This window comes from Zosterops lateralis, assembly GCF_965231275.1.
Source record: "Zosterops lateralis genome assembly, chromosome: 7".
NCBI lineage: Eukaryota > Metazoa > Chordata > Aves > Passeriformes > Zosteropidae > Zosterops > Zosterops lateralis.
The window spans coordinates 23829157-23973335 of record NC_139767.1 but is presented as its reverse complement, the minus strand read 5'-3'; the positions used below and the strand labels follow the sequence as shown (position 1 = coordinate 23973335).

Genomic DNA, 144179 nt, shown 5'->3' with positions numbered 1-144179 from the left:
GTTGAGGACCTTCATCCTCCCTCCGCACTACACCCCCTGCATTGCCCTTGATACTTGTGAGAGGTTTTTTAATAACCAAGAACATCAGTGACCCTCCAAGGATATTTTGGAGGATGTGACATTCTTACCTTCTTATGAACAAAAACCCTAAACCCAGGGTTTTCCCTAGTTGCTTTTCCAGTCAGACTTTTCCTTGCTGGTTCCTGGGAAATGTGCTTGTATGTTGCCATTGAAGTCTTAAAAGAAATGAAAAATTGTGTCCTTGCAAAGAACTTATCTGATAACAATCTTCTCCCATCACTGGTTTGTCAGACTTACAAGCCAAAGGAATGTTAGCAAAGGGGAGAAGGGACAAGATGTCAAATCTCCCCCTGCCAACCTTCCTTTCCACCTAACATCTGCCAACACAGGGCTAGATGCAGAAAAAATAAAAGCTACGCTTGCCAGATGGCTGATGGATAATGGTACCATTGTAAAAATTGGCCAGAGCAGCTCAGACAGCAGCCCTGCCACCCTTCACAGCATGGGACAATGGCTCAGATGGCTGTCATTCACCTCCAGCCATAAAGTGGGATCTCCCCTCCAAGACCTGAAAGACCTCATCCTGCCAGGTGCAAAGCTCTCTGCAGTAGGAGGGCTCCTTGCACCAATCTGGAACAAGCATTAATCTTTTGGATTTATTGTTGTGGGGATTTCAGGAAAGGGATGGCTCTGATTCTGCTGGGGCAAGCTGTTGCAGAGAGAGAGTGCTGAGATATCTTCTGTAGGACTTTCTCTGGGGCTGTCAGCCCTGATACATTCTTAGCTTTCTTATTTCTTTCCATCTCTTCTGTTCATTTGTGCTTTCTTGGATTGCTGTCCTGGAGGAAGGTTTTTATATTCATTGAATTTATACCTCAGTGACTCAGCACTGGGCTCAACCAGAAACTCAGTTGCCCTGAGGAGATATGGATGGAGGAAATGATTGTGTGTGTAAGCATTTGTTGGCAGGGGACAAGTTCTTCCCCAGCCTCAGCTATTCCCGCACTTTTGATTTAGGAAAGCCTGAAGAAAGCTTTCTTACTTCCTCCTTACTGGAGCAGAAGCAGGACCAGACGTCATGCTCTGACACGCTGAGCCATCTCCTTCCTTCATGCTCCGTGGCTTTTCTCCTGGTGCACTCGAGGAGAGCTCAGGGAACAGCACTCCCAGCCACTTTGTGACTTCCAAATGCGTCAGCTGATTGCTATCTTGTCTCAAATACCTGTCTGGTACAAGACCACGTGTGGACTATTAAGTCTGCTGGAGAAGTGCTGGAGCACTGGAGCAGGCTGGACAAGGAGCTGGACTTTAACTCTTTCACTGCTCACTGGTCACAGCTACCATATGTGAGCAGTACTGGTGATGGAGGATGCAGAACCATCCATGAGGATGCAGGAGGATAGAGGAAGACACTTGTGAGGTGCACACCAAGTGGAGCTGAGAGGGCCATGTCAGAATCAGACAAAGTTGGCAATTCCTCCTGTGGCATGTAGTTGATTTGTCAGATGAACATGGATGGAGATGGGCTCCCAGGGAACCTGGATGAGTTAATGAAGAAGAAATTCCCTAGGGATTAATAAATTTGCAGAGGATAAGACGTTTAGATAACAAGGGGGAAACAGCATATTTACTTATCCTGTTCTTACTTTCCCCAGGTTGCAGGGCCAGATGTACATCTGTTCAGACCCAGCTCAGCTGCCAAATGTTCTCATACAATTTTCTAGCTCATTGGCAGCTGCCTTAATCTGAACAATGCCTGGGGTGGGCCACAGACCTTAAGTATGCCCTTCTTGGAACTGCCATGATTGTTCATGGAGAATACCAAATATTTCTCTCTTGGTTGCCATTAACAGAATGAAAGGGAGAAATGTTGCTCAGTGATAAGCCAAGACATTGGCCACAAAACATTGTTTCTTAAACACACGGGAGCGGGGAAGTTTCTACACTAACCATGAGAGCTAAATGCTCTCCCTTGGTTCCTCTTGTGCAAAATGTGTACAGTAAAGGCTCTTTACTGCTGTAGGCTGCATGGCACTGCATGACTGTGCAGCCTCAGTACCTTTTTGGTACTTTGCTCCCACCAGACTAGATGTGTCCATTGTCCAGACAGCTGTGTCTGATCCAGAGCCTCCTACTTCATAGTAGGTGTGGAGCAAGACACAAATTAATAAGCTTACCCTAGCTCATTTATCGGACCTGTCACTGTCATGCAGAGGCACTGCTGGGATTGCCAAATGTACAGGGAAAACAGCTGGGGGACACAGCAGGGATTTTAGGTTTTGGATGGTGGAAAATGTGACCTGCACCAAGCAAGGCTGAGGAGCCCTTCATCTGTGATGTTATTGGAGTGGCAGCTAGAAGAGACTGCTGGCAGTATCTCCAGGCATACCCTGGCTCTTAGCTCGGAACTTAGTGCTAAAATGATCTCTTTTAGTATTTTCAGGCATCTCTGAGCACCTTTCCCCTGTTCCAGGATCCTGCTCAAGTTTAAATTCTGTTTTCACTTGGAAATATAAAGGCCAAAGCCCATGTCTAGTGCACCCTGAGAGAGAAAATTGATGTTTCTGCTGCCACAGAAGATCTTTGTATTCTCCTGTTCGCGAGAAAACCCACAAAGTTGAACCTTATGCAACATATTTGGCAAACAAGGCTGTGGCAGGGTTGTGGCTTTGTGACCAGATGAAGTGACACAGGGTGGGAAAGTCCCCATAACTCAACCAGAGTGCAAAAGGGACAGATGTAGAAAGGGTAGAAGACTGCTGTTGTGGTGACTTGAAACAAGATCTATTAACACAGTGATTAGGCTGGCAAAATCCCTCTGCTGTCCCATAAGTGTCTGGCACGGCTTTACCAGAGAGAGAACGACCCAGAGGATTAAAGAAACAGGATAAAATGAAGGAGGTCATCCAGTGAGTGTACTGGTTAATGTTATATTGGAGGGCAGTCTCAAGATGTGGTTTGTGTCCTCTAGATTTAAATGTCTAGTGTTTAGTTATTTGCTATAGCACGTTGTATAGATTCCAGTTTAGGCAGTGGGGAAAGATATGTATCTCTAAGGAATATTTATACCAGCCTGTCCCATAGATGGAGGCTATTCTTCCTTGAAAATGTCCACCTTTCTTCATGAACAGAATAATCAAGACAGCTATTTAATTTAAGCATCTAATTTAGAAATGTCTGAAGTTGGTGGGATGAACATCAATATACATAAGAATGAGCCCTTCCAGCCTTCTCCATCTGATTAATATAACATAAATATTCTTCTGTACTCCATTAAAGAAGATGCAAATGTTGTTTTCTGCCATGTGAGTAACAGTAAGTACTTGACAAGACTTCAGAAGACAACAAGGCCTTTGTGCTGTATTGTTGACAAAAGAATTACCAATGTGGACTTTTTCTTTTTTCATTTGCAGCTAAAAGAAGACAAAACAGTTTTCCAGGAATTCTAGTTGTGATGTAAATGTGTCAGTATTTTTTTTGGACATGACAAAGCCTTTTATGAAACTAAGATTTTTAAAGGCAAATATCTCACCACAAATGACTTTTGCGTAAGTTCTATAGTAAATATCAGATTCTTCTGAATAAAATCCCTCATTTTCTCTGGAAATGTTCATGTCAGTGATGGGGACCACTGCAGAGTCTGGAGCAACTGAGGGCTGTTAATTTGCTTAATGTAGCACAGCTAGAGAGAACTTTATTCTTTGTCTAAAATGCTCTTGAGAGAAGGAGAGAGAGGCATCCCCAGCATACACAGGCTGGATCCAATGTCACAGAGATTTAACCCATCAGGAGAAATAACAGTCTCTGGTTTGAGCTAGCTATGGCTCTAAGAATGAAGGTAGGATAAGTGAGTTGATGAGATTGGGTATCACAACAGCTGCTTTGCTCTCCCCAGAACCCCACTGCCATGAATGGGCCAGTCCTGTCCTCTTGAAGTTCTTCACACTGGGGAATTCACTCACAAATATCCTGAGGCAGGGTGCCAAAATTTAAACCTTATGAGTAATGCAAGGTGTTTACATGAAGGTGTGACAAGAGCAGCTTGCATGTTTCAAGCTAGACATGTGCTTCATAAAGAGGTGAAAATCCCTCATTCTAGGAGTGTGATGAAGGCATTGAGTACATTTCAGTCATAGTTTTATAGTCTTTTCTTGTATTTATTTGTCAGTGATCTAAATCAGAGCGTTTCTTTGTAAGTATTTTCGATGAGGAAATCCTTCCATGTTTCTGCTCTAGATCTTTCTTGTTTGTGTTAAACATCCTTTGAGAGCTGGTGATTCAAACTATGTTTGAGGTCAGGGAGAGAGGCTGTGTACACAATGGCATTTTAGCACTTTCAGTTATGTTTTCTAGCCTCTTTCTAAGAGTGATGTAGTCTGTGTTGGACACCAGGACCTTGAGGCTACAAAGGAATTTGGCGCAAGACTCAGGGAACAACTCTCTGAATTTCCCTTTGGAGGTGTTCTTTTCTCAGCACACCTCATTTCTGTCTCACAGAGAAGCCAGTTTGCTTTCACCGAGGTCTGCTGAACTTTTTACAGTTTCCTTAGGGATTTACATGTATTAAAAAAAAAAAGAAAAAGAAAAAAAAGAAAAAAAAAAAAGAAAAGAAAAAAAAAAAAGAAGACTATAGCTAGGACAGAAGGTGGTACAGAACAACATTACTTAAGTATTTCTGGTGTGGAAAGAATGATGCTCTGTCAATCTCAAACCACCAAAGGGATTCAGGAAGAAGAATTCAATTTCTCTTCAGTAACTCAGCCAGACAACCAAGGCTAATGAGCTTTTTCCTACTAAATGTAGACTGGAATCCTTCACTATCACAGACTGATGTGATCTTCACTTAAGCCCTCAGTCCTTGGGGTGCCATCAGACAGAGGCAGGGTGTTCTCTTCCTAGCACTTCATGAAAAAGTAGGGTAGATAAAGGAGTATTTTGTCATGTTCACTGCTCCTCATGGCACCTGATCATTGTTTGACTGTCTCCATTTCAGGTTAGCCAGAAGAATTCAAGAAGACTGATTCTTCCAGAAGGATACTCAAACACTTTTGGGCCTCACACTTGGAAGAATCTCCTGTGACTTTCTGACAGATGTGGATGTCTTAAGATCAAACTTGGAATCCCATAGTAAAAAAGGAGGCTCCCAATCATGTCCTACTCCAGGACGTTCTGGTTTCAAAGAGGTCCATTGCTCTGTGCAGGATGGAGTAGCACTCTGGAGGTATGGAACAGCCGCTTTTTCCCACTTGGTGTTTGCAGGGATGTATTCACCTCTCAGAAACACTGTGTTCAGAATCAGGCAGATGAAGTGGTGGTGTCTCTGGTGAGCTGTGGTGTGGTATCATCAGGGACAGAAGATCCTGATGAAGAATATTTTAAATGCAATCAATCTCTATGACTTAAAACAAAAAGCATCATTCACACTCACACACATCCAATTGACAGGGTCTGCCAATACCCACACAAGAGCCCATCCAGATGGATCCTTTTGCAACGGCTGAAACCATACAAAGAAGAAAAGAATTTCAGTTCTTCTGTTAGCCTGAAAACACATGAGCTTTTAGAGGAACTATTAGTATTCCGAACATATGGCAACTCCCTGCACTGCCTGGGGAAGATCTTGGCTTTCCAGTAGAAAAGCTGTTAAACCAGTAATGGGGGACTGGGTGTATCAAGTGTTTATGAGCCTCCCATCTGTAGGCCAGACAGAAACATCTCATCCTGAGTGTTTTGCAGTATCATCAACCCATCTGCAGAACTGTCTGCTTGACCCCGGGTATGTGACGGACTTGGCAAGAAGCAAGAAAAAAACAGAGAGGTGATGGGAGGAGAGTGAGAGGTGAAGAAAGGAAGATGGGTGCAAGAGGAAAAGATGTAAGGTGAGGAATAGAAATAAGCCTGTTCAAATATCACAGAAGTGACATCATGACATTTCTTCACCCAAGTCCTTCACTCTCAAACTCATAAACTAATTAGAGAGGTGCATTTTACAATTCCCTCACCCTACTATGTTAAAATCTTTTTTTTTTTTTTTTTTTTTTTTTTTTTTTTTTTTTTTTTTTTTTTTTTTTTTTTTTCGGTTGGTCTGGCCAAAGAGGAGGACTCCAATCACATATTTGCAGGGGAAAGTGTTAGTACATGGGATGGTCAGCTATGTATCTGGAGGGACCCAGTTTTCACTGGTCAAGGAATTAAATTTCACTGGTGAAGCAAAGTAATATTTGTTTTTATTTCTTTAATTTTTCTTCTTTTTGGCTTTGGGCAGTGTTGAACTTCCCACCCTCTGCAATGCTGTCACCCTGAACCATACAGACATCTGGCATGCAAACAAATTACTGCCCAGGCAAATGCTGTCTTGTAGTTAAGTTTGTCAGTCTCTCCATCTTGCTTGTGCCTTCTTTCTTCCTTTCTTCCTTTCCTCCTTCTTCCTTTCTTTCTTGCCTTCTTTTCTGTTGCTCCAGCACCTGTTTTTGTAATAAATTAGTGGTCCAGCCACCTTGGATTCATTCCAGAGGGAAAGAACTGGAAGGCTGCAGTGTGATGACACCCCCAAGGCTAACAGCTAGGCTCATAAAACATGCTATCAATAAAGCATTTCAGTTTTTATGATGGAAACCAATCTCTCACAGTCAGCCATGGGGTCTTAAATACAATTTCATTTCTACTAAAATGGCATTGACCGTGACAATATACAGTCAATATATTCTCAACACATTTCATTCATATATATGCATATATAATATATATACACACACACACGCACATATATATATATAATACTATATATATGTATAATGTAGGTATTCTCAACACGCTTCTCAACATGCTTTAAGTGGCAGGGATGTTTACAACAGCTCGTGAAATCACTGACAGCTGTAAATACCACACAGCCATCCTCACTCTTTTCTGATTACTGAAACAATGATTCTGAGAGGGAGAGAGAAGTAGATCCAGCGGATTTCAGAAGTTATACAGCAGAAGGGGGACAGCTCAGAGTCCTCCTTCAGAATTTATTTTCTTTTCTGGTTTATGTGTGCAACACAATTCTAAAAAAAGAGAGAGGTGATGTGGGCAATCAAAGCCCTCCTTTTATTAAACTGTAGCATCAGTGCTAACACTAGTGCCATTTAGATGTCATTTCCAGGAAAGAGGGAATCACTTGTCGCTGTTCCTCAGCCTGATCTGCTCATCTCATTCTTTAAATTATGTCTTCCCAGCCTTAGGCTTTCTGCAGAATGGATCTTCTGTCTGTGAAAGTGAGATAGAGAATAAATGCATCATGTTTAAAATGGGTGAGTTTATGAAGTTTTTTTATAAGCCAATGTTAGATTATTCAATAAACTTCATAAGCAAAAAGATAACCCTTGTAAAGAGAAGGGACAGAAAAAATGAATAGAGATACTGAGCAGTGAGAACTATGAAATGTAACTATCAGGTGCCTCAAGATTTCAGAGATCTAACAAGTGCTGAAACTGCCTTCCATGTTATAAAGAAGGGAAGCATTAAAGCTAGATTTCAAGGAGGATAACATCAAAAGCTCCTGTGTTCATAGTAGACTCCTTAAATGTTTGTGGGAGCAAAATGTGAAAGGAGGTGGCTGAAAATGTGAAAAAGCTTTATACAGCAGTTGATCCTCTTTCATAATTGATTTCAATTAATTAATTAATTTAATATATTTTAATTATTTGAGGCTAGGATTGCTGCCAGGCTGACTGCTGGCCGTCCCATGTGCCCAATGCATCCTTGCAGTCTTAGCTTGGCTGTGAATACCAGCTGAGCTGGGGAATGGCAAGAGCTGAGCAGTAATAAGGCATAAGGCAACTAAGAGAAATACGGAGAAATTCCTATCAGCCTTCCAGAATTTCAAAGTACTGCATGGACTGAGGTTGATGCTGGTGATTAGTTTGGAAGAAAATCTGATTCATTGCAGGTAGGGTTTCTGTCTGGAGCCAAGGAAAGTTGGTGAAATGTGTGTTTTTGTTTGATTGTTAATGGAAGAGGTAGAATAGATGATATTAAAAGATACTTCAGGGTCTTGGCATGACTGGTTAAGAGATCAGGAGCACAACTAGTGTTCTTTATCCTTCCAATTGGAGGGAATGATGAGGAAAGAAACTATAAGAGCCAGCAGATCAATACCTGACTCTGTGCCTGGTGTCACCAGCAGAATTTTGGAGATTTTGATCATGGGTTGGTTTACATGAAATCAGACCTGCTGGCAACACCCAAGGTGCACTTGTCTCAAAGGGGTACAAGGATCTTTGCACAGGAGTTAGCAGGGATCTAAAAGTCTTTTCTAACTGAAATGATTCGTTGATTCTGTGATCTAATCCAAAGAGGGTAAGCAAGACTAGCCGAGATCTGCTTTTTCTTCACAACTGCCACTTTTACGTATCACAACGGCAGAAGAGCTAACTTTTGGTCATGGAGAGTGAACTTAATTTGCTTCTTTTTTGCTGAGATTCCAAGATGAAGTCTCATTTCCAGTGGGTGGAGTGGTGATGCATATATTGCATCTACTATGTGTAAGCAGAGAACCTCTATTTCCAGGGCTGTCAACTGAACCTTCTTCACACTATGGAGAGCACTTAATAACGCAAAAAAAAAAAAAAAAAAAAAAAAAAGTGAAATGTGATCTTGCTGGAATGAGGAGGCATCCAAAAGGACTGTGATTTGGGTTGAACAGCCTTCACAAGGAGTCAGAACAAATATCCAGACTTCAATGCGAGACCAAACAGAGTTGTTCAGTCCCTATGGAAATGAGATGTAGAGCTGGAGAATGTAAACAGATGTGGAGACATTTTGATGCATCTTTGAAAAGACAAATGACTTTAATGCTGCTATATTTTAGAGTTCACTCCATCTCCTTATCAAAAATATGATGCAAAAAGCAATAGTCACTTCATTTTGATTTCTCAATCTGTCTAGAGAGCAAAAGGCACAGTCATCTTGTAGATGAGTTAACAACGGTGTCTAACAACTGTTGGGAAAGACTTGGAGAGATTAAGACACCGAAGAAAAAGGAAAGAACTATCAAGAAAGTAAGAGTCTGAAGGAAAGCACCATGATAGATTGAGATCTTGAAATAGCCTGTGTTTATGTATTATTGCAGGTGGGTTGATTAGCACATGAGAGATTCCAGCACAGCCTCATCCATCTGGAAAAGAGAATGCAAATGGTGAGTATCCAACTAACCCCATATGGATATAAACATTCCATTGAAACAAGAAACTATAGGATACAAAATAGGTGAAATTTCAGCATCATAATCTCATTACCCATTTTTTATTTTTCCACGGGAGAGTCACTGCATGGAAAGGGCAAGGCTCACACACTAAAAGGCTGGAATGTTCTCAGCATCCTTGGAGCTGACCTCTGTGGGTGAACAGTGGGTGCCAACAGCCAAGAGTGTCTCTGTAGCTATGGGTACGATGGGAGGGCCCCTTGTTCAAGGGTATCTCAACCAGTTTCAACTAACCAGTGTGGTCTGTTCAGGTCAATATTATGGACAGCAATAAACAAGAGGACACTGTGTCTCATCAGTCTCATGGATATAACTTTCTGCTTACAGCTGTATTTGGCAAAGGCCTGTAGGTGGTTATGGACTTTGAGTCAGTGGCTGGGCTTGGATGGGAGCCTTCTGGCTTGCAGTGCTGCACTCTAACCATCTAATCTCTCAGCCCAGAGGAAATTGCGGTATCCCTTTGGGCCCTTGGTAAGACACCACAGCTTTGTTTGTTGAGTGCTTAGCTTTTGATGGGGATATTTGAAGGTTTCACAGATGGCAGTCAGTGACTCTCTGCCCTTTTTCTACCTGGAGGCTGCCAAAGGATGGCAGCAAAGAGGCAGGCGTTAGAGGGACATTGGGATAGGAAAAGAGGGGGTATGTGCACTAGAAGAAGTGCTGGAATTGCTTTTTCTGTGAAAGAAAGGTATACTATCTTGGAAAACAAATTATCTGGAATACAATATTTTCTGCAGTTTGGTGCTGCTAAAAAATGCTGCACTGGCATCTCTGCAACATGATACCCCAAAGCAAGAATATGGTTTGTTATTACATGTGTGGCCAGGAGGACTTCGTGGTGGAGGAGACGTCCTCAGCTATGGCTGAGTATTTAGTTTCCATGTCCCTTCTGTCCTAGGATAGTAGTCAGCAATAATTACTTTAGTGGTTTCTACCCTGCAATTCATAACCTCCAGGGACTATACTCAGCTCCACAAATTTGTTCCATGCAGGCCCCTTGTAGCAGGATGATGACTTCTACTCTCTGCTGAGCTTGGTGTAGATTCACATGGGAAAGCTAGAGAAGAAATGCCAGTTCACTGGAGTGGTGCTGAAAGTGCCAGGCCAGTTTTCCGTAATGAGCTTCCAACATTTGGAAACAATCCTGAAGTGACAGAGTAACAAACATAATGATCGATCTGAGACATATGATTTAAAGAACTACCAGCCACCAGATCTAGACAGGAGAGGAAAACCGATTACTGATAACAACTGTTATTGACAGGAGTGTTAAGAATATCTCCTGATGACACAAGAAGACAGCCTGTGTTCTTTCAATCTGTTTCAAATTCCTATTATCTAAGTGTGATTTTCTTTAGAACAAGAAAAAAGGCACTTTCTTTTTGTTTTCTTGTTTAACAGAGCTTCTGTGCCTGACAATCTTTACACTTGCCTCCCCAGTTAAGTATCTTTTTTCTTTTCCTTCCCTGGTGTTTGCATGAACTTGGTGAACCCTCATCACGTGTGGCAGTGTTTATATTTGCACAGGCTGTTCTGCGTGTCTCTGTTTGTGTTGCCACCACATCTATATGGCTTGGCAGCAGCCCCACGGCTGTGTTTCAGCTGCATATAAATCAGCTTCCCTCCATCCCCCGGTGTTTCCATCTGTCTGTCTTCCCTGATTGCTCTGAAATGTTACAGGGCATGGAGGTTAACCCATGGCTGAACCCTTCAAATAGAGGTGGGACAAAATGAAACCTGAACTTCTCCTCAACAAACTCAACTCATCAAGTTATGAAGGTGTGGGTTGTTTGTGTTTTTGAAGGGAGAGGAAGCACCTTTAAATAGGGAGTAACCTCTGCTAATATAGTGTAGTTTTCAAGTCTGTTATTTTGGAGGAAAGTTGTTGCAGAAGCTCTGAGGTCACCTCTGGACTGTGGAGCTGATCATCTCTTGCACCTTCATTACATGAAGTTGTCCCTGCCTCACACAGATTTAATTTCTACTTTTCATGAATTATCACCTCTGGTTTCTTTAGTTATGATATCATTAGTTCACTTCTTTCGGTAGGGAAAGAGATGAAAAGGGTCCAAAGACAGATGGCATGAGGAGCTGGAGGTACCTGGTCATCCAGGAAAAAGGGTATCAGGCAGAAAATGTAGACAGTGATACTCTCCATGTAAAAAGACATTTCTCCAGGGACCTCCTCCCAGACAGAGTTCATAGTGCAGCTGACTGAATTGATGTGAACCCCAGAAATAAAGCTCTAGCCTGTTCAGAGAGTCCATTGTTTTCTCTTGGCCAGGTCTCTTCTCTTGGAGAATGGATATCCCAGGGGAACAGAAATGGAGCATATCCTTTTGCCCGTTGGCACTGAATGGTCAAATCACTAGAGGTGAAAAGAGCTAAATGGGCAGTCTGTACTGCTCTCAAATATTGGAATTGCCCATTTCAAGAAACTGAGAAACCGATAGGACAAAAGACCCAGTAAAGGAACAAAATCTCCCTGGTGTGCTTCAGTCAGGTGTCAGATGTAAAAAGCAACATTTTCTCACCATCGTTGAATTTGTTTGGTACTCTGCCTTTTTTCTGAGCATAAAACTGAAACCAGGTTCTTCCCTTCTACATGTAAGTGCTTGGAGATCTGGATACCCTAGCTCTTAAAAGAAGAAAGCACTAACAAAGTAATCTCGGCAACGTTGTAGACTAAATAAGAAAAATAGTGGATAAACTTGATTGGCCTCCCAAGTCACTCAGAGTCTACTTCACAAAGGAGACAATATCCTTACCTAGGAAAAATTGGTTAAAAATCATATGTGACTGTGGGTTCCTACCTCTTTCCAGCCTTCTCTCAAACTGGGAGGTGTTTCAACTTTGTGATCTAGTTTTTCTTAGCTCTCTGGCTCCAAACTTGAAATTTTCAAAAGTTATGTCAAGTTGGATCTAATGCTTAATTTTAATAGATTCCAGAGAATAATGGGTAATGCCTGTTTTGGTACACAGATAAATCCTTAGTAATAGGATTTGTCCTATTACTACATCTATCTAACAGTTCTTTGTTACTGAATCTTTGTTGGAGAGTGGGGGTGGCTGTGATTTAATTTTTGATGGGAGTAACTGATTTAGAAATTCAGGAAAGGCAGATATCTCTGTGACATAACCATCTCCTCCCATTGCACTTCCAGCTGAAAGAAAGAATCCTAGATTGTTTTTTAATATTGCTGATGTCCCAGATGCATGTCTGAATAAATGTCATTAAAAATCAGACTTGCAAGAAACCCTGGACAGTATCTATCTACAGAAATCTCATAGAACAAGTGAGGTGTTGATATTAACCAGAATATTACCATGGAAGTTCCTAGGAGGCCACAGAAGGCATAGGCTGACCACTGAAAACAGGCATGAGACAAGTGCTTGACAACATTTTTATATATATTTTTTTTAATAAAGAAGTATTAAGGAACCAACTGAGACCTATACTGACATATCTGTATTTACTTCTCTTTTTTTTTTTTTTTTTTTTTTTTTTTTTTTTTTTTTTTTTTTTATGCTGGATTATAAATATTAAGTCGGTTTGTACAGTCTGTGAAACAGTGCAAGAACAGGACATGACTGGCAGTACAAGGCTAGATCCATTGAGATTCAGCATTTAGAAAGTGGAAGAGAAGCAGTCAGGTGTCAAAAGACAACAGTAGGTTAGATCACAATGAAGAGACATACTTTCCACCCACTGGGGACTTTTCTGCTTCTCAGAATGAGTTGCAGCTGTTCAGGCCTTAGGACAGAAAAAAAAAAAAAAGTGCAAGAAAAGATTGATCTGGACACAAATCCCTGGCAGGGACTGGTGAGGATAGAAATCTGGAGAGTAAGAGTGCTATGTTCTAGCCAAGCTGGGGGTTGGGAAAAACATTCCCTGCAGAAGGGATACAGAGATTGCTACTGAGATGCTGAGACTGAGGATTTTACCAGGGGTGGAAATAAAAGTGGTTTGTGCCCCTCAGACTAATTCCAGGAACTTCACTCACATTTGAGAGTATTGGTCTGTGCACTGATTTTTTTCAGATGGACATGCATTTACGGCTTTGACTTTTTCCCGTTTGTGCACTTTATAAAGCCATGATCATATTTTATTGGGCTTTTGTAAAAAAGACTCTTAAGTCTAACAAAATTCCAGCAGAACTGAAGAGGCCGAGATAGAGAGACATGCAATAAGGCAGAGACAAGAGGAGGAACTCGAGAGGAGGGTAAAGCAGAAATAAGTCCTGATAGAAAACTTCTTGGGCAAAACTGAAGATGAAGAAAAGCTGTGCCAGAGCAAGTATTGATTTATATATTTTAAATTAATCTATAAACTAAAGGCAAATGTACAGCTTGATTAACACTCTATACTCCCCTCCCCCAAATCATACTCAGCTAGCCCCTGCTTGAACCTGGAGCAGAATGTAATACCAACCCACTATGCCAGGCATCCCAGCAGAGGCATCCTGTTAGCATTGCTGTGGATGAGAAATGAAGGGGAGGTGCAATGCAATTAAAGGTGACAGGGAAGGAAATACATTTCTCTTTCTGTCCAACCTAGGGAATTCAGTACTGCAGGTAATTACTGAAATACCTTCCAAATCAGGAAAGGCTATAACAGGAGAGGCCATTCCTCTGCATTCAGATATAACCAGTGGTATAGGTAGTGTCCCTAAGTGGGATATGCTGTCATATGGGAGGGAGTAAACATTAATATCCACTATGCTTAGAAGGGAGTTTCCCTCTCCTGCAGAGTTTGGCAGCAGACATTAGATTCCTCATTTTGAGGTCCTACAGTCCAAGTTTAGAGGAGCTGGGCAGTGCTCTAAAAGGCTCCTTCTAGTCTGCAGTGAGTTTGAAATTATTGTTCAGCTCACACTGAGACTGCTGGTGGGGCATGGGTGCAGCCACGGCCCCAGGAGGTGACCTCATTCCCAGGGAGAGGAACAACAGAGCAGCTGGGTCAGTGAAGCCAAATACTGCAAAACTAAATTTGCTCTCATAGTCCGTACAGCACCCACAAATTTGCATACACCCATCCTGAACCCAAGTCCCTGGAACTCTTTTGGAAAAGAACAAACAAACAAACAAAAAACCAAACAAACCATAAAGCTACAACTTGTGATGTGTCAAAACTCAGGAAATATCTGGCATATAATGTTTGTCTCATGTCCTTCCTATAGCAGGAAATGTTAGAAAAATGTTTTGGTCCTCCAAAGAAGTGGGCTGTGTGCTCTGTGCAGCATGGAAAGGCAGCCCCTCCAGCCCCCTCATGATCCCCAAGCCTTCAGTGCTGGGATCAGCACAAGGAAGGATGCCAGAGAAAAAGTATGAGATTACCTCTCAGCAAAGCCCTTTGGCCTGAATCACTGACATCTTTGATTTAAACAGTAATTTAAAACACGCATGATGAGAAGTCAGGGAAGGGATCCAGGAAGGCCTGGGGTCCAGCCAACCTGGCGTATCTGCCAATTTGCTATTCAGAAGGTAGGTTTGCTAGGAAGGGGCAGGATCATGGCTGAAACCTGTCATTGCCTCAGCTAAGCCACAAGACCCTTATTCAGAAATGACCAGAGATTGCCTGGCTGAGCCAGCACTGCCTTGCTGGATGCTACAGCTCTGCTCTGCTCCTCTGCTGCTCTGAGCATGTAAAAAAGGATTTGGGGAGAATCCTGCCATGCTCCCTCCAGCTGATCAGACAGCCCTGTTGATGTGTGCCCCATGGATTCTTCATTGGGCCACTGAGCCAATGGCTGAGTGATGAAGCTTGAGTGTGAGGATGGCAGGCAGAGGCAGCAGGAAAACTGCCGAAGGAACAGAAAAAATCTGGATTAAGGGAACCACAAAAGGAGCACACATACAAAGGACAGATATCCCAGGCACCTTTTTCGCACTCTTATGTCTCCCCTAGACCAGTGGCTTTCCTGAGTGATGCTGCTGGTACCAGCCTCTTGACATGCAGGGACAAAAGAGAGAAGGGTAAATCCATTCTTAACTGACACATCCTAATTGCTTGATCTCAAAGGAAGAAGTATACAGCACTAGATAAATATTTCCCAGGTTGAACACTACTGCAAAACTGACACAGGCCTTCTGCTAGTGGAGACCCAGATATAGAATAATCAGTAGTTTCACTTTAGTGAAGGAAGAGGTGAGTTCTGATGCAGCTCTGAGTCCCCATTCTGGTACCACCATGAGTACTTCTGGTGGGTAATTGCTTGTTGGGTTTAGATGCCAATATTTTATTCTCACACAAATTATCTTTTTTCCTGCCAGGCAGTTTCAGATTCTGCCCTGATACTGGTTGTGTCATTTTTCCTCTCCTGGGTCAGGTTCAAGTTGGAAACTTATTTCTTGAAGAGGGCAGACAGTAGAAGAGGTCTCTGAATCAAATTCTGTATGATCATGACTCAATGATCATAAATCCTTCAGGGCCTGAAACCTAGCAAGGGAATAAAGGAAGAAGCTCTGTCTCTCTTGGATCAAAGGGAGGAAAAAAGAGATGTGAAGGAGACAAAAGGTGCTGCAGGGTATGTGAAAATCAGAGCTCCCATACATCTTGCTGAAGGCTGCCAAGGTAGAGCTCTCCACAGCCATCCCATATCTACGCAATACAGCGATGGGAGCGATTTGAGATAAGATCAGGCCCAGAGAGAGCATGCCCGGCTCTGTTTCTTCCAGCAGAGCAATATGGAAACCCAGTGCTGGGAAACCGTTTTTCCGTGCCAGTAAAGAGTCAGGGAGTTGTGTGCAACCATTCAGGAGCCTCCGCTCCCACGCATCCTCCTGCTCCTTCCCTGAAACCCTGCCAGGACGGCAAAGGAGGAATTGATTTACGTGCAGTAAGCCAAATAAATAGATAAATACATAAATAGATACAATAAATTACACCCTTCCTACCTTGCTCATCTAAAGAAAGAGAGAGGGATGGGAGTCAAATTCAAGAGGAAGTCATCTGCAGGTGTGCAAAGCTGGGCACTGGGTGCTGACAGCTCTGGTAAACATGATATTTATTCCCTAGGAGAGAATTTCAAACTGCTCTTTGTGAGACCTGTCACTCACTGTCTCCTGTTCTCAGTAGTGAAATCTCTCTACTGCGAGCTCATCGGGGTCAGACAGCAGTGGAGGAGTCCAGCTTGAGTTTCCCTAGTGTTTTAGTTCTCATTTTGATGAATTTGTTTCTGAAAGAATGCTGCAGAAAAGTGTCCCCTTGGCTGAGTATAACCCACTGACAGTCATTTTGCTTCCCTATTTGCCTGTGTTGGTGGCAAGCCAGTAAGTTCCCAAACATTTTGTAAAATGTCCACCCAGCTGAGCAGGCTCTCCTTCCGTGGTCAGTGGCAAATTGCCTGGGGAAAGAATATAATAAAGTTACAGTGCTAACCATCCTATGGCTGGGACCTCCCAATTCCTATTAATGAGCTCCTTAAAGCACTAGCTGAGAAGGCTGCCCTATATACCTTGGTGTTTAATAGTCACCAGCCTCAGTGAATCATCCTCTTCCCTGCTTCTGGCATCCTCAGCATTCAGTGTCAAAAGAACTTCTCATGGGAAGTGTATATAATATAAAAAATTTCAAGCAGCTCCTTTGAGCTTTCCCAGACTGACCCTACTTTTTGAGGTCTGGTCTCCCACAACCATTCCTTCTTCCTTTGTCCTGTCCTCATCTGCCCACACACCTGTAAAAATGCCAAGAACAGGTCTGTAATCCATGGATTCTTCTCATGAGTTCTCTCTCAATAAAATAACCAGAGATCTGGTGACTACATTAGCCTATCTACTCCTTGGAATTCAGGAGGGAGCTCAGTGTCAGAATTGCCGGGGGACCCAAACACATGACAGAAAATAGGGGTTTTCTTTTCCTGCTCTTGCCAGGTATTCAGCTCCCACTCTGTTCAAATACAAACGCCCTTTTCCTCTATGCACCATCAGCAGCAGAATTAAACCATCCAAGTGAACAGTTCTTTTTCACTTTTTCACATAAATTCTTGAAGTGATGTTACAACAGAGCTAAATTCATCTTTGCCCTGATGCCAAACTCCCACAGAAGGTAATACAAGGGCTGAAAATGGAGAAGATTTATGGACAAGATATTTTAAAGTACCACCTAATTCAGTTTAACAAAATGACCAATAGCAAACTGCAGCTGGGATAAAATTGAGGGTAGTTCTAGTTGCTTTAACACCTCATGTGGGGTCCGTACAGGCTTCCCTAGCCTTTAGAAAAAGAAGAAAAAATATTGTCTACTGTCTGTTCTTATGCCAGCATTTCCCTGCCTTCTCCCAGAGCAGCAGACTTGTTGCTTTCTAATCCCAGTGTAGATTAGGAGCTACAGACCAGGATTTCCACACCCAGTAATGCTCTAGAACTGTAGCAGATCAAAAGAAGAATTAAAAATGAAAAATAATAAAATGAATTGGACACTAAAACTGGAGGGAAACACTATGGATTTTGACATGGACACACATCTTCATCTACCTGTTCCTGTCTTTGTCTTACACTATTACCTTGGCCCCTCTCTCTTCACTAATATCTCTTCCCCTTGTTCCCCAGAGGCTGGTTGCTCTTTCCTCAAATTGCCTAAACATCTGACATGGAGACAGTAAGTGAAGAACAAGTGTTTCCCACCTGTGTGCAGCTGAAAATGGTGCACTCTCATTTCAGACCCCAAGAAAGGCCATTGAGCCCCAAAGTGGTTTTGTTTTTCTTAGTCTCCTAGTTAGTCTAAGGAGAGATATTCCCTCTCTTTGAAAAACCCACTTCTAATAAAAATAATTCATTCCACTTCTGAGTGAAACCTCAAAATGTCCAAATTTGCTGGAAGTGGGTTTCTGACCTTTTGACGTGAAAGATGAGCTGGCACGTTTCCCTGGGAAACCTTGCTTTCAGGCAAACGGTTTGACAAAGTCAACCTGTTCCTGCAGAACCTCTCCAATCTCTCCAGTGCTGTTTCCAGCCAAATCCCCCCTCCTGCCCCACTCCAGCCCTCTCTGTTACAGCCGGAGAAGAAAGCATTAGTGAAACAGAAGGATCCCTTCTTGCTTTCAGAGTGGAAACGAAACCAACATTAGCCTATTTATGGAGGATCTTCATGTGAAGGCTCAGGCCAAGAGCAAATGCCAAACAGGCCTGGGGTTAGCCTTTCCAAGAAGCAAAAAAAGCTATAAATGTGGCCCTAAAAGAAAAAAAGAAAGGAGGAAAAAAATTAGAGAGAGAGGGGGAGAGAAAAGAAGGCAGATTAAAAAAAAAAAAAAAAAAAAAAAAAAAAAAAAAAAAAAAAAAAAAAGAAGGCAGGTGCTATTTCAGCAGAGTTCCCTGCTCAGCAGTTTTCTTTCAAAGCTTTCCAGTCCCACTGTTTGCTGAGTTGCTCTAGGCTCTGCTGCAAGGCAGGCCAGAAAGTACATGCACGGGCCATTATTGCTGGCCTGGCTCAGTGTGGCTTCTAACCATGTGCGGATGGTGTTGCATTGTCTGAGCCTCCTGGCAAGCTCCCAAGGGGGCTTCTTGCTTGCACTGCCACATCTGTTTGAAATTCTGGCACATCTCAGCCTGAGAAATTTGGTTTGTGGTGTCATAGCAACCACTTTTTCTTGATCTGACAGGCAAAGCAACGTTATGGAGGCGTGGAAGTGCTCCTTGCAGATCTGGTTGCAATGGATAGAAAGCTCCTGAGGCTACTGATCACATGTATAACCTGTGGTGGTTTTTTTCCTTCCCTTGTTTGCTATGTCTCAGTGTGCCTTAAATCACTGTACTTGTGGCAGTGGGTTATTTCAAAAGTCTGAATGAGACTATCAAACCTATTCATGAGACTTCAAAGATGTCCAACTTGGACCTCTGTTGCCCAGCTGGAAAAGGCAAAGATGTCATAGGTCCACAAACCAAGACCGTCTTGGTGCTAGGGAATATGGGGCAGAAATTTGCCTTTCTGTTCCCACTGTAAGAACATCAAGCTGCCTAAGGGGGACTTGCTGAGCATGTCTGTCCTTTTTCCTGAGGAGGAATGTGAGGTGGAAGGTGGTGTGTGTGTTTCTGCAGCAACTCTGTCTTGGAGCAGCATGGACAGAGCCACTAAATATATCCTCTACCACTAGAGTCTGAAGTGAAGGAAAGATCCTGAAGCTCCAGCCGGAAGATAGAGGGGAAATTTAGTTAATCACTACCACTGTTAATGAGTCAAAGCATCCTTTACCTTTGGGCTGGGCAGTGTTGCTAATTAGCACACAGTCATCAGTAGAAAATGTGCTTGCTGAGTCTCCCAGTGAAAACCATGTGAATTTGTCCTTCCTTGGCTGTTGTATGCCCAGTGCCATGTAACTATAGCCAGGGTGCAGAGGCCATGGCCTCCTGCCAGTGCTCCCTCCTGTGACACCACGGTGGTGTCAGCAGGAATGTGAACGTTTGGCAAAGACAAAGGGAACAAAGCCACCTGAATCTTTTCCCCCTGGAAAGGAGCCTGGCAGGAACCACAGGAATGTTCCTCGAAGCAAACGGTACTGGAGGAACTGAAAAGGGTGAAATCCTTGACACCAGTGCCTGGCTCTGGGCTTGAGGCACTGCAGAAAAGGCTTTGTATGGAGGCATGAAAGGAGAGCTGAGCCCCAGTGAGAGCCATCTCTGAATACAGGTACTGTTGGGGTGGATGGGTGGGTGATCACCCTCCAGGGAAGCACTTTGCCTTCCTGAAGAGACTAGCTGCCAGATGTGACTTTCCTCTGCTCTCCTGCAAGTGTACAAATGGTGGCTGAATGCTATGGATTTGAACAGTAGTAGGCTGAGCTGAAAGCAGAACATTTGTTGTATAACTTAAAAGTAGGTCAGAGACAGGTTATCCCCAAGAAATGGACTTGCCTTGGCCAAGAGGAGTGAGTATTTGCAGGGCTGTTAAAAACTTCTGCTTCCCCAAAGAAAAGTATTAACAAGCAGGGGAGGAAGGGCAGTGGATCCAATTAAAAACACACGGCAAGGCAAAAATGAGAGAAAAAACAAAACAGATTTTTTCAAAATGCCTTAAAAATATACACTGGGATAATCCAGATTTGTTTGCCATAAATGAGGAGGCAATCACAGTTCAACACAGGTGTCCAGGCCCGGAGGGAAGGCAGGAGAGAGGGCAGCCAGGCAGCAAAGAGAATAATTACAGACTCCGTTGAGGGTATCGGCACTTATTTTGGGGTATGAGTCCAACTTTGCTGTGAGGATTCCATTTGGAGGCATGCCATGGAGAAAACTCACAGGAAATATTGACTATGGCTACCCACAAGGGTGTGGGGAGCTGAGTCTCCCCAGCTCTGACACCAACGTGTGAAGTAGAGCATACCCTGCTAAGCCCATGCCTCAGTTTCCCCACCAAGATTCTCCCCTGACAATAAGATCCTGATAACTTTGTCACACATTCTGAGAGCTCTGTAGGGGCAGCAAATGTCAAAGTAGGAAAGATATAATTTTGAACATACTAGAATAGCTAACTAGTGTTCTGGTCTTCTTTATGAAACTTGTTGACTGGAGGACAGCACCCTGATGATGATCATCATCCCAAAGACTACACAAAGCTCCCAGACAGTCAGGCAGGGGTACAAGTGTGCCCATTAAGGACTGATGGCTGCATAAACTTGTGTAAAAAAAAGCAAAATCTCCCCACCCAAGTCCAAGCCAAATCATTCTCCAATGATTTGACACAACAGAAAACCAACAAATTGTATGAAGTGAGTTACTTACTTTTCCTCCTTTTTCCTCCATTTTATGTCATAGTTTAGTATCAAAATGTTTCAAATTCAAATGATAGCAGGGACTCCTGATGTCCTGGTGTCTCTTGCTGAAGCATAACCATAACATACCCCTTGAGCTTGGCTGAGGCTTCTTTAAATTCTTCTTCTCCTACTACCAAGGGCTTCAAAGAAACTGTGAATGAATTTGGGTTACTTAGGTAGGATTTGTGTCTAGGGAAGTGCAGTCTAATGGGAAGTCTGCTGCTGAGAGAGATGGTCCCACCTCTGCATTTGAGATGGCTTAAACAGGTTATGAAATTGTCTTCTAGGTGAAGAAAATCAAGATAACATGGTCATTGTTCTGTGAACAAATAGGACCATAGCTGGGACATGAGAGTTAAAAGTGGGTAAGTCTTGACTGAGGTCTCCCAGACAGTGTGAGATAGAGAAAATCTTGCTCTGGTGCATGAAGACGAGTGCAATGAAAGTGGAGGAAAAAGATGATTTTGCATGGGGAAAATAATTTGTCAATCCCTTAGTTTGGTGGATGCACTAAAGGACTTGCTTTACTTTATGCTGGATGTTTGTGATGTGGAGAATGCCATATTTAGGGAGGAGAAATGCACACTTTTTTATACAATTCATCTGCACAAGTGTAGACTGTTACTTTTTGGATGTGGTGATTCATACTCAGGTCTCTGCTGACTCCACTGATTACATCTGCAGTGTAATGTATAACCTCTACAATGGGCTGCAGAGAGCACTTAACATGATTAATTGGAATGGGGTTGTCAGTACCATGTCAGATGTGTTGCATCCAAATTCCGTCAGCCCTTGGGCTGTGAGCCAGTGCCATCCTACCACCAGCTGGGATGAATTTGGGCCAGAACTGTGATGGAGCTGCAGGATGCTCTGCACTGTGACCACGGCAAAGCTGCAGCAAGGATGGAGGGAGAGGGGTGCCCAAAAAAGGAGGTAAATGTGACTCAGGCCTCTTGCCTGCCAGGTCTGTTGTCAGAGAAGAGCTGCAATTCTAAATCAGAAGGAATTTCTGGGGCTTGTATGTAGCTTGGGGTAGGTCAGTGCTCTGGAGTGAGCTGTGAATGAAAGGGGAATCAAACTGCTAATGCCTCAGGGATTAGGTGCCTTGCAAATGAGCTGGTTAAGATAATTTTTTCTCCTGAATTTACCTGACATCAGCCACTCTCAAGATACTTGCAAGGTACTTGGCTAGAAAAAGTACAGGTGTGTTCCAGTGCAGCTGTGTCTATCCTGCTCAGTTAGGGGCTTGGAAGAGTTATTGCTTCTTCCAAGAAGAAAGCAGGCTTTTTTTTTTTTTTTTTCTGGGACAGGAGAGACTGAGGAGGGGTTTGACCTAGAGGGCTTGTATGGTCTAAACTGAGCTGGGAGCCAGTAGTATTGTGGTTTTCCAAGATCCTGACTCAGCTTTTGACCTTTGGCAAATCATTGACCTGAGTCAGAGCAGCTGGAAAGTTGAATAAAACTTAGTCTGGAAGGAAAGTAAAGATGCTGGATTGAGCTGAGCTGTAAGCCTTCTGTATTTGGGCAAATTTTTGTTCAAAAATAGAAAAAGCCTGAACTGCCATGCCTTCCCCAGGGATTTATATGACTTTGGATCATCCCCTCTGCTGCTGCTCTGAAGTAATATAAGAAAGGAATGTGAGATGAAATGAACTGTGATTAGCTCTGTTATCAAGATATGTGCAATTCAATAAATCAGAAATCTTGATGGACTTGCTTTTTAACTATCCAGTTAGGATTTCTCACAGGGAGATGGAAGAAATTCTAAAGAGAAGCTGCAAAAAAAAATATTTATCTTCTTTCTTTTAATTGAGCTTTAGAAAGAAGTGTTCTGTTGAGAAGGGATGGGTCTGCAGAAGCAGTAGTGGGAATAAATCAAGTGTAGGGATTCCATGCCTGGTGTTATTGCTGATTTCTTACACGGATTGGGGCAAGACGCCCAGTCTCTTCTCCTTCCCATGCTCCAGCTGTAAAATAAGGCAACCATATTTATGTGGAAAACTTTTGAGACTGTCCATTCACATATACACTGCACTATAATCCAACTAATCCATGAAGTCAAATCATATGGATGCTCTCAGGTTATTGCAAAGGGAATCAAAAGCTCTAGAGATCTCTGAATGAAGGATAAGAATTTCCTCTCTTCTAATTTTTCTTCTCTCAAGCACTGCACAAACAAAAATGAAAACCTGGCCTTCCCACAACCAAATTTCTCCCACTGTTTTCCAGCTTCAAGTGAAGGTTTATATCAGCTGTTTTTTAATTCACTCTCTTTCCTTGGATTAAAAAGGAATTTAAAGAACAGAAAGACATCTGTGTACATCACTAAGCAATGTGGTCTTGAACACTGCTGAGTTCTCCTTTCTGCTGCTCCTCACATCAAGTCCAGTGGTGTTAAATGCAAGAAGTTATGTCTGTCCAAAAGCCAAGATAACTCTCAACTTGTGTTGATCTTCCACAAGGCTGGAGAATGGGACTCAGTTATTCAATGGCACTGTACTGAACAGTAAAGGCACAGTGTTTCCAATTAAGAGGCCTGATAGTAAAAGAAGATTTATGGAAAAGATGGTAGATTAACAGAAAAATGCTGGCCCAAGAATTTTGAGGGCACTGACTCAGGGAGACAGATAACTGCAGGCTCCCTTGGGTTCACCAGGTCCCTTTACCACATGGCATTCATTAGGAAGCCCCAAAAGCAAGTGTTTGGCCCATAAATGTGTGACTGCCTTCCCTTCTTCACTGAACCTTTAAACAGTTAACAGCACTCTATCTTCCCTGCAGCAGAAGCAATTCCCAGACGTTGAAGCATTTCCATTGCAAAACACAGCTTGGGATTCTGGACTCGGTTATTTGTTTGGAAGATGTAGACAAAATGAAAGTGTAGCAAACTCATACCAGATTGGATCCACTTCAGAAGCTGCCAAACAGCTGCCAGTGCTGTTGGGTCAGAAGAGCTTGCCAGGCTGTTCCCTGGGGCAGGGGGTAGATTTTAATGGGGGAACCTGGGATCTGGAGATGAACTATACAGCTATCCTGGAACAGAATATGCTGTCTACTGCATTTTCCCACCCACAAGTATATAAACATGCCCCCTACCCCCCTTTCCAGGCTGAAATGCAGCTGATCTAGAGCATATCCTAAAAAAAAAAAAAAAAAAAAAAAAAAAAAAAAAAAAAAAAGCCACTGGGCAATTAGCAGTTGCTGTGTTACTTCAGACAAAAGAATATACACAAGTTGGGGTCTTGGGGAAGAGCAAGGGAAAAAAGAACAAAAAGATAAAAACCTATGAGATGCCACGTAGCTCAGTGCCCTGCTAAAAGCCCTGTTTTTAACCTCTGGGTCACTCCTTTCAGCCTTTCAGCCCCACTTTGCTTCGAAATATTGGAGAGTGAGTGGAAGCTGTTCCTTTGTAGTCTAGGAAGGAAGAATGTCTCATTAGCCGAGGGGAGCAGGCAAACTGCCTCACTGAGATAGTAAGGTAGATGTTAACTGCAAAAGTAAACTTTTTTAAAGCATGTGAGAAGTCCAGTCACTTGGGAGTCTTGAGCTACAGCATGGGACTTTTCTTTTGCTTCTGTCTTAAGAAAAATCACTAAAGAAAAACCTCAACAAAAAAAAACCCCAAAATATATCTAGGGAGATCTCTAGCTCAGACAGTTTGGCACCTTTCGCCAGCCTGAAATGAGTTAAAAAGAGAGAAACAAACAAACAAGTTGAATGGGATACTGAGTCTCAAAACTCTTTGGAAAGAAAGATAAAAAAACAGGAGAGGTTCTTTATTTGCTGGATTTAGATCTGAAAGGATTTTTGTTTCATTTTTATTACATAGAAAAGACAGGGAAATATCTTCCTCTCTTTAGGGACTTAGGAGAGCTCACCTTGTAAATCTGTCCATTTGGAAAGGTACAAACTCTTCCATATGTCATAATGTCTGTCTTCAGCTTCCCCTGATCTCCCACTTGTGTGAAAGGGAGCTCTCCCTCTGTTATCAGAGATTAAGCAGAGACAACAGAAAAGAAATCCAACAAAAGTGAGATTAAGTTGGTAAATTACAATGCAAAGGGTTTTGGAAAGAGCATCCTCTGGGGCTGCTTGAAATTTTCCATCAGAATATATTTCAGTGGAAAAATTGCCTTTCAAATAACAGCAAAGTTGTTTTATGTTATGACCAGTCTCTCAACAGGGCTTCAGAGTGTGGCAGGAGGCCTGGAGATTCAGCTGGGAAATCTTTGGAGAGTGTCTCCTAGAGGCTGTCACCACAGGGCTTTGTGACCCCATTCTGCTGCAGCGCTGGGCTTGCCGTGTGAAGTGCATTTCTCACAAAGCACCATGGTGACACGACTTCCATGGTGCGTGGCATTGTCTCTGCAGGAGAGGGGACCATGCCACACCATGAGGGATGTGGGCCAGCCAGGAATGTCAGCTCACAGGGAACAACAGGGACACAAAGCATACCAGCTACAACTCCCACGGGGGAGCATTTCTGAACTGAAATGGAGGGCTCTTGGCCAAAGATTTCCATTGTTTGGTAAAATCTCAATCTTTTCCATGGGAAAAGAAAACAAAAATACAATACTATTAATAATAATTAAAAAAAAAGGAATGATTTTCACTCCAGATTTATCCAATCAGAGTCTGAGAAATCCCAAGGACTGAGTTTCTATTAAGAGAATTCTTTCAGGAACCTTAAAAAATTTAAGAGTGGGAACCACACATTGTTTGGGACCAACCAGACCATTTGACCAGGACCACAGAAGAGGTCAGGGAAGCCCATCATGTGTGGTTCAGGCTTGGACTGGATTAGCAGTTGCAGAGCAATGTTCAATCACATAAGCCAGGACCGGCCAAAAACTAGCAGTGGACAAGTCAATATATTTGTATTTAAGGTCAAGTGTATGGTGGTTCTGGAAAAAGCCAGCATGAAGAACGCGATAGCGACTGTCTTCATATTAGAGCAACTCATAATGAGTTTGTTTCTCTTAGGTCCTGTTGTCTCTGACTTTCTCCCTTCTCTTGCCCCAGAAAGACCTTGTTAAATTACCTATTTCAAGAGCTGAGCAGGTCTTGAGCATGAACAGTTAACATTGCAAGTCCTCAACAAGACAAGAGTGATCAAGAGAGAAAGGAAGGGAGAGGGATTTGTGTCTGTAAATTGCAAAGAGATACAATACTCACCTTTCACTTATGCTCAGTTTCAAGTTTCTGTTGAACAGCATCCGATACCTTCCATTTTCCATAGGTGAATTAGCCAAACAACAGACAGACAATAGAGACAAATTGGCTAAGTCAGAAAACATTAAATGAAAATGAGCTGGCCATGGGAAGGAGGGAGGGAAAATGTTGAGGAAGCCTTTACTAGTAAGTGATCCTTCCTTGGACTTTTTACTTGGTTTCCAGTAAGCTTGGGAACTGACAAATGAAGGCAGTGCCTTGGGAAATCTTCACAAGAGATTATATGTTCTGTAGCCCTTTGCAATTCCACCTGCACTGTGTCAACCCCTTGGGCTGGGTCTGTATTGGGGTGTATTTTTCCTCAGCACTCGTGAATGGTGACCTTCCTTTGGGTCATTATTTTTGGTACTGAAGGGAAATACTTCTCTCTCTCTCTTTCTGTGTTTCTATATTGAGAAAAGAAACCGAAGTAGGTCTGATTGTGTTGACTTTCAGCGTCAAGACGAAAGGGTCCCTACAAGAACCCATCACCTGAAACAAAACTTTGCCAAAAGTTGTGATGTGCTCAGGCCTGATTCTAAGACTTAGGAGTTATTCCAAGGGTCATATAAGTGATAAAGTGTTCTTTAACTCTTCCCCCTAAAATAAATGTTTTAAGTGTTTCCTGAAATGTTGTTCTCAAGGGACTTAGTCTCGTGACTGACAAAAGAGAAGGTGGAAGGCAAATGTTAGGCATTCTAAAAGGCTTTCCACCCTGCATGTCAGAAGAAAGCAAAGCATGATCTTGATAGCGTAAATTAAGGAATGGAGCCAAATCATAAGGAGGCATAAATATACAATTATGCCTTTAGTATCCTCTAAGTTTTTGGTATTTTGTTGATTCCTGGCTGGTGATGATGAAATTCATTTGTGATGGTCATGCTAGATACAAGTGAAAGGGAGGGATTTGTTTAGTCAATGTTTTTCCTTGTGAGATTCAACCAGAGGCCTTAAAATCTTGATTTTTTTAAAATAGGAGGTAATATTCATAAGACGGTTCATCACTGCAGAATTTTCAAACTTTGCTGTCAGGAACTTAAAGAGGCAGCAAGAAAAAAAGGACTGATAGCTATTTAAACAGAAAACCCTTATGTTCATCTGTGGAAGTCCTGAAGCTTGAGACTGGTGGGAGAACAAAACACTCCCTATTAACCCTGTGCATAATTTTTTTCCTTGGCATCTGCTATTAGCCACTGTCAGCAGTGATGCTATGGAATAGAAGGATCCACTCTGTCATGGGTTATCTGTTCATGTCCTCTTGTGATACAAAAAAAGTGATGTGTTGTTTGAAGCAAACTGTCCTGTATGACAACCACAGTTGCTTTAAAAAGTGCTAACCAGCCATGAGTGTAGAGAACATGAGATGGTCAAGACCAACTAGTCATCCCTGTACAGTCTCTTCTTCAAGGAAAGAAAAACCTGTGTCTTGTGATCTGTACTCCAAATCTCATTTCCATTGTGATATTAACACTTAAAAAAAAAAAAAAAAAAAAAAAAAAAAAAAAAAAAAAAAAGGAAGTGTTTCCCTATGTTTTTGGGACACTCCTCAGTGGAGCCGCTGTTACCACAAAGCACATTTTCTTGGTCATTGATTTCTCCCTCTGCTGTATCTGTGTTTTAAAACTGTTCAACATTTTTCTCTTATTTGGTTTAGCCGTTGAACTCAGGGGGATACCTTATCCAGCATACTTGTCACTGAAAGGCACCAAAATCCTCCCTTTCCAGGGTACAATTGCCTTGCAGCTAAAGGCAGGGCTGCAGCTCAAGCTGAACAGACTTGAAACTGAATCAAGCTCATCAGGCTCCTGCACTGCAAAATATCTGTCAAACTTTCTGATTGACTATTAGAGCCTGAGCTCCCAGCTAAAACTCCTTGCATCCTGCTGACATTTCCCTCAGGAATAAAAGTTATTGAGGTGTGGCTTCCAAAGACACAACCACCACCAGACTGCAGTGGGTCTATCCTCTCCAAAATGCAAACCAGCACAAGGAAGTTGAACTGGGGCATCCATCCAATGGAGTGAAATGTCCTCCCTATTCCAGTTCATGTCTAAACAAGCTGACTTAAAACCTTCTGACCCTGGCAGAGACGTGGGGTAGATGCCTTCCAAGCCTCAATAATTGGCAAGCAGTGCCTCTTGGCGATGGTTGAAGTAAGCTCAATGTAGGCTGACTGTTCAGCTGAGCTTCCCTGTCTGTCCATCTGCATTGACTCAGGTCTCTTAGCTCAGACCACAAAAGAACCAAAATCTTGCAGCTTGGTTGGCTGTGAGGTAACAATTTCTTTGGGAGGACTCATTCTTCTTGGGAATATCTTCTTCCCCAATTTCCTAAAGGAAACTAGGCTAGGAAACTAGTTTCCTAAAGGAAACTAGGAAACTAGCAATTGCACTGTTGGTATTTGTACATGCCAATGTGCTCCCCTCCAAACAACTGTCAACTTTGTTGGCCAAGTGATAGAGTTCTAAGAGATATAAACAAAAATAAGCACCCAGAGAGACATACAGAGAGATATGTGGTAGCACAAGTTCATATGTTTAAATTAGAGTCCTGAGAACAGGAAGAGTTTCAAACAGAGGTCTTTATTAATCACCAGACACAAATCAGTGGGAATCCAGGCATCGGTAGTACTACATGAACAAATAGTTTGTTTGTCCAATGTTTCTTCCTTTCTTTTTTCTTTTTTTGGTTTGAATCTGTACAGCACCTAGCATGTTGGCGTACAGAAATACACTCGTAATAACACAGCAGGAGAGTTGGCGTGCAGAAGGGATCAAGAAGAGGGAAGAAACCATCTTAGCAGGCAGCTTCTTCATTTTACAACAGTTTTTAATGTCAGGCCAACTCAGGGTGCAGAGGTGAGGGAGCAGAAAGTGAAAAGAAAAAAAGAAACAAATGAAAATCCCACAACCCCAACAACAGAAACCGCAGACAAACCAAGAAAACAGCAGCATGTCCAGGGACTGCTTGCTCCTCAGCTGAAGGGCCTGTTTTCATTCTCATCTTGTGTCCCAGACTCATGTCGCCTCTGAGGCTGAAATACTGGTTCCTTATTCTGAAAATCGAGTCTCCTGGGCTTTGGTAATATTTTCCAGCCTTTCTAAGGTGTCTGCTTTAATGAATAAGGAAATAAGAAGACAGACTGACTCCATGGGCACGGAGATTGGTTACCACTTACTTCATAGTGACTATCCAGACAGAATGAGAAGAAATGAAGCAGGGATTAATTGACCCAGATTGCCTTTGTAAAACAAGGTGGGAGGGATCAGGTAACGATTTCCCAAGCATTGTCCAAGAAGGAGGCATAAGCAGGCAGGCAGTGTGAACAGCTCACACTAGGGCTTGAAACCCTTCTTCAAAATCCCCTTGCCCTTCTTCTTTTCTCTGCTTTTCCGTGCAGAGAAAAGCAGAGAAAAAACAGGACACAGCTCCATCCTTCTTGTTCTCACCTTCCCTGACACTCCCCTTGGTTTTAGTTTTTTGCACTGCTGAAGGGTGTCCTGTGCACTAGGAGACAAAACAGCCCCAAAGTCTTGACTTCCACAGACCTTGCCTTACACAGCTCAGTTACTTCTCACTTCTTTTATTTTCTTTTTAATCCCGTTTCTCCCTTCTATCCCCTAGGCCCCCTCCCACTCCCTTTCACATTTATCCCTTAATCAAATCGCTATATGCTCTTCTCAGCAATTCTTCTCTAAATCCCTCAGGCGGGTTAGAAGCCCCCTGAGGAAAGATCTTTTTTTGGCAACTGAGTTGAGATAGGAAAGAGGTCCTTGACAGAAGCATATTCCATCCCAGAAAGTTTTTAATCCTTCCAGATGCTTTGTCACAAACTGTGCTTTTATGCTGGTGCACTTTTAAAGGCAGCCAGGATATGTGCAGAGGTCAGATCACAGAGCTGCTCTGGAAAACTCTAAATTGCTCTCGCCTTTGATTCTTGTGCTTTAAAACCACTCTGAAGTTTAAATAAATGGATTAGAAATGAGTTAAAGAGCAGGGTGCTTAATGCTTCTTCTTAAATCTATAGCCTCAAGGCACAGCACTTTGGGCGGCAAGATCCTGTTAAATCTCACCAGCTCAGCAGACTCCGAACAAGTCAAGGCTTGGATGCAGATGGCTGTGGAGAAACAAGGTGAAACAGACTAGAGAGGTGGCACTGGTCCTTCTACAACAGCACAAAAGGAAGTCCAAGGTGGTGAACAGGCAGCAGGACATACACTGAAGCATCTTCCAGAGAAGGCACCAGCAGCACACATATTTACTATTAATACTAAAGCTCTTTCACCATAAATTTATTTTATTTTGTTTTAGGTCTCACAATTTCCAGATTTGTTTCCAGCTGGGGAAAAGGAGGAGCAGTGATAATGTGGTGGGCTAGATCCTCTCAGGAGGCTCAGCTGTCTTGAAAGCCCTTCTGCTTCCCGTTGTTTATTATTGTTGGATGGTGAAAGGACAGCTGCTATGTTACATCCTAGAGGTAGCTGCACGTCCAGGGCTGGATGAAACAATCACTATAAATGCCAGCTTGGCAGCTCTTCTGGCCCTCCTTGGGGAAGGCCCTTACCCCCTGCTTCTGGTGTGGCTTTGTTCTGTGAGAGAAGAGCAAAACATTTTGTAGCTGCTATTGAAAAGAGTTTCTCAACCTTTTAGGATAATCCCTGTTTTAAAGAGGAGGAGCTGAGTCAATGAGAAAGTAAATCACTTGTGAAAATCACAGAGCATTATTGCTGAGTTTCTTGCTATCTCTCAACACTACCCTACCTGAGTGCAACATGCCTACTCACAACTCCATTTTTTTTTGCAATATGAGACCAATGGTATTTATTTCTGATTCACACTAATACACCAGGAGTTGAAAGAAAACCATCTACAGTGACCCATGTAAGCCTTTAGAAGGAGGCACTGATGATTAAAATCCCGAATTTTGGATGTTCACCATACACCTCACCACGTGTATAAGAACATTCCTGTGGAGGGAACAAAGAATGGGTTAGCTTGGCTTCCAGAGCTCACACACTCTTCTCTTTGCAGCAAGCTATAAATTATGCAGCATTTAAAGATGACTTTCTAAACCCCTGGCTTTAAAGCTTATTTATAACTCCCACACTGATATTTTTCAGACTCGTGACAGCTCCCACCTTCACAAGCTGGGGACATGCCAAGCACCTGGCCTTTTCTATAATGGCCTGTTCCCCCCAGAAAGCTCCCCCCACCTCTTTTTTAAGCAATGCTTTGGATATCTCAGAGAGATTTTATTTATAGCAGAGACATAAAAAGCAAGTAGAAGAGAGTGAGGATGGTCAAAGGGAAAAGTAGCAAGTGTCCTAAATGTCTGACAACCATCATAGGACATGCCGAGAAAAAAAAGGGCTCGGAGAGCAGCCAAGATCTCTTAGTGATAATTTGTATAGGAACAGCATGATTTCATGTAAAGCAGGTTAAGTTCAGACCTATCCAAGATGGAAACTTATGATTAAAGGGGATCACCTCAGGGAAATTATGAGGGAGGTGATACTTGTCCTTCCCAGAAGGGGCTAAGCTGACCATTGGTAAAATCAGGGGTATGTGTGGGTGAGAAGGTGGCAACCTCCTGTTGGCAGACACTGATCCTCATGGGGTCTCTGCAAAGTCCATCTGGCTCTAGGACTTTGGTTTTTTGTTCTGTTTCTTTATTTATTTAATTGATCTCACAATGTTAGAGAGTTTACTCGTGGGGGAAGAGCCACATCTTGAACTGTAGCATGGATAGAGTCTCTAGTAGCTCTAATGCTGTCACTTGGAGTGAAATACCTCTAGCCACAGCTCAGTCCTTGCTTTGGGATCTGGCTTACAGACAGGCCTGGCTCTGAGATTGCCTGTAGGAAACAGGAGCTAAGATACTGATCTTAAATAGAACACAAAAGCCTAGCATACAGAAAATAGTCTCATATCAGCCTTGTTTTTTGGTAGGTGAGGCTGTTCCAGACCATGCTGTCGCTTCCAGATTCAGAAACACATCTGTGTATCCCAGTCAAGAGAAAGAGCTGCCCAGGCTGTGCCACCAGCCTGCAGGAGGAAGGTGACTCCTGAAAACTGAATGTAGCAGAGACTGAGCAGTGTTTTACAGCAATCCAGTTCCTCAGGATTTGTTTGTAGAAGAGACCTGTTTCCCCCCTATTGATTGCCATGGCTTCAAAGCCTTGGAATGTCTTTGGCTCTGTGTGCAGTAGTGTGAAGCAGAGCCCTGCAGTCTCAGTGGGGTTTGCTCCTTCTCCCAGCCTGAGGAACATTTCTGCACCCCAGGGCAGGTGTTTGCATTGCCAGAGAAAGACAATTTAGCTTTGTGAAATCTTTGAAGGTTTTGAATTTTTTTTTTTAAATAAAAGTTCTTGGAGCTAGATAAGCATTAAACGATAAAACAAAAAAGCCCCAATATGCATGTGAGGCATACTTGTGTCAGAACATCTGTTTTCAGCTCTATGCTTTGATTCAGATGTCTCCTCCTCTCTTGTCTGAAGTGACCAGCAGGTCTCAGAGGTCAGAAATCTGGCCAGAGAAAAATCTTGCTTGAAATTTCTTTGTCTTCCCTGCAAAAATGCCTCAGGCTTTGAAGGAATGGCACTTTTCAGCAAAAGTAAATTTAGTGAAAAATCTCTGACCACCTTCAGTCTATTCTCAGTGGCACCAGGCATTGCAGGAAAAAAAAAAAAAAAAAAAAAAAAAAAAATCTTGGCAAAATTACACCATTGAAATTGCAGGCAGAAGAGCTCAATTTAACACCCACTAATTGTTGCACAATAGTTACAGGAATAATCGGAATTTGTTAATTAGATGCATGCCAATGAGTAATTCAAGACTGGTTTAAATAATTATTCCTATCTTCCCAATAGGCTGTGGTGGTGATTAGCTTGCTGGCTGTTTCTCTTGACTGTTCTGCTTCAAATAAAAAAAGAGGTGAGAGACATCCATGCAGTGAGCCATGGCACTTCTTAATGAAATCCTGCTCCTGGGATACTGAGATCTGCTTGCCAAGGAGTGCTGTTGGTTGTTGCTTTTGACCACAGAAACATCAGAGGCAGTGAGGTGGACTGCCAGAAAGCTCTTGGATCAGCCAGAGAAATTAAATTAATACTTTTTAGAGTGTTTAATTCCTGAAGGAAGATGTAAGGATGACAAGTGCCACAAATTCAAATCCTCCATTGTAACCACAAGGTAAAAAAAAACAAACAAACAAAAAAAACCCCAAAAAAACCCAGACCAGTGGCTAGAGAACAAAACTCTCATCACTCGGACATAGTTAAATTCCTTGTCCCCCAGCCTGGAGAAATGCCCTCTACTGGCTCAGAAGGATTTTTTTTCCTTCAGTTTCACTATAAACTTGCCCATTTGCCATCTTCAGATCTCCTAATAATTTCTCACCCTCCTTTGGTTAGCTCCTTCAGTGCTGCTTGGTTCATGTCATGCTTTTTTTTGGACCATGGGAGATACCTCAGGAAGGGATGGAAAAGAGCAGTGGAAAGGAAGTAGTGTAACAGACCTTGAGAATGCTAAACACTAAAAACTGCACCCTAAACACAAACATGGGGGAAACCCCCTAAAAACAAAGCCAAATTGCATTCCATTGTATGATCTGCTTACCTAGCCTTTTAAAGAAAGCAAGAGAAATGCCCAGATATTAGAGGAAAACATGGTTTGTGCTGAGATTATTCATTTTCAAGTCATCAGCAGTCACTAATGCTTAATATTTCTGTCAGTCTCCATGTGGACTCTAGGGAACTGTTGCTACTGAAATAGCCACCTGATGGAAAACAGCAATAGTACAAACTGGTTCTAGGTGGAAAATACTCAAATCTGTAGGATTTGCTGAGGTAGTTGAGGAAGGCAACACACAAGCAGAAGCCAGGAAACACAAAGACTCGTTTTTTGACAAAAACGTAGGTGAATGGCTGTAAGTTCAAGACACTACTTTTGTATCCCCCCCTCATAAAACAGCACCTTTGAGCACTCCAGAAGCCCCTTGTCTGCATTGCACTAAAGCACTTGTGCATTTGTTGGGATGTGGGAGCTAGGGCAGAGGTGCAAGAAGGCAATGTTAGTGGCAGAGGCAGCCTTTTCACTCAACACACAACCCCTCTGTGGAGGGGGCAATTTTGTTGCACCAGCAGACCCCAATGGTTTATGGAAAATGTATGAACACCAGTCATTGCTTTCCCTTCATGTTCCTGTTCCTGGGGTAAGTTAGAGCCCCACAAACTATGCTGAAACTGAGTACCATCCTCTGCTACTTATCCCCATTACCTCATGTTCTCTGGTAGCTGCTCTTTCTGCCTTCTATCTTGCAGCAAGGGAACCGAGGTGTTTGGAAATGTTCTCCCTCTTCTTGAACTGTAACAGAGACATAACTACTTTTCTAGTCTCTACTCAGTGCACCTCATTCCTTTGACAGAAGTACTTCTTCACTCAGCTGCTTCCTGCTCATTTACACCCCTTTCATCATGACTTCCCTAGATTGCTGCTGCTTGCCTAGGCTAGGAGCACAGACAAGATGAGCTCCCGTTCACTCAATGGAGAGAGACCAGGACCTTCTGGCAGTGCCTTGGTGACCTGGGTTACCCTCCAAGGGTTTCTCTTTTTGTTGACTGCAGAGGGAGCTGAAAGCCAGCAGGATGCCAATTTGTCTGCCCGAGGTGAGATAGAGCTGTGCCATTGCGTGGACAGGACAGGACACTTCAGGCCAAGCCATCCAACAGAGCAACATTTGAACAGCTCACAAAAATTCAACTGTTCCAAGAAAGCAGCAGAGATGAGGACACATGAAACTGACTCAAGGCAGGGAAAAAATGGCAAACAATTGCCCCTTGTTGAAATTTATGCTTTTCTTCTTACACTTTTGTAGGGAATCTGAAGACAGCAAAGAATGTGGAAAGCAGAGGTTCCCCAGAGACAATTCATGAAGCTTCAGTGGATTTTGCTAGCCCTAAACTTGCTAGCATGGGACTCAAACCTCTCACTTGTGTTTGTCTGTATTACAAAAATAGTAATATGACTTTCTAGTTGTCTTATGGCTCCTTGTACTGCCATTCATTGCTCCCTCACTATCATTGAGGAAGCATTTGAGCAGAACTTTACCAGAACTACCAAACAGAGATGACACTTAAGGGTTCCTACATGGCACACATGGTTCAAAGCTTTTCTTCAGCCTGGGTTTGGTCCCAATCAAATGGGAGGGTTTTTTTAGTTGATTTCTTTGGGTTTTTTTCAGAATCCAAAGACCTAGACTTCTCCACCCCCAATTAAATAGAAAAAGCTTAACAACACTCTGGCCCACCTCTTTTATGGTATCCTGGAGTAATTACCTACTCACTTCAGCTGCTACAGCCCTGCACCTGGGGACCCCAGAATATACCAGTGGCTTCACTGCTGCTCAGCATTAACTCCTTGTTTCCTAACTCCCTTCTCTGCCAGCTGCTCTGTGAATACTGGGGGGAGAAACTCAAGGATTTTCTAGTCCTACTTTTATTTGTCTCTGATCCTAGAAAAAGGAACACAAGTTGTCCTGTAGAATGCAAGGAAACTCTCCCCTAAGCACTCTGTTTCATCCATCTTGATTCAAAGTTGAAACCAGATTGAACAAGAATTAAAAGAAACCAAACATAACTACTTACTGACCAAATAATGGACAAAAGACTCAGGCATCCTGAGAGGGACAGCACCAATACAGATGGGAGAGAAGGCTGATAGACACAAGCTGTCTAACACAATGGTCTGAAGAAATATTATAGATCAACAGGGAACAGGACATTTTTCTTCTATGAATCAGCATGGAAACCTTTCTGTAGATGTCAATGCAACATGTGCTTTGCCTAAATACCCCACTGAATTCTTTAATTTATAATTTCTGTGATTCAGAGGTATAAACTGGATTGTTCTTCTCTGTTTGAGCTGAGATATCCAGCTCTTCCCTGCAATGTCTGATTGTCTTTGACTTTCTGTCTCTAGTTTAAGTGGCTACAATAATCCTAAACAGAGCTCTCTACATTTCAGCAGACACAGGTCATGCAGTAGTGACATTTTTGATAATGGTTCATAGTTTGTTACACTGAGAATCAGAGGATGTCAAGGGATTTCCCACCTGAGATTTACCCACCTTCCCCAAAATTATTTTGGATGGAAAGGAGTAGCAAAGTCCAACTTAATACAAAGCACATTTTTGGCTAACATCTGAAATGCCTTCAGATATCATCTAAAGTTACACACACATGTCCCCAGTGAAGCCTGAAACAAAGCTCTCAGAGAAGACAGGATTAATTCGAGGTCAGAAGGGCTTTGCTTTCTGTCATAACATTGCCATGATGTAGTACCAAACTCATTACTTACCGTGACATGAAGCTAAGAGACTAAGGAATGGTTTAGAGTGTGTTAGCTTATACTCCCCTTCCACTGCAATATCTTCTCTTGAGGATGGCAGCAAACAATCTAAACAAGGACTTGTGTGTATGGAACAACTTAGTCCCCATGCAAACAATATGGGGACATCAGGGATTTCTGTGAGATGTTATGTTTTTGTTGTATCCAAATTGCCTACAGATTTTTCAATGTGTCAGTCTCAGCTTGGAGGGGGCTGTGTTCTTTAATTAAACCAAGTGATTAGACAGTTGGAAAGCAGCGAAACTGGTTCACAATATGTCATCTGACCTTTTCTGTCTTTTTCCTCAGCTCTGATCAGCTGTGAAGCAATTCTGAACTTTTCAAAACAATTTGTTCTTCAATTTGGAATAATGACAGTAAATAGTTCTTTAAATAGCCTCATTTGTCAGCTGTCCATTGGGATTAGTTAACATTAAAGAGCTGATCTCCTTTAACTGAATACTTTAGCTGTCTGCTGCTGACCTTCCATATGATCCCAGGTAGGTGTTGTTCTCTGAGGATCTTGGGTTCACCAGTGTTATAAAGTTGGAAGGGACAACTCTAATTGTTTAGTTCTGAAACACTGAGAGCTATTTCCATAAACTCAACCCTTTTTCAGTGTACCAACTGGGAAAAGACACCTCATACTCAGCAAGATATTCCCTGCACTGGAGGTCGTACCATCAACTAAAATTTGGTTGCTTCAAGGATAAGTCATACTTTTGCCTGAACATTTGCCCCTTCTTTTTGGCCTGGCTGTGTATTTCTTCAACCTCTGCAAATGAGCTGTTGTTATCTCTGAATTCTCTCTCTACTTTTACCTGTCTATATAAATAAAAGCTTAGAGTCAAAGTTATGCTTGTGAGCTGTGTCTGAACAAGCACATTGTGCTGACAATAGCAGGTTAAAAAAGAATGCTACCAGGTTCCAGTTATTTTGATTATAATGCTCATGCACAGTATCTCCTCAGAAACTTTAGGACTTTTGTTATTGTCACCCTCACAAAGTTTACACTGAACTTCTTATACACTGTCTGATTAATCTAAGCATACACTGAAGATGCTTCTGACATTTATGGAGCTACGTCAGCATGTGTGGAGAAACAGGGAACCAACAAAAGATCTCAAAATCCACCTATAGTGGAAGTCCAGATGAGAAAAGGGAGTGTAGCCAGGAAAAAGCCCTATTATTTACATAGCTGTCTGTATAGCAACTATCTTGTATAGCAATTATCTTCTGCTGATGTCGTGGGCCCTCCACAAAGCTGGATGTCTTGAACAATGCTTCAGTATATTGGATACAAGCTCTGCTCTCTCCCTGCTTCAGCTATCCTTTATTGCATACTTCCAGGTGCTGATTTCCAGATTAAGAGAGTTTTTATTTCAGACTTTTTACATGCTGTCAACGTGGTGTTTGATTACATCGATAGAGGCAAAATATTGGTGCTTAGTGGAAATAAAGAGATTTTTTAAGCGGGGAGATCTATTTTTGTCACTTCCTCCTGTGGGGCAGGTTATCAAGATGACCTGCAAACAGCGTTGTGGCAAAGAACAGCTCACTGTTTTGGGAGGTGAGGGAAGACAGATGGTATTTAAGGTGTGTCATAAACAGTGAAGGACTCTTTGGACAACATCCTAATAAATACTCTAAAAAGAAACTGCCAAACTCTCCTAACTCAATGTACAGACTGTCATGCTTTCCCTCTTGCTCTGTGATCTAGTTAAGGTTTTCCTTTTAGTATTGCCACAATGAACTCAGCTATAAGGACAAACTTTGGACTCACTGATAAGAGATTCTGAAGGACTGTTTATGGGCAGCACCTGTGCAGAAATCAACAGGAGTGTGTTTGTCTTCAGGCTGGGGTGCCTTATGAGGTCTGTACCTGCCCCTCAGCGGTATTTTTCCAATTGTGGTGTAGATCATGGACCCAGCAGGTCCCGTGGGCCCTACCTTAGCCTGGTACACTGTCAAAAAGCAGAATATGGCCATACCTCTAGGACTGATGACCTCCCACAGAGAGAGGAGGACTTGAGTTGTGCAGTTCTTGGCTCCAGGTTCAGAGTTCTATCAGGCTTTTACTGTGTGTGATGGGTGCAGAAATAAGAAGACTCTTTGGAGGACATTCTCCAGGAAGAAGCCCCCAGCCATCTCTCAGGAGACCCGTAAGGGAGGGAGATGAAAGGCAGTTAGTGTCAACATGTGGAAGACAACCCATGTGTTGTCCTGAAAAAATGCTTCCCTTTCCCCAGTACTGGGGGCTGCTGTAACTCTCCTCCTCATTTTTGGGTTGAAGCTTTCTGGTCCTGCTTCTGTATTGACAAAATCTGCTCTTCGTTATCCCCTAAGACCCTCAGAGGGAAGGAGTAGCATAATTTTCTTGACACAGTGGTCGCTTTCCTCCCAGACCCAATTAGCTCCAGGAATGGAGCCTTGAGACTGCCTTCCTACTTGGACTTTCTCCAGGGAGACCACTAGGCCAGACAGCCACTGTTGCCATGAGCAGGGTGTTTCTACCGGGAGTGCTGACAGCCTGTTTTCATCAGCTCCGAATGGAAAAATTGTTTGGAAAAAGGCCTGAAATGTTTATCAAAGGGCCACGGCATTTAGTGTAAATGATGAAATGACGGCAAATTAATCTCAAACCCACCATCGCCGCTATCAGGAATCGTGGGCCGTAATAGCTGTGATATGGTCAGTGGGAGTTTCACCCCCAGGCCCGTGTGTGGTGGTTTCATAGGCAACTCTTGTCTTTCAGCTGAAATGCAGCTGCTTCTGGGGTGGATCACAAGCTCTGCAGGGCACCACCAGAGTTCAAAGGTGCCCATTGCATTGGTCATGGCTACTTCGTGCTGCTGCATCTGCTCGTGGCCTTTGGAAGCCTTTTGCCTTTGGAAGCCTTAACACTGTTAAGTTTCTCATGACAGGGACCAACCTGTTGTTTTATGCTGTGATGAGGATTAATAATCCTCATCATGGTTGATGATGTAAACATGAGACTGTCTGAGTTGTAAGGGCTAAAGGCCACAAGGAGAATGGCTCTTTGGATGTCTTGTGGTAACCCCAGGGAAATTTTTCCTTTCCTTAGCAGTCATGAGTTCAGGCTGTTCCTCTAACAAAACCTACCCCTCAGGCCTTTCTGACTCATTTGCAGAGCAATAATTAGGAAAGAAAAATTTCTTCCACTCACTTGGCATCACCATTGTTTGTGAAGCCCTTCTGGTAGCAAGTGTTACTTCTGTGCACAGAAAAAAGGTTTTAACCTTGCATGGGCTATAGCAATCCCACGTAAAACATTCAAAACATGAATTTTTAAAAGTCAGGCTTCTAGCTCTTATGGGTCAAGACCTATCTCCTAAACTGGGAACTGGGTGTAATGTTGTGGTGGGATATTTCTCTTCAGTGTGCAGGCAGACTGCAGCTGTCAGTCACAGGGCTACATTTTGCACTCACCTTTCGATGTCAGTGTGGTGGCAAGTCTACATAGCCTGGAGACATCATCTGACCCTTCAAGGGCAGAGTCGATGGAAATAATAAAATATCATGCAGCCCACAAAGGAAGAAGAAAGGAAGATTCACTAAGCCTTTCTTGTATCTGTGATCAGTGTTACCTCAACAGATGCCTAGGAGGAATGTGCTATCCAAATTCATGTGCTGGGGCTGAGCAGGGAATCTAGTCTTTCTTTTTCTGAATGGTTAAAGCAGAGAGAGCTCAGTATTTTGCTTGAGGATTTACCCAATGCCTAGAGCTGACCAACACTCTCTTACTATGCCTAGAGAAGGAGCAATGTGCAAGTGGACCACTGATGGCATAGAGGCACCTCACTTCCTCTGCTCAGCCTGTTGCCCTTCACCCCTCACTCCAGACTTATTAAGCCCAGAGTTCATTAGGATTCACTTCTGCTTTGCCCTTGCTGCTAAGAATTTGCCCAGAGCTGAAGATCCTGAGAAGTGCTGGGTATGAGATCGGAGCCAGGGCTGGAGTGAAAGCTATTGTTGCTCTTATCGCACTATGGTTTGCTGAATTCCAAGAAAATCATCTGGTACTTGGCTTTCTCCACTTCCCTGGCCACCGTGAGGCTTTAGGACAATCCCTAATCTGTTCCCTTGTGAACACTGAGGGCCTTTCTTGTGGGAAACAAGTTTGCAAGTTCAGTTGTTTCTATCAAAGATGAGAGAACATCCAAGCAGCGCCAGACAGTACGAGCTTCCCCCACAGGCACTCTGGCTTTGGCATCCCACACTGATCTATCACCACCAGGACCCACAGCACAAGCCAGCATCTCTGTCCCGAGCAGCCTCCTCCTCCGCCTCCGCTCATAGCCTGCGTTCCTGGCTGCCTACCTCGCCTCCTCTCCGGCAGAGCTGCCGCAGAAAGGAGACACAGTGCAAAGCCTGGGAAAAGCTGACACTGGCTTTTCTCTCCCCTCACAGCTGCCTGTGCGCAAAAGAACACCTGCAGGCAAACAAACTCTTGCACTTGAAAAGGTGACTGGGACTCATGTCCCACTTGGTGGGACGGCTGTGATGTCTGAACTCTGTGGGGTTCTGGCTGGCAGTGGGAGTGGAGCAGGGAAGTGCCTTGTTGGGGTAGGGGAAGAAAGGTGGCACTTGGGGAGCAGCATAATGATGAGGTGGCAGTGGGGACTGGGGTCCTGATTCTCTCCCTCCTGCCTCCTCCCTTTTCCCCTCCTGCCCTTCACCAAACCTGCCCTTCATCTCCTTATCACACAGTGCTTTCACTCCCTCCTCCCTACAGGGAAACAGCCACCCAAGAAGTAAGGAAGAGGAGTGTCTCACTCTTGATGCTGTCAAAATCATTACTGTGTTGTTTCTGACGCCTTGGCCTTGGGTATTGAAGAGCACAGTTCACGAGTTTTGCCTCCCCACAGATCACTTCTGCCACTACCTAAGCTCTCATCTCTCTTGCAGGAGGTGCTGGTGACAAAACTCAAATCCAAAGATTCAGGACACTTCCCATTCCTTGCCTATCTTTCCCTTCACAGTTTGGTAGCAAACCAAACCAGTCAAAGCATTACTTTGCATCTCAGCCCCCTGTCAGAGGTCAAGGAGGAAATTTGCTTCCACCTGCCTTCAGGATCAGTCTTACTTTTTCCTCCCATTCCACTTGCTAAGCAAACCCAGCCCACTCACTCCATCTCAGAGATGAGGATCAAAGGATCCCCTGAGTTCTCTCCTCAAAGTCCTGCTGCAAAACCAGAAGCACATCTGGTTGTGGTTTCCCTTGGGAAGGCTCCAGATAGTAGCTGTGTTACCAGCCCACTTACCTCAGCCACCTGCCCCTCTGCCTGTGCTGCTCCCTGCCTCCCTGCCCACCCCAATACTGCATTACTGCTCTTTCCTCTGCCACCTTCACACACCACAGCCTCCTGGACAGAGAGGAGTAGAAGAGGGATGAAATATTGTGGGGTCAGGAGGTAAAGAAAAGACTTGGTTTTTCCTCTTGCTTCCCACCTGAGGCTCTTGCTGGAGGGGCTGAGGACATGGGACAGAGCTCCAAACTGAATCAGCCTTAAAGATGTCCACCACACCAAAGGATAGAGGGGTCTGGCTGGAAGAGGAAGCGCCTTTTGCATCCCCTGATTCTTCTCAACCTGGATCTGAGCACACTTTGCCACGAGGACATCAGCAAACCTTCATGAGGTTGCACTGAGGAGAGAAAATGCATGCGGAGTCCCTAATGTGGTGGCAGTTGCCAGTGATGGAAATGGGAAGTAAAGCAAACCATCAGGAATGCTTGGCAAAAACACAAGGCTTGGGAGAGTGGGTAGGAGTTGATTGTTTGCTGGTAAATCACAGTGGGTTTCATGGAGAAGCACCTAGGGCAGCCTTGAAACCCACCCATTAGTTCAATGGGATTTAATGTCTTCCAGTGAGTAAATAATATCTCATTTTGTTAGCACAAAGTGGTCCTCATCAAAGTATTGGCAAGATTACAACATTTTTTCATAAATCCAGCAATTTGCAGTCTGCCTACAGTCATCCACTGGAGTCTTTCTTGTCTTACTTTAATTGAACTTTGGTTGGGGGAGGGAAAGGGGATTACATTTGTTATTGCTGGGTGTGTTTTATGGGAGACCTGTCAGCTGGAAGTGACAGTGCCAATTAGGGTTGCATGTTTTTTTGTGAGTTGCAGAGTCTTAGAAAGCAGAAGAAAAAAGGGGGTGCAGGCAAGCCAAGCTATTTACAGTGGTAGGTCTGGGGAAGAGCAAGATGGGAGATACCTTGGTTGCTACCTGTGGCTCTGAGACTTGCCCTACTTCCTTCTTCCCTCCTGCCAAAACACACACACACTCCCCAAGATGTGCCTACGGAAGATTGGAGGCTTATTTACCACTGCCCTAATCACACCTTTCCCCAGCCACCCAAGTAAGGCTCATGACTGCACACAGGGTACTTTGTGGTCTTCTCCTATGTGTTTCCATAGGTGTGAAGCAAACACCTTCTGAAGGGAACTCCTTAGGTCTCCCTTGGGTCACTCTCTGTGATGCAGGTAGTCTCAGAACAGTGTTTGAGGAAGGAAAGGCACAAAAGTCTGAAACACTGCAGGCTCTCTGGTGTCTTATCATAAAGTGATTCTAATTCACCCAGCAAAGACAATGAGCATGATAAGTGCTTGATTTGCAAGTATCTCCTCACATTAGTGAAGGGATGAGGGAAAGAGGAGGAAGGGAAGATACTGTATTTCCCGGTGATCTTAACCCTTCAATTTACTCTCTTGAGCCAAGTATCTTATGGCAAATGCAGCAGGACCTTTTAAAATTCAGAGCCAAAGCTTTACTTTCCTATCACTGACCATCCTGGGTGCTCACTGAGACTGCTGAAAATCTCTTCCCTTCTTTGTTGTGTCTTTACAGCCAGCAGCTCTGTTTCTACTCAAGGCATGAGGTCTATCAGCCAGCTTCGTGGGCTAGAGGGCAAATTCAGCAATCAGGGCAAATTCAGCAATCTGGGCAGAGGGGCAGGTGATGTGGAGGGTAACAGTATGCTTTGAAAGCCAGGCTGCTCCCCTTTGTGGAAGGGATGGGTGCTCAGGATTTATGCTGCTGTACATGAAAAATAAACACTTGGTCTCCACATGCTTTGCTACTCAGTGTGTGCTACCCAGCTGATTCAAACACCCATCCATCAACCCTCCCTTGACTCATCACCACAACACTGAAGTACATGGGGGAGTGAGTACTCCCACATGTGGATGAGAGAAGGCTCCGTTTGCCATGAGATGTTGAAATACCCCTTCGAGCCAGCTCCTAATGGAGGCAGTTGGATACAGCATTGCCTTGCTGCTGTAAACCATCATTTCCAGCTCTGACTAAATGTCCGTTTTTTAATCTTTCCCTGTGACACAGCGTATCTCCTTTGGTAGGCTCAGGGCCCTATGGGCCAGTGCAGGAATTTGCTCTTGTGGGGCAGATGGGATGTTTTCTGTGGCTGGATTTCAGAGCTGCTGGCCATCATGGGTAACAGAGGAGAAGTCCTTTTTGGCAAAGTAGGGGTGATGCTGTCTCACCCATCACCCTTTGCTTGGCTCCTTCTCTGGGTTTCCACTGGAGCACTCTATTAAGAGCCTTGTTTCCAAACAACACTGTCACTAATCATAATTTATTGGACTTTAATGACACATTTGACAGTGACACTGACTGCTGGTGTTTGAGCACCAAACAGGAATTTTAATGAGAAAAGAAGTAAAATGCATAATGCATATAAAGGGAGATGGGTTTTACCAAGCTTGTGTTTAAACAAGATGATGAAGAGTGTGATGAAAGTTTATCTGCATGGTAAGATAGATGAACAAGTTGATTCTGTTGAAGGCCACATGGCCCAAAGTATTCATTCTTCTTTGCAGAGACTGGACAGCTTTAAACCTGTGCCTTTGGGAGAGTAGGGGAAATATGAAAAAGGCAGTAGGATTGAGTGCTGACTCAGCAGGTTTCTTGATGACACCAAGCTGTGTGGTGGGGTTGGCACGTTGGAGGAAGGGAATGCTATCCATATGGACCTTGACAGGCTTCTGAACCTTATGGAGTTCAGCAAGGCCAAGAGCAAAGTCCTGCACCTGAATCTGGGCAATCCCGAGTACAAACGCAGTCTGGGCAGAGAAGGGGTTGAGAGCAGTCCTGAGGAGAAGGTGTTGGGGTTGTTGGCTGACAACAAGCACAACAGGACCTGGCAATGTGCACTCACAACCCAGAGAGCCAGCTGTAACTTGGGCTGTAAAAAAGCAGTGTGACCAGCAGCTGGAGGGAGGGGATTCTGCTTCTCCACTCCACTGTAGTGAGACCCCACTGGGAGCCCACCACTCCTATGACTCTGGAGCCCCCAGAACACTAGAAGGACATGGACCAGAGTAGGCCATGGAGATGTTCCGAGGGCTGGAGCAACTCTCATATGAATACAGGCTTAGAGAACTGCTATTGCTCAGCATGGAGAAGAGAAGACTCCATGGAGACCACACAGCACCTTTCAGTATCTAGGGGGCCCTGTGAGAAGGCTGGAGAGGGATGTTTTACAAGGGCATGTAGTGACAGGACAAGAGGGAATGGCTTTGAACTGAAAGGCGATAGATTTAGATTGGATGTTAAGAAGAGAGTTTTACTGTGAGGGTAGTTGGGCACTGAAACATGTTGCCAAGAGAAGCTGTAGCTGCCCCATCCCTGAAAATGTTCAAGGCAGGGCTGGATGAGGCTCTGAGCAACCTGGTCCAGTGAAGGATGTCCCTGCCCATGGCAGGGGGATTGGAAGAAGATGAGCTTTAAGGTCCTTTCCAAACCAACCTTTCTATGATTCTGTTCTATGAAATGAGAAGGTGGTCTCCAACAAACTGCCCCTGTCTTTGGATGGGTGTTACTCCTCTGACACAGTGGCAGCAATTTGTGCATGGGTGCACAGCCCTGCCCTGGTCCTGTCTCCTCAAGGCTGCTGTGTGTGAACAGCTTTATGGGGACTCAACTTGACAAAAAGCTTGGAATGAAGTGGATTCACAGACATCCCCAGGACACTCCTTGAAGCTGGTGGGGAGTAGGTGCTCCCAGAGTTTTCTAGATGCAGGTGATGGTTTGCAAGTTGCATAACACTAGAAAGACTAGGGAATGACTAGAACATTGTGCTAGGAGCACTCTTATTTTCCATGAAGCTGTGTCTCTTGCAGTGACAACACAGCACAAACATGTGTGAGACTAGTCTGCCTAAACAAAAGAAGCAGTGTTATTTTAGGAGCAGTGGAATGTCCACCTGGCCTCTATTAGATATGCAGAATGAGGAGAGTGGGACATAGGTCCTGGCCTGTATCTGGCAGGCCCATGAGGATGCTGAGGACACCCTAGGGTGTCTAAAATGGCTCAGGCAAATTGCTCCTGCCTAAGTTTCAAGTCAGTGTCTCTCTACTGACTATCTTGTTTCAGGTCCTGCTGGATAACAGAGAGAGGGCAAAAGCTACAGAAGATATCTCTGTCCAGAAACTTTAAATACTCTTGTGACAGGAGTATTAGAGTTCAGACAAGAGCTTGCCAAGTTTCATCTCTACCGATATCTTGTCTCCAGTGATAATGGATGATTCAGGAAAGTGTGACCCTTCCTTTGCCCCTAATCTTCTGTTGGCACTATTTCCAAAACTTTTTTTATCCCACAAAGGCTGTTCTGTGTAAATACATTGAAGCAGATCCCCCAGAAATACAGCTTAGAATTCCTCTTTCCTCTATAGCTATTCCCATCCAAATAAACATATTCAGAAAAAAAAAATTAAATGGTTACCCAGATTTAGTAAATAAAAGAATCCAAATACATGACTCCAGAACTGATCTTACAGCAATTCTTTGCTGTTTTGTGGTGCAGTTTTAGAAATACATTTCTTCTCCCCTCAAAATGACAAGAATGACAACATGTAGATCCCCTAAGAAGCATGGACCATCACCTTGAAAACTGCCTCTGGTAAAATTTTTCTGGAAACATTCCAGGGGCAAAGTGCTTGCCATGTGTTTCATGTCCCATGCAGCATGCGAGATGGAGTTATTTGTTTGTTTCTGCTTTGTCTTTGTTTGTGCAAACTGACGCCGCAGGGACTTTTTTTGAGGGCATTTTTCAGCCAAGAAGATTATTCTATATAAATACAGTTAAATAAATAGATTTATCATTAGAATAGCTTCAGTCTGTTGCATCTATCTATCTATCTATCTATCTATCTATCTATCTATCTAATACTTATCTGCCTTTGCCAATAACAGAATTAAATTCCTATCACTGACTAAAACAGGCACATTGTGTTTATCTGTTTTGTGTCTACACTGAAACTGTGAGCAAGAACTGAGCTAATTAAATCCGGCAGATTTATCAGCCTCAGGTACACCTTGTAGTTACTGTCCACAGTGGATCATTCTGTTTCTTTGCCAAAGGACATTGCTTTTTTAGCTAAGGGACAGAGAGGTATCTGGGACCCATAGGCCTTTCAGTAATTAACCTTGATTTGAAGAGGAAAGTGGTTCAGGGTCATGAGCTGCTAGCTCAGAGAAGAAACTCCCATCATCTCTGAGGCACTCTTGGCTACTGCCACTTTTCCCAAGGTTTTTGCATGTGAATTCCCTTTTGCAAGTGAATTCCCTTTATTTGTATGTTTTCACATAGTTAATTTCACCATAGTTTCACCAGTTACCACAAATTATTTTGGAAGTTTGACATAGTTTTTGAGCTGTTGGGAAGCCAGTATCGAAGTCATCAGAGAAATGAAAGATCTTTCAGTCCTGCTGTTGGAATAGCCTCTATCAGAACATGATGGAGATGAGAGTCCTGCTGGTATGTGACCCTGAATAAGTCACTTAGAAGAATGTTTGAAAACTGATCCATTAAAAGACGGTCCCAAAAGGACTGAGAATTAAACTCAAAATAAATACCCTTCTCCCAAGCTTGCATGTGCAGTCCCCTACATGCAAGCCAATAATCAAAATAGGAAAAAAAGAAAAAGGCTGATCATGGAGTCTTGCCTGACTTCTAATGAGCTGTGGTGAAAAACAAAATAGTAAAACTACACAAGCAGACCTATAAATTAGTTTTTTCTTCTGAATGATTACATGTCCCTCCCATTAAAAACATTTTTAAACTTTCATATATCCTTAGGGAATGGAGTCATTGCCCATCAGTTGATACACCCAAAGGTCTCTGACCTGCTCTTCACCATGAGGTGAAAAGGGTTACCTTAAACCTCAGAGAAAGAGGGAGTAACTTGCTAAGCTGCCATAATTATGTGTGGGTATCTGTGGGCCCCCAGTATACTTAACAGCTTTGCTTTCATGGAAATCAGTGGGATTTTTACTTGAGTAAATGTCAGGTACCTAATAAAGATCTGGACTTGGAGAAAGCCTTAATCTCTCTGCTTGCTAGCAAACAAGTGTTTTCCCAGCCATACTGGGAAAATAAATAGAGGGAGAACTGTGAAACACTCAGAAAATTTGGCAATAAGTCTGTATGAGAATCTCAGATGAAAGACAGTCCCTAGTTCTGTTTGGAAACAAGGACTATAGGAAGTTTCATGAGCATTTTGGGACCAATCAAGGTTGAGGCTGTCATCTCCTAGCTTGAGAGCTAGGAAATACAGGACAACCCAGGTCTCTAGCTCCAAAACAATTAAATTTTCATGCCCTTTACTTTACAGCAAGAACTGCAAGTGTAGAAAGAATTATAAGAATGAGTGGCCGAATTCCAGCTCATAAGAGGTGAAATGTGCAACGGAGAGAAAGGATAGTGGCTGGTACACGTCTCCTGGCTTTCCCCACTACACCATGCATGCACATGGTGCTATGTTTAAAGTCAGATGAATCACAGAAATTTGGAAAGTCTCAATTTTTGTTTGTACAAGTGCATGAACAAAATGAAAGATTAGGTTATTACAGACATCAGTCATGCTTTAAAAACCCACGAAATTGGCTGAAAATGAGACAGAGACAATATGAATAGATACAGTGTTACTATAGTCTATTTCCCATCACTGTTGTTGCACTTATCAGACAAAGTCAAAGCTGTTCCTTTGCCTTTGTTAGACAAATACATGACTGTGAAAAAAATCTTTTCTTAAGGATTTTTTGAGATTTTTTTCATTTTTCCTCTATTGAATTGTCAAAATTAATATGAAATAAATAATTCCTTTAGATAGGGGAAAAAAACCCCAAAAATAATCCCCATCAATATAGGTTTTTGACAAGCTTTATTTACATTTTAACCTTTAAATGAAATTGATTTACAATTTGCAGTTTAATATAGAAATGCATCCTAAATGAAAAGAAAAAGACCTAGAGCATATGCTTTTGGCAATTATGACTTTCAAAGCAAAATTTGGTAACATTAACTTTTTCTTTTCAACAGGCTAATTTGAGATTTATTTTTCTATTAAAAATGTAATACAACTCATATATTTGCAGAATATTTGCTATATTCTTATTGCACAAAATCTTCAGTGATCTGTACACCAACCCTTTGAAAATTATGATGTGAGGGGAAAGGAGACCCAGAAGATCCTTAGCTTCTTGAGCTGACTAGCAGGTGTGTTGTCTAGGTCAACTCCTCAGAGGGTACCTTAATCCTGTTTCTCTCTGACAGCACTGTGTCCTGCCCCCACCCCCTTCCATGAGTTTCAGAAGAAGGTATCTGGACACAAAGAGATGACAATTCTTGTTGTAATATCCACCCCCATGGATCTCCTGCAGGTAGAGCTGGGTTGGTGATCCCAGAGGAGATTAACTATTGCTGATGATGCTGAAGTACAGGAGATGCACATGGCTTATCTCGGTCATTCAGTTTGTGTCTGAGATGAGGCACCAGATAAGGATACAGAATTTGTGCAGACAAAGCTGAGCAACTGAATCATTAATAACTGAAGAGGAGGAGCTGACATTTATTTGCTCAAATATCCATAAACAAAGACTGTCAGAAAATGGTTGTTTTCGAATGAGTCATTGAACGGGCATGGTGGTTGGGTCTGCAGCAAATCCTCTGTGAGACTCCTGAGTTCTCAGTTAAGAACCTCTTTTTCAAGGGAGAAAGAGAAGTTTCAGATTCAACACAGTACTCCCCCATGTTGGCAGGGATTTTATTTTTCCCTGCTGTGACCAGTGATGCACTGTGGGTCGGAGGTAGAACTGTCTCTCTGTTCCTAAGATTCATTGTGTCTGTAATCTTTTTCGAATTAAAAATGGAAATGTTTAAAAATTGAAAAGTTGGGCAGTGCTACCTCCTGACACATTTCCTGTGGTGTTTACATGGCTGCATCAGTGGACATTTGTCATTTAGACTATTCCAGGATTCCACGTAGACTTTGTCATCCCACTTGCAAGATGGACACAATCTGGCCTTTAAACCATTTCCCCTCCATTTGTTCTTGATATAATTTCCTTCCAGCTGAACAGCAGCCTGCAGGGAGAAACAGCAGGTAACAGAGGAGAGTCCCTTCCCTCTGTCAGAAGGGACTCTCTCTTGCTCTCTGCATGATCCTTCCTCACACTGCCATTGCATTTGTAGCTCAACCATCAAAACCAGCCGAACCATGAATAATGCACATGCAACCCTATGGCTTTTCATGGCTGTCCAGAGAGCACAGAAACAGATACTCAAGAGCCTGGGCCAGACCCAAGAGTGCTGGCCAAAAAAAAAAAAAAAGAAAAAAAAAAGGGCTTTGATTTACTCCTACTTTCTTTGTTCCAAGTTTCCCTCTGAAAACAAAGAGAGGTATATATGGTCTCTTGGCTTTGTGCAAAATATAAAAGCATTTTCATTTCTGCAAAGCCTCTGTTGTAGAACTAAAGAAAGGAAGCATTGTGAGCAATTGGTCGGTGCATGTTCTTTAAAAAAACCTCAACAAAAACTTGGCTTCCGTGAAATATAGGAGGACCAAGAGAGCTGATCTGTTCAGCACAGGTGAGAGAGAGTGATCTAATCAGGAGGGCTTTTTTATTCCTTTTGAGACATCAGTCTGGCTCTTAAATGTCCTCTGGCTGGCAAGCTTCAGCAGGATATGAAGTGCCTGGGTTTTTGAGAAGAAGGCCAGCTCAGGGGCCAGCTGTGATGCCTCAAGGGCTCGTGCTGGCATCTCTGATGAAGACAATCTATGCTTTGTGGAACAGAGCCACCCTCAAAATCTGTGGTTCTGCAGGGTCTGCTGGCTGGTAGAGCAAATACCTAGCCATGTTTGGCAGCTTGTGACTATAACAAGCAGTGCTGGTCATCTTGCTGGTTTATTAGATTGATCCTTCTCCTTAAGGTCCTTTCTCTGCTGCAGCTCCTGCTGTCTCAGGAAATTAGGTTCAATTCAGAAATGAATCCCTTGGGAGTGATGTCCATACTACAGGCAAAGGTGAGACTCAGATTGTGAAAATACCCCTGCCTGGGGTTTGTATAACCTTGTTGAAGACTTGTGGCACTATCTGGAGAAACTTAAACTCAGGAGTGGCTGTAGAGCTAAAAGGATTTGGGAAGAAACCTCGGTAGTAAAATATATGGAATGTCTTCCTTGCATGTTTATAATCTCCACAGTGCCCAGGTGAACTTTTGTGAGACTTGCTGGGCCTGCCCAAGGACTTCATTGCCTCTCATTTGCCTGCCCTGTAACCCAGCATAAGCTCATGTTTATAAAATACAGAGGACTTGAGTAAATAAAATCACAGTTAGAGGGTCATCTGCTTTAGTAGACATGAAATGCACAATAGTTTGTTCTTTTTTTTGAGAACCTGTCTCTAGATTTTAGGAGACTGGTGCTCAGATGCTACCCAAACAGATAGCATCATGAATAAAAGTGTTTTGGAAATTTCCCAAGGAAATATATTTTCTTTCATAAAATAGAAATGTATGGAAAGAGATAAACTCCAGAAACACACATGGATTTTGCTCAATATCTATTTCAAGATAAGTTTTTGGTAAAGCTAACATTTTCTGGTTAGAAAATAAATTTTTAGATGTTCAGTTTTTTAAAAAATAGCTTTTGTTTTTATAATAAATATTAAAGGATGAATATCAAAAGTACAGAGAATAAGACCCATTTTTTCCCTAGAAATGGAATATTTTAACTGCCTTGAAAAGATACTTGAGACCCTTGCCGCAAAATTTGATTGATAGGAAATCATATTTTGTCTGATGCTGTTCTGATCCAAAACAAGGAAAAAAAGAATTCTTCTACAATTACAAGAATTCTTCTACAGAAGAAACTTTCTGATGCCAGTTCTTCCTTTAAAACAGCAAAGATAAAAATGCCCTTTCTCAGTAGCCATGGAAACATCATTATTTAGTACTTAAATAACAAGCACTGATTCTCCCCTTACAGCAGAAGGATTACATGTTCACGGGTCTAGGAGTTTATGGCTCAAACTGGTTTATGAAATACGTGACTCTCATCATTTAAGAAAAGCCCAAAATGTAGGAAGAGGTGTTGGTGGTGCCAACCAAGGCATCTCTACACAGACCAGCTGCTTACAGAGTATGCAGGGTTTCTTTAAGAAAATACGGAGTGTGAGGCAATGGATGCAAACTCTGCAAGTGAGGAAAGAGTTACTCGATGACACAGAATTGGGCTTGGTCCAAGAGGATTATCAGCAAGAAAAAGGGGCTTTGGTTCAGTTCTGCTATCTTTGTTCCAACTTTTGACTGTAAAAAAAAGGAAAATATACAGGCTCACGTCTATGTGCAACATATAAAAGCATTTTCACGTCTGCAAAGTCCTCACTGCAGAATTAAATAATGCAGGCTTTGTGAGCAATTGGTTGGTACTTGTTCTTAAAAATAACTGCATCACAGACAAATCAGCTTTTGTTCAGAAACTGGGCAGGCCACGTGACCAATTCAGCCAGGACAGGTGATGACAAGGACTGTGGCTCATTATTGTGTTGTGAAAAGCCATGTAATACTGCCATGCTCTGCCCCAGGACCTCAGCAAGTTTTCAGCTAAGGAGAGCTAGGTTTGGTCAGGTGTACTGGATATTTTTTATTCCCAGGACAGGGACAGAGACGACCAAATTACTGTTGGATTTGGGACCCATCCTTCTACAAAAAGCAAGTTCAAGGAGTAAAGGGGCCTTCCCTCTTGTTTATACCACAATATATTTTAACAACCTTATTATCTTGTTTATAAGGCACAGCAAAATGTATCTTATATACCCTGTTTTGCCCATGTAGTTAATACATTAACAATCATCTTAAATTCTACAAAACTACAATTTAGCTCAGAGAGGAAGGGGGAGTGTTAACTCATGCTCGTAGGAAGCAGGATTTAGGATGCTCCTCTTCCCATTTTAACACTACACAGGTGGGCTGGAGATTAATGAGCATCTGTCTTGTGACCATGTGAATCTGTTCACTGTTTGATGGGTGAGGTGTGTTCTGGCATCTGTCCTCATAGTTACTGAGCAGAAAAGATGATGCCTAGACAAATACCTGTTTTCCAGAAGAGTCCAGGAGTGGCTTAATAAGAATGAGCACAATCAGCAGGGTCTACACAGGGTGTTTCCCTTTCACTTCCTTCTACTGGGCTTGTAGCTTCTGCTCTCACCTGATTCTTGGTGTTTGGCAGCAGTGAAGTCCGTGGCCACTAACCAGCCTGCTGCACAAACCAGGATTTATGTTTCCCCCTGGTGTTTCTTCCTCCTTGGACACATGACTTATTTTAAGGAACTAACTGGATCCTGACTGGGGATTGTGCAGTAGTCCAAGGCTGAGATTTTGATTCTTAGTCAGAGACTCCTTTTTCCATGTTGCACCTTTTTTCCAGGCTCTAACAGTGGTCGGATTAGTAGCAGGGACAGGTATAGGGTATCTAAAAGTGTACATTAAGATTAGTGGCTGTGTAGATTATCAAGACCACAAGAAATTTAAGAATGACTGACCTAACATTTTGTTGGATTATGCCTGTTTCTGTGAGAGTTTGCTAGCAATTTCTAAATTTATTTTAGTAGAATTTAATTTATTGGAATTAGGAGATTCACCTTGTGCCTGACATTTTCATTATTCTGGTGGAACGTGACCCAGAAGCCATTCCTAGATAAAGCATGAAGGTAGAGCGTGTGAAATGTGCTCTCACTGCCCACTAAGTGCTGGCTGAGGTTCTTCTTTGTTTTGTCCTTCGTGATGGGCTCTGTGAGAGGGCCAGGCAGTTTCATCAGTCCTGAATCCTGGCTCCTACTCTGGAGAGACTCAGTAAGATGACATGCCAGGCTTCACTTCCTCCACATATCAGACTACACAGGGTGGCAGGTCAGCCTGCTGCAGAGCTCCTCTCTGGCAGCTGGGCCTTTGCTCTGGGTGCCCACTCAACTTAAGAGGAAGATGAATCAGAACATTTGCAAATTTTTGTCTTGTAAAATGTACAATCTCATACAACCTGGCTTCCTTACAGCCCTGATTTTGAAACTGGCATGTGACTGGCTCAGTTGAGTCTTCCCATGTTTTTCTAACATTCCTTTTCAATTTGGGCATATTATTCTGCTTGGTGATAGTGGCCCTGATAATTGCATGAGTCAGCCATTTTGCGCAGTTTGGCAATATACTGGTCTATTGTTTTTTCAGCTCTTTGGACAATATTCCTGTTTCTATGGGTTGAAAAGCACTTCTAGGATTTTACAGAGTCTTTTCAGCTCTGGTCTTGTCCCCATCAAACGCTGCAGGTGCATATGATGGGCCTTATCTCAGAGAACTGAAAACATGCCTGCTTGCACTTAATTTTTTTTGCTTTCACTATCCGTTATTTTAGTTCTGTCTTGCAGGCAAAAAGGCACCCAGCTTCTGACTACAGAGTCTTTCACATTTCTATCAGATGTGAGACAGCGCTGTGCCCTTGACCTTGCCCCTTTTCCTTCTCTTTCTTTCTATGACAAGTTTCTTGTGCTTGCAAGTCCTTTTTCCTCCCTCCACCACCCTCCATGATGCAGCAGAAAAACGACTGCCCACAGAGAGGTGAAAGTGTTGCTCATGAGTGCTGGTGTCCTTAATTATCACAGAAGTGCTCCCTTGAACTAAGTGCTTTGCAGTTATTAATTCATGCTATTAAACTAGCTGTGAAGAAGGGATGCCTCGCTGTTATTTCGCATTTATTTGATTGGCACCTTGTTTGAAAGTAGGTTTTATCAAGTTTTATCTTGAGCTGAGTGACAAAGCTAATTATACTTGTTTTCACAAGCGCCAGGCTCCAGTCTGAAGTAGAGTGAGCATATAAAGCACCAGTGTCATAATTCTTACAGGTAATGTTTGGTTTCGCAAAATGTTTGGGCACATGGATATGAAATGTGACTTCTGCTAGTAAAATCACATCACAGGAAGACTCTATAAGCAGTCAACAATTTTTTTGTGCTTTTTACCCTTAATAATCCAGGAAAGAAGGGGAAGGGGCAGATCTGGGACATGTCCCAGCACAGAGGGAAGAGCTGAGTGATCATGGAATATTTTGCAGGAGATGCCATGTTCTTTTCTCTTAATTCATGAAGCCTGGAGGACCTATGAGTCCAGGGTTATGTTGGCTGTTGGAAGTGAGATCTAAGTGGTCCAGAACAAACATATCCATAGAAACTAGAATAATATAAATGGCTCTATGTAGAAAGTTAAATTCTTCTTACACAGCCTGGTCAGGGGTCACTGAACAATTTGGGCTAGGAACTGCTTCTCTAGAAGATAACCCAGGTAAATATGCCTGCTCCATTAGACCACATCTACTGCTAAAAAAATATGTAAATCCACAGAAATAGCTCAGCATCATAAAAGGCTACAATTTTCCTGTGCCTGCATGCCAGGTCATCTGGTGGCAGGTGCTAACTGGTAAGAAAGATAATTTCCAGTCAATGCATGGATGACTCATCAGCACAGCAGGTCAGAGAGCTAAGGGCTGTAGATGGGCTTCAAGAAGAGCTGAGATAATTTTATGACCTGTGAAAGCATTTGCCTAGCTGTTCCTGTATAATCAGTAAGACAAGGGTAATCAAAGCTCGTTCCTTGGGGCACCAGATAATGATACTAATTAGCACATAGACAAGGCTCTGCTGAAAGCATTGCACCCAGGCATGTGATAATTAATTAGATGATTGTTTGGGGAAAGGTGTGCCCCTTGCCTTTCCTTCTCCTCCAAGATTGTGCAATGGGAAGAAAGGAGGATTTTATGCTTGCTCATAAAATAGATGTGGATTTGGTCCAGCATGGCGATTTTGGGCAGCTTCTCCAGGAACGTGAATTTGTGCTGAGGTTTAAAGAGATCCCTTGAACTACTGCTCCAAGTTGGATCTCAGTGCATTGGGGGACAAAGATAGGGCTATTAGATTTTTTAGGTCTGTTCATCCTCTTAAAAAAGGACTGGTGCCAAAACCAGATATGTCCACCCCTTGTGTACTCAGGCTATAGCCAGTGATACTCAGCCACAGTTCTGAGCTTCTGGGGAAGGAGGTTTGCATGGGAAACAGTTACTGCTGGTTTCTGTGGCGCAAGAGCATTGCCACTCACAGCGAAACAGGCGGTGGTGGTACAGGCTTTTGGCACCACCTCAGGAAACTTTGCAGATCAAAGATCACTCCCTCAGATGGGCCGTGGGGCTGGCTGCCTTTCCCAAGCAGAACTCCCTGCAAGGAACCCAGATTTGATGAAATCCAATGCCCTGACATTACAGTGACCGCTTTGGCTCCATGGGGCTCGACTCAGACAGAGGTACTGGAGTCTGGCAGTGACCAAGTGTTTTCTCTTGTTGGCTTTCTATTTCTAGGAGACTGTTGGATAGGATCCCAAGTGATATATCTGGCTTCTTGTCCAGGCTGGTTTGTGTGTGTGCATGTGATTGTGACTAGGCAGAAAATATCCCTCCTTTGTTATATGGGAGAGAAGCAAAGAAACCCCGGTTTAAAAGAGCGATATGAGGCAGACCATAGTATTCTTTTAGCTCTGTACAAACCCCTACCTGGCTAGACTGTCATAGTACTCAACGTTCTTCCCAACCAAGTCACAGCCAAGTTTTGCAGCTGCATTCAGGGTTTCCCATTCCCTTCTCTCCCTTACACTAGCAGAGAAAAGAGGACCTCTGTTGTGTCTGGAAGTGTGTGACATACAGGTTGACTGGCTCTACAGGGGGCAGAGGAAAGAGAACAAGCTGTTCCTTGTAATTTCAGAAGTCCTGCATACAAGCTATTGTGTGGGAAGAGTTTTTGATTATCAGAATGACCTCTGGTCAGGTCTTGAGGAGCTGCTGGGTGGTCATCATTTCTGGAGAGGGTGGGTGGGAAGTCCCCTTCTCTACTCTTACAGAGGAGTCATGGAAATTTTCACCTCTGGGCCGGATCTTTTTAAATTAGACAAAGACGGTGTTTTGTGAGCAGAGTTGGAAGCAAGAAAGAAATAGCTTTGTGCCATCAGTTCCTTTAAGAGGGTGATTTTTTAGTCTTATGAGACATAAACATGCCATGAAGCAGGACTTCTTTTGATATGCTTTAGACTTCTGTCCAACCCACTTCCAGTGTGGTTTGACTTGGTACCCAAACCTGCCATTTCTGCTCCTTGGAGCAACGTTTAGCCCATAGATCTCTGAGCAGAACTGCGGTGGTCTGCTCCAACATTTTCCCACCAAGACAAAGCTAAGCTGTCTGATGCCCAGGACTGGTTCCACAGATGTGAACTGCTCATGCAGTCACCTGAGTCTGTATAACCATATCCATCACAAGCAGTCATAAACAGCGTCCACAAGGATATGTGACTCAGTCAATGCCCATAGGGCTGACTTTTACAGAGCTCAAATTATCACACGAGAGGATAGTTGTTCTCAAGGCCTGAGTCATTTGCTTAATGGCTCTGTTTTTAAATGAAGGAGGCAGAAGTGGCAGTGTTACTGGGAAGGAGGGCAACTACCACCTTTGCTGTGACACTGGGGACATTAAGCAAAGTCTCTTTTTACTAAGATGGTACTCCATCCTCAAGCAGAGTACAGTCCACTTTGCTTCTGCCAGTGTAAGGACAGAGAAAAACACATGCACAGTGGAAGACTAAACATAAACCATTGCATTTTTGATTTGCAGAACTTGTGAAAAAGCTGATAATATGTCAAAAGCTGGAAGCTGGAATCTTCTCTGGTGTCTTCCCAAAGTGCTGAGTAACATATTTTAGAGTTGTGCATTTGGGCATGTGCGAATTATTGTATGTGGCAGAAATAAACTGCCTTGCCGTCTCTTATTCATGTTGCATACAGACACAAGTGTGTCATTCACATAAATCAGGCACAATTAGCCAGAGGGCTCAAATTTACAGTGTTTCTGATAAAGCAGACACTTAAGAAATTCTGTGGTGGGAAAAGGCTGCACTCTGCAAGAACACACCGGGTAACAGTAGCCTTGTGAACGATAGCCCAAAGCCTCAGCTTTTGCCCCGGTACCTGAACATCTCACTGTCCTGAGGGAAACATCTGCGGAGCAATTATTATCTTGGAAAGAGCCATGGGAAAATAAAGCAGTCGGTAACACTTGAAAAGCGTCCCAGATTCCCACTGAAAGGCTTTGTCAGAGCTGTGAACCTTCACTTTATTTAGCTGTATGCTTTTTTTTTTTTTTTTTTTTTTTTTTTTTTTTTTTTTTTTTTCTTTATTTTTTCTTTCTTTCCCCGGAGAGGGTAGTAAACCAAAAAAGTATCCTCTATGTTGCTGCAGTGGGAAATCTCAGCCATGATAACATTCAACTCAAGGTTGTTATCTAGTGGATTGTAACCTGTGGAATATGGGAATATTTCTCAAAGGAAAAGGAGGTCTTGTCACTTGGTGCTCTTTAAGAGCTTAACTGTGTCACAGCAGGCCCCAGCTGAATGAGCTGTGTAACAGTCAGAGGAACAATGACTGTATCATACTGATCTGCAAAGGGGCTGGGTGTGTTCATCCCTTCTCTGCAGGACACAATCTTCTTGTCACAGACACTGTTCTTTTACCCCCGAGTTTTTAACGCAAGAGAAAAGGGAATTTGGGACTTTCAGCCTGCACAAACCTCTCTGCTTCTGTCTCTGCTGACATATGCAAATTACCATGGCAGGTCATTAAATACGTGCCTATCGCAGCAGGAGAAATGACAGAGCTGCCACTGAACATGGTGTTTCCTAGCAGGATAAGCCAAATGGCACAGTCCCAAACGCTGCTCCATGCTCTGGCAAGTGTCCTGCTCATGGGTCTCGTGCAGCAGGAACAGGGTCACATCTCTGACTGTGCTGGGCATGGCCAGTGGCAGTGGTGACACTGCAGAGATGCCTCATGGGGCCTGCAGAAGTGCACTGGTCTGTGGGGCACACCTGCATCAAATCCCACGTGAAAATGTCACATCAGGCTGGGCAAGAGTGCTTGGCCCTTGCCTTCAGAGGCTACCAAAGGGCTTTGGGCAGGAGGAAGCATCACCCCACCCATTTTCACAGATGGCAAAATCAAAAATAACAGTGAAATAACTTAGTTAAGGTCACCCAAGGAGGCAGTGGAGGAGCTGGGAATGAAATGCAGGTTTCATGAATCACCAAACCACACGGCTTCCCCTTAGGGCTATGGATGTATTATAATAGAGCAAGATCCAGATGTGGTTTTTAACTGTCATTCAGTACTCTGCGTGATATTACTCTGCCTAAGAAAATATACAAATTTGGACTCCCTGGAGATCTGACTAGTTTGGGGAGCTTGATTAAGCCTGTTTGGCACGAGATTTTTAGGCAGAACAGCACACAAAGAGACAGGGGGCAATTCTCAAATACACTGGCAGGGCCTGCGGATTGCTGAGTTCTTTGTGTAACCTGGAGGATGCATAAGAATTTGAGAAACACAACCTCAGAAGATGAAGGAGGGAGCAAAGTCAAAGCAAAGAAGCTGGACCACATCAGGAGGTAGGAAGAAAACAGATGCTTGGCAATAAAACTGTGATCAGATGTACTGTTCAAGTGGCAGCCAATCCCCTTAGAAAGTTATTGTTCTCCAGCTGTTCATCCTTGTTTCCTCCATTCCCTTCCCAACCCACCAACTCAACTGCTTGTTAACTGTTCAGATATCAACCTGGGCTATTTTGAGGGAGCTCTGCTTGGAGGCAACTGCAGAGCTGCCTATGCTGTCTTTTTGGCAGAGATATTCAGCAGTGGTGTGAGGAGGAGACAAGACAAGGGTCCAGGGATGGTCAACTCTCCACCCAGCTCTGTCATATCTCAGCAGCTCTTCTAGCTGCAGTCAAAGGAAAAGGGTGTTAGCTGGGTAAAAAAATATTGCTCTGCATGTAAAACTCTCAATGCTTTGATATTAACAGTAGGAAGTGAGCGGGCCAAAATCCCAGAGCCTGAAGCCATGATTTAAATTGATCTCTGTGCACATTTCTACCTCCAGGTTTGGTCTAGGGGGATGGGGAGAATGGAAAAATTGCATCCTTGCATCAAATTTCTACATTAAAATTGCCACTCACCATACCCTGACAAACTGCGTGTTTTTTTCCCAAAAAGGCCTGTTCTTGGAGTCAGATGAACACGTATCATCTCTGGCTTAGCTAAATAATGAGTTCCTTAAGTTTTGAAATTTGCCTATACAGTTAGAAAGTTATATTCATTATACTAAAAAACTTGAAGTCAAACACTATTGCTTTCATACTTCTTCATTTTAACAATGGTTTGTGATTTCAATTTTAATTACTGATTTCTGCAGCAGAACTCATGCTTTTGAACATTTGATCTTAGAAATGCAGATTTCATACTGGCTTAAACTGGAAGCAGCACTCTTGCTTTCCTTCCTGGTAGGATTATGTGATACTCCTGAGCGATGTTAAAAAAAACATTATCCAGTCTTTAAAGGAGACACCTTTGGGCCCAGATGAACAGAACCATCCTCATCCAATCCAGAAACCATGCAGAAAGTCTGTGTAAGAAACAAGAGTTTTATCCTGCTGTGGGGTATTTTTATTGAAGTCCCAGAAGAAGTGATTCCTGTGGATACTGCATTTTATAAGGGCCTTCAAGGGCCTTTGACCATGAGATGTGCAAGTCTCACTTTCTGCTGAGACCTTGTGCAACACTCCTGGCTGTGTTGAAAGTCCAAAGTGGTGGAGAGAGGCTGATTTTGGGGGGAAGCAGTGAAAATTCATGGCTTTTAGTCTGCAAGACTGGTGCAGCCCCTGTAAACAAAGCAAGAGAGCAGCTGCCATTCAGTTCATACTCAATAGATATAGGTGAACTGAACAATAGTTTGGTGGGAATCATAGGTCAAGAGGACTACTTTGATATTGGCATTAAGCCTTCCTAAGAACCCAGTCATATCAGCCTCTCCTTTTCAAAAATTAAAAACCCCCAAAGCTTCCTGAGTGTTTATGCTTATTTAAAAAGGTCACCAGGAAGTTATGGGAGAAAATTAATCTTTAGTTTCTCTGAAGACAAGGGCAGGAATCATCTCATCATACTCTGATTACCTAAAAAGTGTGTGGTTTACATAAATTAAACTGGCTCTATAGCTGCTGGAGAGATACTGACAACTCTGGGAGAGGATTTCTACCAGTCTAACAAAGAAATAAAAATGACAGGGGAAGACATGCTTCCAGAGGATCTCTTTTTCCATTAGCCATAGGAGTTTAGATCACCAGTTTAGTACAGGCACCTACAATTTAGTTTCAGTGAGCTGAAGCCACAAGCTGATAGTCATGTCAGAGAGAGGGAGTCTGGCTGACCAGGAGAAGAAAAATGGGGGCTGAAAGAGGGAAGCAGAGAGTGGCCCCAGAGAAGGTAAAAAGAGATGGAAATTTGAAGAGTTACAGACAAAAGACAGATCCTTTAAAACAAAGCCATTTTAGAGGTTGTAAGGCAATGTGTCCTTCAATATCAGGTTAGCTGTTCAGTGGCTGGCACTTTGCACCGTGTGAAAAGATCTCAGCCGAAGATCTCTGCTAATCTGGCCAGCTGCGGTGTACTGGGGGCACTACTCCCACATGCCCAGCAGGCAACTGCGGGGAGAGGGAGGCAGAGCTTTCCCACCACTGACAGACACCCTGACAGACACCCTCGCTGTCTCCTGCTCCCACCCACAGTGAGTCATGGCTCCAGAGACACCGCCCTGGGCGCTGGAGAAATCCACAAACCACTACAATGTGACATTACGGATAGGATGGAAGGGATGCCCTTCTTGAGGCTCATGGAGGGAAACTTTGCCAGGGTTATGGATCAGGAGGTGTTGTGGGTGTGAAGAGAACATGCTGAGAATGGGATACAGAAATGATACACTGGATACTGATGATAAGAGATGGCATGCTGCAGGAGGGAGGTCTTGATGGAGAGACCAAACTTGACAGCTTGCTGCATCTACCTGCAATAGCCACCATTTGGCTGCACATCTATACAATCAAAGTAAACTCTTACACTATAATAAATGCAACCCAGCCAGTCAAGTGTTTGCTTGCTCCTTAGCCATTGATAACAGGGGCACTTAGTACAATATTATAATGCCTAATGCTTCTGCTCACAGCCACATTTGTTTGAAGTCCCCTGTAAAATCAGTCTGGGTGCTGTTTCTCAGCCTGTGCCAATTAGTCTGATTCCCCAGGAGACAGGTGTGGGGATGCCACATGAGTCTATTTACAGAGGGACCATATATTATACCTTCACCCTGCTTGTAAATTAAATGCATGGTTAAAGCTCTGCTCAGAGGCTCACCCAACCACTCTGCCATCTCCTTTGATTTATCTCTGCAGCAGATGCAGACCCACACTTCAGTGGTGAGCCCTGCAAGCAGCAAATCTATTATTCATACTCCTCTTTGCCCAGGAAAATGAAAAAGTATATGGACTCCTTCAAAAGGGAAGAGGAAGTGGAATGGCTTCATAGAGTGGTGCAAAGGCTTATTTTGCTGATCTCACCCCTGACCTGACAACATGAGGTTGAACAGATTGTGAGGGAAGGTGGGAAGCCAGTGAGCAGCAAAGCCTCAAAAAAACCCCACAACCTGCTAAACAGGGAACCCTGTGTGTCTTCAGGTCTCTTGTTCCCCCGGTGTTGCCAGGTTGTAGGGTGTCATGTGGCAAGAAATCTGTTCCTCCAACCACCCTCCTTCCTCTCTTGTCTTTGGGAATATCTGTGTACCCCCCTTGCCAATGGGATGTGTCCGCACTGTGCTAGTGATGACAGATTAGACAGAGCCTTCAGGAAAGCCCTTGACCTTTGTAAAAACTGGAAATGGGACCTCTAGCTCTGTAAATGGGTTTCAACCTTGTCTGTTGCTCAAGTCCTGCCTATGCTGCAAGATGACATTATATTGCCAAAGACCTTGTTGTGATCTTCAGCAACTTTATGAGGGGAAGTGGAGGGGCAGGTACTCATCTCCTCACTCTCATGACCACTGATAGGATCCAAAGAAATGGCATAAAGGCAAGTTGAGGGAGCTTTAGAGTGCATATCAGGAAAAAAAATTCACCCAGAGGGTGGTTGGGCACTGGAACAGGCTCCCCAGGGAAGTGGTCACAGCACCAAGCCCGACAGAGTTCAGGAAGTGTTTGGACAATGCTCTTGGCCACATGGTGTGACTCTTGGGGTGTCCTGTGCAGGGCAGGGAGTTGGACTTGATGATCTTCATGGGTCCCTTCCAACCCAGCATATTCTATGATTCTAAGTCACTTGCTTTACTCTATTTTTCTCTTCTGTCTTCCTTTCATTTGCCTGGATTCTCTATTTTTCTGCTACTGCTTTTTATGATGCAGAAGTGAGCAAGGAAGCAGACTTGCATGGTGTGAGACATTAAGAGGAACCTTATGCCACAGCAGCATGGGTACTGTGACAGGGAGAAATGCGTATTGTCTGCGTGTTTGAGACCACTTGCACGGGACAGCAACCACAGGATCGTGGGGATAGAAAAGCCTGATGTCTTGAATACTGTAGGAATATTTAAATACAGCCAGCCTTGATCCTCATTCTGGGAAACAACAGCTGCTGCCAGGATAATTTTATCCTCTTGCTTACACAAGAGAGAAGATCTATTTTACAAACATCCCGTGATCTCCTGGACCCATATATGCGGTTATTCCAGGTCAGAGTTGCATCATTGGAGTGGCAGATTCATATTCTGACCTGTTTTTTTTCTCTTGTCCAGCAGACTCCTCCTGCCTTGAATGCTCTGAGCCTAGGGACTGTGTTCTTTCTTCTTGTGGTTGAATTGGTTATCATTACATCCTCTTCCCAGATTGTCTTTGTGACTTAGGAGAATGTTGGGAAAGGTTTGCTGCATCATATTCAATGTAATGACTCACTTAACATCAAAACCAAACAATTATGGAAGAGAAGAGCTGTTTTCCCTCTTTGCAGGATGCAAAGCCCTAAAAATAAGAAGATATAGGAAGGTATACTCATGCCCTTATCAGTTCTCACGTTGAAGTATTTGGCTTTTCCTGGCATTACACTTCCACTGTCTGCCTAAGACACTAATTAATTAAAGAAAGAAATTTCCCAGCTCACTGTCTTTCATTTGTAACTCGTTGCCCTGCTGCACCTGTAATCTTTACAGGATTTTTGATTATATCCCAGAAACACTTCTCACATGGAAGTTTATTTAATGAAAAAACATGGAGAGAGAGAAATCTCAAATTTTGTAAAAAAAATTTTTTTTTTTTTTTTGGGGGGGGGGGGGGGCGTGGTAGGAGAAGAAGACCTGAAGTGTTTCCTTTTAAAATCAGGCACTTTGATATTTTCTTATATCTTTGTTTTGAAATAACTTTCTGGCTCCATATTTCCTTTTGCAAACATTTGGAAGATAAAAAAAATGCCCAAGCCTTTCATAGGAGCTAAAAATGAAAACTGTTGGCTTTTTTTGGAGAAGCAAATTCCCTTCAGAAGGGACAGAAAATGGCATAAAGTTGAACAAAACTTTGTATTTCAAGAAACCAGATTTCCTTGGAAATGACATTTCCTTCAGATTTGTTCAGCACCAAAGTTTCTCCTTTTTTTTTTTAATAATTTATTAATTTTTTAAATTTTAATTTTAACAGTTGAAATTGCTGATGAGTCCAATCACACATTTTTTCTTTGAACTGTAATTGCCACATTGGAAGGGTTGTGTAGCACAGCAAAAAGCAAGAGCCCTCCTGCTCATCCTCTGAGGCTGCCCAGGAGCATGAAGGGTGCTCTGGAGGGTGGCTCTCCAGACAAATTTTTATTTGATTAGCAATGGTCACTTGGCATCTGTGCAATCCAAGTCTTCCCATATTTAACAACAATATGCTAATGCTGACAGTCAGTGGGTTAATCATTATGGAAATACTGACCAATTCTTGAGTCAAATATCAGGTGGTGCCAAAAAAACGGAGCCCTGGGACAAAGGGCAGAGAAGTTTATCTCTGACTAATACTGCAGATAAAACGGCTGTTATGCAAAAATGTGTCTTCCAACACAACACTTGGGTCACAGCAACATCTGAACCACAAAAATTCATTCTTCTTTCCCATGAAAAGCATCAAATGCCATGCATTGCTGATGTTTGGGATTCTGAAAGCCTTTAGTGGGGGACAATTTACAGCCCTGATAACAAACTGCCCAGTTACAAAGACCTTAGACAAAAAAAAAAAAAAAAAAAAAAAAAAGAAAAAAAAGAAAAAAGAAAAAAAGAAAAAAAAGTCTTCAGATTTGAATTAACTTAGAAAATAGAAATTAGAAAAGGCTTTCTAAGCAGCAGAGGAGAGGAGGTCTGGAGCATGTCAACTATGGGTAGAGCACTTGTCAAAACTGGTATCAGGTTTTAAAATGATCTGCATCAGTCAATGAATGACACAAATGGCTGTAAAGGCAGGCCAGGCCTCTTGATTTAGCTCTGCCTTTCTATAGTCCTGTTTATTGAGGACTGAAGAACCAAAAATAGAGGCAATAGTCATAGCAGTCAATGCTTTCAGTCCCTCCCCAAAGTATCTAAAATAACAACTTCCATCTTCAACAATCCCTCAGGATTTGGAAGGTTTCCAGTTTTGACAACCCAGTGTAGCAGAGAATAAAAAATGTGTGATTTCAGATAAGATGGTCCTCTCTCAGCACCATTGAGCTGGATACATCTGCAGGCCCTTTAGCAAGCCTTGGTTCACACATCAACTTATGCCCACAAACATTTGCCCTAAATCAGCCCTTTCTGTCTCACAGCAGCAGCAGAGGGTAGAACACAGTAGCACTTTTTTGGAGGATGGCAATTTACTGGACAAAAAAGTTCCAAATCTTTCCCTAAGCTTAACGTTGGTTGCAGATCTATGAATGTTACAGGGCAGGGAGAACAATATGTGACATGTACTGTGGACTGTTTCTGATCCCGTGAGTCTGAGCGTATCTATTGTTCACCACCCTAACAATGGGATTCATGTCAGCTAATTTTGACTTTGCTTCTGGAGCAACTCAAGTTATTTTTTCAAATCCCTGGCCATGGCAGGAGACAGTGGCTGTTTCTTAAGGGACAATGTGTGAGGCACAGCTGGGATGGAGCATGGATGTGCTGCTACAGCATGTGGAAAGAAGCTGACAGCTCTGGATGGCAGTGCATCCTCTCTGTCATAGAGTGTTCTTGGAGAGAGTTAGATCTTCTGCCCTTCAGCAGAGGGATCCTGAATAGCCAGCTAGGAGTAGATGCTAAATTTTTAAGCAGAGACAGGACAGTGTGATGAATCCCATCTGAATAGAGTATAGTCATTAACACATCATTAAAAATGCCTTGTGTTTTACAAATGCAAACAATAAAATCCTTCCGGGAGTGTCAGACTCCCCTTTCTCTTTAAAAGCAGCTGTAGTTTTTTAGTACATGGTGACCTTTCAAGACCTGCTACTCTTATTCTCCTTCACATCTCTGCTGTTCCCCAGATGGGTAGGAGCAAGGTGTTTGCTCTCTGTGCTCTACAAGCAGTGTTGCATCCTTGCCTCATCTTCCATAAAGCTTTACTATTCTGCACCCAGTGCAAAGCAAATCTTTCTTCCTTTTCTGACTCCTTTTTGACATCTCAGAGAGGATTACAGCTTTTGGCCTCACAAGGGATAATGCCATCTGAGAGAAAGATGGGTGCCCCACCAGATAGTGCCACGAGCCAGGAGACACCTAAAGAGGAAGATGGAAACTATGATTTGGCCTTGGAATAGATCTCTGGAGAGCATGTGAAGCCCAAGGGTAGCAGGGTCATGCTGTCTGCAGTGTTTGTAGAACAGCTTGGTAGAGTAGGATGCTGTCATCCACTTTGAAGTCAGGAGTCCAGCCAAACTATGGTGAGAAGTACCAGCCCAGGAATACAGAAATTAATTGGTTTGTAACCTTGATTATCTGTCTAAGTAATTGACCCACAATGCAAAATAAAGAAGGACATAAATAAAATCCTTTTATATATGGCCAGTTCTTCTACTAGAAAATGCTGTACAGTTATGTTCCACTTCCCACCAACTCCCATACCCCCTTGCATCCAAGTTCAACTGGATAACATTCCCTTAGACAATAATTTCTGGACAGCTGATCCTGGCATAATCTCTCCAATGTTAAACAAAGAGGAGGTATGGAGGAAGGGTCCTGCAACAGCCCTACAAAACATTCATATTGCAGATGACAGGAGGACCCCAGCTCGAGCTTGTTGAATTTAATGAACCAGAAGCTGAAAGGGGCAGGATTGGCTGCCACAGATACATCAGGGGCCTAAATACTGGGGAGGGAATAGAGCTGTTTAACTCAAGTACAATGTTGGCACAAGAACAGCTGAGTACAGGCTGCCCATGAACGCATTTAGACAATAGGAATAGAAAGAAAAGAGCAATACAAAAGTGAAATAAAGAAAAATAAAAAACAAGTAATTTCAGATTATAGAGTAATAGAAATGATGCTGAGGAAGGCCTCTGGAGAACTGCTCATTTTGGGTTTTTTAACCTTTGGTAATATGACAATCACTCCTAAAAGAGAAAAGCCAAAAGTAATTTTATCAGCGTGGCCACAACACTTTTAATTCACAGGTTACTAAAGCAAAGACTGTCCCTAACATGTTCCTCTTAATATTTTCCCAATTTTGGCTGTATGTTTGCAAATGAGAACATGAAATATTACAATTAATAATTTGCAGTCATTTCACAGCCCTTCAGTCTGACAGTGCTTAATTGGGTGAGAAATATTGCTGTACTGCAAACCTCTTCCCCAAAGCCCTGTCATAAGCAGCTAGAGCATCCCTCACTCTTGGTACACTAATGAGAGGTTGTGGAGATGTGGTTGTTGCTGAAAGCAGGACTCAGACTTTGTGATTTCTTCTAGCACCAGGCAAGGAAGGGAGGCTTGAAGAAATGTGAGAGAGATGCAGCCTCCACCTCCTCTCAACCCCAGGCAACAGGAGGAGTGCTGAGCTTGCCCCTGGCTCCCAGTCCCAGCTCTGCTGCTCTGTATCCCCATGCTGCTGCCTTAGGACTGTGGCAACAACAGCCAATTTTCCCATGCTGCCGAGAAGCCTTGAGCCCTTGCTGGAAACTATGTGACCTTCCTTATGCCACTGTCCTCCTTCCATCTGCTTGTCTTATTATCTATTTAGCAGTCATCCTCTTCTGAAGCTGGGAAAAAGCAGTGGGTAAAAAAGAGTGCCCAATAACAACCAAGTCCTTTATCCACTTGGAGACTAGAGGTGCTACTTTCTACAAATAAATATCAGTAGGAGCTTATTTTGGCTTCGTCTGTGCCTCTGCACAGGAACCTGTGTCACCAGCAGCTCTCCAGACTGGGGTGAGATAAAGTGTCAAATCCTGCTATTTCAAATACCCATGTATGCATTCTTTCCACAGCCTGTGAAAATACCCCCAAAAAGCTCTTCTGGGGCTTAGAGCATTACTGTTCCAGTCTACACTGTCATTTAGTTCCCTGGGTATTAGAGAAATCAGGAGGGGAGAATGCCAGATCTGGCTTTATTTTGGCCATGCAAATGTATTACTGAGCAGTGAAAAGTCAGGGAAAAGCATAAATCTCACTGCTGCACTCCAGTGCTCTGGGAGTTTTTCAAGTCCCTCTGGAATCCAGAGGCAGTTTTCAGTTTGTAAGTCTAAATGTACTTTACTGACAGGGCCAAATCCAGCCTTAACACAAGGCCATGGAAGTCAGGGGAGTTTCATCAGGAATGTGTCAGGAATTGCACCGCTGCTTTAGGGGCTATATTTTAGGGGAGTTGCTGAGCCAGTCTGCCTTTACAAAATGTCAAGAGTAATAAAGCACAAGCCTTGTACCAGTGTATTTTCACTCCTCACCCTGAGATTATCAGATCACCACAGGCACCAAATCACTCTTGCAAGACAACATAAAAATGCTTTGCTCTGCTCTGCTCTGCTCTACTACCTTGTGCCTTAAAACTCCTGCAGATGTTCCTGTAACTTTATCACTTTCATCTCCTAATTAGCAAAGTGGTATTTTCTCCATTTCAGTAAACAGCGAACAGGGCAAATAACTGAACTATATGCAGTGCTGATGGTGCACCCCCAGAATCATCTCACTTCTGCGCAGTGTGAGGGGTACAAATATCCCACAGAAAATGGAGCTGCATTGCTGGAGGACAGGCAACAGCTGTCCTCACTGCAGTCCTCTTACTTGTGCCAGTTGTGGCAGGCTGCTGCCCCTGCAGAGGTCAGGACCCTGGAGAACTGCAGCAGAGACATCAAATACTATTCAAGGCTCCTGCAAAGTTGTTGCATCTCAGACATCCCAACTATTTTAAATTTTAAACACAGCTTTGGAAGGCATGTCTCTCCTGCAACATTCTTCCCATTGCACTCATGTGCACAGGCTTGGCTTTCCAAACAACAGCTCTACTGAGGAGCTTGCTTTGTTATTAATAAGATGGCTGTGTTTATGTAGTTTAAGTGATGTTAAAATTAAAGTGAAGTTATGATTCAGCTGACTTCAAGTTTTCTCAGCGCCCTTCCTTTGCACACACAGTTTGCCCTGCACTTGTTTGCCTTGGCAGGGCCTGGGCTTTATAGTAACAATTTCATCTTCCATTTATAGGCATCTGCACGCCATGTTATTCTTATAAAGCAGAACCCTTCTCAGAGCTGAGCTAGGGGGACACGTAAAGCCATGCATGTGAAGGCAAAAAATTTCTTGAGATCTCAGCTTCTTCATGTAAGGAATAACTTTGTCTCTGCCCTTTGGGAAAAATTAGTATGAAGGGAACAAAGTTCCATCTCTTACTCTGAATCTTGAAAAAGAAAGAAAAACAGTCACAAACCTGCAGTGTGTAAAATTCAGTGTACACTGTGTTTGGCAAACTTCCAGGGCAAATGTAGGAAAGCTGTAAACTGGTGGAGTTAGATATATCAGGTGAGATATTTTCTGCATGGAGAGAAGAATTCATTTCTTTTCTCAGATATTTGGACTTCATGTGACTACTGTACCAGCAACCATCTCGTCTAAGAGACTGGGCTTGGGCTCCCACCCAGGCTTGGCTTAAGTTCCCATGCAGACTTCCTAGTACCTGAGCACTGTGCAGCCCGAGGAGCATTGTCTTGTTCTTCTTCATCATTAGGCAGACCTTGTTGCAACTCTATCCTTTGAATCAGTGCTCATGCTGGAGCTTCTGGATGATTTATTTTTTTAATGTAATTAATTTTTTAAAAAACCCCAAACATTAAATGGGCTTGTAAGCAGTCACTTGACATTTTGAAAACCAAGACTCCAGGGGGATCTTTCAGTTTTGCCTTACATATCCACAGTAAAGAAAATAAATATGAAGGAGAATCTGGCTGCAATAAGGGCAAGGGGAATGGAAGACATGACGCGACCTGATGACACCAGCCTGATGCTCATGAAAATGAAATTTGTCCTCCCTCAATGCCACTGCATTCCCACTGAGGGAAGTACTTTTGCTTCAGCTAAAACCTGGTTGCCTTTGCACTGCAAGTGTCCATCGTTTTTGGCAAGCAGCCTTCCCCACCAGCCCGTCCCCTCCCCACAAAGCCCAAAACACTGCCAGCTCCTTGGCTTAGTGTTGGTTGAGATGGGGCTCCTGACTCCCCAGCATGGCTTTGCTGAGGGCCTCATGTCTTCAGGAGTCCCTAAGCAAGGCCTGCTGAGGCAGGACCCCTCTTGCAGGCTGCACTGGGGTCATGGGTGATGCTCAGCAAGGCTCAGCATGAGCAGTTTTCACCATGAGGGTCAGTCAGGGCAGCCATCACTTGACTGATGCTGCAAGACTTGCTGTTCTGGACCCTAAGCTCATCCAACAGGCCATCTGACCAGCTGTGACTGCAGATCCTCAGCAAAATGAATGTGAGCTTATTATTTCTCTTCTCGCTCAAGAACATGGGCCAACGCTGCTTCTCTCAGCTCCTGTGATGGACACTGATGCCACAACAGCAAACTGGGAGAAAGTCCTAGATTTTGTAGCCACGGGGAGGACAGAGAAAGTGTAATATTTTGGATGTAACTGGATGGGGTCCAGATATGCAGGCAGAGCTCATGGTAGAGTTCCTTCCTTTCACTATCCTCTCCTGATGGCATGTCCCACCTGTGTGTGCCTTTCTAGATGTGCCATTTGACTCCTATGCCTGTACATGCATCTGTAGTGTGACTCCTGTCACATCCCTGTCCCAAATCTGCTTCCCATTTGCCTGGAATCAGATTCCCTGCTGTTTCTGAGGGACTTTCTCTGAGCTGTTTAGCCATGACCAGAGCCTGAGGCACATTGGATGGCAGCTCGTGAGTCTCACACTGCAACTCACTGACCACAAACTGAAAACCTCCCAGTGGAAGACTGCTCTTTGGGAGTGTGTAATGCTCCTTTCCCCAAATTACTGGTTACTCAGTCACTTGTGCATAAACAGGAACTTTGTCCCCTGCTCCCTTCCAAGTTCTGGAAGGCCAGCAGCTGGCATGCAATCCTATCATCTTTGAAGCAGCATCATCCCTCAAAACATCAGAAATGTATGGATGATGTCCTGGCTTTCCAGTAACCAGATTCACTTGCACTTTCACTGATATTACAGTCCACGGAATCAAACCATCTACATCTTGAACAAAATTGGCAAGCTGGATCTGCAGCTCTCCTTTGCTCACTCCCAGCAGATGATCTGCCTGGCTCCAACTATAAGCTCTGTGGGGCAGAGGCAGTAAGAATTTTGCAGTGATGAAGTCACATAGGGCCTGTTTTAATTAAAAATATTTATTTTCCCTACAGACTTTGTCTCCTCCTTACTGCTGCCGGACTGGCTGGGAAACAGTTTGTGTCACTGTTTCAGGGACTCTCAGCAGAAGGTGCCCATCCCAGGGGTATTTGAGCCCTTCTGAGCAATCTTCAAGTGCTGTGTAAGTGGTTAAATGAATTTTCTCTCCTGTTTCTATGGGTCTGGAATAGAAATACTCCCAGGGTCCTATTCCTTTTGTCTGAGACAGGGGCATGGGGGCAGTAGGTAGATGAGTTTATAATTCCTAATCCAGGTGCAGCTAGTGGGAAGATAATCCTTTTACCCCCCGTGCTGTCTCTGCCTTATTTCCTCCTCTTCAACCAGCACTTTCCACCTCGACATTTCCCCTGCTTCCATCATCTCTCACCTCGTCTGCCCTCACCCTCTCCTTTAAATATCCTGCTTCTCTCTTCTTCCACCCCCAATGCCTTTCTGCCTTCCAGCTTTGCCTCTGGTGAGCTCTCTGGGTGTGCCAAGCCACTGTCTCCTTGTTCAGCAGCAGCCTCTGCAGCTGCTCTGGCTTTCTTGGCTCTCTTGGCTTTCATTTCTTTTGGCGTCCCCCTGAACGCCCGGAGGTGGCAAACCTCAGAAAGACCCTCCAGCAGAGAGGTTTCTGACCCAGTGTTCCCTCAAAGGGAGAAGTTCAGTTTCTCTTAGGGAAGTTTGGGGATGCTTTGTCAGCAGAGGGGATGGGGAGACCCACGGCACTGCCCTGGGAAATCATTAACTCCCCTTCTGAACTGAGCAAGGTGCTGTGAATAAAGTGTGTGAACACTGCTTTTCATGAAATACCTTGCAGGGGATCACAGAGCTTGCAGGGGGAAGAAAAGTGGACTAAAAAGGAGACACAAATTCAGGGAGAGCTGAATATTCAGGAGAGGAATAAGTAAACTCAAGCAAAGAGGGGCAGAGTCCTGATGAGACCTGTCATGGAAAGGTTTAGGAGTCCAAATGAACAGCAAAGAAGCTCTTCAGCTCTGGTTACAATAGATCTGTGGTGAGTGGTAGTGAAGAGTTTAAGGAGGCAGAAAAACAGATGGATAGGACCCCTTCATCTCCAAATTGTGACAGGCTGCTCTATTTAGAAGGTATTAATAGCAAGCAAACAAAATGATGGCTTTTTTTTTTTGTTGGTTTTGAATTTTTTTGTGTGTTTGTGCATGTGCTGTTTTGGTTAGGAGCTCATTTTGGTGTGAATTAAATATTTTGCCTGCCCTACAAATTAGAAAAAAGGATTGCTCTTGTCCTTTGACAGTTGGACCCAAGCCATCAGAGATGGATTTGGATTTTAAAAGCCAGACAGTGAGTCTGTGGGAGACCAGGTAACCAAACAACATGGAGCTCAGAAATCCTCAACAGCCTCACAGGGTTATGTGACTGGGAGAGACCTCTTTCCAGCTGGTGTTTTGTTGTGAAAAAGCGGTAAGAAGTCAGCTTGGTTTCAGGTCACTGCCAGGAAAAGAGACATAAAGTGAAGGCAGTTCAGAGTAAGAATGACCAAAATGATGAGAAGTGGCTGAGCTAGCTTGGTTTCTGAACTGCAGTTGAGAAAGTGAAGCCTGCCTGGCTTGGCCAAGTGACAGTGAAGAGCTCAGAGTGACAATCAAGTTGCCACAGCTTCATGAATAGCTGGTAAGTTGTTTGAGGCTGTGGCAAAGTCTTGATAAACCTCTAGATTGCTGAAGGGCATAAATACCAAGGCTACAGAGAAAATGATTTTGGCCCTGGATCAGGTCCTGGCTCAGGCTATGGTTCTCTTTTGACTTTACCACTGCAGATGGCCATCCTGGAAATAAGTCCACTGCATGCCTGTAGCTGTAGCACAGGCTGAGCTTTACCTCACCACCATTGGAGCCACAGGAAATATGAGAGCCCTTGTTTGGTGTCACTTCCTCTTCTTCGGATTCTGAGCTGTAATCAATATGTGCTGGCATTGCCTGTGAACTAGAAGCTTGAATACAAATCCTTGAAGGGAACAGCAAAAGGCTTTTTTCAGAATGCTATAGCAGCACTGGGGTTGAATGTTGAGCAGTGAATGGATGGTCTTGGTACCCCACAACACAGAGGAACAGGCTTACTCTGTTGAATAGGTTTCTTTCCTGATGTACACTAGTGGATCAGCTGAGGGGATAGGCTAAATCCTTCTGAATAAAAGCAGCCAGTCCTATACAAGCTCTCTGTGAGTGATGCTGGAGTAACCTCGTAAGTGAGCCTTGGAGTTAAAATTGTCTTGATAAACTTGGAACAGATTGCTCTACATTAAACTTTTGTTTCCGGATGTGTGGAGTCTCAGGCAGATGTCACACTGTTCATTATGCTTAAAACATATTTTCAAGATCTCCTTCCAAATCACAAGGGCAAGAAATGTCAAAACCAATCAAACCAAGCTTCCAACATAATCACCTGACTCCAGGAGATGGGGCTCTAGACCTCAGCTGATAACAAAAGGATTTGTAAATAGCAAATGGTTCGTTTTACAGCTGACCTAAATAAGGGGAAGATAATTGTTTCTGCTCTACAGAGACTATTTTATTCCTCCAACCTGAAATGAAACAAGCCATTTTGATCTGGGGTTTGTTTGTTTTGTTTTGTTTTTCAGTAAAAATGCTAATTAACAAAAAGACACAGGAATTTCAAAATGAAAGAAATCATTTGTGAATACAAAGCCAAAGTTGTATGGGAACACATTTTATACACATTTTGTTTCCAAAATGTAAAACCAGAATTTTGGATGGGGGTGGCTAGGTGGAGGGGTGGAGATCTGGTGGAGCATAATATTTTTTCCTCTGCTTCTCAAGTTGGACTTAATTACTTCAGTGATTTCTGCTCTTGAATCTCCAGCAAATTCCTTTCTGCAGGCTCATTGCATGATATTCCCAAAGGGAAGTCTAGATCTCTTTTGCTAAAATATGCCTGAGCTGGGACAGATGATGCACATTATCTGTCACTACTTTGTCTCCCACTCAGAGAATTACAGGGGTGTCTTTTCTCTCACCGGAAGATCCATCCTTCTTCCTGGAATCTGGCCCTGCTGTCTCATCCCAGCTGCCTTTCATCCATGCAGGAGTGTGGGGCAGAACAAGCCTTGTAAACAAGGTGGTGATGCACTACAGGAGGAGAAGGCTGACCTAAAAATATCTGGATTTCCAAAATTTCTGATGAGCTGAGCTAGCTGAAGCCATGGGGCAGAGAGCAGTGTCACCATATTCAGCTGCCTTGCACACAGCCTGCAGCCAACCTTCTCAGGGGGGAGAGAAATCAGAAAACAGCCACCACCACCACGAAGAGAAAAAAAATAAGTGTCCTGTCTTGTATGAGTGAAATTTATGGGAATAGTAGAATGATGCTGCTCCACAGATGGTAGGTCAATAAAGTGGGCTTTACCCAGCCTCAAATCTCTGGTATTTTAATGTATTTCCTGATTCTGTGAGTTACAGCTGCCTTGTTGCACATATATGCACATAGCCCTTAATGCTGTAGAGGAGAGATGGAGCAGTAGTTCTCTCTTCATTCCCAATGTCCCCTTTATTTTTGTTTTAAAGGCTTGATTCAGCTTTGAGAAATCTGCCTTGCTGCGAGTCAAAGTAAAAGCATGCCCTGAAAGAGGAAGACATTCGTATTTATTTTAGTTAATTGCTTGTTTGCATAATTACTCATTCCGAAATCTAACTTACAATAAAATCTTCCCTTCCATCAATACAGCCATTGTTACAGCTTCCAGCATGTCTGCTCCAGCAGTCATTTGCTGGAGCTGGAAAGGCTGCTTTGTAAAGGTGAGCTTTACAGTCTAGTTCTGAAGGTCAGTATGTCTGACCCACAGAAAACAGGTCAGAGAGCTTCCCAGTCAGCCTGAGATACACTTGTCTTCCAAGTCCCTCACCATAATTCAATGTAATAAAGAAAGAGTAAGGGGATGATGAGGAGGATTTGAGGTTGGAGAGTGTAAAACAAGGATGGCTTTTAGAGTTAAGCAGCTGTTTTCTGACTTTGTCATCTCTACCATAGGTGAATGGGAATGTGTGTCCCTACATCTTAAAAACTGACCAAATCAGAACACTGATTTTTTGAATACAGAAGAATTCTTGAATGCAGAAGAATTGTGACTTGAAAGATGTTCTTTATGTTCCTTCCTTTTGTGTGTGTGTGTCTTCTTTAGTTTTTTTGTGAGCTTATTTGTGAGTTTGTTGTTGTTGTTTGGGTCAGTTTCTTTTTTTTTTTTTTTGGTGTGGTTTTTTTGGGGCTTCTTAGGTAGTTTTGTTTTTTGGGTTGGTTGGTTTTTGGTTTTTTTCTTTTGCATTTTTTTTAAGTGTGGGTGGGGTTGGTTTTTTGGGGTGGGTTGTTTTTTTTGATGTTTTTTGTTCGTTTATTGGTTTTGTTTAATTTTTTTGTTGTTGTTGTTTTGTTTTTTTGTAAATATGCCCAAACGGGGAAGAACATTGTAAAAACCTGGGGCTTTGGGAGCCTTTGGCAGCACGTACAGTGCACCATAGTGCTTCAAGAGAGAGATTTTTTCCCCAGTACTGAAGAAACACATAGACTCTGTTTTAAGTGTCCAGTCCAAGTCAATGATGAAATGGTGTGTCCTCTCAGGCTAAGATGACAGCAGAGGGCAGGGAGTGCAGCCTACAAAATTAAAGCAAACCAAAGGTTTTCTAAGCTTCTTTGAGCATCATGTTATCCTTTCACCCATTCCCAGCTATGAGGTGTGACCCTGCCTGAATTGGCAGGGTCTGCCAAAGGATCATGTTCTGACCCCGTTTATTTTGGCTGCGGCTATTGTAAACCCACGGGCAGAGCTGGAAGCCTTCCCTCACCCCAAGAACCCTTTGGGATACACCCTTCCTGGGCTGAGCTGAGCCAGACTGGCAGGAGACAGCATTTATGGATGTACATCTGAGACCTAGGGACAGCCCAAGCTCTGCTTGTTTCCTAAACATGGCCAGAGGGTGTCTTAGAAAGCCAACAAGGTTCCCAAACTTGATGAGATGAAGGCTGTGGCAAGCAAGACACAGTCAGGCCACTGGATCTGCCCTTCAGATGAGGAGGTGGATCATACTGAGGGATCTGAGATTTTAGATTGGCGATAGCTGTAGCTGCTCTCATTTTGTGATCTATTCTTTTTGCCCTGAGGCCTGTGCCTTTCCTTGTTGGCAATACACAACACCCTGGTGGCCTCCCACTTCCCTTCTGTGAAGGATACCTGTCTGAGAGGAAAGCTGGATGAGGTGACAGAATAGTTTGCCTTGTGATGAGTTCCAATGTACCTGGACTGGGAACTGGATACGGCAAATGCACTGTCCAAGCAGAAGAGGAAAGGACACTGCCGTAGGTGTCTGGTTGGATGTCTCTCAGGATGTGCCTGGAGTTTTACAGGATAAGCCCAGTGGTTATCTCTTAACTGGCAGAAGTGGCTGGTATCTCCTAGGGAGTTTCTGCCCCCATATTTCCCAACATCTCTTCCAAACGTGTGGGTATCCCAAGGAGGAGCCAGCGCCTGCAGCAGTGTGGGAGGGGGAGGAGGGAGAGGAAAAGAAGCCCTGTGTCCTTGTAAGCGTAACAGTTTAGTCTTTGCTCTCAGGGACACAAGCTGGCAGTTGGCTTTGTAGTAACCCACATGACAACAGGAATAACATCAGGCATAATTAGACGAAATGATGGTATAAGTTCAACTCTTTCCCCCCAAAGCACCCAGCCCCCTCAACCCATTTTGAAACAATGCACCTTTTGTGGGCTCCAAGTAGCTTTTAAAAACACAATTGATTTCTTTCTTCCCCATCACAGAAAAGAGTTTGCTGCTAGGAGAAGGAAAGTTGAAATGTCTCAGGCAGGATGGAGACTGAAGCAGGGAGGGGATGGGATACCTCATCCCTCCCAGCTCCTTCTGATGTCCTCTTCCAGACCCCCCTTACCTACCACCACCCACGAGATAATCATTGTTCTTTGTTACTACTGCTTTAAATGCTCTCCTTTTCCACCCCTGCAACCCAAAACAGTGTCCCCTATTGTTTTGGTGTTAGAAGTATACATGATGTAGACACGATTCTGCCTTTTCTGAGGCCTTGTCAGGTTATGGATGATTGATCATGCTTCATCCACCCAATGAAGTCCATCAAAGAATAGTACAACATTTTCCTCTCTGTCTCCTTCCCCTAACTGTGACTTGGCTGAGAGGACTACTGTGCTGGATTTGAATGGAAATTATCTAAGTGTGTGGCTCCAGCTCCCCCTGCTAGCTCCCCACTCTTTTAAAAATGAGACTGAAATATAATCAGATTTACTTTAATGAGGGAGGACTGAGAAAATGCATCCCATGAAAAAGAACTTTGTGGGCAATCCAGGTCCTACACCATAAACAAAATCAAGTCACTCTGTATTAGTGTAGAGAAAGCCTCAACACAGGAGAACCCCTGTTTATACCCCCTCCTTATCACAGCTTTCCAGCCAGCCCATTAAACTGCTTTGTACCCACTCCTGTGCCACCTCCCCATGTAGATGCATGTGTACATGACTTCTGGGTAACAGAGTTGGATGTGTAAAGGCAGCACCAGGGCTAAAATGGACCAGACTCTGAGGGTTTTGATTTCAGTTTTAGATGGTTTTGAGCCCTTTGCTGAAATATGAGTCATTTAAAAACTACTAAGCTAAGAACTGTGGGGGTTTTATTGGTTTGGCTGTCTGGTTTTTGAGCATCTTTAAGGCATTTAGACATGAAGTGTGATGCCAACCACTGCAGCATTATTAACATTTTAATGTTTGAAGACTTCATGTGACTATGTAATGCCATATCTGTGTATGTGGGTGCATGTAACGTTGATAACTAAAATTGGTTTATAGCTCTATCTAGTTATATTCTTTTTAAGGTCCCAGTGAAATACCCAGGCAATCAATTTTGAAGACTTGCAGTGCAGTCATGCAAATAAAACTTGGTAATAGTGGAGTCTGACAAAGCAGTCCTGAGAATTATGGACATAAAATTTCTTCCAGAAGTGAGCTGATACCTGTACATGTACAGAAAAGAGAATCAAAAATTATATCCTCGGAATGGTTCTTTTTTCACTGCTCCTAATTTTGGTAGATCCATCCATGTTCTTTCCTCAAGCAGGACAGTCATTACTTAGGCAAAAAATACTTCCCCTGGCAAACATTAATTCCAAACTGATGCATATAAATTTTAGTACTGACTTGAAAATATTGAAGCAGAATTTTTGGAAAGCTGTATTCTTCCTTTTGCTCATGTAGGATTTGATTTTGCCACCCTAAAATTCCTGGCAAGTTTCAGGCTAACAAGTGATTGTTCCAGAACTATTAATGTTGTGGCAACAGGGGATTGTTCATAAACTCATTTGCAAACATGACTACTAGGTTAACTGTTGACCAAATTGTACCCAGAAAGTATATTTTATTGACTGTGAATTCATTAATAGCTAACTGGTGTTCAGACATTGAAACAATGTGCTGATTCTTCATATTGAGTCCTATCTCAGACAAATACAATAAGATGCCATGGTCTGTTGCTTTCTCAGCTCAACATTGCTGAGTGTTGATGTCAGGGAAAAGTCTTACTCAGTTAACAGCATTCCTAGAGCAGTCTGTGGAACTGAGGGAGCTACAGAAAACTTAGAGGCTTCATTGAGATATACAAGCTGAACCTGCCAAGCATCATGAAAAAAACCCTCAAACAAACAAACCCCCCCCCAAAACCCAGAAAAATAACCAAACAAGTAAAAGAAAGAAACCAATCAGATAAAGGTGATTGGGCTCCAGAGCTAAAAATGTCAGAGGGGTTCCCAGGGCAGTAACATGCACCTTGAGGAAAGACATGCAGACTAAGTATCAAATCCTCCTGCTCCAGTGCAAAGCAAGGGTTTCCTGCTACAAAATATTACTTCTGTCAGAAAGGTTCCTTGGGTGCCTTTTAGATGTTACCTGTTTATATGCTTGGTTATCTATTTATATGATTAGTATTTGCCCCTACAACCTGGAGTTCTTAATTTTTTAGCTTTCTTTCCCAGAAGTGTGGGAATTTTTAGATTTTTGGCATTTATTTAAGATTTATTTTTAAGATTTTTTTTGCCTTGATAGGCAGAGAGAAAATGAATTCAGGTCAATGAAGATTCAGGTCTCTGAAGAGATTTGGAGATGCTTGGTGTTGGATGTGGCTGCTACTCATAAAGGAGTTTGGCTTCTAAATGCTGGCATACCCAGAAACACAGGCAAAAATGTTTGGTTTTGAGTCCTATTGAACTCCAGGAGGACAAGCATTCTGTATCTGTTGAAGGCCATGATCATTGCCATAAGATTAACTAGAAAGGAAAACCACATGGCAGCCAGCCAGGAAACACAACTATCAGAAGGTAAACAGGCATAATCAACCAGGGACTCCAGAAAGCTGCATTATTAGCAGAATAAAATGTATGACCCCATCTGAAGGTCCTCTTTCCTATAAGGCTGTATCTAAGCAGAAAACAATTATTTAGGGCTAAGAAGTAGTGTTAAGGCCATGGATAAAGACAAAAAATAGGACCAGTCCTGGTTGTGGCGGCACACTGAGAAGGGTGCTTTTGAGAGACCGGGGAGTGCACTTCTGCTCATGCCAGCCCCTAAGGAGAGACATACTGACCATCCCTCTCCTTTTCTGGAAGAACTAATTGCTGGGGTTTTTGTTTTGTTTTGTTTTGTTTGTTTGTTTTGTTTTGGGGTTTGTGGGTTTTTTCTTCTTGCTGTTTTGGTTTGTTTTTCCTTCTGGCAAGGAATAGATGATAGTGAGGACAGTAGGATTTTCCATCACTGCTCCTGAGATTGTCCATGTTGGTGTTGCTCTCTTTCTTTGCCAGTCATACCCCACTGGTCGGACCGCTTTGGCAGAAGTGGTCTTTATTTGGTTTTGATAGATTTTTGTTCTACTGTTTATCAAATTGATTTATATATGTATGTACCTGTTGGCACCCCCTATGCCTGCAACTGAAAACACTATACTCCATTTTCTTGTGCTGTGTACAATTATCTCTTATCCATTTTGAGCCTGCCATCTGCAAACAGCCAGGAAGTGTTTCCAATTCGTGGAGTTCTGTTTTACCTCCTCAGTCATGCTCATGGAGTTGCAATTTAACCATGCATGAGTTTTTTTGTGTAGTATTGAAAATGAAGCAGGAGTACAAAAGACAATGACAAACCACTTTTTGCCTACAAAAAGTAAACTTCTGTCTTTGTTTTAATGTAGTGGCTCTTTCTATAAAAGATCAAGTGCACTTGAGAGAGTGTCAGTCTCTCAAATTTTCACTAGCAAACAAAGGATTTGTAAAGATTCTGTAGCTTGATGTAGCTGCTTTACTCTTCCAAACAAGTCTGGCTTATTTGCAGGGCAGTTAGTCTCACATTCCTCTTTAATCTTTACTCTTCTTTGGGACAGGTGATAGGTAGACTGCTTGAATGTATCAGTAGACCTTCTTCAGCACACTGGGGTGGCTGTGTTGTACTGAAGGGCTGTGGTCTAATTCTGTGAATTTTCATATGCCATAGGACTGGCTATTATATTTACAATCCAATACTGTAGATGTAATTATAAACAATTGCACCTCATGTTGGCTGTATTATTGAAAACATTTGTAACAATCACACCATACACCTGACATGAAATTATTAAAAAGGCATATTAGTTAAGTCACTGTGCTTTTCAGATTTTTTGGTTATGAGAGAAAGGCAAAGCATTTTTCTTTATCTACAGTTATAAAATCATTATGGTATTCATACCCTGGTGTAATACTGTGGGTTGGAACAAACTATGCCTTCTACATCTTTGACTTCAAATATCAGATGCTTTGAAATGTTGGGGTGGTTTTTTTTTTTTTTTTTAGTACTTACTTTGATATTTCCTGGCCATATTGAGACCTAAGTGCAATATGGATAATGTTTCATGTTGCAAAACCATGTGACTGCATTATATTTGAATTCTATGTATAAAGTCCAACCAATGTGACTAACATATTGGAATCTGTTTGTGCAGCTCAAGGTTTTGCACATCTAGTTCTGGAAATCGGACCAGTGGCACAGGCCTGGGAACAGCTGCAGCTCTATAATTCATTGTTCTGCCTACCTAGCTCCAGATCCGTCATGTGAATTTCTTTTTGCTATGGAGTCTGCCCAAATATCCTTTTGAAAGTGACACATCCTGATGCTGGAAGACCTTCCCAGGAAAGTTTCAGCAGGGAGGAAATGGGAGAATATAACATCTCATAAACTCCCTATGACTCCAGAACAAGGCCCAAAGGCTATCATTACTGGGATGCATACTGCTAGCGTCAGTTCCAAAAGAGGATCTCAATTTATTGTGTGTTGGGAGTTTCTAGGGTCAGCTCCATCCTGCTATGTGGTATAACAATGTGTCAGTTGCACAATAGGAGTAACCTCACAGTATTCATATGTCACTTCAACAAGAGAGAGAGAGAAAAAAATACTCTTGTAGTTACAGGGTGGTTTGGTTTTTCTGACATTTAATTCTTATATGGCAGGCATCAGTGCTTTAATGGGTGAGATTTTTGGACTGAAAACAACATCATTAATAGAAAACAGTTATGAGTCTGTACTTCCTATCCTTGACAAACTTCCCTATTTCTTTCTTTTTTCCCCCTTTTATTGTCATGTCATGTCAGAGCTGATTATAAGAGACAGGCATTATAGCATTACATGGGTGGGCTTTGGACTATTGAGCTTCTGTTCTGGAGATCACAGACCTCAGTTTCACTGTCTTTGCTCCATCCCTAACACGGTGAAAACAATGAAGTGACATCCTACAGGTAAATATTTTAGCCTTGAGTCTAAGTTCATGGATTCTGAGACAGAAGGAAAAAGTTGTATTTCACAGTCACAGACCAATCACAAAGCAATTTCTATTGTGATGGAAAACTAAATAGCAAATGTGACCCTTGCCTCTCAATTACCCAGTATGTCATAGTGGCTGATCTCTAAAGATAGGCTAGGTTGTGTCCAGACACCATCTGATACTGAACAAGACCACCCAACAGAGAGGACACCCAGCAGGCAGGCCTGCCAGGCTGCTGCTGGCCTGTTACAGAGATACTGAAAGCAGAAATGGTCACAAACAGGCAGTGCTATTATCAGCACAACAGGAAATGCTCAGAGATGAAGGGCTTACACAATCATATTTAGGCAATCATAAACCCATAGCAACACCTTCCCCTATGTCCCACTAATTTTTTAGTTCCAGAGGTGCCTGGGACCACTATGTAAAGCAAAATCAAACTCCATCAATTTAACATGTGGCATGAGCAGACAGAACAGTTAAGTCCTGCCACTAACACCCATAGAAGCTTTCAGACTAAGAAGGTGTTTCTTACCCTTGCTCTCCTACCTTCTACATGGAGCAAGAAGTACATTGCAGGAGATGAGTGTTGTATTTGGACCCTGACTGCCTTCTCTGCCATGTATTGTGGCATAGGAACAGGCTTGAAACAACTGCATGACAGACAGCTCTACTTTCTGGGAAGAGCCTGACATAAAACTGATTCACTGGATGCATTTTGTTCCTTCTTTTTTGTTGTGTTCTTAAAATGTGATGTCAGAGACCTTCTTGGTGCACACAGATATGTTCTGGGCTGTCCAGGACTGGGAGGATTTATTAAACAAGGGAAATAGATGTTTAAGATTTTTCTTTGAGTAGCAGTTAAACCTTAGTCTGTAAAACTGCCTCATAAATCTCTGGAAATCATCAGCTATTAATCCATTGCTCAGCTGATTATTCTGAATATTATACATGCCTTTAATTGTCATTATCCAGGAAAGGCCATCTTTTGCTCCTGAGAGAATGGCTCTCAAGTTCATCTAACAACATGTGATTGGAGCAGGGTGGTGATAGATTGGAGCAGACTAGAAAGATTGGAGCAAGCTATTGATTTACCTTCTCCATAAATTGAAACCACTGCTGGGGGATGCAGGATGCCAGAAGGGGATGGTGGAACTGATTACTCAAAATTAAGTAAAAATCTAAATTTCCTCCTCTATTTAGGCCTTCCCCACATGGAATAGGGGATGCATGAGCAGATCTCATCCTCTCCTCTTCACAGGAACTGCCAATAGAAATTCCTTAGCTCTGTGAGGAATACAGTCTGGGGCCTTGTGAATCATGAGGTCAGTGGAATACAACAATCACACCAGGCATTTCCAAATCCTCCTGGTCACAAGGAGTGAACTTAATAAAACACTTGTTTAACTAACAGCAACTGAGGAGTCATGAGCAAGTGAATTCCCCATCACTTCCTCTTGTCACCTGTGATCTATCAACCTCAGGAGGTTCAGAAGTTCATTCAAAACCTGCAGAAGAGCAAGACTGTGGGCCCAGGCATTTGTGGTGGCTCATCAGCTCTGAGCTCTTTCTCTTCACCTTTGGTCAGTGGAGCTTCATATTCAGACAAAGGTCTCCAAGGAGTGGCAAGGATGTGACCCAGGTTAGTGCCACACTGAGCTGCTTGCCTTGGCACAGATCTGGAAGCTGCTGCTCTGGGTTACCTGTGGGTTTTCTCTGGTGTGATAGGAGAGGGATGTGCTGGTTGTGTGAGAGAAGGCATTGTGCCCACTGCAACTCATTCAAGCTACACTTTGTTCAGAAGTCACACTATGGCCTATGCTCTTGCAGACAATTGCAACAGGAAAGCCCTGCCCATCATCTCTCACTCTATTTCTCCTTCCATCCCTCTCCCCAGCTTGGCACCACTGCCCAAGTGCAGTGGGAAGAGGCTCATGCGGATATCCTGCCAGGACAGCTCATGCTGTGCCCCACCAAGGTCACAGGGAAGACATCAGCCACTCCACAAACCTTTTGCACCACTGGTGGAGTCCCCGAGGGTCAGGCAGGGTCAGAGCACAGATGGGGCTCCCATCCCATTCCTGTTCAAACATCCAGCAGGTGACTGTTAGTTTTCAGTTTTGGTCTTTTGGCTGCTCCATCCCTGTGTGTTTAAGTATGTGTTATGTGTGTAGGGAGGGAGTAATGCTGATGTTTTTCAGAACCACTCATTTTCTTGTCTTGTTTTTTTTTTTTTTTTTTCACTTTTCATAGCATTATTTCTCCATTAATATTCCTGAAAGCCAAGCTCTACTCCAATGGGTTCTCATGATTAAAGACTAAATGCTGCAGAGGAGATGACAGTCCTCACATGTGCCAATGAGTCAGTGAATTCCTTTGTGAAGCCTAAGTCCATCCAGATGTTGACCTCAGCTCTGATGTTATGTTCTTTCCTTATTTTCCTCTAGCATTGCTGGGTCTATTTAAGATGGGTATGACGTGACCATCAATGAGGAAAGACAGGCTCTCTAAGAGGGTAAAATGCTTTCCTTCTTTCTACAATAGGATTGTGAAGCTCTTTCCACTGCTGTAATTCTTGGCTGTTGCCTTAAAAATGCTTGTGTTACAAATATTATTGCTCATTTGGTGTTATTTGCATTACTCAGGCCTAAATGCCTAAAGGCAATCTAAGTATCTTTCTATGGGTCTAATTTGGATTTTCAGGCTTTTTCTAGAAATAGCTACATGGGACTACACCGGTAAGCAGAGAGTACAGAAACGCAAAGACCTATCTGCATGCGGCTGCTAGAAATGTTCTGCTTTCACAGTCTAAACCCAGTATTTTAATTAAATGCAAAGAGAGAAAATAGCATTCTGCCTACCTAGATTTCCCCAGCAATTTTGCTATTTCTTTACTTTTCTTTGTAATCCATTTCTTAGAAACTGGACTCTGAATTGCACTTTTGAGCAGTTGCTGATCCAGGTATTTCCTGGCTGAGGATCAGGGCAGTTCCACCACGTTCCCCTGCAGGCTGTATTGCAGGAAGTGCACTGCTCCTGAAGGTCACTTGTTACGGGACCAGAGGCAAGCACAGAGCACTGCCTGCTGCACAGGTTTTAGTGGGGCTCCAACAGAGGAAACCAGGATAGTGCCAAATGAATCATGTTCCAGGCTTTTCCTTTGCCTTCCCCACCCCTCTGGGTGACACAAGCCACTTTTTCATGATGCACATCAGCAGAAATGGATATTTTTTCTAGGACTTTACTTTAAACAGATATCTGGAATCCAATCTTCAGAAAAATTTACTCTGCCAAGTCCCCTCCCAGATTTGGTACATTTTCTTAAGTGGTACTTTGCTTTCCTGTTGTGGGATTCAGCCTGGAGATGTAGGGACTAAAAATGGGGATTTCCTAATCTCAGCCTGTCCAGTTACAACCAGCAAAATGGAGCTTTCAGGAAGTTCCTTTCCAGCTGTCATAACATGCCCATACTGTACTGACCTTCCACAGTGTTGTTTCCTGTTGAGATGTAGCTGGTCAGCTGATGAGGGGGGCTTTAGAATGGGAGCAGAGTGAGCAGATCAGTGCAACTCTGGCACTGTTTAGTCTGGATACCCTTATTCCTTTGGTACTGGGATTTACCTGTTTTTGGTTAGGGCTCCAGGCCTTTAATTACAGGTGCTTCACACCTGGTTGCCCATGCACACATGAATCCTAGGCCTGCTGCTCAGCTCCTGACCCCTTTTCTAGGTCCCAGTGACTTTCACTCCCTGTTCCATGCCTTTGCCTTTTGTGCTTGCACCAGGCATTGCTTCCCTGAGCTGCAGCATCAGAGGCACAGCCTCTTCTGCATGTGCAGCTTTCTGGGCCTGGAGGTAGCTTTAGCCCCTTCCTCATATTGCCCCAAATGCTTCCCTTTAAGTAGAGGTAAGGTAGGAAAAGTGCCAAGGGCGGGGACAGCTGCAAATGGCAATTCTGACCAGATGCAAAACCAGGATTCAAGTCCCTAGAGCCTCTGTGCCAAGCTCCTTCCACCTGTTTGTGCTGGATATGCCTGAAGGCAGCTGTCAATAGGCTGCAGTGCCAGTGACTTGATGTCTATGATACAGTTAACACAAACTGGCATCTCTCTGTTTAGTTTCCTCTATAAAACTCTTATTTCTGCTCTCTACTTTCTCTCCCTCTTGCTCTTTCTTTTAGTTTTGTTTGTTTCATGATCTCTGCCAAAAATACATCGATTTACTTGTAACAAATCATGCCAGGATCAGAACAGCCATATCTGAATTTATGGTCCAATTTTCAAACAGCATAATTTCCTGCTATTTTCCTGCCTCCTGAGTCAGAACAGTATATTTCTACATACTGCCAGGCACGGACAATTCTTATTTAGAGATGAAGCCATTCCAAACTAGAGCCAGAATGCCTTTCAAAGGCCAAGTTTTCCAGCTCTTATTCAGGATTTTAATTGTAATGGTCCAGACACGTGTTTTCTCACGGCCTGTACATCGCAGCTCTCATGGTGTCAGAGTCTGTCCGAGGATGTGTTATGCCTCACAACTGTCTCCGATGGTTGAAGACCAAGACCCCCGGAGAGACTGGGGAGAGCCCCTGGCCTGGCTGAGGTGGGGCACCTGCCGAGGACTGATACGCATCTCCACAAGAATGGAATGCAAGAACAATAGCAGCTCGTTACAGTGGACTGAGCTGACTATACTGACCGTGCTAGAAGGGCACAGCTTGCCGCTTGTTCCTGAGCACCCAACTTTGACGCAGGTGCCTGCACTGGCCCAGTGCCCTCTTTGGCTCCATTCCACTCGCCTTGGTCCTTTTCCTGACCACCCTATAAAGACTCTGCGGATCCCGTGCACCCTTTGTGTACACCCCACTGGAGAAGATCGCGTCTATGGGCATCTCTACGCCTTGAGGACCTCCGACTCTCCACGTGGTAGCTATAATCCCCCTTCCCCTCTTTCTCTATCTTTCTCACTATTCTCTATTTTCTCTCCCTACTATCGCATTGTGGGCACTAAATAAAAGTGCATTTTTTGTTTAAGCAAACTGGTTTGTCCCCTGTTGTGTCTTTTGCGCTTTGAGATCTCCAAAACGAACCATCAGGTTCCCCGCATATGTTTGCGGACCCTGACATTTAAATTGGCGTCACGGACAGGATCTTGATAGACTGTGGAGTTGCGGGTTTTATATAGTTTGTAGAAGGGGAAGGACCCTCGTCTCAGCCGCACCTAGCACGCCACTTCGGTGAGCGCTGTTAGAAAGCAAGGGGGGCGAGGGAAAATTCCCGCAAACTGTATACACCCAGGCGAATAAGCACTCCCTGTCATCAGGATATTTCAGAAACGATCTCACTGTGCAAAAGATGGGACTCTGTGTTTTAAGCTGCTTGGTGTAGTTGAGGAGACAACAGGCGTTTTTTGTGAAGAAGTGCCTCCCAAGCAGCTGGGTCTCCTCTCCCATTCCAGGGAAGCGAAGGGAAACACAGTATTAGCTGTGCCATTGTTTGTAACTTTAAGAATACCTCCCTGAGAGTGGTTTTTGTCCCTTCACAAAAAATGAGTGAAAATTCTAGTACAAAAGATAAGGATATTCTTTTTGCTTTGCTAACAAAGCATGGTGCTAGACCTTCTCCAGCCGGAGAAGAGTGGGCACAAGATAATTGGTTTAAGTGTGAAAACATTGTAGATAGAATATATTCTTTGCAACATGATGCTAAGTATAAACTGGGCAGAAATAAAACCATTCTTTGCTCAGTTTTGGGGGCCTGCCTTTCGGCAGCCATAGAAACCCATTTTAAACGGGTAAGTGAAGAGAGAGCAGAAATAGAATCCCTGCAAAAACAATTGGAACATGAAAGAAATCGAGAGGGAGAAGTAATAGAATCCCTGCAAGATTTGGTAGAAGCTTTGCAAAAACAATTAGAACAGGAAAGAAGTCGGATTTATTTGCTTGAGATTTCCCTTGCAGAAGAGCGGAGCAAAAATTCAAAACTTGTAGATTCACCAAAGGAAACAGGAGGAAAGGAGACATACAGCATTAAACAAATATACCCTCAAAAAGAATTAGCACACATGCAAAATTGTGGGGAACTCTGTTGCTCCAACTTGAGACCTCTTGTCAAAACAGAATTTAGGTATATAAATGCAGAGGATAATGACCCCCACATAACTACCAAAGAAATACCATACACAGCCACTGAATTAGCTAAATTAAAGAAAGAATACTCCAGACTACCTAGTGAATCAGAGACGGAGTATGTCTTTAGAGTTTCACTTACTGGGGGTGACCAAATTAAATTAAGTGAACAAGAAGCAAGTGGCTATTGGGGACATGGAGTTTTCTTAACAACAGGGAATACACGTGCCCCATGGTCCCTGACACAGCGTGCAGCTTACTGGGCAGGGGGACTAAGCCCCCTTGAAAGGGGCGACCCTCTGGCAATAGTCAGCACCCCGGACCAACTCCTGGAAAACATACACAAAGCTGCATGCTTGCAAATGATACATGAAAGAAAATTGATTTATGGCTATGAATCACCCATGCAACTACCTGTCAAACCTGAAATAATGACCCCTCTAATTCGAGGTTTGCCAGAATCTCTTAAACCAACAGCAATTCTTCTTCAAAAAACAATAGCGTCTATCACTCCGGTAGACAGGCTTGAAAGATTTCTTGGACACACAAGTGATCAAACTGGTTCCACTGACTCCACTGACTTCTCGCCTTTTGCTACTCCTAGCACACAATCTAACAGCAGTCATAACAGTGGAAAATATGGACCAGTGAAGCACTCAGAGGACAAACCCGAAAAACCCAGAGAAGTCAGGCACATTGCTTCTCCTAATGAAAAACCAGAAAAGGAAAGACAAATCCCTAACCAGCAGCAGTTGTGGTTGCTAGGGCTGAAAAGGGGACTACCTCGAGAAGTAATGGACAAATTGCCTTATGATAAATTGGTTAAAATAAAATTGCTGCTTTTTGAAGCAACTGCTCACCAAGCCCTTGGCCCTATTCATCCTACAGATCCTTTTCAGGCAGAATGGGGATTTGCCACCTCAGGATTGTCAGTAGATATATGGCAAAGGGGTCCTGAAGGCCCGATCAGATCTGTCAGCTCTTACTCCTGTGGCTTTAAAGATGCTGAAAAGAAGTACACTACCTGGGAAAAAGGCTTGCTTGTGGTTAGCTTAGCTCTCATAGAAGTGGAAAAAATTGCACAACAGCAACCAATTGTTTTGAGAGACCCCTTCAAAGTTAAGTCAGTCACTACTGGGTTCCCTCCACCTGACGGGGTGGTCCAGAGGGCCTCAGTAAGACAGTGGTCTGCTCAGATTGAACATTATTGTAACATCTTCTCAATGACTGAAGGAGCTGTGAAAAATCTAGCACTACAAGAAGCAGAAAACTTGGATAGCATCCAAGACAAACCTGCCTCAGTCATTACCCCTCCCTTTTCCCCCGAACAGCCAGCAAATCCTTGGTTTACTGATCCTTCTGCCTTTTGCCTGACAGCTTCAAGCATAATTCCCTCACTATGGGGACCAAGTGATTCCAGCAATCCAGCACATTGCCCTGGACAACCTGTTTTGGTGGACCTCCCTACTGTAGGGGAAGTACCACTAGAGCAGAAAACCCCTCTGAATAAATATACATGGGCAGCCTTTGATGCTCTAGGGAAAGAGCATCGAATAAATACAGGATGGGCAATTTTCATCATTCTAACCTCCTGCCTCCTCGTGGCAGATTCTGTTGTGCTTACTTTCCACAGGAGAACTCCGAGGGACATGAAGGCCGTATAAACCATGATAAATATTTTAAACAGAAATTTTAAATAGCATTGATTCAGAAATATTAATGAACAAATTGGTTGCCACAATCAAAGATTTGACCAAATTATAACAATTATTATAATTGTCCTTATTGGCTTTGAGGACACTTCAGTGATTGCTATTAAACATATTACCAAATTGGGAAAAGATAAATGTGAATGATAGCAAATTGGTAATTGATACACCTGGTGCTACACAAAACAATGTTTCTTTGGCCCTTAAGCTGCATCCAGGCACAGCTTTGGATGCAGATGGTTGTTGCCTCAATTATAAGGCAAGAAGAAGAAAGAATTCTTCCTACTGAAATTTGGAAAATAATTTGGAACAATTCAAATTATTTTCAAAGAGAATTCCAATCCTGGTGGAAATTAGTGAACTTTACCTACAACCCCAATACTAACACAGTTACAGCCTTTGCGTTAACAATAGGTAATGCTTCAGTACATTTGATATTCCCTATCATTGCATTAGGTATAAACCATGATGGAGCTATTCTCTATCCTTCCGAGCATAGAGAATGGGCCCGTCAAACTGGTGAGAAGTGGCAAACTGTCAGTTTAGAATCTTGTGTTGTTAGGGAGCAGCAAGGTTTCATTTGTGAAAGTAATGCAATCATAGCTCAGGACATTTGTTTGGACACTGAGCAAAATATTTGTCATTTTGAAGTACATCCTAACGAAGCTCCTGGAACAGTGCTCGTGTATATAGGCAATGGGTGTGCATGATTTAGGACTGTCTGAGATGTTGTAGCTGTAGAAAATGCAATAGTAGATACTAAAAATCACTCAAATTTTTGTGTTTGTGATTTTACCACAATTACAGGATGTGACTTTTCTTATAAAGTCCCAGCTACGTCCTCCTTTTGATTTTGGTTTTGATTGGCCTTGTTTTAGTTAACATCCCTTTTGCAAAAGACACTCTTAAAGTTATTGACGTAAAATGCACTACCCAGACAGCGAAAGTTAAGCCTGTAACAGCAGTTTGATTTGATTAATGTTGCTTTGTCTTAGTCATGTTAATTAAAAATTAAGGTTTGTTTTGTTTTGTTTTCTTTTTTGTTTTTGTTTGTTTAGAAATTATTATCATTTTAAAAATTTAAAGAATTTTGTGAAAGAAAATTGTTTTAAATTAAGTATTTGATTGAAAATTGTAATTGTTGATTTTAATTGATGGTATTATATTAATTATTTAGTAATTTGAGTTAATATTTTGAAAAATTGTTATATTAATTATTTGGTGATTTATGTTGATTATTTTGAAAAAAATTGTTAAAAATTGTTAAATCAATTTCTTTAATTTTTGTTTCATTTTTGCTTCTATTCCCTTTCTGTATTTTTCCTTCTTTCTCTCTGTCTCTGTCTCTCTCTGTCTCTCTCTCTCTCTCTCTCTCTCTTCTACACCCTCTCTATTGTCTCTGTTTTTCTGGGATATGCTGCCAATGTGGATGAGTCCTGAAGACTTCACGAGACTACGGAACCTGCTGATGGAAGAACACCTTCGTCGTCAGTCGTGAGTCACGGGGTGGTGTCAGAGTCTGTCCGAGGATGTGTTATGCCTCACAACTGTCTCCGATGGTTGAAGACCAAGACCCCCGGAGAGACTGGGGAGAGCCCCTGGCCTGGCTGAGGTGGGGCACCTGCCGAGGACTGATACGCATCTCCACAAGAATGGAATGCAAGAACAATAGCAGCTCGTTACAGTGGACTGAGCTGACTATACTGACCGTGCTAGAAGGGCACAGCTTGCCGCTTGTTCCTGAGCACCCAACTTTGACGCAGGTGCCTGCACTGGCCCAGTGCCCTCTTTGGCTCCATTCCACTCGCCTTGGTCCTTTTCCTGACCACCCTATAAAGACTCTGCGGATCCCGTGCACCCTTTGTGTACACCCCACTGGAGAAGATCGCGTCTATGGGCATCTCTACGCCTTGAGGACCTCCGACTCTCCACGTGGTAGCTATAATCCCCCTTCCCCTCTTTCTCTATCTTTCTCACTATTCTCTATTTTCTCTCCCTACTATCGCATTGTGGGCACTAAATAAAAGTGCATTTTTTGTTTAAGCAAACTGGTTTGTCCCCTGTTGTGTCTTTTGCGCTTTGAGATCTCCAAAACGAACCATCAGGTTCCCCGCATATGTTTGCGGACCCTGACACATGGTGCTCTTGATTGCATTTCAGAGATGCAGAAAGAGTGACGGAGGTTACTTTGCAATGCTTTTCCGAGGTGGTGCTGGGATGAGTTTGAGTTATTTGTTTATGAGATTAGTTTATACAGTGCTGCTGCAGAGCTGGTAACAATTTTCATTATGTGCTAGCTGGCTGCAGAGCATCTTCAAAAGGGATCTGCTCTATCTCATGGCAGAAAGCAGCACAGGTATGAAAGGAACTCCAAATACTTTAAAAGGCGGCACACAAACAGACTTTGTCCTCCTTCTCAACAACCCACCTTGACAGCACTGGTTTGATAATCAGCAGCTTCTGTGCATTAAGCAAGTCCCATCTGGCTTAGTGACTCAGGGATGTAGGGCAGAAGGGAGGGCTTCTTCCAGTCAGCACTTTGACTGCTTATTTTCAGTCTCAGAGGCCCATATCACATCTGGAGTTTTCCCAGTCATGGGTTTTGGTTTTGGATTCACAGTGTGAGAGCATAGGGAGGGTTATTTTACCATCCAGGATTTCCAGTAGTGGACCGTGACATTCAAAATTAAAATAAAACAAACAAACAAAATTGTCATCCTTCCTGCAAAGCATCATCTGCTCTTAGGGATACAAGAAAAAGAACCACAAAACAAACAAACAAACAAACAAACAAACAAACAAAAAAAAAAAAAAAAAAAAAAAAAAAACCAAACCAACCCACCAACAAAACCCCATCATCATTAACTTCACAAAATTCCACAGAACAAGCACTACAGCAGCCTGATGTTCTAGGTGACTATGAAATAAATGTAGTCTTGCAGACATATAAGACATGTAAGGCATATGTTGCAGACATAAGATGCTGAGTTCCTCATTGAATGAAAGCCCTGAAATCCTCCCAAACAGCCCAAAATTTCCTCATTGGAAGAAAACATTAAGCGACACTCACAATTTAGTGTGTTCAGTGCTGACCCAGATCAAACTGTGCTATTCTGTGTAATCCCTAATGAAAGGCAAAGCAAAGAGCTACCTCAGGCCCTCCAAGGCACTAGATATGGGACATCCTCTCAAACAAAGTTCAGCTATGGGAAAGCCCCAGATCCATGCCAGGTGATAAGATAGGAAAGAAGGAATTAACTTGCTCAAGAGGTCCTTCTGAAGGAAGGGATGGTATAGGATGGGGAAGAAACTCAGCTTGCCTATACTCTTTCCTCAGTCAGAGCAAGAGGTGGCTCTCCCACAATCTTTTATTTTACTTAAGGTGTTTTATGAAGTCTTCCAGATGTTTCTGTATCTCTTTCCTCACTGTTTCCTTTCCAGGAGTGGTGATCTGCAACTCTCAGGGAAGACTTAGCACCCTGTTGGTCATCAGCCCCTGACAACAGGTTGGCTGTGGACCTTTGGATTTTCCCACTGACCTAATTTTTCAAGGTTGCGTTTTCCACCTCTGATGGTTTCAGGCTTGATCTTAAAATAACTTTACCTTGCAGTGATTCATCCACACCTAAGGGTTGGGTTTCTTGGCCTCTTCTGAGCCTGGGTGTGTTTTGGTTGCTCCTCACTGATCACTACTCAGTTTGCCCCCAGGAGGGCCTTTTGACCCTGCTCTGATAATTTTTTTTTTTTTTTTTTTTTTTTTTGTGCTCTAGTCATATTGAAATGGATTTAACCACACCCAGTATCTGTCAACAAGGGGAGAGAGCTGAGGATACCATGACAAACTTTGACTTGGTAAGGTTTAGTATTAGGTGCTTATGTATTTTTCAAAAACAGGTACAACTCTGCATTGCCATGGTGACATAGCCCTTCTTTAATTCTCCTAAGCAACAGAAATTAGAGGACTTATTGGCCAGAGAAGGAAAGTATGGACCCAGGGGCTGGGAGATGACACATACTCCTTCATGAGTTCTGAAGCCTACTTAGTCCAGGGAGAGAAAGCATCACTCAAAAATTGCTAGCTACTGACATCCAAGAGCAGGATTTAGATTCATCAAAAAAAACCCAAAACCAAAAAAACCCAAACAAAACCCCCAACATTTTAATCAATACAACAAACACCAATCCTCTGTGGTTGGTTGAGTATTTTTGTCTGTGTGGTTATTTTCCACCTATATTCTGGTTTCTAAGCAAGAAAGGAAATCCTGCCTCTTCTTTACCAACCAGGTATGTACAGAACAAGATTGAAATTCAATAATAAGTGAATTTTAAAACAGACCCCCACCGCAAAAAAAATAAAAAAAAAATAATAAAAAAAATAAAAAATAAAAAAATTATATATATATGTACATCCACCTCCCTTGCAGGCAGACTAGAGGATGAGCCTATTTTATTTCTTCTTACATGCTGACATTGGCTGGCTTCAAACACCTTGTCTAGTATTGGAGAGTTACAGGATGTAGTGTTACCACACATCCTGAATTTAGGTTTCAGTGGGAAACAAAGGCTCTATGTCATTCTATTGGGGAATTCACCAGTATTCCTGCCAGCTCATCATCTTCCTAATGTTGCCAAGTAGTAAGTGATTAATTGCCATGAGACAGACAAGGAAAAAAAAAATCACAAGATACAACAGAAAAAGAAACATTTTGGAAATGAGCTTATACAAGATATGTTTGCTCACACTTTGATATTTGAATCCTTTTTGTTCACGTCATCAGGCTTTTGACAAAAGTTCTGATGTTTGTGTGCATGCCTAGTTTATAATGAAAAGAAAACATTTGGTAACAGTGAGGAGTTCAGGGGATGAGGATTTAAGGAAAACATCAGCTATCATAGGAACTGACAACCTGCATTTCCTTTAAAACAGAAATGCCTGGACTGTGGGTCATGGCTGGTGTCTAAGGCCAATTCACCAGGTTCATGTTTTCAGCTGAGATTGACTTAAAAAGGTATGAAAAATTATAGGAACTGGTATCAGTAGTGGTTCCAAATCACTTGTTGATACTGAGCTGGGAGCTGCATATGGGACTAGAGGGATCATTACCATGACTTTGGCATCATCCCTCCTTTCCTCCAATGACACAGCCTGAGTACATTGTCAGACTAAAGCTGGGAAAAGCTAGAGAGAACATGCATGGGCAGGAGGGTTTGCTTGGCCCTGTGGAATTCTGTGTTAGCTCCTTCTTAAAAATATTCCTCAGAAGCAAATTTATCTGCCAAGTTTCAGCATGGCATGAAATATGTCCAGCCACGTAACCCTCCACCTCATTCCAAAAATGGAGAGGGACTAAGAAAAGACCAACTCAGGTTTAGCTATTGCAACACAGAGGTCTTGAATGTCACAGGGGCAGAATGTGATTTTACCATAAAGTTTTAGCTGCAGAGACTCTTCCTGTGCCGAGAACTGGGAAGGATGTATGTGGGAAGGGAAAAGAAAGAACAGCTAACGTGGAGGGCAAAGGATGTGACAGCATGGGAAAAGAAGGATGCTGGAGGACGACAGAGAGAAGTGAAGCTTTTCAACCCCTCAGCAGCAGTGGCACCTGTCCCAGTCTTGGACTCACTTGTGTTTCAGTGGCTTGTCTTACTGCCACGGCTTTGGGAAAAAGAGCCTGTTTACAGGAAACAAGCTGTCTGTGCTTCCCACAGCCTTGCTGGGCTGGGGTGGAGGCAGAAGCTGACTCTTTTTGCTGCTGAGAAAGCTCCAGCTTCTAGGGGTGTGTGAATGCTGCAACTCACTTCTTCCCAACCCTACCTCCTTCCCTCGGTGCTGACACTTCCCCACCCCAGCCTCAGCCACATGGGTGTTTGCAGGGTTTGTGGTTCCTGAAAGGGCTGAAGGATCCCTGGAAGCTGCTGGGCCAATGTTGTGGCTCAATCTGTGGGGACAGACCCCTGCCTGGTTTTACCATCCTTTGTATCCTTAGGCTTCACTGAAGATGTTTAATGAACAGATTTCCTGTAATAGACGGCAGCAATGAAAAGAAAAATAAGATGTTGCACCACATCTTGGCAGGAGTGGCTCAGAAGGACAATTCAGGCAGCTGTCTGTCCTGTCCCAGCTCTCTTCCTCTGTTCCCATGCACACTTCCTTACGGGTCATGATGAGGGCTGAAGAAAAAGCCAAAAGCTGTGCATTGTCTTCTTTAGTAGCAGGCACAGAGGTTATCATTCCAGTCTTGAAAACCAAGCCTGCAAACAGGGAAAAGGCTCCCCTTTTTTGACATATTCTGGTAGAAATGACTATTTAAAATACATCATATTTGTTCTATTGGCCTCTTCCCTACCTCCCTCGCAGCTTGTAAAACTCCCGCTGTCTCCCTTCCTTTTCAGGCAAACGCTTGGCTTGCTTCTCCCAGCGCTGCATTCCCGTCACCCTGTCCCTGCGGCTACTAACCCACCTCCTAAAGCTTAAAGAGGAGCTCGTGGGCCAGCTCCTGTCTCAGCCCTCCCTGTGGCTGCTGCTCGACTTGTACACAGCAGTATGTGCTGGATGGAGCTCCTGCTCCTGATGAGCAGAGGGTGCCAAACCACATGAATCTGGGGTTTGGCAAAGTCCAGCTGCTTTCAGCCGGAGAGGCAGGGAATGCCGGGGGCAGCAGCCCCGGCACAGTGGGTTTGTCACCAGCGAGGAGGGGCTGGTCCTGGAAAAAGGGAGATGTCCCGGTTAGTCATCACCCACCCGCTGGTAGCTGGGAGGCACTCTCGTAGCATCTGCTGCTCAGCAAGGCACAGGCAGGGTCACCAGTGGTGAGGGCTGATCCCTGAAGAGCGGAGGGCCACTGCTCCAACCCAGCTACACATTCTCCACTCCCCACAAGCCGTGGGGCTGCTGCCAAGAGTCAGCAGTCAATAAGCCTAATGCTGTCATGATGTTTATTCAGTGCATGTTTAAAGACATCGGGGATGGCCAAAGCGTGCACATTGCAGTGTGTGGCTGTGCAAAAGGTGTGGGGCACTGACAGGAGGGAAAGCGTGTCTGGGATGACAGCCCATACCTGCTTTTGGCATGGCTTGCCATAGCTCCACACTCCAGGTATTTCCAAGATTTTCAGTTTTAATAACAAATAGAAGACATTGAAACCACATTGGATTTACTTAAAAATACATAAAATGTATGTATACACAAAAAGAGCTTTCCCCTTTCCAAAAGTGAAGGACGACAAAAATGGATTAAAAAGCTTCTCAGGTGTTACACAAGTATATTCAACAGGCAAGAGGTATATGAATAGGGTATTGTTTTTCACAAGCTGTTGTTGTGTTTCTCACTTGTAACTCCCAAATACACTTTGGAAACACCTTTCTGAGGAAATTTAGTTTTGAGAAAGCTTTCGGTAAGAGTTCATAGAGACAAAGCAAATGGATTCTTTAGGAATTTACCTTCAGTAAGGACTGATGGAAACTGATTTAGGAAACCAGCTACCTGTCTGGGATTTCTGGGCCACTTCTACGTCAGCTGTCCATAGATAAGGTCTCCAGAAGAGATATCTCTGTGATAACTGCAACAATACTAATAACAGCCAAAAATTAGCTGATTGGAAGTTCAAGTGACAGCCTGGAGAATAGCTATACCAGTTTTGATCTTGTGTCACGTGTTTACCCCGATGGGAAAAAAGTGGAAAACAAAAGTCATGAGACAAAAGGAGTGTGAACCTCACCACTAGAGCTCAGCACTTGCAGCTTGCCTGGGGATTACACTTGTGCATTGAACTGTACAGGTTGCAGATGCCTGCCAATGTCTGTCTCTGCTTCCTCTTCACCTCCATTTCACAAAAGAAGGTCTACAGTACTCTCTTTTATTTGAAGACCTTTAAAAATCACACAGAATATTCCATGGCTGCAGACCTAAACCATCCTTCCCTTGGGAAACTTCTAGGTAGGATGTATCTAACCCTGGCAAGACATATTGTCCTACAGTCTCCTAACTTTGACCCTTTCATATATCCTTTTATTGCCCCCAAGAAAAACAGACTCATAAAACGCAACTCATTAAATGCCCACGCATTGTGAGACACTACTCCTAAGCCTCTGCTGTTAAGGCTTTCAAATTTCACATGGTATTAAAAAGTTTACAGGACACTTGGTCCTCTTTAATATTGCAAAACAACCTTTTGGGTCATTTGTGCTATAAACTAGCAGTGAAAGTGAACCAAAGAAACCCAGATTTTATTGTAATCCATGTTACTAGGAGTTGTACTTTAACACTTCAAGACTTGGCCCGAAGGTAAAGAAGCAGTAGCTTTTACAGACTTTTTTCCAGCAGAGAGAGAGGTTGGCAAGGTACAGAATGAAATAATCCAAAGAATGCCACCCCAAATGCACTGAATCCCATGGAGAATTTGATGCAGATTGCTTAGAAATCTCATGTCATTTTTTCTGCCAAAGTGCAGATCAGGCAAAGTGAGGGAAAGGTCCTTCTAATTTTGTCCTAAGGATTCCATTTTGAGGCAGTTTACCAGTATCAAAAGAGACAGCATTTTCCTTTTCTGTTCTAAAACGTGGAGGCAGGCACAACAAATCTCCTTCCCACACTACAAAATGGATCTTGGGTATCACAGATTTATTTGAATCTCATGTAGCCCAGGGTTTTTCTGCAAAGACCCTTCAAAAGCTTTATTTGTATGATCAAGGACATGTAATGTTATCATAGCTGAAACAACAGATACAATCTAGCAATGTAATCCGAAAACCTGTGGGTTTTTCACTTCATCAGCTGATTTCAGGGCCTTTCCAACTCAATTTTGTGTGGGTAAGAAAATGGTAAAAACTGTTCTAAGACATTTGTGAAGGACTTGGCTCATGTAAGTGCGAGATTTGAAAAATCTCTTGGAAGCCGCCATTAGAAACCTTCAGGGAAGAAAATAATTCCTACCCACTAGGTCTTCCATATGGAGTCTTGTGATCATGGGAAGGGCTAGTTAAGAAAGATAACCAGAAAAATTGATTTGACATGGGGCAAAAAGGAGTATTGCAAGAAGAGTTTTTGAATCACCACTAGGTGCTGGAGATCTGAAATCTGTGCAGCGTGACCACGTGTGGATCCTTTTTTCATTCAGTGTCATTAGTCGAAAAGTAGGGCTTTACTTGCTGGCTTGTGTCAAAACAGGTGTTAAGCATCTTGATGCCTTAAATGCTGTGATATGTCAGGTCATCAAAGGCTGCTGAGAAACGCGTGCCCAAGGCTTTGGAGGTGTGTCAGCTCACCAGCCATCAGCTCCTTCCCAGGACAGAGGATGTACAGCAGAAGGTACATGTAACATCCACATCCCTGAGTGTGGTCCTGGATTGATTTGGGCCCAGTACCTCTGAGCAGGTGGGAGACAGGCTGTGGTGTTAATGGTGGTGTACATGCCTCTGATTGTCCAAGCTTGTGACATAAGATCAGTCATGAAAATACTACAGAGATATAGTTTATAAACTTGAAGAACTTGGTGACCCAAGTCAATGATCTGTCTGTGTGAATGCATCAACCATTCATATTCTGTCCAGTACATACCTAATGAAACTGTATAACTCTGAAACAAACAAAGCCTTAAATCATCCTGCTTCATAATAATAATAATAATAATAATAAATCTTGGTATAGTGTTAAAAATATTTGTTGCATTATGTTGCTGAACAAAACAGAAAATGGGATCTTCTACTGCCCTCATATCCATAGAGTTCAGGGCTGCTAAATTAACTAGGTTTCTGGGTTTTATTAGTATTAGTTAAGCATATGTAATATGATCCAAAAGACACAATGCAGTTCCTGACCTCAGATTCCATTAAAAAAATTGGACAGCAAATGACAACGAGCTCAAAGAAGATCAGAAGTAGTAAAGTCTGCTTTAGGAGTGGAAGGATTTATGTTGTAGCTTGGCATTTTATTGTCTGTGTTCAGCTCTGCTGGGAGTTTGTCATTGGTTGGTGCCAATGCCACAGAGCCTGTTCTAGTCCCAGAAGGATTTTGATATGGAAATATATGGGAGCTTGACACTTTGAGACAAGGAGGTTGATACTTGGCTGTAGAGAAGGAAAAGATCAAGGAACTGGAAAGAAAAAAGGAAAGTGGCAAGTGGGAAATCTTTTCTTAGGGTTGCAGCAAGTCCCAAACTTGAAACAAATGATGGCAGTTTTTCCTTAATTTCCACTGGCAGCACCTCAGAAGGGTTTTGCCTTTTTGGCATGAGGGATAGGTCTCAAGTAGAGTCTTTATTTCATAGCCCACTTCATCTGCTCACTGCTACCACAGAGCTCCAGACAAACTTTTAGGTTGTGTTTTCTTCCTAGAGCACCCAGTGATTTTAACATCTGGAGCAGCTGGCCTAATCAAAATGTTTGGACTGTATTTAAGAAACTCTTGTGAGAGGTACTGGCAGGTGATGTAAAGGAGACTGATGATCTGGGTTAAATCGATGTACCTGTAGGTTTTGGCTTTTTTTGTAGATGGAGGGAAAATGTAGTGTGATATCTCAAAGTCCGGATGTCAGGTGTAAGCCAAAAATCAGTACCTTAAAATCTTTACTCCCAGTGCTGCTTTTTAGGCACAAAACTGTCCTTCAGAAAAGGTACTAAAGATAAATGCTTTGGTTATCCTTTTGAAGTACTTGCATGTTGGGACCCTCTCTTAGTGCTTCAGGTATGATGAATAACTTCAGGGGTGATGAATACTCCTACTCTGTGTCAGAACCCCTATGCTGTATCACAGTCTGAGACCTATGTGCCAAGCATCCCTGCCCCACAGGAGGTGATGGCTCACACTCACACATTTAGTGTCTTTCTCTTTGTACTTTAAAAAAAATACAAAAGCACCCTGAACAAATGCATTAAAAATCAGAGTCATGATTCAATGGAATAATTCAGCAACAGCATAGAGAAAAGATAATTTCAGGTGACACCCATGCAGGACAGGTTCTCAAACTCGAAAGTACAGGCTTACTCAGGGATGAGCCCAAAAATATACATGGGGGATACTAGATGGAAGCAGCTATTCTGCAAAGAAAGTGTGAGAACCTTTCCCTAAGGAACCCTTACCCCAGATCCACATGAGCACAAAGGAGAAAATTTAGGCCTGGAGGTGTTGCCAGAAGAGTAACATAACTTATGTAAAGCACATTACAAAAGCAAATGCTGAGTGAGCAAGAATCTCTCTCTAGTAGCAGTGGGAACCCCCTCCTGCTTTATTTTGTGAAGTATCTTTCATATCTTCTGCCAAAGACTTTAGGCGACATAAAGTTTTGCAAGGAGGCGAGTAATAATAGAGCCAAAACTTGGTTCAGACTGCCAATAAGGAGTCACTGTAGCCTGGAACAGTGAAAGGTCATCCACAAAGACATGAACACACATTTTTTTGCCCCAGATTCTGGACCAAGTGTTCTGAGGAAGAAGCAAACAGTTGGGCTGGGTCCAAAGCATGGGGAGAACTTGTAATTAATCTTTTTGTAATTCTTTTCCCACCCTAAATCTTCCACATTTCCTGCCTCACTTAACTCTTTCTAAAGTATCTCCCTGCATTGTCACAGTTGCTGAGGCTTGATGCAGACCAGATACAGGCCAGACGGCCCCCTGAATGCCACCCTTAGGCACCTCTTATGGGTGACTGGTTTTTGGTGTCACAACTGCCACTTTCCAAGAGTGCTTTAAAGCTTGGTCTGAAAAATTAATCTTGCCCTTGAGCTTCAATAATTGCCTGACAGTCTTTTTTTTTTTTTTTCACCTTTGCTGGGCAGTTGAATACCAACTTCTTACACAGCTGCACATTTTTAGGAACAGGTTCAACAAGATGGTACAATAAAGTTCACCAGCGAGCAGCCGTACGCAAAAACCTGTCTCCAGGGGTACCCAGCAGGCTCCCCGTGAATCACAGAGTGTTTTGAATTGAAAGAAGTGTAAACATATTTCCAAGTTTAGAATTTAATCTCATTTGCTTTCCTTTATAGCAATGAGTTTGGAGTTTCAGTTCATTTTCTCACCTTCTCTGAGCCTCTCTCTTTTCCCGGCTAGCTGGGACACTAGCAAAGAAGACACAACACAGCATCCCCCACACTACAGCATGGATGGCTGCCTCATGCTTCTCCGGTTAGGAGTTCTGCTAGGACTTTAGAAGGAAAGGAAAGAAGAAAAGAAGGAAGAAAGGGAGGAAAGGAAGGAAGGAAGGAAGGAAGGAAGGAAGGAAGGAAGGAAGGAAGGAAGGAAGGAAGGAAGGAAGGAAGGAAGGAAGGAAGGAAAAGGAAGGAAGGAAGGAAGGAAGGAAGGAAGGAAGGAAGGAAGGAAGGAAGGAAGGAAGGAAGGAAGGAAGGAAGGAAGAAAGAAAGAAAGAAAGAAAGAAAGAAAGAAAGAAAGAAAGAAAGAAAGAAAGAAAGAGCGAGCCTGTTTTGATTTGAACTGTAGCCACACCTGTGGGTCCCCAAAAGCAGTGAGCCAACAACCAGGGGTGCAGCAGGCTCGTCTCTTCAAAGTTTGTCCCTTTCTGTGGTTTTAGGCATTTTAAACCTTTTCCAAATCCAGATGTACTTGAAGTGAGGCACACCATGGCTGTGCTTACCAAGCTCATGATCAGCTGTTTTTATATCTTCACAGAGCTGAGCTCTTTATAGCTAGGAATGGGGAGAGGTGACCAGTCCTTGCTGTCCAGGAGTGACCATCACCTGATGCCTCCACATCAGTGGCATAAAGAGGGAGAATTCTACTCCAACATGCTTTCCCTTCTCCCTATCTCATGGCTCTTCTAGAGCAAACTAGCTATAAGCAGTCAATGTCAATTTTTTTTCATGTCTATATCTATATCTAATCTAATCTATATCTATATCTATATCTATCTATCTATATCTATATCTATATCTATATCTAATCTATATCTATATCTATATCTATGTCAGTTTCTCAAGCATTTGGCTCTACCTTGTGTCCATTTAGATTAACATCTGGAGTAAACCAGACTGAACCTAGGTGCAAGAGGTCAAGAATTTCTCAAATAATCCTTTTATTGTGCAAGGTGATGCTGTCTGTTTAGAGCAGGTACTGTCTCTGCTCTGAAGGAGATAAAATTTGCCTTGTTGCAGTTGGCTGGTTTTTGGGGTGCACTTCAGATGTTCTTTGGCAAGGCAGATGCATGCTTTAAGCATGCTGGAGGAAGGATTGAGGACCCCCAGGCAACTGCAGGAGTGCATTCCACTGAAACAGAAGAGGAATGGATAGGCATAAACCCTCTGGGTTTTCCAGTTCTTGAAAACTTCTCTTCAGTAAAAATGGAAACAGCAGTAAGTAAAACTTTTATCCTGATATATGAAACAGAGAGAAGAGGGAACCAGTGAAATGACATTGTTGGGAGCACCTTGTAAAGCTGTCTGTAGTATCCAGCCTTTACAGTGAAGGTCAAAGGCTTGATCTTTTTTACTCCCTGTATTTCTACTTGCCAAATCTCATCTTAGTGACAGGTTTTTTAAGATGAGAGAAGGATCTGATGTGATGGATGATATTCCCACTACCTCCAAAAAGCCAGGGTAAAGGTTACAGGAAGAAAAGTATGGCAGTTTCTTTCAGACGAGTGCAATGAATTTAGTTTCCAAATTTCTATCTCCTCCTTCAGAGAAATTTAGTCAGTTTTTCGTTGTTGCCTGCTGTTGATTTTTATTTGTTTGGTTTGGGCTTTTTTCTGTTTGCATCCACTAAAGTATTTTCTTGTGAACTTGATGCATAGATAAAATTGTGTAGTCAAGTGATGTGTGTCTTTCCTGAACATACAACCAGAAAAGAACCTTTTCAGCTTCTCAGCTATCCTGTGCCAGCTTTGTAAGGAACAGCTCAGGCTCATATGTGTGTTTATTGTGGATTTGGTATCCTGCTTCACACACCTACAACCAGAACCTGCTATCCTGGATCTCACACTGCTCTACTTCTACAGTGAAATAGTATTTGCAGTGTCCAACAAAACAAGATTAAAATTGTTATAGGAACTGTAATGCAGACAAGAACAACATGTTGGGTCTCTCTACATAACAAATCCAAAATAATCCAAGGCCTGCTTATCTTTGAGAAAATTCAGGTTCAAGTCAAATACTGATACAAATTCTTCCATTGCTCTGGAAGAATACAAATTCTTCATTGCTCCATTTGTTGGACAAATCCAGGTAGTTCAGAGATGCTCAAGAAATGAGGTAGCTTGGTTTTGGAAACTAAATAAAGATATGTTTCTCAATAGTCAAGAGCTATAGAGGTGATACTGCAGAATTCTCTTCCTCATAATTTGGCAAATAGGTTTGCATAGGACTGAACAGTTAGACCAGCCTGTTGCCAAGGCCAGTAAACTCCTTTCTTGTAAGGATGGCACATTCCATAATGAATAGCTGAGATGATCTGTTCAATGAGCCGTTTGCAAAGTGCAGACTCTCTTTAAAGTAAAAGCTGTTACAGGAGTTGTTTCTATCATAACTCTTCTGAGCTATAAATACACAGTAAATTACCAGTCAGGTGTTCTCTACATGGCTGCACAGTATTCTAACTTTTCACACAGGCATATTTCTTAACCCTTTCTTTTCTGCTCTCTGGCAATTCATAAGGCAGAAGGGAGGACCCACCATGTTAGTCAAATTATTCAGTTAGCAGTGCTGGAATACTGAGGAGTGGCCCAGGACAGGATGTGGAAAAGGCTACACTAAAAGAACCTTCTTCTATCTGTTGATGGGCATTCTTGACACATATCACCATGATGTAGAAGTTTGTGATGGTGAGTTTTAGTAACTTCTCTTCACCATTTTGACATCTCCATGAATAACGCTGGCCCCAAATATAATATCTGATCTGATTTTGCACTCTCTCTATGAGAAATCATGGAGTAATCCTCTCTGCACAGGGCCTGTCTCTGAGATGGGGCTGAAAAAATCTGCACCAAGGAAAGCACAAGCACAACCAGTGACAAGGGAAAAACAAAAGTCACCAAAATTGCAAATTGGTTTCTGAAGTTGTGGAATCTCCAAGTGACTCTGGAAGATAATTTTCAACTGAAAAAAAAAGGGGGACTCATTATACCTCTTAAAAACTACTAATAAAATACAGCTTACAGATGCACCATCTCACATTGACATTTAATTCTGAAGAAACAAAATGAAGATTTACTGTGTTGTACCTAGGGCTCCAAAAACAAAGAAATTTTGCAATATAAGATGGTGCATCTCATTGCAAAAATTTGGCTTTGTTGCTTTAAATTTTAATTTCTGCAGCCTTCAGGCATTCAGCAAGGAAAATAGTCTGAAAATTTCAAAAAGTGTATTTCGAGGACTGGTCAACAAAACCCAGAACTTAACACTGAAATAAAACTTGCTGTCTCTTTCTAGCAGTATTTGTTAGAAAGATTGTCACTTTCCAAACAAAATCCGATGCTCCCAGGTGGATGTGGAAGGACTTGGTCTCCTTTTCCCATCTTCACTGGTGACTGCCAATAACCCGGAAGTAGATATAATTCTGGGAGGTGCTGTATTAGCTTTCACCTTAAGAAAACCCTTTTGCATAGAAAAATCTTTCATTGCTTTGTTAAGGTGATTTGAACTGGAGTGTTAAAAAGAGCCATTCAGAGGGTCACGAATTTCACTCAAAGATCCCACACGTGGCACAGATCTGGCAGAAAGCTGAGAGAATTCACAGACTTGTACAAGAGCTGTGCAAATCCAGACTACCAAATCTCCAACATCTCTAAGAACCTCCAATAACATTTCACTTCAAGGACCCCATATGCCCCTCAAAGCATGGCACTCTAATCTCAGTTTGGCTATCAAATTCAACTGGTTATGATCCAGAATTGGAAATTCAAAGCCCCAGAACGAATGCTTGTGGCAAAAGGCTTTCAGCCAACAAGTCTGGAAATCTGAAATTATGTATTTGGAACTAGAAGTAGCCTGAGAGTTGAGGTATTTAATAACAATGACAAGAGTCTGTGAATTTCTGGTTTGGAAAAAAAGCAAGAATAACTTTCAAAACTATATTCAGGTGTGAAATTTACTATAGCAGGTGGTTGCCCCAGGTTGAGATTCCAGGTTTAGAGACAAATAATAGCCATTTTACTGTCAGAATTGTTTAGAACAAGGAGAATACAACAACTAGGTCAGAAGGATTTTATTTCTCAACTTCAGATTAAATTAGAGCTGCTCCAAAACCACATTGCTTTAGAAGCGACAGATACATTTGCTCCTGCGAAAAGCCCAGTGTGAGTCTTGGCAGAGAGAAAGGGCTTTTGCTCTGTCCATGAAAACATCTGCACGGGTTCCCTGGACCCTGAATGTGCAGTGAGCAGTGGGGACCCAGCTGGTACTGAGAGCAGAGCAGGGGGGAGGGAAAATTAACATCCTCCTGGGATGGAAGGCAAATTGGGTTGCTTCACATTGACAAACAGCACGAGCTGGAGTCCCAGAGTCACCAGAGAGCTTGTTTTTCACAAGGTCGTGCAAGGTTCACTCACATCCTTCTTGCCTGTTGATCCTGAAACTACATTAGCCCTGTGCCTCTGTCGCTGTCTCCGTGCACATTTTCAATTGTTTAATAAGCAACTGTCAGTACTGGAGTTGTTTTCACAGCTAGAAATGTATTTTCTGCTTGGGTTGTTCTCTTTTGGGTATGTCTAGTGCTGCTTATGTGATTTTTCTAGATGGAAGTTATCCACAACAGCTTCTTCAGGCTCTATCACAAATTTTGTCTCAGCAGGCTTCTTCACATCTGAGATAAAATTCACACTTTATAAATGACAGTATTAGTTTCCAGTTTACACCTGTAACAGGATTCTCTGCTTCAAAAAGTCTTCCTTTTAGGTTAAGAAAGGAGATTTGTTTCCTGTCACCACAGAAGATACCTGGACTCTGACCTTTTGGGTTGCTTTGGCTGGACTATTGAGGGAACTTGTCAAGTTTTTGCAAGGTATGGTAATGCCTATCAGCTGATGGGATGCTGCTGGAGTCAGTAAATCTAATTACTCTGATTCTAAGGTGCTGATGACCATTCCCGCTGCTGTCTTTTCTTGGCCATAGTTGTGGGGGTTTATACAAACAGGGAAATTTCATTAAGAAGCCAGAAGAAGGAACAGGAATACCTTGTGGACCAGAACTAAACACATTCTGGATGAAGTGTTGTTTGACATTCTTTTGGAGCCAAAAAATATTGACTTGGACAATGCAAATGAGACATTGTGAGACTGTATAAAATCTGTCACTCACTGAATCCTAAATAACCACAGCACATCTTTATCTTCAGTGTTACTTGGAATTGTATCAAGGAGACTTTTTTTCTCCTTCTTTTTCTTTCTTTCATTCCATTTTTTCAAAAAACCTCAAGGTCAAACAAAACATATGCTTAAAAATAAAGCTTTATCAAGAGAGATGGAGGACTAAAGGGCTTCCTATTTTTAGTAAGGGCAATCTAATCTAGGCAGAAGTTGTTCTGGGCTTCTCTCTGTTTTCCATGAAAGGTAGGGGCTCCTGGGATGGTTCCCAGGGCTTTCTGTGGCTTCTGTTTTCAGATGCAACCCAAGCCACTGAATTTTATTGAGCAAGTATCCTGGAAAGTTCTGAGCAAAATGAGAGACAGCTGATAGTCCTAGAATACCAGTACTTTTAGTAAGGTCCTGCAGCTGTATCTCTGGGTTGTGAATTCTCATAGGCTTTGAGCCAAGCTCTTTTCCCCAATCCTCCCCCAGCTACTGATATGGTCCTTGACAGGGGAAAGCATCTGTCCAACTGAAAGCACAGAAAGTGATTAAGTGCTTTCTTAATCAGGGCCTTGTAACTCTTATATTTGACTCTTGGCTTAGTCAGAGCCAGCTATTTCAGTAAAGTTATTGTGGAATTGGATGGAAATGGTAATGAGACAGAACTTTTCACTTCTAGGTCATCAGTGAACAATTTTTCAGGAAGGAAAACCCTATAAAATTATTGCTTGAAGGCAGTCAAGAGTGCATTTGAAATGTTGAAGCATAAATATCTTGGCTGGTCTGACTGCTCTGTATTGCCAGCGTTATGGGAATTTGCTTGTGAGTTTACTATGCTGAGACAAAAAAAATACTTTTGAAACACCCAACAGACAGCAGATATAAAGCCATAAGATGGGAAAAAAATAAAACACAGTTCTTCTTTTGTAACCAGAAGAAAAAGGAATTCCTCTCCCATTAGCCTGAGACTTTAAGCTATATCCCATATAGAATGAAAAATTTCAGAAGAGGTCACTAAGAAATTTACCTGATTGGTTCTGACCCGTCATGCCTGGACCTGTGGGATCTGTGCATTGCCTCTTTTAGGAGGCTGAAGAAAAGAAGGCAAATTACTGGGAGGATTGAAAATACGTTACAGAAAAAAAAAAAAAAAAGCTTTAGTGAGCAACAAAATTATCATCAGTGTGTTCGAAGTTATAAAAAAAACAAACCCGAAAACAAACAAAACAAAAACCAAAAAACCCAAAACAAAACAAAAACAAACAAACAAACAAACAAAAACCCTCAACAAATAAAGCCAGATTTCTGTGTAATCTTATGGCTTTATACTTGGGAAGGAACAATCATTAAGTAGAATGAGAAATCTGGGAGTGAGGAAATAACAGAAGAGGCAAGGCTGCAAACCACCCTTTTTATATTCTAATGCAAGACTTAATCTCACTCAAGTTTGCAGGAAAATTTGCCATGCCTGGGTCATGTGGAAATCTGAAGCAGGCTGCCCTCCTTTCCATCTCTTCAGTGCTAAGCAGTGATCTGGATCCCCTGAAGTTTGGAGAGGAAATATACATAAAGCCTGTAAGTATTTATGAGAGCTATAAAAAAGAGCTTTGCGGTAGTTGACATGGGAAGTGATTAAAGTACCTTATAGGCAAAGATTGCAGAAAAGAGGGAGAAGTGATGCCAGAAGAGAATCTGGCAACAATCCCGAGGTAACGATAAGTGACTTTAAGAAGGAGGAGTTGTTGGAGGAAAAGCAAAAAAAAAAAAAAAAAAAAATTAAATTGAAGCAGATTGCAAGACTTTTGGCCTTGGGGACTGAGCTATAGACTGTTGATTGCTGGACTTGCAGTCACAAAAGGAAGGTGATGTCTCACCCCGCATGTGACTCAGAATTTACTGGTCAAAGCCCACAAAACAGCAGTTCATCAAGATTAACTTGAATTTGAAAGGACTCCATTTCCCAGGCATCTCAGCTTTCTCCATCTGTGTTTACACAAATGGGTCTTGGGTCTCTCCAGGGCTTAGCAAAAAGCTGCTCTGCACAGAAACACACACATGGGCCATGTTGCCAAGGGGGATCTCTCTGACTGACTTGTTTTCCCAGGCTGATTTTATTTTTTTCCCGTTTTTTTCTTGTTTTCCTATTTAACAGGTGTAGCATGTGTTCATACCCGTCCTTAGACATGACATGAGCATTTGCAGATGAAATGATAGATAAGCAAACCAGTTATCCTGATCAGTAATGAGTACAAAAGTCTACCTTGGGAAGTCTGAGTTTTGGACTCTTCTGTCCCAAATGGTACAGAAATGGCTTCTGATCAGATGCCCTTGCAAATGGGGAGGAGGAAATGTACAGGCAAGGAGAATGGTGTGCAGAAAGGGAGAGCAATAGAAACATATAGACAAATTTCAAAACTATTCAGGAAATAGTTGCGAGTAAAGGGTACATTTACTGAAATTGGACCAGCTACAGGAGAAGAAAACAAGTGCTGAATTCATCAGGACATACTGAACAAATGCTTTAGACACTAGGAACTGGCCTATGTCCTCCCCAAAACTCAATAGTCTGCTACTTTGCTTTCAGCAGGGTTTGCTTATGGTATTTTAGTTTTGGTATTTCAACTGCACCAGTTGTCTTCTGCATTGTTGTGTTACAAAGATGAAGTACAACGACACCGAGTAAACTCATTGATCTGTGAGTATGGAGCACATATGTCCCGATGGGCAATTATATTTCTTATCTTTGGCACTTTTGGGTTTTCTTCAGGTCACACTAATATCAGGAAGAGCTCAGGTGATGAAGCATGGCGAGAATCAGTGTAGCTGTAAGTTCATGTTTGAATTCAAGTATCAACCAGCTGGGTTCAGATCATTATCATATTGCAGGAAGGTATTTGGTAAACTTCTGCAGTGATATTCTTCGAACCTGTAACTATTAATGATTTTTTATTATTTACCTAGATTGAATGAAAAGAAAATATGCTATTAAAAGTAGCAGGTAAAATAAATATGAAAAAATAACGAAAGAGGATAGTCTTCTACTTCAGAACTATCTAATATAAATGGAAGAATAATCCAGGGGGTTGTGAAGGGGAAAGATGAAATTCAATAAAGAGAAATGCAAGATACACAGTTCTATACTTAGGCAAGAATAATCATATGTACAAATAAGGGATGTGAAGTAACCAGCAGAGAAGGATCTGGAGCAATTGTGAATTGCAAGCTGAAGAGAACTCAGAATTAGGATTGCCATGAGAAAAGCAAACACCATACTGGGATATATAAACCAGACTACCATCTGCATGACATGGGATGTGATTTTTCTGCTGTACTCTTGTCTCCAATTTTGGTCACTGCTGTTCAACAAGGATGGAGCTAGTTGAACAATGTCCAAAGAGACCAGCAAGAATGATTAGAAATCCAGAGAACATGACTAAGGAGGAGCGATTGAAATATGGGGGTTATTTAGTCTAGAGGAGATCAGCCTGGGAAGGGATATGATAACAGTCTTTAAATACATGAATAGGAAGAGAACAATTTGTTCTTTACACCCAGAGTGCAGAGGAGAAGGGTTAAAGTATAACAAGGGACATGTAAGTTAGATTTCAAGAAAAAGCTTTCCTAATAGGAATGATAAATGAATTTCAGGGTTTTCAGATTTGGACTTCATGGGAGATTTTTAGAGACAGGTTGGACATAGCATGTCTCAAGAATGACAGAGGGAGGACAGGTTTTGTCTGTGGGCAGGCAGGCAGAGTTGATGGCACTGAAGAAAGTCACTTGCAGTTCTATTTTGTGCACTGTCTACAAACAACTGACAAGTTCTTGCTGAGATATGATAATCACAGTAATACGGAATTTCATAGGAGTAATGGGTAATTCAGTCTGGTTTTTTTGTCCTTCTGTACCATCAAATGTCAGTCACAACAAAATTAGGCATCTCCTCAGGTCTCCAAACTTAGTGCACACAGAAATTCATATACAAGTGGCCAAAATGTTTCCTTTTACCCTTGGATAAATGAGACATTCAGCAAAGCAATAAGTATCTGGACCATAACCCAAATGCCTCAACCCAACCTAGATTTCTATTGGTATTTGAAAAACATTTACTACATTTTTATGATGCTATGTTCTAGTAAGAATAAGAGTACAAACTTAAATAGTGCAAAGCACCCATCTGTTTGTAGACAGAAAACTGTATTTCCTGAGTCTTGGGAGAAACCAGAGACCATCTTCACAGGTTCCTATCTTATGTTTGCTAGCATTGGAAGTGTCATCAGGCTATGGATAGGATCCTGAAAGGTGCACAGGTTGTCAGCATTGCCGATGGTTGTGGTAGCCTGCATTCACCTTTAGGGTAAAAAAAAATATGAATTGGAGAAAAATTACTAAAATCTTCATTTAGGCTCTCTGTCTGGGCATTTATTTGATTTATTCTATGGGAGTAATCTCTGTTGTTATATTGCTATGTTTAATGATATATACTGTATTAGAACCATTTGAAAGCATACTGGAGACCTTTCAGGGTTGTTGGGACTTGGAGGCCAGTCCTTGCTGAGAGGTGTGAGTTTAGTTACTGCATTGTTCCTGAAGTGGTGGGAACTTCCAAGTCTGCAAGCATGCTCTTTTGACCACGTTTGAGTCTGGTGTTTGCTCTCATCAATACCCAATAACTCTGGCAAGGAGGATAGCTTATTCCTGTGATTTACAGAGAGTTTTTGTTTCCCCAGCAGCCACAGAAGACCCAGCTATGTCCCACCTTTGCCCACAGGAATGACCCACCCCCACAGCCTGTGTGCTGCATGCTGCAGTGACCAGCTGTCACCCAGTGCCTGCCACAAGCAGTGGAGGATGGCACAGCTCCCTCCATCCCTGCACGACTCAGGGAGAAGAAATCTCTCCCTGCCATACCTAATAGAAATAAGCTAAATTATGCTTCAGGTGAAGGGAGGAAGACGGATGATTCAAGGCCTCTGAAGTGAGCTAGTCCATGGGATAAGTTCAGTTTCAATTTGCTCTGCTCTCTGGGCAGGGGGCAGCTGTGATGCACCGTTTTATCACAAGAGCCCAGGAAAGTGGTTTTGTCACTGTCAGTAGTGAATGTCAGTTCTGTTATTATAGGCCCAGAAGGAGAAAAAGATAGAATTGCTGTGCACAGAGGGCCAAAAATTTCCATAATTTTTCCTTTCCCTCCTTCTCTGTGCACCATCCTCCCTTGTGCTGCCAAAAAAAAGAGCCCCCCAGAGGTTACCCTCCGCCTTTCTTGAATTCACATGACTTCGCTGCTTCGGATCCTTCACCCCCTGTGTTTAACCGAGGTTATGAAAACCAAGCTGCTTGCTCTCTGTTTGTTTTCAGTGATCTTCTCTGTGTGCTGCCAGCAGCCAGAGCCATGGCCTTTCCCAATACAGGGCATCACAGTGAGCTCTGAGTGCACCCAGGGTTGACAGGAGAGGGGCAGAAGACAGCAGCCAAGCTGAGCTTATGTAAAAAAGATAAGGTCAAGGCCTCACCAAGATTTACAGTGCTTTGTGTTCAAGGTACTGGTGGCTGAGCTTAACTCATGTTTTTCTGGCTGCTCTGAGGCACAGACCAGCTGCAGGAGACAATGCAGGGACACAGTGGCTTTCAAAGAGCATGACCAGTCAGGTCTGCAGCTGCACTAGTCTGAATCCTGAATGCAAGAACCAGCAGCAGCTGGGATTTGTACAGGAGCAATTTCCATAATCCTTGAGCATGCTGCAGGTATGAAACTGTGGAAGAATCCTGGTGGGTCAGCACTTGGGAAATTAATTGGGCAGTTGCCTGCAAGGATGGCAAATCCCCACTGCATTGGAAAGTAGCATTTCCAAATTGTATTTAGGTGACTTAGAAACCTACACTCCGTCTTCCTTGGCAGGCTCATATCTATGAAGCATTCTGTTGGGAAATAGGATTCTAAAACTTTTGACACTCAGCACTAAGTTAACTTAAATCCCACTGATTTTGGCATTATTTGAACATAATTCCTTCTACAGTGGCTTTAAAAGGAGTCCTAGTGAGAAAGAACAGTGGGTGAAAAAGTCAGAACAAAAATTAGAAGGGCAATAGTTTATAGATGCATTGCAGGGTAAGATTAGAAATGTATCTATTTATCTCTGCTGTTTCACTGGCTTCTCTTTTGGTTTTGACTTTTGTGGAATATATTTAATCACTCTCAAATGTCAGAGCATGAATGTGGGTGATGCTGTCCCAGATGGCTAGCACAGAGCATGGGCTTCTCACACAAAGCAGGGGGACATGTGTGAACGCCCGGAGGACTTTCTGTGCTGATCCTATTTCGTGACTTCCTTTGAGACCACAAAGCAGTGCATGAGTCCTCCTTTGTACTTTCTTGTTCAGCTGTGTCTTGAAAGCTGGCTAGCACACACGCTAGGGAAGATCCCCGAGGTTGGCTCCGTGCTGTACCATACTTGTCTTCTATGGTAAGCAGGGCACCTCCACCAGGCAACATCTGGGGCTGGGGATGAATGAGACCATAGGGGGGAATTCACATAAGCTAGCCCTGAGATGTAGCAGATACTCTGTTCTCCATGCAGCTGCACTGCACAAGAGATCAAGCTGTGCCTTGTGTCTTGATGTGCAGTTTAATGAGAGTAATCAAGCAAGCTTGCTATTCCAGAGCTGGTTATTGATCGGTGCTTTGTTTCTTTTTTTTTGGGTGGGGTGTGGGGAGTCCAAAGCTCATAACATAGTTTTTCTCTAGGTTTTAGTGTCTCTATTCCTCACCAGGCCATAGACACAGTCAGGCTGTGACCACTTCCCTGGGGAGCCTGTTCCCATGCCCAAACCACCTTCTGGTGAAAAACCTTTTCCTGATATCCAACCTAAATCTCCCCTGACTCAGCTTCATGCTGTTTCCTCAAGTCCTGTCAATGGTCATGAGAGAGAAGAGGGCTGTAGTTGCCCCTCCTCTTCCCCTCATGAGAAAGTTCAGACTGCAATGAAGTCTTCCCTCAGTCTCATTCAGGATAAATGGACCAAGTGACCTCAGCTGCTCCTCAAACAACTTCCCTTCCAGGCCCTTCACCATCCTTGTGGCCCTCCTTTGGATGCTTTGGACTTTGCAGGAGAATGTTGACATAACTGATCCATAATGCCAGTGAATCCATAGTAAGATATTTGCCTTTGTTGAAAAGCACCACTCCAGGCCAGGAATTTGGACCAGAATGGGGCAAATCATTAAGAAACCTTCTGGTGCCACATAAACAAGGCTGTTCTGCCAAAGCCAGAGATGGTACCTACTTTGGTACAAAGATTAAGTCTTGATTTTTTGTTTATATTTTATTTAGCAAGCTGGTGCCAGTGGCAATATGAACCTGTAGGTATTACTGGAATGCAAATCTTAAAAGTATTTTTTTTGCATTTGTTCTTAGAGTCCTTCATGCTAAAGTTTTATTTCCTGCTGACTAGGAACTGTCCATACTAGCTTTTTGCATTTCCTATGTGAAAAAAACTTTACCCAGTTTTCAGTCCATTTAAATTATCTCTTCTTGAAAGATAAGGGGCTTGAAATGTAAAGAATTTAAATAATGAATTTTCTACCTTTGTTACAACTGTTTTTGTCCCACTAAATAGCCATGGACCAGGTAGGGAAGTCTTGGTTTACCTAAACTTGGAATAGCTTTTGTAACAATGCTTTCTGTGGTAGAGGCTCCCATCTAGTGAACTCACCATTCCGTCCTTGTTGTTATTGCCAGCCTATCATCATCACCAACTTATCATATACTAGGAAAACACCAAGCTTTTTCATTCTGGAGATGTTTATGTGCTGCCTTGATTTGCCTTATAGCTGTTTTTTTCTCTTGTAGCTAGCCTTGGAGAAAAAAAAAAAAAAAGGTCTTCTATACACAGATAACAGAGTTTCTGCTTTAGCTCATGTAACAAAGGCTTTTGTTTTTGTTGTCATGGCTGCCTCATTCTGTTCCCATAGCACTGTCTGTGTATAAGTGGACGTGATTCATTACCTACAGACACTAGAACCTACACCCTGTCCTGCTGTTTGTACTCAAAACTTCTTCCCTGTAATAGAACAAACAAATATCTCAGATTTGCCTCTTGGTGGGTTCAAGACAATATCCAAGTTGTTTGGCTTTGATCCATCTCCAAGGATCTATCAATTAATTTACAAAAGCAGGGTTGACAAAGCCATGGAATATTCCATTGTGAGCAGCACTCAATGCATGTTCTATATTTTAACATAAACAGATATCTTCTATTTCCATGTTATACAAGGCAGCATCCAAAAATGTATGATCTAAAAGATTATTCAGAGGAAAAAGCATAGGAATAGAGCATTCCTGTCATGACAAAAGAGAAAAATTAAAAAAGTTTAAAACGCCAGCTATCAATTTCAGGGTGGGAATATGTCTTGCTGAAGTTTTCCTGCAATTCCTGAATGATTGGAGTGATTGGTGTAGTGCCTGGTGTACTGACTGAAGAGCCTGGAGTGCCACATGCAAAATCAAATAGCAAAACACTGAGTAAGTTTATATATTCTCTACCTAACCCGTGAAAACAAAACACGCCCATTTGGATATTCTTTTTTTACAGAATCACAGAATCATCAGGGTTGAAAGAGATCTTCAGGATCATCTACTGCAACTACCAAACCACCATAATCATCCTGAACCATATGCTTAAATGCCACATTCAGGCACCTCTTCAACACTTCCAGAGACAGTGACTTCATCATTTCCCTACCAACTTATTCCATTGCCTGACCATTCTTTCCATGAAATTTTTCTTCTGATATCTAATCTGAACCTTCCCTGGTGCAAATTAAAGCCATTTCCTCTCATTGTTTTGCTTGTGACATGACAGAAGATACCAAACCCCACCTGGCTACAACCTCCTATCAGGGAGTTGTAGAGAGCAATGGAGTCCCCCTTGAGACTCTTCTCCAAGCTAAAAACCCCAGTCTCCCTCAGCTGCTCCTTACAGGACTTGTGTTCCTGACCCTTCATCAGCTCCACTGCCCTTCTTTGAACATGCTTCAGCACCTCAGCATCTTTCTTATAGTGAGGGGTCCAAAACTGATCACAGGACTCAAGGTGTGAACTCACCAGTGCCGAGTACAGGGGGACAATCACTACCCTGGTCCTGCTGGCTGCACTTTTTGTGATACAGGTAAAGATGTCTTTGGCCTTCTTGGCCACCAGTTTGTTCATATCCAGCTGGCTGTCCACCAGCACTGCAAGTTTCTTCCTGCTGAGCAGCTCTGAAGCCATTCTTTCCCAGCCTTACAGCACAAACCCTGCCCTCCCCACCAAGTTACCATAAAACATATTTACCGGCAAGTGGTTGTAGGTGTACACTTAGGTATCACCTGTGAATGTGATAAATAATATAACATTTCTTGTAAATTCACTCTTTAAATGTGTAAGTTCACTAATCAGTACCAGTGCCTCTTAAGATTGGAGCCTGTTTCATCAGCTCTCACAAGTATAAAACAGAACACTCAGTCTTCAAAGTGAAACCTCTTGCTTTGCCAGTAAACCACCCCCACTTGAATTTCCTTCAGAATTATTTTTTCTTTTTCCTATTTCTTTTACTGCTGGTTTCTTTCTCCTCTCCATTTTCCTCAATATCCAAGAGCAAAATTCCCTAAATATTTCTTCAGAATCTCACAATGTCAAAACTTTGAGGTCTGCCCAGTTTCATTTTCTTTTCATAAAAGGAAATTCCCCTTCCCTTTTTTCAAGAAATGTAACATATTTCATTTGGTAGGAGTAGCCTCTGAAAAACTACCCTGACTCCAGCTTTTGAAGGAAATTAACTATGTCCCTCCATGGAAGAACTCCCCAGAATGTACCATTGGAGACAAAGAAATCTGGGAAGACGTCATATTTCCAAAGGCTGAATCCTGCTAAGAGCTTGTAGTTTCTCTTATTTTGTGGCAATAAACTTCATATGCTAACATTGTAGTGGAGGATTTTTCAGTCTAGTTGCCACAAGTGTAACAAGGTATAATAAGGAGAAAATAAGGAATAATTTAAAAGAGAGGGTATTACATCGTGTGGAAGGTTTAATTCAAGGCTGAACATTTGCCTGAAGAAAAAGTATTTCAAACAAGAATTAAATGAGAAGGCTCTTTAAAGGCTGTGTTAGAACAGAGTAGCTTGTTTCAACTTTTCATGTAGGAAGTATTTCAGTTCCCCAAAACTGCTTCATGACTTTCAGCTTTCATTGGCTGCTGTCTGGATAGAAGCCAGCACAGAGGAGGAAAGGGAAAACATGTTCTTTTTCTTTCACTCCAGCTAGAAATCTGGTTTCAAGGAAAGTATCTGTTCTGCCTTTCATCAAACTCAGTCTTGGGCCAGTCGATGTGTTAGGGCTTGGGGATATTCCATCCAGTGCTCTGACAACAGAGACTCATTTGACTGCCATGCAGCCAAGTGTCCTCTGTGTGGCCTCGTGGGATGGGCAACTGTCAGGTGGCCTTTGCAGGAAAAAGGTGTTTTCCTTTGCAGAGGTGGAGGTTTGGGTTATACTCCGCTTATCTCAGGTAGGTTTCCTCTACAAGGTCAGAGTTCAGGACACTTCTCATGAACAGGCCATTCACAGATCTGCAGCAAAGTAAAGAAACAGGATCTGATCACAAACAGCTCATTATCTACTCCATTTTCTGAATCATCACATCCAGCTTGGAATGGGAATCCCGTCTAAGCTGGTTGTTTTTGGCAAATCAGACCATCCCTTGTGACCAGAAGTGACTGGTTTCTTCCCTTTATTCCCCACACTCTGCTGAACATAATACAAGATACTTTCCAGCCTCTGCTGTGGGTAAAGACGAAGAACCAAAGGGACTAGAAACTCTTTCCAGTGGCAGCCCTGCTGGAACAGAGCTCCAAGCAAAGCAATGTGGAGAAAGGACAGAAAACCTGTCATTTGGGCAGTTCCCTTTCAGAGTAGTAACAGCAACAAAGGAGAGGCCAGATGATGGCAATTTGGCATGGGAGAAATGGGTAGGGAGCCGTCATGTGGGCTGGAGTGCATCCACTAAGAGTTCAGAAAAGAGACAGTTTTCAGTAGGATCTTGAAATGCACTGCAATCTAGTAAACATGTGTGTGTCAGCAGCAAAGGCTCGGGAGTACTCTGGGGATTTTCTTATTTCCTGGAGATTCTGACACAAAGTAAAAAAACAATAGAGGAAACAAGAAGAACTACATGCCAGTTTCTGTCTAAAACATGGGAAAACACACTTTGTATCAATGAAATATTTTATCTCTTCTGGAATGGGTCAACTTGTGTCACTCTTGAGTACTTTAAAGCATAAGACAGGACAGAAAATTCAAAATGAAGAGCTCCTTGAACAGGAGAATTCAAATGTTTCAAAGAATGCTAATTTTTATCTTCGTAGATTTTTTATTAATACACAACAATCACAAATGAACAGTGTGGCAAAGCCAAAAAGAAATGTGTAAACTTGCAGAAAAATCCCATGTGAAAAATTTTCCCTCGTGAAAAAAAAAAAAAAAAAAAAAAATTACATTTCCACAGTTTAAAAACATGAAAAAGTTGGGGACAGGATGTTTTAATCTTTCTTTGTGTATCTGGGAAAGTGGGTGTCAGCACCACTCTTTTTTCCCTTCTTGGATCCCAGTGGGTGCACAAGAAGCAAGTTTTGTAGCCATGATGAGAGAACATAAATAACACAGAGGAATTTCTTCAGATTTGAAGCTAGTGCTCTGTCATAACATGGACAATACCTTGGAGGTGCTGAAGTACTAGCAAAAGGAGAAGAGATTCAGGCCTGCACATGGGTTTCTGTGTCAGAGCTGAGCCAAGGCTGCTCAATCCCATCACAAGCGGGCAGGAGATCTGAGTCAGTGAAAGTCAGAAAGGAATGAGTACATCAGAGCCTCCCAATTGCACATGATGAACCAGTTGGAATATCAGCACAACTCAGCCTTTCCCTCCAAACACAGAGATGCTTTATGCAGCTCTCACTGTGCAGGGGAGATGGACTGCTCTCCATTGGATACACATGAAAGTCCAGCATAAACATGCCTCTGTCAGCCATCGCTGCCCACCTCCTCCCCATCACTTACTCATCCCTCCCATGGGCAGGACTGGAGATGAAATAGCACTGGAAAGCAATAGACAGGCCTGCCCAAAAGGAAATTGAGCAGCTGCTGGAGCCTCACAGTGACACTGGAGTAAATAGCTCGTGTCTGTAATGACAGGAGCTTAATACATGGATCATCATGCATATGACAGACACTGGGTCCCTTTGTGTTGTGGGCATATGGAAACCAACACATTCAATTAATCCCATGTTTCTGGACCATGTTGTTGTGTGTGTAGATCAGTTCCAGAGGACAGACTGGAAAGCCCTGGAGCAACCACTGCTGCCTTTCAAGGAGTACATCCAAGCCTCTTTGAAAATACTCAGTGGGGAATGTTTACTTCAGATATTGTCCTTCAATGCAAATTGCGTTTCATCACGGGCCTGGGACAGTGGAGGGGAAAAAGGGCTCTTTAGTATAATGGGCTCAGACTGAAGTCCTAAAAGCCAAGCCCATGTTTTGAAGCTGTAGGGAACCATCGCTGTCAACAGCAAAACATGGATGACAATGGAAGGAATTATAGGAAATACCTAGTGGGGAGAAGATGGCCTGAACAGCACAGTGAACTTCTGTAGGGAAGGAACAAGAAGCATCACATCAAAATAAAACTATAAATTATACTTTGTGTAATAAATTACACTTTGGTTAGCCCAAAACAACCAAATCATCACAGAAACTATAACAACAATTTATTTCCCTCTTAAGGTCATGTTACTCAGCAGCTGGCAAAGTGGAGGCCTTTTCTTGCAGCTCTGCTCCCCAGATACAGTCTTACTAACATTAACCTGTTTCCTACAAGATAAATTGAAAATCTTGAGGCTGCTCAGCCAGAAAGTGCTAATTAGAAACTGAAGGGGCATTTTGCAAGGTATGATTCACTGTGCTTGGACAGTGAGTGATAGTATGCGTTGGCAGAAGGTATGCAAATTGACAGCAAAAAGTAATTTGAACCCACGATATCTTCCCCCAAGTATTCTCAAATTCAGGAAGGTCAGTAGTGACAGAAATAGAAAGCCTTCTTTGTATGATACATCTTCAGAAAACGTGGAGTAGTCCAATATTGCAGTACACTTTAATGAAAATGAGGTGATTTGCTAACTCAGGGAGCACTGAGCCAGAGAGCACATTCTGCATCTCACAAAGAGCAGACCCTCCCAGCCTGAAGACAGATGGATACATTCCCCATTTAAGAGAATGCCAAGCTAAATGGACAGGCTGCTGCAATGAAGACACCAAAGTCAGGAGGAATGACATGGAGATAAAAACGAAAATTAAAATATACATACAAAAACAACCAGTTCCTAAGGCCAAAATAACCCCCCATCCTCTACCCTTCACAGACAGAAATTCTATACACCAGGGTGAGGAGTTCCAACCAAGTAAAGATGACTCCTCTCAGATGACCTTGTTTGCCAAAAATTTAGCACTGAATTCCCTGCTGATAGGTAAGTCAGTAGATGACGGTGAGAGCATGTCTTTCACTAGACAAATTAGACCCTTTTTTCAGGGTCAAGGAAAGACCAAAAATACTGTCCAGTGCTCAGTGAGACCAGCTGGAGCTTTTCCATAGACTTCATTGGTGCAAGATTTCCAGTCTTGCTGTTCATCTGAACCTTGCTCCTGACAGATCCTCCTGGTCTCCAACCTAAGGCCCTCCCATACAAACTAATCCACCAAACTTCTTTTTGTTATTGCAGTCAACTAGCAGAAGACTAGGCCATGTAATCTATGCCTTCTTTTCTACAGGGACACCTTCATTATCCTGACCTCTGACCCAGATACCTCTGAATGTCCTATTGTTCTCCTTACTTTAGTAAACCCCAGTCACTGAGATTTGTTCCCTGCTCCTATTGGTCAAAACCTTCTCCAAACTGATTCTCTAGATGTATATGACCAGGTTAATCCAAACCACCAGACAAGGAAAGAAACTGCTGGAGGTCTCCAGACACAACCTGGTGTTGGGACACGTGGGCTGGAACAGTGTGCTTCACTAAATGGTGTTGTCAAGAGAAGATGGAGAGAACAGTCTTTTCCAGAAAATTCATGCCTCATGTATTGGTACATGACAAAGCAGAGCAGAGCCAGAAGAAAATGCTCATCCATGCTGGGACACACTGTTTCACCCACAGCCATCTTGGAACTACTCTATTCCTTTCTATAACCTCACACAACACTGGCAACAAAGAGATAATCAGGAGGACAATGTCTTCATTTAGCAACTGATGGTTCCCCCTCCTTTCTGGTAAAGACCTAGGCTTGTGGTTGGAGGTCAGCTGGGATGCAAGGGCAGCCAAGTAGCTCTTTCAATCCACAATGGGATGGAACAGCCATTTTAATAAAAGGGAGAAAGAGCTGTTTCCTCTGTGGCTGAAAAAGCTTGTAATTGACCTGGCAGACCATGCAAACCCTGGTTTGCATGGGAAATGCTCTCTTTTCCCTTACACATGTGCTCCTTTGTAATACTGCTGGGGACTGCTATGCTGCTGTCTGCAGTGTCTAGCTCTTAATTAAGTGCAGCAGGGTCTGTCAACACAGTGGGATGGAGCAGGAGGATGCTGGTAAAGCCCTCACCAAAAACAGCTCAGACAGTGCAGCCAAACCTGGAGGAAAGTGGAACAGCTAAAACAGAGTCCCATCTCCCCACCCCACAGCATGATCAGAGCAGACTACAAAACCTGTCTCCAAGTCTTACTGCCCTTTTTGCTCTACCCTTGACCTGGAAAATATGAGCATCTCCCCAGATCAGGTTAAAAAAGAGTCTTACAAAGAGCTGAAAATCAAGGTGAGTATTACCTGCAAAAAGAGTTATACTTGCTTGTATGACTTTCATATCATGAACAGCCATTTGCTGATCTCTCCTCCCATTTGTCCCAAGGGTTGCGCAAGCTCAGATCCAAAAAATCCCATGTCACATCCCAAGAACAAAGTATTAGACATGGCAACGAGGTGTATACAGAAATAGAAGGACACAAGGATTCCGGCTAGTTTCGTAGCTATGGTTTTGCTGATATTCTGCATCAAGGAAAAGCTGAAGTGAACAGAACAGAGGATGGATGAGAGAGCATAAATGCTCAGTATGTATATGTTAGAAGTGCACTGGCTGTGTCAACCTTGAATTAGCTGCTCACTCACTTTTCCATGGAGGTGGCTCATTCAAAATATGTTTTTTGAATCAGTGTGTTAAAATTCAGTATTCATTAGACCCTGCTTTTGCTGAGTCTCTTAAATGGGGAAGAGGCACCACAGGTTTGCTTCCAAATTCTTGTCAGAAATCTAATTTCTACCCATTTTTTCTTTGTCAGTGTTTTTTCTCTACTGAATCATTTCTTCAGCTCTTCTCCTGTTTCCTTTATCTCCATCTGTCCCCAAACAGTACTGTTTGCCTGCTGCAAAATAGATGCAAGTATTGCCAATTTATTGCTTAAGTTTCTTTTCTTCCTCTCTCTTTATAGTATACTGAGTCATATAAAACAGACATGAGGGAATCTGCCTGCCTCAAGGCAAGATTGCCTTTGCTGAGATGATTTGTCTAACCTGCTATTAAAACCATTCAGAGATGAAGATTTCACAAGTGCCCTAGGCAATTCTATGGCCTAAAAATAGACTCCTGTTTATCAAATAGTCTGAAACTATAATCTGTAGCAAAGTATGCTTATCCTGTGCTCTACAGCACCAAGGCTGGGGCAAATGAAGAGGTCAAAATAATCTTCTGCCATCATTCCAGGGTCAAAAGAAGTCCTTAGAGCACAGTCTTCTGTGTTTAGTCACAGCATGTCTCCTGGCAGCTCTGTGTACTGAAGTTAAAATGCTTGAGCTGGTTCTGATATGTATATGCAAGGATCCATGGTAAACAAAAATCAGTATCTTTAGTTGCTGAGACTACAGCTCAGAGTTGTGGCTACCTCCCTCTGCACTCAGACACCTACAACCACACCCACACCTTCCTTGGAAATTATCTTGGGTTTCAGCTCCAGAGGAGCAACTCTGGGACAAAATGAGATAGGTGTTTGTGAGAAGACTGGCTTTGTCTGTGGTTAGGATTACTTTTACCCCAGCATAGGAGAGTAGAGACAGTCAGATGAAAGATTAAGAGTAAAATGGAAGCATTTTCTGTCTCCAGTGTCACAGTGAACACAGATTTTTGCAGGTCAACACATCTCTAATGTCTCCCTACACATCACACTGCTGATTGAAAGCTCCAGCATCATGGATCTTTGACCCTCATAGAAGTGTTGGGCTTTTTGGTGAGCATGAAACAAATCAGGAGTCATCCAAGGAAGTGTATACGCTGGTTGCATGTTCTATGAGGCTACCAATCATCAGATATAAAGTTCTGGACTATTTTCTCAAAAGTTAAAACCAGACACATATTTTCATAAAAAATGCCAATGACTTTAGCTCTTATGTAAATGAACTATGACTTTCTTAGCTCAGGCTCATGCAGCAGGTCTAAAGAGCTCAGGAACAACTTCTTAGTTGGTGCCTGAGTGAAATATCTCAACATGATAAAATGAAAACAATCCCTGTTCTGTTGACTGGTCTTAGTTGTTGTTCTGGAATAATCAACAGAGCTGAGCTAGGAGCAAAGGGGAAACACTGGGCCTTACCTTGCTTCCCTACCCACTGAGTTTCTGGTGAATGTTATAATTTATTTGCTTGTATTGCTCTCTTCCCTGCTGACTGCCAACCACTCTGATCTTCAGGCAGAACATCAATGACTAATGACATGAGCATGTTCCCCAGAGGAGTGCTGCTTCTCTCTTCTGCCTCTGGGTAGTCTGAAGGTCTACCTAGGACAGAGCAGCAGGAAACCCCTTGGTGCTGAACAGCCCAGCTGTAGAGGATGTGCCCAGTGGTGGCTCTAGACAATGTGTGAACAGTGAGATCACAACAAACCCCTAATTTAAAGGGGTTTTGTTCCAACTCTGTGTGTTTCAGAAGAATGTAGGGAAGTCTGTACTGTTCACGAACATGCATCCATTTAAACAGATGCTCTATGTTCAGTGGAAAATTATGGCTTTTGTTCTATAAGTTGTGCTTGTCTCCTTGGCAAAGACACTTAACCCACACTCAAGAAACGGCAGGATTTCCTTTGGCTGACTCACTTTATACCTTTTGGCTATAGAATGGGTGTAGGTTTCTAAAATGAGAATGATTGACACTTTGCACATATGCAGCCAGGCTCTAGAATCAGTGATGGTGGAGCCATTGATCTCAGTGGAGTTTTTCCTGTTTACTTCAGCAGTGAGTTTCTCTTTCTATGCACATAGAGGTACAAATCCCAGAGTGAATTCACCTGGACTTTCCTTGTTCACAAACGAGCATCCATAAAGTGAATTTAGAGGAGTTGGTGCATTTTTCTTTCCAGAATAAATAATTAGGTTGTATCACCTAAAACTTTCAAAGACATGTCCAAAACTTAATGCTGTCTACTAACAACTGTGACAGATGCTGTGGAATGGTTGGATTATCCAGCATCAGAAATAGAAGTTTCCATCCTGGAATTTCCTTTTGCAAAGAGACACAAGATTCAATAGATAAATTCTAGAGAATAAAATTATCATTCTTATAAAGATTATCCAACATTCCAGTCCAGATCTTGCCATCAATGTAGTTAACTCTTTAGCCTCCTGTCCCAACATGAAGGAAGTCAGATGGGAATATTTATGGCAGCTGTTAAGATGAGGCAAAAGGCATCCAGCTGCAATTCTGAGTGGCTTTCTGCAGCTGCACATGGCAGTGCTGAGACAGCCTTGATATGCTGCCTAGTGTTCCCAAATTAGCTCCCAGCAAAGAGCTTAAGCCTCTAAGCCGAATGATGGTGAGTGTCTCAGTGTTCTAACTTCTGCTTGTCCTGGGAATTGAGGTAAACATGTCTGGCTGCTAGTACTGTGAGAAATACGATTTGCCATTGAAATGTGTCTGGCCTAATTATTGTGAGGCCAACATGCCTAGCTCCAGAGTGACCTGATCCTCCTAAGGGTGTGATTTCAGATGTATCCCCTTCCCCATGAAAGGGGAACTGAGCATCTGAGTCTCATATACATAACAGTGCAGCACCCTATGACTAATGCTGCTGGAAGAGGGTCTTTGCTACCTGAGATCTTCAATCTCATGAGGGAAATTTGGCTGTTTAGCTAATGTCCCATGCCAATTGAGTTCACGCAGGCTGGGAGGAATCTCTCACAGCTTATGACTGACCATGAAGAGTAAGATTATTGCCTAGGAAAGGGTGCTGTGCTAAAGAATGATGCATGGCCAAGTCTGATGAATTAATAGGATGAGGAGCAGCTTATTTGGATTTCTCTGCAATATTTTTATTCTGCAGACTAAGGTAGTTGCTTTCCATGATGTTCTAAGCCTGTAAATTCCTTCTGGCCTGAACAATATTTTTATTATTATTATTTTTAAGCATGTAGACTAAACACGATCCATACATCTCAGAGCTGCCCAAGCAGTTATTTGCCTTTTATTGGGAAAACAGCATCCTTTGGATTGTTTATAGGCAGCTCTGTGCTTTGGATGGCTGACTTTGCAGGACCTCTTTTGCTTTGGGTGACACAAGGGAGGCAGTAAGAAGGTCACAGCACCCCCAGATTGCTGTGCTTTATTTTCAGTGACTGAATGAGCACCATGCATAAACTCTTCTGGGACAGCTAGTCTCTAAGAGGACAAATTCCAATTTTGCACTGAGTGGCACAAATCCAGACTCACTTTACTGAAATCAGCAGAGTTATTTTGGATCAGGACTGAAAAGAACCTAGCCTAAGGTCAGAATCTGAGTTAACAATCCTCAGAAGCTGCAGAGACTAGATGGTATTTACTTGGAAAGCCAAGGCACATCTGAGGATATTCAGACTTGAGCTGCCTGATCTGACACAACTGAAAGCTGTCCTAGTTCTCTAGCTCCTCTCTGGCAAGAGACTTACAGATTCTCTCCTTATCAGCAAGGACATTGATCAGTTCACTATCTCTCTCCAAGGACTCTTATAAGGACTTTCACAGAGTCCCTGGGGTCATATCTTTTTCTGGTTACAGCAGTGGGGCCAGTACAGGACACTTTGTGTACTCTGAGCAGTTTTGGGCACCACAATATAAAAAAGACATCAAGCTTCAATATCCTCATATAGGGAAGTGGAGGGGCAGGAACCAATCTCTTCACTCTTGTGCCCAGTGACAGGACTGAGGAAACGGGATGAAACTGAGTCAGGAGTGGCTTAGGTTGGATATCAGGAAAAGGTTTTTTACCCAGAAGGTGGCTGGCACTGGAACAGGCTCCCCAGGGAAGTGACCACAGCACCAAGCCTGACAGAGTTCAGAAAGCATTTGGACAATATTTTTGGGCACACGGTGTGACTCTTGTGATGCCCTGCACAGGGCTGGGAATTGGACTTGATGATCCTGATGGGTCCCTTCCAACTCAGCATATTCTATGATTTTATGTTCACTGATGTCTTAGGCACAGAGGAAGGGACTGAATATGGATGAATGAATAAACAGAAGAGGAATGGAAAGAACAGGAGAGAAACCAGTCCCTTCCACAATGCCTTCAAATGGCTCTATTTGACATAAATATAATGCCTCTTCCTCTCAACCCCCACCCCTGAAACAGCAACCAACAGTGGAGGGAAGGATTTTGAATTCTGCAATATTGTTCATTATATACATTAGTAAAAAGGCATCAGCTGAGTTTTATGTTGACATTATTGTTCCTTGCCTGGTATTTATCTTTTTTTTTTTTTTTTTTTTTTTTTTTTTTTTTTTTTTTTTTAGGAAGGCCTCTGTATTTGATTCAGGAGTGTTTGGACAACTTCTAGGTCTTATTGCAGCTCTGTAGCTAGAAAACTTTACACAGTCATATTAACTGAAGGAAACCTAACTTGGCTTCAAACTCTGTCCTTCCTCCTCACAGTGAATGGTCCCAGACTGCTTAATAAAGTAGGAAGTTAGTAATTAGAAATCTGTCATATTTGTGTTTATGCATTACATTCATACAGTCACATACACCTCACACAATGCATTCAGTAACATTTGATTGGAAATTAAACTGGAGAATGCTGATTTTATCTTGACAACATCAGTTCAAGCACATCTTCTCCAGCACCAATCACTCTGCCCTTTAAGTTTAGCCCTAAGATTTCAGAAATCCTACATCAGTCTTAAGCTCTGCCACAATTTTAGCACATCACCTGAGAATAACAGTTTAATATACAGGAATCTGTTTTCTCATCTATGATACTTATTCTGAAGCTCCTGGGAGGTTTGTCAGCATGCTGGATGTGCAATAGTCAGTTTTTGTGCTGGTAAAAGAGGGGTTGCAGGTGAAATTTGACTATGGTCACACCTCATCTGGAAACTAACAAACAGGGTATGATTAGCTAAATTATGAGTTCAGAACTGGATGGCAAAGATGTTTCCTTCTTGTGATGCATTATACATCCTTCAAAGCTCACTCCTATGTTTTACTCAGCTGTTCTCAGACTTCTCTGAAAAACTCATGAAGTGGAAAGTGACACAGCAAACCTGACTTCCTTTAAATGACTTCCTTTAAAGGCCCTTTAAAAACTCTATTGCATGTTACAGTCAGCAAGACAAGATTGCAGAAACTTTTTTTAAAGCTTTTTGTTTCCCCTCTTCATTACCAGGAACCCCTTTTTCTTGACTATTTACCCTCTCTGGTTCAGGAAAGCCTGGGCTAGAATCTCACAGGAAGAAAAAAACAGCTTCTTTGGATGCAGTGAGGACAAACAGACAGCCTTCTCAGCAGGTACCTGCTTGGTTCTAAAGTAAAAAAAAAGTATTTTAGATGTTCTTAAAGTAAAATGCTTTGAATGACCAGAAACTACCCTTAAAACATTTTTGAAAAATTATTAAAATCAAATAATTGGTAAAGACTTATTTTTTAGAAATTATGTTCACCTTTTAATTCAAATTTTCAGTGTAAGACTAACCAAAATCCTTCATTCAAGTAAAACCCATTCTTTCTCCTGTTCTTGTGGTGAAATTTGGTTCAGGTTCTTAAATTACAACTGCAAAACCCTATTTAGGTAAATCAATATTTTTTTATTGTCTAAGAAATCTCTTAATGGCTTATTAAAAAAATATACTAAAAAAAAGACTTGAACGCAAATAGGCTTCATTTGTATTTAGGTATAAGGTCTTTACATTTTGGCCCAGAGATTCAAAACAAAATGCTTGCAGCTTGATTTCTAGATTTGTATCAAACACAACTGGCACATGTATCAGTACATCTTGTATCTTTATATATCAGGCCAACTTTGTAGGCGTTCAAATAAGAACATTAACGTGTATTTGAAGCACGTATCTTAGAAACCTGTCTGCATTACTGTGCTCAAACTTAAAAACAATTCTCTAGAGGTTTTGCTGGAAAAAAAAAAAGTTTTCTCTTCCATATCCATTAGGAGAGAAGAATCAAAAAACATCGAAGACATTAAAGCAGAGTGGTGATTTGTGTCAATTTTGGAAGGTCCAACAGGTAAAGAGTGAATTCCAACCCAGAGATCTGATATCCATCCTATTTCAAAGGTGAAGATATAGTTCACTGAGATTTGCTTAAAAAATGTTATTTATTTTTAATAAAAAACGTTCACTCACTGGCCTGTTAGCTTGGCAGCCACTGCTTAATGCTGTCAACTGGAACATGTGAGTTTGTGAATAAACTCTAGTTCCCAGGACCTAGGCTGGCAGAGGCTAAGTGCTTTTTGGAGATGCTGCGTTTGAGTCCCTGGAGGAGGGAAAATGGCTTTAAAGCTCTTTAGGGATAGGAGATTCATGGGGTCTTGTTACAGTAAGCTCCCTTATGTCCCACATGTGTGTGCCTTCTTGGCTGGGCAAGACAGTATGAGTTGATGAGACTGTGAAGGGAAACAAGGGCAAGGAATTAGGGTGTTTTTTTGGACAGCAGAGATGGGGGTCTAGATGCTGGGATTTTTATGCCAGACTATGAAAGAGAAAGAATAGTTCTTAAAAGAGGGAAATGGTTCAGGGTTACAAAAAACTCTGGGACAACTGGCATCTTAACCCTGTGGATGCTGTCATAATTTCTCTGAACTGTGGGTCTTGTCTCTGTCCGAGACCACAGGTAGTGAAAAGTTATTCTGTCACTAATATTGTGTCATTAACATTCATTACACAGATTTTAAGAAATTCAGCATTTTGAATGTTACTTTGTGTTGCATGGCTCCCATCCCTCAGAATCCCAATCAAGATTCACTACCTCGTTAAGTTAGGGACTCCCTGGAGTCACTGGGTGGAAAGTGATTGGCTCAGACTGAGCACAGGACTAATGTGAAACATTGCATTCAATTCAACCACATTGCATTGAACCACTTTTCAGTAAGCTGTGAAATTCTTGCTGGATGCTTCTCCTGAATGGGACTTTGGTCCAGCCACAAGGAATTCTCTGAAAAGAGGCTCTCTCTGCCTTTTTCTAGGTCATCCAGCTAATTGCATTAATTTTCAGCTGTAGTTCTGTCTGTAAAGAGGGAGCAAAGACAGGGATTGTTTTTTGCCAGGATGATTTCCCGGTCTCTCTTTGGAAGAGCCATCTGGACTCCAGTTCATATTCTTAGTGCCATTTTCCTGGGCACCTTACCCATTCCCTCTGTTTGGTGTCTGTGGCAGTTAAAATTTCTGTCATGACTCTCATAATGTTAACATTAAACCCATCAGTTGTACTTGAGGCAACCCACACATCTTCCTTTCTGATGCTAATTTGGTTTCCTCCCTGGAAGTCTAAAATATCAAAGCTAATCCTTTGCAGCATTTCTTTAGAACAGCCATTCTAAAATGGGGCTGGACACCATTTCTTTCCAACTTCTAGTGCTGATGTTCCAAGTCACTCATTATCTCTCTTCTTCCCCCCCCACTCAGTGGACAAATGGAGTCTTTATAAGAGAATAAAAGAATCCAAATATCCATTGGTGCCAGCTATAAAAATTAAGTTCAATCCAGACATTTCCCTTCCTATCACATTCAAAGCCTCCCTTCTGCAAGGATCCGTTCTTGTGCTCACTGTTTCTATGCCTGTAACCCACAATTACAGCCTCTGAGCTCAAACTGCTCCAGAGAAGTGAAACCAGAAGGGACATCTTGCCTGACATTCAGTAGCACTGAGGTCAGTGGCTTTGGGCCTTAACAGAATATCTCAAAACCATTTTGGCCATTTAGTGGCAGGAGCTGAGTTTCTGAGGTGGGTGAGAGAAGTAAAACACTTTCCTATGCAAGACAGCCTCTGAGGCAGGAGGCAGGAGAAAGGCTGAATGGTTTGCAGCATTGTGCTGTGGGATTTGGTTGGGTTACCCGGAAGGAACTGGCCTCAAAAATGGCCTGATGCATCTTGCAGAAAGATTTTGCCACTAACACTTTGCAGAATTACATCTACCAATTATTGGCTGGTATTTCCTAGCAGAAGTAATTTGTACTTGTTTTTTCCCTTAAAAAAAAAAAAAAAGAAAAACCACCACCAGCCTTTCCAAGGAAACATCAGAGTGCTTAACCAATAAAGCATTTTCTTTCCTTCAGGGGAAAAAAAGCATCCTTCTATTTCATATAGATTTTACATGCATTGCAACACCCTTTTAACTTTTCCAGGCTTAGATTACAGTGCCTCCAGTCCTGGCATTAAAGCTGATTTACACCCCATAGTAAAGTAAAACACTGTCAGATTAAGAGCTTTGAAGGCCTTGGCTTCATGGAGGTTAATGGAGTGCATCCCGTTAATGTCAGATCAAGGATGGCTCAAGGGAAAATGGAATAATATTAAAACAAAGCAAATTACAGGAAAAGTGACACTTGGTAGTTTTGTGAGGCTTATTCTTGGGACAAACTTCAGAATGTGCCCTTTGCCATATATGTTATGCATTCCTTTGACTTGTTCTGAGATTACTAACTCTGTATTCTGACATAAAAGGAGATTAAGGCTCCATGTAAATGTTCTATTCAAACACTCACTCGAATATCCATTGCAGTTCTGGGGGCTCACTGAGGACATATTATAGTCAATAAGATGAAAGGTCCTGTCATGGACACTTCAGTTCATGATCACATTTAGTATTTCTTCTCATGTAAACAAGATCATGCCCCTGTCTCCTAACTTTTGCACCACTTTTTATATTTCTTCACCTCAGAATAGAGCCTGAGAGCCTCTGCTGGCCAAAAAGTAAGCCTTTATTAGTCTCTTACCTCCAATAATATGCCCAGTCTCCTAATAACTGAGGAAATTATGTCACTGAAGGGTGACATCTCCAGATTTGATGGAAATTTCCATTTGAGTTGCTGGAGAAGAGGTAGAAGGAGAAGGCATTGTGACCACATGACCTCTTTTTGAACATGGCCTTTCCATGGAAGTAGTTTGCCTGTTTCCACTGCCCGGCAGTAGATATATTACAGTCCTCAGACAAGACCTACATATTCTCTAAAACACAGATTCTAAAGTATAAAAGACAGGACAGCTTTCTCCTTGTTTATGTCATTTCCTATCCCTCATTTCTTCTTCTCTCTGTCCCTTCAGCTTTGATGTCACTCTCCAGTGATACCATTTCTTGAATTGTGAGATAACTGACAGGAGAAGGCCGAGAATGCTAATTTTGATCAAAATTTCCAAACTCACTGGGCAGTCTAAGAGTCAGCAAACCTGGCTATCCTCTTCCTCCTCAGATTCCCTGAGAGTTGTCATAAGAAATTACCAGGTTATTAAGATACTTTTCAGTAGCAGTCTTTTGCAACTTTTGCTGCTTAAATGGGCTTGAAAGCAGAGTCTATAGGTAGTAGATGCATCTATCTGTTCTTCCATCTATTCTTCCAGTACATTTTCTTTTTTATTATTAATGGGTCAAGCTTGTAAATGACAAATTCATATCAATCTTAAAACTCAACTGATTCTAGTGCACCCATGCTGTAGCCTCTGCTTTTATCTCTAAAGTTCTTGTGGGTCTTCAAAAATTTGTGATAACCTTGCTATCCGGTGGGGCTAAAGTCAACCTCATGTAGCCTTGTCCCTATTATTTCTTCAGTCAGGACACTGAATGGATGATCTGGGTATTGGCAGGTCCTGGTCCTTAAGAACAGATTACATTCTTTTAACATATCTAAGGAGCAGTGTTATGAGCAGGAAGATTGCAAAATTCAGGTGTCAGGAAGAAGAATTTGATGCATTTCCTACAAAGCCTCAGCAGATGGTGGGAGTCAGATTGATCTGAATTCATCCAAGTGATTGTTAGTTTATTTTCCAAGACAGTCCTTTTACTTCTCACTTTTTAGAGAGAAAGTTGGATTTATTTGGAGTCTCTCTTTCTCTTCTGGATGAGTCATACTCATGTATTTTTATGCATACACTTTGGTATTAATCAGCAATTTCCCTTTGATTCACTCCTTTTCTCTTTCCTCCACACTAAATGTTCCAGCAAATGACTGCGTTCAGTCCTGTGCTTATCCAGTCCTACAAGTTTTGGCATTCTTTTACCTGTTGAAAGGATGAAACCAGTTTCAGGCTGGAAACTAGTAAATTTAGAGAGAACCTAACAAAGAGTGAGTTTAAAATTAATCATGTGGCCAAGCTACCCAATCAGAACAGATATAAATCCCAGCAACAAATTGCCCATGAACAGAGAAGGGAAAAAGACTATTTATTTCAATGACTTCACAGCTGGACTCACACAATATATACATTTGAAAGCAAAAACTGAAATGCAAGTCATCCAAGAAAGAACCTGCTATGAATCATTGACAAAGAAATGTATTTGCAACAAGGAGTCTCAAATAGCAAAGTTCTTGCATGAGGCAGCATGTTTCAGGTTCAAGTTTTACATGGAACCAAAGCTTCTGAATAGATCCTTAATGTAAAATGCAGAAAAAACCCTGCCTTACCTTCAGCTGTTTTGTATTTTTTGGGTGAGACATGGGTATTAAATTCCTCCTTTCCCTGATGCGTCTGGTGACTTTTTTGGAATGTTGACAGTTTTGCAAAATGGATGTCCTTTTCATGTCTTGGGGAATGTCTGGGCAAAAGTGACCAATACTGTACAAGCAGTGCAAGAAGAATGACTAAAATCCTGTACATAGCTCTGAGCACATAATCTAGGCTAAGTCACAGACCTGGCTTGCCAAATAGGCATGAATGAAAACCAACTTCTCTTCCTGCTGGCAGCAAGCTTGGAGGAAAGATGATCTGTTTAAGTCTAGTCTCTTTCCTTGAGCAGTCCCTTGTTCAGAATTAAAATTAAAATAATACCAGTGTGCCAATATGTTTACTGAAAAGCCCTTCATGGTGTAAGCACAGTGCAGTCTAGGTGATTCTGCCAGAGAGTCTGCAAGGAAAGCCACAGCAGTTTTCCAACACCATACACTGCCTGCATGCTCCTCCTAGAGTCTCTGGCCTTACGGACTCAAAATCCTCCAGTTTAGATTTCAACCAAACACATTCCTCCCATGAAAGCAAACTGTGGAGAAAATCAAAACCAGTTTCTCCTTGGCTGGGACAACATGGTTCATCTTGAAAGAAGGATGGCATAGAAGCTGAGTCTTATTTTAGGTCTATTTCTAAAATCTGATGGTCTCTGTGAAGCCAAGTATGCTTTTTTTTCTGCATTGGGAATTTTTTTACCCAGCAGCTTAGAAGACTTTTCTGGGAATGAGAGGGCACTGGGGTGAAGTGTCGCAGTGTCGCAGCTTTAAGGACAAGTTACCCAGGCTTTCTTTCCTAGTGTGATATATTTGCATGTCTATGGAATATTTGCCACACTCTTCCATGAGGCATTGAAGGCAGCTTTCAAATGCTGAGTAAATCTTTATTCCTTTTACATGCCCAGTTTAATTTATTCCATCAGCACTGGCTACATAAAGACATAAATCTTCCCATGGAACTGTACAAAGCAACCAGCATCAATTTCTAATTTCAGATGGTTCAGCTGAAACTGCCAGGTGTCCAGAAGTTAATGCACTTCAGCTTTTCCTTAGGTTTCATATAATAAAGAGAATAATAGAAGTAATCAATTTGGGAAAAACAAAACAAAACAAAACAAAACAAAACAAAACAAAACAAAAAAAACAAAACAAAAACAAAAACAAAAACAAAAAAAAAAACCAAAAACAAAAAAAACCCCAAAAAAACCCCAAACAAACAAAAAAACAACAACAACAACAACAACAAAAAAAAAACAAACAAAAACAAACAAACAAACAAAAAAAAAAAAACACAAAAAAACCAACCAAACAAACAAACAAAAAAACCACCCCAAACCTGCACCTGTTTTGCTCACAGTGGAATCTGGAGAGTAGATTTTGGTTAGAGACTACAACATCCTGGCTGGTAAGAGGCCTTGACTGATTTAATGGGGAATGCAAATACGTTGAGTGTGCAACCATCTCTCCAGAGTTGCACTGTCATTTCTCACTGCAAATCTGCAGAAAGGCCTCTTGTGAGGTTCCAGCTCCACCGACTGGGGAGTGTGACAGGAAATCATGGAAAGAATCAAGTGTGATTCTTTCTAGTCCCAGCCTTCTAACTTGGCATAGAGCTATTTTCAGCTACTACAAACACTTGCTTTATCAGAGAGTAAGATTTGAGGAATTTAGGATGTTCAAGAGAAGAAATATTTCTAAAATAAGGATCTTAACACAAGTGGTCTTGAAGTAGTCTGGATTATCCTTTCCCTTCTCCTATTTCAAGTCTTCCTATAAGAAAACACACCTGAGGGAACAAGACTGTATTGGGAGTGGCTTCCTCATGGTTTTCAGACAGTGGCTGTGGGTAACCAGTAGCTTGTGAAAGAGGAGCCCATGGATAATATGCTGAGGAAGTAACCCAGGATGGATGTGAAAGCATTTCAGAGAATCTTATTCCATGCTGCCTGGCAAACTTGACAAGGTGGAATGAGCCCTACAGCAGACTTGGGTCTTTAATTACTCCAGGTAAGTTCACACTAGTAAGGGAAAAGGCAGGATGCAGGGTTGGCATGAACCTGATGCATCAGCCAAATCCCACTATCTTTGGATGAACATTGCTATCTGCCATGGGATCTGAAGGAGCAACTGACAGAGGTAGTATGTTGTTATTGTACAAGAACAGATGGTTAAAGGGAGATGTGATACATACATGTGTCTGATAGCCAGAAAAAATATATGGATACTCAAAATCCTGGCTCCTCTTCCTGATTCTGGGAGGAAATGTGGCTTAAGCCAGTACGTTCAACACTATTAATCACTTAGATTTAGTGTGCAATATTTCTAAAAGGCGTATTATCTTAAAAGGGATCCTAACTCTGTAGTATCTTTTAGAAAACCTTTCCACAATCTTATTTTTTAAATGTGTGAATGGTCTCTATCTGTCTCCACAGGCAATGATATTGGGCTGACTGAAATAGAAAACTGAAAAAATGAGGAGTTGAGACTAACAACCATGACCTTCCATGAGGTTGGCAGCTCGTTGCACTTTTCTATAGCTCAAAGAACAAATAGTGCTGTGACCACCTATACTGCTGAGGTTTTTTGTGGTTATGCCCGTCTGTTTAGGATTTCAACTCATCTGCCTGCCATGTAAAAAGTTTATAATACAGACTGGCACTTCTCAGAAGTGCAGAGACTTTGGTGTCTAGACCACATGCACATTGCCATGTCCATCGGCTTAAACCCAATATAACAGCACCTCCTTCTCTCCCAGTTCATTCCTTCTCAGGTTTCCTCCTGAAAGCCTTAAGATTTTACACTGTTTCAAGAAAAACAGTTAAGGAAAAAATGTCTGGTTTAGAAGAGTAATTTATTTTCCTCCATCTCCTTTTTCAGAAATGGCCAGACTGTTAAAACATTAATTACCAAAAAAAATACCCCACCAAAAAAAAAATCCACCCCCCGCTAAAAAAAAAATAAAATGCCAGCCTGAGGCAGAGCATGAACATGGAAAGTTTCAGTGCAAATAATTAAAATTTGACAAAGCTATAAATCCATGAAGAGAAGAACTTCCACTGGAGACCGTTAAGAAAAGTTTAATTCCCATAATGTTATTCTCAATGTTAATTACATAATGCATTAATGAATGGGTAGGGGTTGTTATTCACAGAGGTGGATTTGGCTTACTGCCCCTTAGGAATTCACTCTCTCAATAGCAGCTGCTGGAAGAAATGTTATCTGCTGGGCAGACACTGCTGTGTTGTTTGGAACTGCCAGAAAGGAGTAAGATCCCATGTAAGGTTATGAACCCCTTTTCACCTTGTGTTATGCATCATCAATCTTTAAACATGATGTTCCTGTTCACATTCAAGCAAATACCACACTGCCATAAAAGTCTCTTAAAAAAGTATAATAAAATCATGAAACCATTTACAGAAGTAGTGAACAGAGAAGATGTTTCATTGTAATAAGTTCAAATGAGAGATAATGATCTAAATATCTCCACATTTTAGGAAAATGTGCACCTGGAATCTACCCAGAACTTTCACAATGGGCTGAACCAGCTTCTTCAGACTCTGGGAAAGTTCAGACCCACATTCCCACTCTCTGGCTCGGAACCATCTCAGCTTTGATCTTATGTGTATTTCATCACGTTGCACACCGCTGCTCTCCCATTGTGGCTTGAGTTAATTGCGTCATTTAAGAAAAGTGCTACAGAAGGTGTGGGGGAAAAAAGATGTGTGGGACCATTTTTGTTCCCTACTCACCACACACACACACACACACACACACACAGAGTAACAAAAAGATTCAAAAAAAGAAAAGAAAGAGAGAAGAAGGAGATGGCACATGATACCAATGTGAGCCATTTCCCCATAGATGCGTTACTGCAAGGGTGAAATGCTGCCATCACGAGATCTATTAAGTCTCAGTGAGAAGTTATGGGCCTGAAGAGGGGATTTTGCCATGAAATTTTGTGGTTTAGTGTTATGCAGGAAGTAAGACCCTATGTGTTCTAATGGTCACTGAAATCTTTAAAGACATTTCAGCATTCTCACAAGACATGCCCACTGGAGTTTCACTGAGCAGGCAACTACAATTAACATCCCAGCAGATGGATACCTTCCATTGGCATCCCAGCTGCTTGGGCACAAATCAAGACTGGGCTCCTGGTTCCAGCCTCAGACTGGAACCCGTCTGAGTCTGTGATGATGTTTCCAACAACATATTTGTTTGGTTCTCTCCATGAGCTCAGCCTGCATCCTACTGATTTGGAAAAATGAGACAGAGCAAGTGCCCCAGCTTGCGAGTGTTTCCTAAGGGCTGATATGACACATAGAAACAGTAGTTTACTTGCCTGGAGAAGCACTGGCACTATAAGGGATCTTTGAGCAAATTTGCCTTCTGTCTGTTCAGGGCACCAAGATTATGTTCCATGAGGCTCTAGTCACAGCCTCTAAATTGGCCAGTTAACCTGGGCTTAATCCTACCACAGAAAAGAAAAAAGCCCTCTTGAATCCATAACATTCTTTAACTCAAATATTTTACCAAAGAAGTGGCTTTTAGTTCCAGTTTCCCAGTTTACAATGTCAATTAGGAAATATTCTGTGTCATCGTTTTCACCAGACACCAGAAGAGGTGGAATCTTCACTGGTGTGCACTGAACAAATGAAAGAGCTGTATCTGCCTCTCACCTCTGCTCCTGCAAATGCTCACTAATCTCTAAGGAGGTTGTGGAGGGATGAAGGGAAGTGCCACAGAGAGCAGGAAACCTCCTCCTCCTCCTTGCTTCATTCACCTTAATCCCATCACAGAGCAATAACTGAAGGCAGTACACTCCCTGAGTTGGGATTTCTAAGGAAGGTAGCCCTACATCCATAGTATAACCTGGCTCTAATGACTCCTTGGTAAAAAAGAAACAGGAGTTTCTTAGTGGTAAACAGTATTAATCACCATTTCCCATCGGTGGAGCCTATTATGAAGCGATTACAGACTGTTTACAAGGAGGGAGGGACAGAGGGTGTCATGGGGGTGGTATTTGCTTTGGCAACTATTCATTTCCCAAAATCCCTGGGAACCATATTCCTGGTTTAATTACATGGAAATCTCTGAGGTCAAAGAACTGAGACAAAGTATAATTTCTTTCTCACTTCCTTCTGCCATGATCCCCTTTCTCTGCCTCTGTCAGTCAGTGGCAGAAAGTGACTCTGTCTGCAAACATCTTTAACCTTCTGTCAGAAGATGGTTGCTGTCTACTGATGGCACACTGTGACCTCAGAAGATTTTGGAATTTGGATGAGCATTTGGTTTACTCAAGTCCATTTAATTTTCCTGGTTCTGAGCACAATCTCGTGTTGCTGCTAACACTTCTCTATTCCTCAATACAAACACTGTCAGGCAGTTTCTTTGTAGAATAAAATGCCTACAAACAATGCAGGTAGGTTGTGTCATGCCTGGCAAAGTTCCAACAGCTAACCCAAGGCCTACTCCTATTCCAGGAACTTTTCTTAAATAAAATTTGTTTTTGCTGAGGTGGACTTCTAGCATCAAGCCTAAAGTATAGGGATCAGAGCAAAAAAAGGATTAGAAATAAACAGAACCAGGGAGATTACTAATCCTTTTTACCATTCTTTGGAATTTTTAGGTTGCTGCAATATTAAGTCAAATTGATTTCCCACCCTTCCCAGCCCCACATACGTTTTCCTTGTTGCAAATATCAAAGCTCTATAATTAAAAAAAAAAAAAAAAGACACAAAATTTCATTTTTCCTTCTCCAAATACAAAATGTAATATTTCATATATGAAAATCATATCTGAAATATATGAAATATGTTTGGTATTTGTGATGATATTTGCCACTTTTACAGAGGTTTGGAAGGAGTAGCACTTATCACTGCTTATAGGCACCTTGTATGACCACGACTCTCTAGGAAGGTTATCCCACTGTGGCACTAGAATGTATTCAGAGTAAGAAGCCATTTGCTATGGATAAATTGTCTTACTAGACGTGCTGGGGAAAATAAAGGGAAAAGAGAGACAGAAATGCTATTTTAATCTCACAGAAGAACAAACAAGACAGGGGTGGCATATAAGATGTCTGAAACAGTTTAAATACCACAGTTTAAAACTTGTAAAATACAGGAAAAGGCATGATTCACGCACACTCTTCCTCTGAGATCTCCTGCTGACAGGAGGAGCTGATGATAGTCAGCACATTGCAGGATTTAGCTCAGGCTCTTCTAGCAAAGTAAAAGGGATTGAAATTGAAATTTGTAATACGTGTTCTACCATCGCAGGAGAAGCTGCGAGAGAAGTGCAGTGGTGTGCTGACTGCAGGCCTTGCAGAGAGCACCTTGTCTGCAGAGGAAAAAAGCCTGACTGTGAATAGGTGCAGTGTGCAACATCAGGAACAATTAACTGCAGATGAAAGATTTAATGGATTTTCAAAGTTTCCATCACTCAGGCATAGGGAGGGGCTTTTTTAACATAAACCAGTGACAAATTGCTGGAGAAAACAGAGCCAAAGAAATGGTTTCGTTTTGACATCAGGAGTTAATCAACCCAGCATAATCACACACTTTGGTTATATTTATCTAATATAATTCACTGAGAAAAATTCTTGAGTCAAAATAGCAGGTTTCCAGAGTCAGTCAGGGAGCCTGTTAAATAAATACCACGTTTTGAGGGGAAATATATCAAAAGGAAGTTTCGCTTTTCTCAAGAAAAAGGTCTGAGCCCTGGCATTTTTCTCTCTGCTGTTCAATTCCACAAACATTTGAATTAAGGCAATCTGCTTGCTACTGAAAACTCCCGATGAAACCAGAAAATGAGGGAGTATCCCCAAAAGAAAATAGTGGATGCTCAGGCGAGGCACTGCACAAAAATTTTCCCTTTGCATGGCTGACTTCTGATTTTGTGCTCGGGGAAAATTTCAATGTCAAAATACTGAATTTAGCAGTTGTCTTCATTGCAGCTAGGCCAAACTAGGGAGATGAAAAACTTTAAAAGATAGAATGGCTTAGTTAAGAAAGAGGATTCTTTAGACACTATTCTGGAACAGTAAGTTTATATGCCCAGATCATCAGTTCTCATCATGTCTGTCTCTGAGTCAAACAAAATATTTTGGAGAAAACCTGACCGGGCCCTGGTAGAATTATTGGAGGGGCTCTAAGAAACTTGGTATAATAATCTTAACTCCTGCTCTCAGGCACCTGAGCTGGCATGAATATTTCATTTCTGTATCAGGTGCATATGACAACTCCAAGTCTCCCAGGTAGAGATACACAACCTCTTTTCAATCAAGCACTTCTTGAGATAAATTTATCTTCAAGAGATACTACCAAAAGATCCAAAAAGAGAAAAAATCCTCTCTAAGTTGTTAATTTAGGAGAGCACTGTTCTGAGAGCATTTTTAGTGGTTGGTTGCTTCCCACTACTTACTCCACTGATGGGGGCTCATTGCTATTTTGCTATTTCATCAGTCCATGTGCTACCAGTAGCTGAAAGGTACATCCAAAGACACAAACACTCCCTTTCCCTTACTCCTTTGGTAAACCTCAGCTTATGACCAACTTCAAAGATGGGATTTAGGGTTCTGGTATCTTTAGCTTGGCCATTCTTGTGGTTTTTTTATGAATAATAAGCTCTTGTTGAATACAGCAGAGAAGGAAAGTGATCTAGGGCTACATTCAAAGAGTAATTCAAGTTGACATGTTTTTACATAGGTGTTCCCTGAAACATATATCTTCCACCTTGAACCCAGGGAAGTGCCTAAAATTTTGGAGCTTTTTTTTTTTTTTTTTTTTTTTTCTGGTGGTAATAAATACAGTCACTTGCACAGAACCTGTTCTAGGAACAAGACAAGTGTAAACTGAGCAGATGATTATATCCAGTGATTGCTTAGATTTTGTGCAAAACAGAATAACACAGGGACAGGGATTTTGAAGAGATTAGGAAAGAGGTATTGCAAGAGGCTTTGAAGGAAGACAAATGGAGTGGAGCAGAGTGCTGTCTGGGAGACTGACAAGGATACCAGAGGGGAATGGAAAACAAGAGGGCTGGCCAAATCTAGTAAGAAAGAGTGTGCGACTGATGGTCCAAGGACTTTGTTGAGAGGCAGCCAAGGTCAGGGAGACCTGGAACAAAGGGACCTAGGGAAGACCCCTCCAAAGTGCTGACGAGATGGGAGAGAGGTCAGTAAATGGAGACATTGCTGGGAGCCTTGCCTTGGACCCTGAAGTAAGGATCCAGATGATATCTAGATTATTTGAAGAGATGGAAGAACACTGTTCTGAGGGGAAACTGTGAAAAAGGTTTCTTGAAAAAAACAAAGGAAGCAAATGGTTTTGCCAGAAGGGTTCCTTGAGAATCTTGTCTTTTAGGAATATCTGCTATGAAATATTTCTGTCTCCTAGACTGCTACAAAGTGGATTCTGCCCAGGTAGCTCTCTGCAAACCAGCTATGGTCACACATTCTGTGGTTTTGTTCCCCAACACACAGCTGAGGCACAGACTGGAGGACAGGGCTTATCCCTCAGCCTCAGGTGGGTATTAACCACTCTGACTGGGCCAGCTTGGTGCCAATGGCAGATAAACACAATGCATTTATCTGTGCCCAGAGGGACTGTTGGATATGACACTAATCTCTTCTGATTTAAAGCTCTTTACACTGTGGAGGAGGTGAGTGGTTTTTTTTCAAAACTAAGAAACACTCTGAAGACTGGAGAAAACACTGAGGCATCTTAAAACAGGCAAAATATCCAAAACCTTCAGAGAGCTTGAAAAGTTTTCCCAGGCCCTTTCCCAGCATTCCTCTAACTGTTAATTCCATTCCCCTACTTGGATGTCTCTGAGCTACTGCCCCTTCCTAATGTCCACACTTCTAGAAAAAGGCTCTTGGGGTTTTTGCACAATTCCTGCAGAAAATAAGCTGAAGGGATACCTTCATGTGTCTTGCAATAAGGTCTGCCCTCAGCTCAGTCAATACACGTTCCCTTTGGTAAAAAACCTGATAGTTTTTCTTCCTCTCCACTCACTTATCTCAATGGGTTTATTATAATCAAGGGACTGAAACACACTTTTCAACCTCTACTTAATTTTACACTTGATGTGATCCTGCTTGAGACCTTGTTGCATCAGTAACCTTGAAAGCCAAGGAGCCTTGACCCAGACCAGGTCCATTGCATTTTTTTTATTTATGGTGGAGATCCATGTGGTGTACAAAGGGTTACCTGGAGAGAGGTCTTCTGGCTGACACAGCCTCCTCCCTCAGTAAATGCTGCAGAGGGTTAAATACATAATAAACCCAGTGGGGAAGGAGAAGAGAAGAGAGGGCTAGCCAAGCTGTTTCTTGTGCAGTGGTGCCAAACTGGTTATTTATAGCATCCTGGACCAGCGTCTGCCATTTTCCCTTTTCTCACTCCCTGTGAGGTGAGAGGCATTTTCACTTTCCCCTGCTCCCTCTCTCATAATTTTGGCAGCTCCTCTCCTTGAACTTGACCAAACGCAGCCAACCTCAACACAGCTGTTTGATAAACAGAAACAGGGGCAGCAGGCCGGGCTTTGAAGAGGCTTTTGCAGAGCAATAACTGAAGGTTTGAATAATGGTGCACAGTTGGCTGAAGGCTCCTCTCATTTGGAAGGACATCAGGCACAAGCAAGAGTTCGTCAACTAATTAACAAAAATGGAGAAGAGAAAGATGCCAAGACAAACAGGGGCTTTTGAAATGATGCTCACTTTGTGGCCTCTCTTGCAAACATTCAGTTATACACATGAACATACAGTAAAGGATTCGCCTCAGACATGTGTTTAAGCAAGCTTGGTATCCTGCTGAGACCTTGGAGGAAGCTCTTGACAGATCCAGGCAGAAGAGAAAACATGACACAGGTGAGAAAATTTGGTTTTTAGCCAGAAATCAGAACACTTCACACACATTTCTTCTTCCTCATTTTGTTTCCCTATGTACAACTTATAGGTACAAAATGGGGTAACAGTATTAGAGAAAATAAAATTAACAAACATTCAAAGCTGGGGAAAAGTCAAAACAGTAGAAAAATAATCTACTGTAGAAAAATAATCTAATTTGCAAACCTGTTGGAAATACAAAAATCTGCAAAGAAATTTGCTACCCTACCTGTTCACACACAAGTTCCCATCCTCTGATATCGTAAGTGTTCTAGAAAAGGAAACTCCTTTCAATGGGACGAGGAGATGGAAGAATTGTTATATTTTAAATTTTGTCTGGGCTTTTAGAGTTTTAAGATTGCATCAGGATGTGAAATAGTTTTAAGAGAAAAGGCTGGTGTTCTCAAAATGTGTCAATACCTGAATTCTAATGCTTCTGAGACATCTAAGAGCTCACTTCTAGTTTGTTAAATTGGCTTTTTGTGTTAGAGTCAGCCTTGGACATCTGGGAGTAAAGGAGTTTCATCCTTGCTTATTTAGACATCATCCCTTCAAGGGCAAAAATACCTGATGAAACCCAAAGCTCATGTTAAGACATATCACTCGCAAAGCTTATGTTAAGCCATATCACCCTAATGAATGCTT

General features: G+C 42.5%; 1 protein-coding gene across 20 annotated transcripts; it reads left to right on the top strand.

Annotated features, from left to right (window-relative positions):
- Positions 1-71396: 71396 nt before the first annotated feature.
- On the top strand, positions 71397-117563 carry LOC310911583 (uncharacterized protein). 20 transcript variants are annotated; one of them, XR_014590548.1, is made up of 7 exons: positions 71397-71470; positions 71724-71851; positions 94155-94236; positions 95312-95393; positions 107223-107328; positions 109061-109189; positions 116207-117563. XR_014590548.1 is itself a non-coding variant. In XM_083865286.1 (5 exons), exons 1-5 carry the CDS (start codon positions 72648-72650, stop codon positions 116294-116296), a joined length of 414 nt encoding a protein of 137 aa, XP_083721412.1. In that variant the 5' UTR covers positions 72364-72647; the 3' UTR covers positions 116297-117563. The 20 variants fall into 20 exon arrangements, 1 of the variants encoding a protein (XP_083721412.1); XR_014590545.1 differs by lacking the exon at positions 95312-95393; XR_014590546.1 differs by lacking the exon at positions 95312-95393 and having other exon boundaries at positions 107211-107328.
- The last annotated feature ends 26616 nt before the right edge of the window (positions 117564-144179 follow it).

What these genes read in the sequence shown, in the direction of transcription:
- LOC310911583 (XM_083865286.1), top strand. Translation starts at nt 72,648, where the DNA reads ATGAGACCTGTCATGGAAAGGTTTAGGAGTCCAAATGAACAGCAAAGA. An exon ending in CTGGTTACAATAGATCTGTG is followed by an intron (nt 72,728 to 94,154) that starts GTGAGTGGTAGT and finishes TTTGTGCTCTAG; the next exon opens with TCATATTGAAATGGATTTAA. An exon ending in AGGAAATATACATAAAGCCT is followed by an intron (nt 109,190 to 116,206) that starts GTAAGTATTTAT and finishes CTTTTTTTACAG; the next exon opens with AATCACAGAATCATCAGGGT.